We start from the raw sequence: 144,179 nt of genomic DNA, 5'->3' as shown, positions 1-144,179 counted from the left end.
TGAGTTAGGGTTCTCTAGAGAGAAAACTAGCGCATCTCACGGCTAATTCACAAAATATATATCTGCTTAATTTTAAGTAAAATTTCAAGTAAGAGTCTTACATTTCATATACCACTCCTCTAGATTCAAATATTATTTAGATTATACCTTCCTTCAACAGAAACATAACTACGGGAGATAGTGCAGACATCAATTAGATTCGGTTGATTTTTAAATAAGATGTTTCGAATGTCTGTCTTTCGAGCAAAATGCTGATTTGAAAGCAAGAATAGACGTTCATGAATTTTTTTAAATGCACCCGATCGTTTCAGGAAACATTGTGTAAGAAATTTCCGTGGCTGGCAGAGAACAAAAGAACAAACATGTAATTCCTATTATTATTATTATTATTATTATTATTATTATTATTATTATTATTATTATTATTATTATTATTATTCATCTGTTTACCCTCCAGGTTCGGCTTTTCCCTCGAACTCAGCGAGGGATCCCACCTCTACCGCCTCAAGGGCAGTGTCCTGGAGCTTCACTCTCTTGGTCGGGGGATACAACTGTGGAGTATGACCAGTACCTCGCCCAGGCGGCCTCACCTGCTATGGTGAACAGGGGCCTTGTAGGGGGATGGGAAGATTGGAAGGGATAGGCAAGGATGAGGGAAGGAAGCGGCCGTGGCCTTAAGTTAGGTACCATCCCTGGAGGTGAAGTGGGAAACCACGGAAAACCACTTCGAGGATGGCTGAGGTGGGAATCGAACCCACCTCTACTCAGTTGACCTCCCGAAGCTGAGTGGACCCCGTTCTAGCCCTCGTACCACTTTTCAAATTTTGGGACAGAGCCGGGAATCGAACCCGGACCTCCAGGGGTGGCAGCTAATCACGCTAACCACTACACCACAGAGGCGGCTATTATTATTATTATTATTATTATTATTATTATTATTATTATTATTATTATTATTATTATTATTATTATTACGTTAAAGGTCAAGTTCCATTCCGGGTTATGCGTATAATGTTCCCATACTTCACAACTGATGATGATGATGATGATGATGATGATGATGATGATGATGATGATGATGATGATAACACGCGTTTACCCCAATTACGTAGAAAACCATTTGAACAAAAATATAGATCGCAAACTAAAGCGTATTACCGTACATACGACGCTGATGTGGCTCGTAAGGAGAAGACTCCACTTTGAAATGTCTTAGAGCCCTGCAAGGCTCTGCCATGAGCTTAAAACCATTAACCCACTCAGACATGATTTCTCCCCACAGTGGGAAGAATTAGATTTCAACTATGCTTACAAACTGCACTTAATGTCTTGTTCTACTTCCTCGAAGTACACATGGATAGTTTTCAAAACCAGAGTGAAAAGTCGTAAAATGAGAAGACTATTCAGGAAATTATACAAAAACTATGTACGTTATAGTGAACACTAACATTGGTAGGATACATCACTCTGTCTATTCGTCACCCAGCTCTGTTTCACGAACGGAAGCTATCGATCATTGGTCTTAATCTTCGTCTCCATAGCGTCCACGATCAATAAATATTAAATACATGGAAATAAAAATATTATTGAACCTGTTTATTCATAAATAAACTGTAGTATTAGTATAATGAATTGGTGACGCTTTGGACTATCGTATTTTTCCCCACTGAATACCTGAAAGCTTGAGAAATGGATTCATTAGTCTATTCCATTAAGAATATGTTTTTAAAGTTACTGCATCTAATTATGTAAATACCTCCATTGGGCTACATACAGGTTATTACTGTCGTGTGCTGGTGCACTGTTGAATGATAGTACCAGTATCCGACAATAGCTGTGTGCTTCTCATGTATCTGAAGCAGTGCTTCAGGCCATTAACATACAGCAGACTGTCCTAAAGTAAATGTTTAATATTAGTCTGTTTATACTAGTTGATATTTCAATAACACGGGAATATACCTATATATTACAATTAAAATGGCTTTGACTGAAAAAATTTGCGTCAGTGTATAATTGACCTTAAAGGTCATCATGAGCAGCTCAATTTCAATTATTTTTTAGAGTAGTCTTGCTTAACATCTTTCAACTTGTGTCAATACCTCTTTTTTTACGTCGTACTGACACAGACAGATCTTATGGCGACAATGGGATATCACAAGGGTAGGACTGTAAAGGAACCGAATGCGGCATAAAATAACGGTACAACACCACCATTTGTTTGGTGTGAAAATGGAATCTTCAGGGCAGTTTGAACCCACTACCTCCCGAATACAGTCAGACAGCTACGTGACTCACACCGCGTAGCTACTCGCTCGGTTGCGTCAATATCTAGCCATATTGACCACTCTCTAAGCATACGTCCGATTTTAAAATAACAGGCTCAATTATATCTGAAACATACGGACAAGAGAGACTAAAAATCTAGGATAAAATAAAGAGAACTCTAAAGAAAATCGAAGGACAAAGTAATAAAAGTCTCCACAGTCTTCTTCTTCCTCTTCGTACTGGCATTTTCCCAATTCATTCGGGTTGGCAGTGTGTGTGTGTGTTTTTAAGCCCAATTTTACGGCCGAATGCCCTTCCTGAAACCAACCCCATTGGGAGCGATGTATTCACTACTGCGTGTTTCTGAGGAGGTTAGTAGTGCGATATATTGTATTTAAATGAAGATGAGTGTTAACACAAACACCCAGTCCCGAGCCATTGAAATTAGCCAGACGCGACTGAAATTATCGACTCGGTCGCAAATCGAACCCGGAACCCTGTGAATCGAGTGCCAATACGCTGACCATTTAACCCAGGACCAGAACATATCCACAGTAAATTGCAATAATTCAAACTCTTGTTCTTTTCCGACCCCGACGGTATTATAGCATTCGAGGCCTAGGAAGTCTCTTATTTTCACGCCTTTCGTGGCCCTTGTCTTTCATTGGCCGATACCTTCATTTCTCGAAGTGTCCGATCCCTTCCCTTTTTATCTGGGGGCAGTCTGAATCATAGAATTTCATTATGCATCCTTCCATGACTGTCGGCGACGACCAGAACGTTCCTGTTCGTTGTTGCACTGGAATTCTTTTTTACTTACTTTTCCTCCGGTAATGTACTTTACTTCTTTGCAGTGTACTCTTCTCTTTCTAATTCAATATTCTCACTTTCCAACTCACACTGAACGCTAAATTTATTTGACACTTCAGCCGGATGAAGAAGCAAGTTTTAAAAAGTAGATATTTAGGACATATTTTAAAATTACAATTTGTTTTACATCGCACCGACGCAAATAGGTCCTGGCGACGATTAAAGACGAAAGGCTTAGGAGTCGGAAGGAAGCGGCCGTGGCCTTAATTAAGGTGCAGCCTTTTGTCTGGTGTGAAAAAACCATCTTCAGGGCTGCCAACAGTGAGGTTCGAATGGCTTCATTTTAGCAGTAGTCCTAGGCTAATGTCGACGTGGATTTGAAGCTAAATAACGTTTTATTTTCTCAGCTTATCATTGAGGAATTTTAGTCAATTTATTTCACACTGTACTTCTTTCAAATCGTTCGGTAAGATCCTGATTATTTTCACTTTGTCTTCAATATCGACTCGCAAATAATCACACGAGCTCTCCCGTTCTCCACTTTGACCTGCGCTACTATTATACAACATGGCGGCCGATTCCATACAATGATGACATGACAGAAAATTGCTATTTTTAACAACAAAGTTCGATGAAACTCATTCTTAAAGATGGGCTACCATACAGAATATGACTTACACTGGATTACGTTCCTTATTGCTGGGGCTGTAGCTTAATTAAGGCCACGACCGCTTCCTCCCCACTCCAAGCCCTTCCCTGTCCCATCGTCGCCGTAAGACCTATCTGTGTCGGTGCGACGTAAAGCAACTAGCAAAAAAACGTTCCTTATTCTTTTCATGTTCAATCTCCATTTATTAACAGCCAATTTGAAAGAAAAGCGTGAACCATATTGTACACCTGACACTTCACTTGCCACCATATTGAAAATAAAGTTTCTCACATCATTCGCAGCCTCTTCCTCTCTGGAGACATAATGCAAGGACCTCAACTCTACCAAGTAAACAGCAAATTCGAGAAAAATATAGTCTAAAATCTTGGCGACTTCAGCCAAAAGGTTTCTAGAGAAATATTTCCACAATTACACAGGTTGGCTGCCAAAATCTTTAGTATGTTACGCACTTCCGTATATGTGAAGAAAGCTGATTTTTCGAATGAAAATATGCAAATGTCAGATCCGTTCTTCGTGTCAGACATTCACCTTGGAAACATCCCGATACTAATCAGTGAGTAGAACCTCACTTCGAACATTCAGAAACTAATCCAACAAAAAAGATGGCAGACGTGTGAAAGCCAGCCTTGGATAAATGCGACAAATACGCTAGCATTTGAATTGCGTGCCACTTGGTGTTATAATTATTTAATCTTTCGGTCTGGAACAGATCCATCAAACGTCTTTAAATATAATATTCGCCCTATTTCATTATGTCCAATGTACACTGTTGAACAATTGAATTAGGAATACCTGGCTAGTAGCGACCAGCAACTCCTTTCGCCCTAACGATAGCGGCGATACGGTGGGGCGTGAACTTCACAAGATGCCAGAAGCATTTGGGAACCTTACTGATCCATGGCCGCTGGACAGCTTCCCATACTGTGGGGAGAATGTTCGGAGCAGGGCCCAAAGAACAACAGCACCCTAGATGTGCTATATAAGATTGAGGTCGGGTGATCTTGAGAGCTAAGCAAAAGTCCTCACGTCCGTGAAAGCTTCGTCGAAACAATCGGTCACAATTCGGGAGAAATTCGTCGGCGTATTGTCATGCTGTAGGTACAGGCTTCTTGAAGGGTAATAATAATGGCGTATGGCCTACGGAGAGGCCTGATGCAGGTCTTTTTCTAGTAGACGGCCTATTAGGCGACCTGCATGTCTGTGAAGATAAGGGCCCTACCTAGGATGATTTCTAATGTTGAATACGCCACACAAACCCACCCCTCGAGCCATTGGAATTAACCAATTAAGGTTAAAATCCCCGACCAGGCCGGTAATCGAACCCGGGACCCTCTGAACCGAAGGCCAGTACGCTGACCATTCAGCCTACGAGTCGGACTCTTGAAGGGTGCTCGAGGTGAACAAATGGGTAGACATTATCTGACGATGAGGGACGTTTGTGGATGTACAAGGAGTTGCATTATATCCCGTGTGAACGGTCCCCGTGCTATTACATTCACCCTATGTGGTATATAGGATTGAGGTCGGGTGATCTTGAGAGTCAAGCAAAAGTCCTCATGTCCGTGGAAGCTTCGTCGAAACAATCGGTCACAATTCTGGAGCCATTCGTCGACGTATTGTCATGCTGTAGGTACAAGTTTCTTGAAGGGTGCTCAAAGTGAACAAATGGGTATACATTATCTGACGATGAGGGGCGTTTGTGGATGTACAAGGAGTTCCATTTTATCCCGTGTGGACGGTCCCCGTGTTATTAAATTCACCCGACCTACAACAGCACCATTTTGAAAAAAAAAATACAGGTATCTCTATTTCAATTGTTCATCAGTGTACTGTTGAAGGGGAGCCTCCGTGGCTCAGACGGCAGCGCGATGGCCTCTCACCGCTGGGTTTAGTGATTCAAATTCCGGTCACTCCATGTGAGATTTGTGCTGGAAAAAGCAGAGGTGGGGCAGATTTTTCTCCAGTTTTCCCTGTCATCTTTAATTCCAGCAACACTATCCGATATCCTTTCATTTCTCAGTCATTAATCATTGCTCCAGAGGAGTGCGACAGGCTTGGTCAGTCCCTATCTTCGCCGGTAGATGGAGGCTTCATTCATTCCATTTCTGGCCCGGACGCATGACTGGAAACAGGCTGTGGATATTATACATTTTGTACTGTTGAAATGTTCATTGCGTTTGTTACTCCCATGAGTTTTGCACTGAGTTCGAACTGAATAAATTGTCATGACTCGTAATCCAACATTCTAATTTACAAACGTAACTTATCTAGGATTTATTTAAATGTCGCAGCTCGTGTTGCACGTACGTTATGGAAACATTTTCATGGCATGCATAGGAAGGAGACAGTTGTTCGCCGGCAGGACAAGCATGGGCGACTGCTGGCCGTAGCTGTTGACTTAGAACAGTCCAGTTGTGCAGGTCTGATTTAAACACCAACAAACAACATCAATTTTAACACCCACATTCCCTACTTCACCGATAATATCAACTCTTCATTACAAAGTACTACGTCTTTGAGCGTTCAGGCTGCTCGTCCACTGGAAGAGACTACGTGCTACAACGATGTCACGCAAGTACGTCCGTAGTAGAGCGACTGATTCCAACGCAAAGAGAGTGCAGGAAACCAGCGTCTATTGCAAACGACAATTGTATGGTAATTTTCCAAATGCGTCGTAACAAACACGGTGTTAAAATAATACGTTCTGTTGATTTGCGACACATCTTTTGTGCGGATTACTAAATTTGAAAGAAAATAATAATAATAATAATAATAATAATAATAATAATAATAATAATAATAATAATAATAATAATAAAATATAATAATATTAATATTATTATTATTATTATATTTGCTTTGCGTCCCACTAACTACTTTTACGGTCTTCGGAGACGCCGAGGTGCCGGAATTTAGTCCCGCAGGAGTTCTTTGACGTGCCAATAAATCTACCGACACGGGACTGTCGTATTTGAGCACCTTCAAATACCACCGGACTGAGCCAGGATCGAACCTGCCAAGTTGGGGTTAGAAGGCCAGCGCCTTAACCGTCTGAGCTACTAAGCCCGGCAAATTTGAAAGAAGAAAAAAACGCTTAAAATATATCAATATGTAGAGACTGGTTTAAATTAGACAGCAAAGGTTTGTACTTCTGTTTAACTCGTTTTTAGGTCAGTTTTGTTGATTGATGGGTACCTTCAGGTAGTATTGGGTTTACCCAACGCCTGCGTTTTACGAGTTTGCATCCGATGTCTCGCCTGGTAGGGCCTATCAAAATGTAAAGAGAATGCTCATCATCCACTTGGTTTCCTAACAACGTTTCAACGCCTACTACAGACACTGGTACAGACGTCACATGACACTCGCGCGAAGTCGCCTGAAGTCGGCTGTGGCCGCGCATAGTCACTTATACTGGACGAGCAGCCTCAGACTGCAAGCTTCCGTGCCTGACCAATGCACCTCCACTGTCCTTTATTTCCAACTATACGGCACCTGATTCTACACCGTTTACCTTGAAATATTTAAGAGCGGAGCCTAACCATCGTCTTTTTTGTCTCCCTTTCTTTTCTTATCCCTCAAAGCCAAGTCCATTATTTTCGTAGGTAGCCTATCCTTTCCCCTTCGCCTCACATGACTCCACCACCGAATCTGGTTCACACGCACAGCTTTATCCATCCCGCCCTCCTACCATAATTTTTGTCTGCTTTTGCGAACAATGATTCTCACTTTTTTGTATCTGTTACTTCCTTTCTACCATGTTTTCAACGAAATGTGAATGTGTTTTTATACTGAATGAACACATTTCCTGTACCTTTGAAGTCCATCAAAATAAAATTCTACTTGAAGCATACAAGAGATAACTACACATCAAATATAAGTATCCATATCAATATTTACTTAGTAAGTTAGACAAGCATTAATGTGAAGGTATCAAAAAAATGCTGTCTACTGTTGATGTTTTTATATGCTTTGATCTTCCTACAAAGCTCTGGTAATCAGAGGAATTCAATAAACTGAGCGAAGAGATTATTTCTGAGTAATATCTCACAGGCCCTAGGGCTAACTTAAACGAGGAAGTATGTCACCTTTCTACCGCAACTTCTTTCCACGCCTTGTTTCGGTGTAGCGAGGGATCTAAATATTTCATTCATACTGTAAATTCACTTCATGGTCACAATTAAATTTAACATATTTTATTCACCTACTTTTATCTATATATATAAAATAACTTGTCCTGACTGACTGACTGACTGACAGACTGACTGACTGACTGACTGATTCATCATCGCCGAGCCAAAACTACTGGACATAAAGAAATGAAATTTTGGGGATATATTCATATTAAGATGTAGGTACTCGCTAAGAGAGAATTTTTGGATATTCCGTCGCTAAGGGGGTGAAAAGGGGGGTGAAATTTTAAAATGAGTGTATCTATATCTCAAAACTTTAAAAGTTTACAGCTGTAAAAATTGGTATTTAGAATCTTCTTTAAAAATAAGGAAACACGTATTTTTTTGTTTTCAGAAAATCCCAATAGGAGGGATGAAAAAGGGTGAAAATGGGGGAAAATGGGTTGAATGCCTTTAATCAGGATACCGGTACTTATATCTCAGAAACTGAAGATATTACAGACCTGAAAATTGGTACTTTTGATCTCTTTTAAAAATAAAGAAGCACGTATTTTTTTGTTTTTGTAAAATCCAATTAATGGGAGGGTGAAAAGGGGGTGAATTTTTAAAATGAGTGAATCTATATCTCCAAACTTTTAAAGTTTGCAGATGTAAAAATTGGTATTTAGAATCTTCATTAAAAATAAAGAAACACGTATTTTTTTTGTTTTCGGAAAATCGCAACAGGAGGAGTGAAAAGGGGTGAAAAATGGGTTGAATGCCTTTAATGAGGCTACTTATATCTCAGAAACTGAAGATATTATAGACCTGAAAATTGGTGTTTGGGATCTCCTTTAAAAATAAAGAAACACGTATTTTGATGTTTCTGGAAAACCCAATTAAGGGGGGGGTGAAAAGGGGGTAATATTTTAAAATGATTGTATCTATATCTCAAAACTTTTAAAAGTTAAAGATGTAAAAATTGGTATTTAGAATCTCCATTAAAAATAAAGAAACACGTATATTTTGTTTTCGGAAAATCGTAATAGGAAGGGTGGTAAAGGTTGAAAAAGGGGTCGAATGCATTTCATGAGTCTACTTATATTTCACAACCTGAAGATATTACAGACCTGAAAATTGGTGTTTGGGATCTCCTTTTAAAATAAAGGAACACGTATTTTTGTTTGTGGAAAATCTAATTAATGGGGGGGGGGGTTGAAAAGGGGGTGATTTTTAAAAATGAGTGTATCTATATCTCAAAACTTTTTAAGTTTATAGATGTAAAAATTGGTGTTTAGAATCTCCTTTAATAATAAAAAAACACGTATTCTTTTGTTTTCGGAAAATCCCAATAGGAAGGGTTTAAAAGGGTGAATAATGGGTTGAATGCCTTTCATGAGGCTACTTATATTTCAGAACCTGAAGATATTACAGACCTGAAAATTGGTATTTTGGATCTACTTTAAAAGTAAAGAAACACGTATTTTTTCGTTTTTGGAAAATCCAAATATTGGGGGTGAAAAGAGGGGGTGAATTTTTTAAAATGAGTGTGTCTACATCTTAAAACTTTAAAATTTACAGATGTAAAAATTGTTAGTTAGAATCTCCTCTAAAAATAAAGGAACACGTATTTTTTTTTTTTTTTGTTTCCTGTAAATCCTAATAGGAGGGGTGTAAAAGGGTGAAAAATGGGTTGAATGCCTTTAATGAGGATACACATATCTCATAAACGAAAGATATTACAGAACTGATAATTTGCATATGGGATCTCCTTTAAAAATAAAGAAACACGTATGTTTTACTTTTTGGAAAAGCCAATTAATGGCGGTTAAACGGGAGTGACAAATTGGGGTGAATGTTTTGAAAGACTATATCTACAGAATATCTTGGAAACGTAAAATGTTACAGACGTAAAGAGTGGGTGTACATCTCCTGTAAATGTAAAGAAATATAGGTGATTTGTTTTTGGAAACTCCACTTAAGGGGAACTCAAAAGGGGTGAAATTTTAAAATGAGAATTTTTACAACGTATCTAAAAAAACTTAACATGTTACAGAAGTGAAAAATGGTACTTTTTAATCTCTATTAAACATAAAGAAACGTGTACTTTTAGTTTTCGGAAATCCACTTGGTTGGAGGGAGGGGGGGGGGGTAAAAGTGACTGAAAATGGTGATGAATTCTTTTAATTAGGCTACTGATATCTCAAAAATGAAGATGTTACAGACTGAAATTTGATATTTACAATCTGCTTTAAAAGTAAAGAAACACGTATTCTCGGAAAATCCAAAGAAGGAGGGGGGGGGGGGTGAAAGAATTGAAAAATTAATTGACTTAATTGTATGAGAATACATACATCTAATAAAAACTAAAGTTGTTACAGACGTGAAAATTCGTATTTGGACCTCCTTTAATAACAAAGAAGAACGCGTTTTGGTGGGGAAACCATCTTGGAGGGCGGGAGTGTAAAGGAGTTGAATTCCTTTCATGAGGACACATAAATCAAAAACTGAAGAAGTTAGAGTCGTGATAATTGGTATTTAGAAGATCCTTTACTATTAAAGAAACAAGTATTTTTTGCGGGAAAATTCACTTAGGGGAGGGGGGAAGGAGTGTGAAAGGAAGTGAAAGAAAGTGAATTAATTTTATGGGGATATTTACATCTCAAAACCGAAGGTAATAGACGTGAACATTGGTGTTTGGAATCTCCCTTAAACATAAAGAAACAAGCATTCTTTTAAATTTTTTGGTGGGGGGGGGGGTGGCGGTAAATAAACTTAACGGCGGTGGGGTGTAGAAGGAGGTGAGACCAATTGATTTTACTGTTATTAATGTACTTATAAGGATCCTCCGTTGCTCAAGCGGCAGCGCGCCGGCCTCTCACAGCTGGGTTCCGTGGTTCAAATCCCGGTCACCCCATGTGGCATTCGTGCTGCACAAAACGGAGGCGGGACAGGTTTTTCTCCGGATACTCCGGTTTTCCCTGTCATCAGCCATTACAGCAACACATAATAATAATAATAATAATAATAATAATAATAATAATAATAATAATATTCCGGACCGTCGTCAAATGCGCGGACCGCGCTGGAAACGGCTCCTGGACGGGTAATGACTAAGAATGCAGTCCGGCCGCGGGTTCAGTGCCACCAAGGCACCCAATATGACACCACGCCGGATCTCCTGAAGGATTTTATCCATATTAAAAATATTATAGGAAAAGATGGCAAAGATTTACGAACCCAACTGACCGGGAGAAATACCTGAGTCTAGCCCGGGAAGTACGAAATCGATTGCTGGAAAGGAAGATTTAAAAATGGGAGGAAACGTGCCGTAAAATCATAGAAAACCAGTCAGATCGGGAATTTTGGTGGATTCTCGCAGAAAACGAGTCAGATCGCGAATTTAGGCGGATTATAGATCTAAAACAATAAGCATTCAATTATAAATTTCAGTATAATACCGTAGCGAAGCACGGGTATCTTGCTAGTCTATATATATAAAATAGCTTGTCCTGACTGACTGACTGACTGACTGACTGACTGACTGATTCATCATCGCCGAGCCAAAACTACTGGACATAAAGAAATGAAATTTTGGGGATATATTCACATTATGATTTAGGTGCTCGCTAAGAGAGGATTTTTGGATATTCCTTCGGTAAGGGGGTGAAAAGGGGGGTGAAATTTTAAAATGAGTGTATCTATATCTCAAAACTTTAAACGTTTATAGATGTGAAAATTGGTATTTAGAATCTTCTTTAAAAATAAGGAAACACGTATTTTTTTTGTTTTCAGAAAATCCCAAATGGAGGGGTGAAAAAGGGGGAAAATGGGGGAAAATGGGTTGAATGCCCTTAATCAGGATACCGGTACTTATATATCAGAAACTGAAGATATTACAGACCTCAAAATTGGTACTTTTGATCTCTTTTAAAAATAAGGAAACACGTATTTTTTTGTTTTTGGAAAATCCAATTAATGGGAGGGTGAAAAGGGGGTGAATTTTTAAATGAGTGTATCTATATCTCAAAACATTTAAAGTTTATAGATGTAATAATTGGTATTTAGAATCTCCTTTAAAAATAAAGAAACACGCATTCTTTTGTTTTCGGAAAATCCCAATAGGAAGGGTGTAAAAGGGTGAAAAATGGGTTGAATGCCTTTAATGAGGCTACTTATATTTCAGAACCTGAAGATATTACAGACCTGAAAATTGGCATTTTGGATCTACTTTAAAAGTAAAGAAACACGTATATTTTTTCGTTTTTGGAAAATCCAAATATTGGGGGGTGAATTTTTTAAAATGAGTGCGTCTACATCTTAAAACTTTAAAATTTACAGATGTAAAAATTGGTAGTTAGAATCTCTTCTAAAAATAAAGGAACACGTATTTTTTTGTTTCCTGTAAATCCTACAAGGAGGGGTGTAAAAGGGGTGAAAAATGGGTTGAATGCCTTTAATGGGGATACATATATATCAGAAACGAAAGATATTGCAGAACTGAAGATTTGTATATGGGATCTCCTTTAAAAATAGAGAAACACGTAATTCTTAGTTTTTTGGGAAATCCAATTAATGGCGGTTAAACAGGAGTGACAAATTGGAGTGAATTTTTTTGAATGACTATATCTACAGAATATCTTGGAAACGTAAAATGTTACAGACGTAAAAAGTGGGTGTTTGGAATCTCCTGTAAATGTAAATAAACATAGGTGATTTGTTTTTGGAAACTCCACTTAAGGGGTACTCAAAAGGGGTGAAATTATAAAATGAGAATTTTTACAGTATATCTAAAAAAACTTAACATGTTACAGAAGTGAAGGTATTTCTTTTATCTCTATTAAACATAAAGAAACGTGTGTTTTTAGTTTTCGGAAATACCTCTTGGGTGGAGGGGGGTGGTAAAGTGACTGAAAATGGTGTTGAATTCTTTTAATTAGGCTACAGATATCACAAAAATGAATACGTTACAGACGTGAAATCTGATATTTGCAATCTGCTTTAAAAGTAAAGAAACACGTATTCTGGGAAAATCCAATGAAGTAGGGGGGGGGGGAAGAATTGAAAAATTAATTGCCTTAATTGTATGAGAATATATACACCTAATAAAAACTAAAGTTGTTACAGACGTGAAAATTCGTATTTGGATCTCCTTTAAAAACAAAGAAAAGCGCGTTTTGGTGGGGAAACCATCTTGGAGGGCGGGAGTGTAAAGGAGTTGAATTCCTTTCATGAGGACACATAAATCAAAAACTGAAGAAGTTAGAGTCGTGATCATTGGTATTTAAGATGATCATTTACTATTAAAGAAACAAGTATTTTTTGCGGGAAAATTCACTTGGGGGGGGGGGAGTATTGGGATATGAAGTGCAGAAAGTAAATTATTTTTATTGGGATACTTATATCTCAAAACTGAAGGTAATAGACGTGAACATTGGTGTTTGGAATCTCCCTTAAACATAAAGAAACAAGCATTCTTTTAATTTGGGGGGGGGGGGGGGCGGTAAATATACTTAACGGCGGTGGGGTGTAGAAGTAGGTGAGACCAATTGATTTTAGCTGTTATTAATGTACTTATAAGGATCCTCCGTTGCTCAGGCGGCAGCGCGCCAGCCTCTCACAGCTGGGTTCCGTGGTTCAAATCCCGGTCACTCCATGTGACATTCGTGCTGGACAAAACGATGGCGGGACAGGTTTTTCTCCGGATACTCCTGTTTTCCCTGTCATAAGCCATTCCAGCAACACATAATAGTAATAATAATAATAATAATAATAATATTCCGGACCGTCGTCAAATGTGCGGACCGCGCTGGAAACGGCTCCTGGACGGGTAATGACTAAGAATGCAGTCCGGCCGCGGGTTCAGTGCCGCCAAGGCACCCAATATGACACCACGCCGGATCTGCTGAAGGATTATATCCATATTAAACATGATTATAGGAAAAGATGGCAAAGATTTACGGACCCATCTGACCGGGAGGAATACCTGAGCCTAGCCCGGGAAGTACGAAATCGATTGCTGGAAAGGAAGATTGAAAAATGGGAGGAAACGTGCCGTAAAATAATAGAAAACCAGTCAGATCGGAAATTTTGGTGGATTCTCGCAGAAAACGAGTCAGATCGCGAATTTCGTCGGATTATATATCTAAAACAATAAGCATTCAATTGTAAATTTCAGTATGATACCGTAGCGAAGCACGGGTATCTTGCTAGTATATATATATAAAATAGCTTGTCCTGACTGACTGACTGATTCATCATCGCCGAGCCAAAACTACTGGACATAAAGAAATGAAATTTTGGGGATATATTCATATTATGATGTAGGTGCTCGCTAAGAGAGGATTTTTTGATATTCCTTCGCTAAGGGGTGAAAATGGGGGTGAAATTTTAAAATGAGTGTATCTATATCTCAAAACTCTAAAAGTTTACAGATGTAAAAATTGGTATTTAGAATCTTCTTTGAAAATAAGGAAACACGTATTTTTTTGTTTTCAGAAAATCCCAATATGAGGGATGAAAAAGGGTGAAAATCAGGGAAAATGGATTGAATGCCTTTAATCAGGATACCGGCACTTATATCTCAGAAACTGAAGATATTACAGACCTGAAAATTGGTACTTTTGATCTCTTTTAAAAATAAAGAAGCACGTATTCTTTTGTTTCTGTAAAATCCAATTAATGGGAGGGTGAAAAGGGGGTGAATTTTTAAAATGAGTGAATCTATATCTCCAAACTTTTAAAGTTTGCAGATGTAAAAATTGGTATTTAGAATCTTCAGTAAAAATTAAGAAACACGTATTTCTTTGTTTTCGGAAAATCGCAATAGGAGGAGTGAAAAGGGGTAAAAATGGGTTGAATGCCTTTAATGAGGCTACTTATATCTCAGAAACTGAAGATATTATAGACCTGAAAATTGGTGTTTGGGATCTCTTTTAAAAATAAAGAAACACGTATTTTTTGTTTTTCTGGAAAACCTAATTAAGGGGGTGAAAAGGGGGTAATATTTTAAAATGACTGTATCTATATCTCAAAACGTTTAAAGGTTATAGATGTAAAAATTGGTATTTAGAATCTCCATTAAAAATAAAGAAACACGTATATTTTGTTTTCGGAAAATCATAATAGGAAGGGTGGTAAAGGTTGAAAAAGGGGTCGAATGCATTTCATGAGTCTACTTATATTTCAGAACCTGAAGATATTACAGACCTGAAAATTGGTGTTTGGGATCTCCTTTAAAAATAAAGAAACACGTATTTTTCTTTTTGTGGAAAATCCAATTAATGGGGGGGTTAAAAGGGGGTGATTTTTTAAAATGAGTGTATCTATATCTCAAAATTGTTTAAGTTTATAGATGTAAAAATTGGTATTTAGAATCTCCATTAAAAATAAAGAAACATGTATTCTTTTGTTTTCGGAAAATCCCAATAGGAAGGGTGTAAAAGGGTGAATAATGGGTTGAATGCCTTTCATGAGGCTACTTATATTTCAGAACCTGAAGATATTACAGACCTGAAAATTGGTATTTTGGATCTACTTTAAAAGTAAAGAAACACGTATTTTTTCGTTTTTTGAAAATCCAAATATTGGGGGGTGAAGAGGGGGGTGAATTTTTTAAAATGAGTGTGTCTACATCTTAAAACTTTAAAATTTACAGATGTAAAAATTGGTAGTTAGAATCTCCTCTAAAAATAAAGGAACAAGTTTTTTTTTTGTTTTCTGTAAATCCCAATAGGAGGGGTGTAAAAGGGTGAATAATTGGTTGAATGCCTTTAATGAGGATACATATATCTCAGAAACTGAAGATATTACAGAAGTGAAAATTTGTATATGGGAGCTCCTTTAAAAATAAAGAAACACGTATTTTTTGTTTTTGGAAAATCCATTTAATGGCGGTTAAACAGGAGTGACAAACTGGGGTGAATTTTTTGAAAGACTATATCTACAGAATATCTGAGAAACGTAAAATGTTACAGACGTAAAAACTGGGTATTTGGAATCTCTGTAAATGTAAAGAAAGATAGGTGATTTGTTTTTGGAAACTCCACTTAAGGGGAACTAAAAAGGGGTGAAATTTTAAAAAGAGAATTTCTACAGTATATCTCAATAACTTAACATGTTATAAAAGTGCAAAATTGTATTTTTTATCTCTATTAAAAATAAAGAAACGTGTATTTTTAGCTTTCGGAAATACCACTTGGGTGGAAGGTTGGGGGGGTAAAAGTGACTGAAAATGGTGTTGAATTATTTTAATTAGGCTACTGATATCTCAAAAATGAAGATATTACAGACGTGAAATTAGACATTTGGAATCTGCTTTAAAAGTATAGAAACACGTATTATCGGAAAATACAATGAAGGTGGGGGGGGGATGAAAGAATTGAAAACTTAATTGACTTAATTGTATGAGAATACATACATCTAATCAAAACTAAAGTTGTTACAGACGTGAAAATTGGTATTTGAATCTCCTTAAACAAAGAAAACGCGTTTGGAGGGGACCATCTTGGGGAGCGAGAGTGAAAAGGAGTTGAATTCCTTTCATGAATACATGTAAATCAAAAACTGAAGAAGCTAGAGTCGGGATAATTCCTATTTAGAAGATCCTTTACTATTAAAGAAACAAGTATTTTTTGCCGGAAAATTCACTTACGGGTGGGGGGAAATGTGAAAAGAAGTGAAAGAAAGTGAATTATTTTTATGGGAATACTTACATCTCAAAACTGAAGGTAACAGACGTGAACAATGGTGTTTGGAATCTCCTTTCAACATAAAGAAACACGCCTTCTATTATTTATTTTTTGGTGGGGGGTAAATTAAGTTAACGGCGGTGGGGTGAAAAAAGGAGGTGAGACCAATTGATTTTACTGTTCATAATGTACTTATAAGGAGCCTCCGTTGCTCAGGCGGCAGCGCGCCGGCCTCTCGCAGCTGGGTTCCGTGGTTCAAATCCCGGTCACTCCATGTGATATTCGTGCTGGACAAAACGGAGGCGGGACAGGTTTTTCTCCGGATACTCCGATTTTCCCTGTCATCATTCATTCCAGCAACACTGTCCAAATTTCATTTCATTTGTCATTCATCGATCATTGCCCCAGAGGTGTGCTTCGGCAGCCGGCACAATTCCTATTGTCGCCGTTAGATGGGGCTTTATTCATTCCATTTCTTACCCTGTCGAATGACTGGAAACAGGCTATATAGTTTCGATGTACTTATTCTGATCATAAACCGATCATTTTTTAATCTTTCCTGGGTTCGTTTTCAACAGCCATCTTTTCATTCGGAGAACGTTCTTAGATTACAGTAGATTCTCCTGGCATATAAATAAAAATTTAAACACATTTGAAATAAACGATAGGAATGAGATGGACCGTCAAATTGTTCACCTCTATAATAAGGTCAATAATGCACGGAAGTATGTCATTGGTGTCGGCAGAAATCCCGCACACTTGCCTACGCGCGACAATGGTGCTGGTCACATTGTAACAATGACACTGGCAGCAGATGTAATTTACCGCCACGTAGCGGTCTTGCATCTTGCTCTGGGGTCGAGAACATATTTTAATAATAATAATATTAATAATAATAACAATAATAATAGTAATGTTCTGGACCGTTGTCAAATGTGCGGACCACCCTGGAAACGGGTCCTGGACGTGTAATGACTAAGAATGCAGTCCGGCCGCGGGTTCAGTACCGCGAAGGCACCCAAGACGACACCAAGCCGGATCTCCTGAAGGATTTGATTCATATTAAAAACGCTTATAGGAAGAGATGGCAAAGATTTAGGGACCCAACTGACCGGGTGGAATATCTGGACCTAGCCCGGGAAGTACGAAATCGATAGCTGGAAGGAAAGATTGAAAAATGGGAGGAAACATACCGTAATCTATTAGAAAACGAGTCAGATCGCGAATTTTGGCGGATTCTCGCAGAAAACGAGTCAGATCGCGAACTTCGGCGGATTATATATCTAAAACAATAAACATTCAATTGTAAATTTCAGTATAATACCGTAGCGAAGCACGGGTATCTTGCTAGTATATATATAAAGGACATATGTTGCACATCATCACATTATAATCACATAAATATTCATATAAAATCAGTCAAACTTGTAGACAAGATTTTTGTTGCATATTTCCTAATAATGGTATACACCTTTTTCTCTTTACTCGTCAGACGTGCACTTACACAGGTTGGTAACTGCTGCTTAACGTGAAGCAGTGATGGAATCAACAGATTTTCCTGTTGGTGGTAATGGGTACATGCAAAAATGAGATGGTTTAGGTCTTTAATCGACTGGCCATCACACAAACAGTATGGTGTGTCAACTACGTTGATGCGATAAAAGTGGCTTAGAAAACTTCCGTGATTGAATAGCATTCGTGTGATTGTCGAGATTAATCGTCGTTGAGTGTTCCATTATGCAAACGAAGGACGTCGCGGGGGATTCTGTTCAGTCACCTAGTAAAATTTACCTCTGTGGCTCTTTGTTTCCTCCCACTTCTTTGTCCACTGACAATAGGCTCTTTTGTATATACTCACTATACAATCCATGAAATTGCTGGGAATATTTATGACCTGTCCACTGACGCTTTCTTCCTTCGCTAAGGCATCTACGAATTCATTATGTGGTATCCCGATGTCGGCTGGGACCCATACGAAATTTTACTCTGGAGTTCGTATGTTTTTAAATAATACTGTTGTGATAGGAATTGGGTTTCTGGAGGATAAGCGGTGTAGATAGTGTGGAAAGAAAGCTCAATGAATCGGTAAGGACAGTGATACTTTTACGGTATAATTGTCTGGCATACTTAAGGCTTCTATAATGGCAATACCTTCTGCTGCGTAGATAGAAATATGTTCTGGAAATCGAAAATATTGAGCTTCACGTTGTTCAGGACAATAGAATGCACATCCTACGCCGCGTATTGGTATTTTTGAGCCGTCAGTATAAATTTTAACAGACAAAGGATACCGGAGAGTCAAATCATCTTGACATAACTGCACCAACCTTTGATTTTTTTTGTAGATATGTTAGTGGTCTATTCACGTCCACATGGCATGTGCAGTGCTCATATGGAATATCATATATGTTTGATATACCCTTTTGACAGTGTTGAGTCAGTAGTGGGTCTATATCCGTGACACGTTGCAGTAGGAGATATCTTTAAATCAAATATTGATCGTCTTCAAAGAGATGTTAGAATTGTTGAGCTTTTAGTGCGAGTTTGCTTTAATATAAACTTATCTGAAAGAATCTGAGCGCGGATATTCAGGAGCAATACTGCGTCTTCTAAAAGAAGGGCATTAGTTGGCGTGGCTTTCATAGCTCCAAGGCAAATGTTAATGCACTGAAATTCAAGACTATCCAGTATATTTAGTAGGCGTTTATTGCCACTGAAATAAAACATGCTTCCATATTCCAGCTTCGAGCGAATCAGCGTACGATATAGTACTAATAGTATAGATGGATGTGCTCCCAACCAAGTTCGAGTTAATGCGCGTAGGATATTGATCCCTTGTTCCAATTTTGGAATAATATGTTGTATATGAGCAGTTCACGTGAGACGGAAATCACAAACCTGTCCGAGGAATTTGGTTTGTCGTTGAACCAAGATGTTGTGTGATCCCGAGATGAAGTTGTAAATTGGTGGTTGAATTCTTCTTTTCGTGAATATGAATGCCGAGGATTTACTTGCAGAGAGACCTAACCCATGTTGATGTAACCACTGATTTACGTGCTGCATAGCATCTGAAAGACGACACTTGGCAGCAGGTATTGTCGTCGCTGAAGTAAAAATGCATACGTCGTCAGCATACTGAAGAATGCTAATTCTAGGAGGCAGAATATTTTCCAAATCTCGGGTATAAATGGTGTATAGTAGGGGAGTAAGTACTGCACCTTGAGGGAGTCCAGGGAGTCCTTGTGTCGATCGTTGTAGTCCGAGAAGTCTATGTTATGAGGAAAATAAAGCCATCTAACATGTATAAATTGATATATACCCGACAGAAAGGTTGGAGGCAATCCAAGAGCAAACCGTTTGTCCATTAGTATTGGTATTCGTACATTGTGATACGTAGCTGATTTACCTACTTCTCTATACACCCGGTGGTTGCGCATAAACTGCCAATCAATTTTGATGAGTCCATGCCGTACAGTTCTGGACGCAAGGTTACTGACGACCACGACACATTACGGCGTAATTTTGATTGTTTTAGAGACAATGAAAAAATATGTATATACAAGTAGGACATAAAATACCTGCATGACGTACAGCAAAATGTGTTTTAATTGCCTAATGAGGCATCCGTCCAAGAGCACGCTTATTCACCGTATGACACTCGAGAAAGCTTATTCTGCCAATCTTAGAGACGCAGTAAGTCGTTTTCCTCCTGTTCCGAGACACCAGATTCAAACCCCACTAGGCCACGCTGAGTGGCTCAAACGATTGAGGCGCTTGCCTTCTGACCCCGACGTGGCAGGTTCGATCCTGGCTCAGTCCGGTGGTATTTGAAGGTGCTCAAATACGTCAGCCTCGTGTCGGTAAATGTACTAGCGCGTAAAAGATCTCCTACGGGACTAAATTCCGGCACCTTCGCGTCTCCGAAAACCGTAAAAAGTAGTTAGTGGGACGTAAAGCAAATAATATTATTACCGAGCTCGATAGCTGCAGTCGCTTAATTGCGGCCAGTATCCAGTATTCGGGAGATAGTAGGTTCGAACCCCACTATCGGCGGCCCTGAAAATGGTTTTCCGTGGTTTCCCATTTTCACACCAGGCAAATGCTGGGGCTGTACCTTAATTAAGGCCACGGCCGCTTCCTTCCCACTCCTAGCTATTTCCTGTCCCATCGTCGCCATAAGACCTATCTGTGTCGGTGCGACGTAAAGCAACTAGCAAAAAAAAAAAAATAATAATAATAATATTATTATTAAAATCCCCACTAAGGCTTATGGCATTTGAAAGTGTTTCAGTGCGACAACTCTGTGCCAATGGCCTCGAGCTTGTTAAAAAAAGAATTTATTGCAGCCGAATGGCCATATTGGTACATACATGACCTATATTACATTTCCTTTGGAGCTTAACCTATATAATAGTACCTAATTATAATATTCAATATATACTCGTAGTGTTCAAACAGTTTTGTCCGTCCTCATTTCTCCCTATTATATTCATTTAATTGTGTGGTTCCTTTTAAGTGCGCACGGTTATGTCTTACTATACTCAACAATATACTTTTGCCTCTTATTACACATGGTTAAGTGGTACCTGTCACAGAGCTGGTTACACAGTGCACATACACAGTTGTTGGATGGTTCGTGGTATTTCTTGTCCTGGCAGATTTGATGGTGAAATCCATGGATTGTCAGTCTGGTGAATACGTTCCTTAGTTACTGGTTTTCGTACACCCATCTCCTGTCTATCATAGCATAGAAGTCTAGGGGTATTTCTCGTGGTTTCTTTTCTCTGATCTCGATAAGTGTCTTCGCTGGCTTGGTGTATGGCAGGAATAACTGGAGTCGTAGGTCCTCTATATAGAATGTCTCTTTTGCTAGTTCGCAAACAAGTCTGGATGGGGCCGTTTTCTCTATTCCTAGCGCTCTTTTTAAATATCGGGCTTTCACTTTATGGTCTTTAAGTCTGTCAGGGATATTTTTTCCCATATTACTTCCAGACCGTATGTTACGACTGGGCTTACTTCCGCGTGGAAAAGGGTTATGGCCGTTTGTAGTGATAGGGGTAATATTCTTTACGCTGTAGATTCCCCTGATTTGCGGCAGTTGCTCTTTCTTTTACGTGTTTCCTGAAGTAGTTGCATGTTGTCTGTAGGGTGATTCCAAGGTATTTGTACGAGTTTACTAGCTCTATTTCTTCCTCTTCCAGTGTCATTCTATCTGTGGCCGCAGCTTTTCCTCCTTTTCTGAATACAACGTATACCGTCTTTTTCTGTTTAATTTTGAGTTCGTTTTCCTTCGCCCAAGCATGTACGTTGTTCAGCGTTTCCTGTAAATCGACCTTCTTTGGTGAGCATATGACCATGCCATCTGCATATAAGTACAGTGAGACCGAGGTGGCTTTCCCTAATATTTTCGTGATGTCTGCCGTGGCTCATTGGATCTCCCTGTAGTACTCCGATTGGTTGTACTATTTCTCTTGATGTCGAGACTCCATCCTTGATTTCTATTTTGTTGTAGTCAAGAATGTTGTTACTCGTTTCTGTAATGACATGCTTTTCTCCCATCATGCTTTCTAACTTTTGTAGCAGCTTCGTCCTACTTCGTAAGTCGAAGGCTTTGGTGTAATCAAGAAAGATAGTATGATATTTACCTTTGGGTTGTCTTAGTGTTTCATGGATATCATTTAGTAGGTTGTTTATGACATGTAATGTCGACCTTCCTTCTCTGAATCCGAATTGCTGGTCGGGAATTGATGAGTCTATCGATGCAGTGAGTCTTCTGGTGAGTAATTTGGAATATTTGGAGTATCCTCGAGCTTGTAAAAGAATTACTATTGGACAAAAATTCCGATAGCCCTACGGGTCTTAAAATCCATTGTAAATGAAGAAAAATTAAGCTATTATTATTAATGTTGTTATTACTATTATTATTATTATTATTATTATTATTATTATTATTATTATTATTATCATCATCATCATCATCGAATTGAGAGCCTCAGTCGGTGGAGCACTGTTATTCTGAGTCCAAGTTTACAGGTTTGATTCCGGCCCAGCCCTGTGATATTTGCAGGTGCTTAAATACGGAAGGGTCGAGTCAGTAGATTAACCAGCACACAAAAGAACTCATGTGGGACAAACGTTTGGCAACTCGGCGTCTCGAAAAATCATAGGAAAGTGATTGGGGGACGTAAAGCCAATAGAAGAAATAATAATAATAATAATAATAATAATAATAATAATAATAATAATAATAATAATAATAATAATAATAATAATAATTGCAACATCAGTACAGCCTCTCCCTAACGATAGGCAAAATCTTCTAAACCTGAAGGCAGTGTAGTATCGGGAGACAAACCGAACTTTATGAAATGTACATAACCTTCTACTTAAACATAGTTTTGTACCTTTGAGTGCCACCTAGGGGTTTGGAATGTAAGAGCATTATTAGAGTATTGCACATATTTGTGGACTGGCACCCGTAAACTTAAGTCATCTGTGTCTAAGTTTCCATTAGTGTCATTTCTATTTAAACCAACCAATCAGCGCCCAACTCGTCCCTATAAAAACTAGTAATCTGTTACCTTTTGTATCTATCTAGATGTTGTATTATGTGGCGGTAAGTGAGGTTCTCCTCTCAGGAAACTACGGACGAGCTGGGGCAGCATGTAAATTGGGCGGATGAATTTTGATCTAACTTGTGAACTTATTTGCGTGTGGCGATTAGAAGGTAGCAGCGTTCTCCTCTAGCGTGTATCGGTTAGGGTGTGCTGTGTTTACCATGTTTCTGAGGCAGGGTTTCCTAATTTTCTATTAGCTTTCATAAGGACGTATGAGCGTGGACCCTCGTTTCCCTTGTTCACTTGTCTAACCTATCTCGAATTTCGGTCTTTAACTTTTCTTTATTTGTCTTACTCACCAACGCAGTGTATCAGGGCCTTCTGCCCTATTAGATTTTAAGGCAAGACATGTCACAGGATTGCCTGAGTGGATTCAGCATCCCATTCCATTCCGTTCTCGGGACCTTCGGCTCCTGTTTTTTTCTGGATCCTCCTGCCCCATGAGTTGTGCGTTGCTATCTCCTGAATAAAGAGCAACGAGTGTCCTGTTATGTGAAAGCTGCTAATATTTCATGACTGACATTCATATTTCATGTGTAAAGAATAAGTGACTGCGCGGTTAGGGTCACGTAGTTATCAGCTTGCATTCGGAACATAGTGGGTTCGAACCCTGCTGTCGGTAGCCCTGAAGAAGGTTTTCCGTGATTTCCCATTTTCACACCAGGAGAATGCTGGGGCTGTACTGCAATTAAGGCCACGGTCGCTTCCTTCGAACTCCTAGCCCTATCCTATTCCATTGTCGTCATAAGACATATCTGTGTCGGTGCGATGTAAAGCAGATTGTAAAAAAAAGCATTCCACCCCTAAAGCATTAAATGAGGTCAGCTCCGAAAACAATATTATTCATCTCTCCAAAACCGTTTGACGTACGAAGTTGTTATTTTATAAGGAAGTTATTCTTGTATGTCCTAGGTGTAAAATTTGATGTACTTCAAAATGTTTTACTAATGATGATGTTATTGATTTTACGTCCCACTAATTAATTAAATTGTTATCAGAGAAGCCAAGGTGCCGGAAATTCATCCCCAGGGATTTCTTTTACGTGCTGGTAAATCCACCGATTCAGGGCAGACGTTTTGGAGCACCTTCGAATACCACCGGCCTGAGCCAGGATCGAACCTGTCAACTTGGGCTCAGAATGACAGCGCCGTAACCATTCGAGCCAGTTTAGATGGGAGTTGACAGTCACAATATTAATTTTTCCGAAAACCTTCCACGTACGAAATTAACATTTTACATGAATGTTAGTGTTCTATGTCCTAGATGTTAAATAACACGGTGTTTTAAAACATTGCATGGTATTCACATGAGTGTCAGATCCGAAAAGAAGTAATCGTCTTCTTCTTCTTCTTTATCTGTTTACCCTCCAAGGTCGGTTTTTCCCTCGGACTCAGCGAGGGATCCCACCTCTACCGCCTCAAGGGCAGTGTTCTGAAACTTCAGACTCTGGGTCGGACATACAACTGGGGAGGATGACCAGTACCTCGCCCAGGTGGCCTCACCAGCTATGCTGAACAGGAGCTTTGAGGAGGTATGGGAAGATTGGAAGGGATAGACAAGGAAGAGGGAAGGAAGTGGCCGTGGCCTTAAGTTAGGTACCATCCCGGCATTTGCCTGGAGGAGAAGTGGGAAACCACGGAAAACCACTTCCAGGATTACTGAGGTAGGAATCGAACGCACCTCCACTCAGTTGACCTTCCGAGGCTATGTGGATCCCGTTCCAGCCCTCGTACCACTTTTCAAATTTTGTGGCAGAGTCGGGAATCGAGCCCGGACCTCCGGGGTTGGCAGCTAATCACACTAACCACTACACCACAGAGGCCAACAAATAAATAATCACTCCTCCAAAATCGTTTGATGTGCGGACTGGTGGTGTATTTTATAGGCTAGCCGACATTGGACTCACCAAAATTTAAAGCTTTGAAAGATAACTTTGAATTTAAAACCGTAGCAAAGCTAGAACTGCATAAGAGAAAACTTTAAAAACGTTGGAATAAATTAATCTACCTATCTCTAATTTGGAAAATATGGGTTTATTTGTAACTAAATGTAAAACCTACATTTGGTAAAAATTGAATAAGAACTGAAGGAGTTTCACAATTCAGTCACAACTCCCATCAATATGTTTCGCAGAATTCTTTACGTCGCACCGACAGAGATAGGTCTTCAGGCGACGATGGGACGGGAAGGGGCTAGGAGTGGGAAGTAAGCGGCCGTGGCCTCAGTTAAGGTACAGCACCAGCACGTGCCTGGTGTGATTATGGGAAACCACTATAAACCATCTTCAGGGCTGTCGACAACGGGTTTCGAACCCACTATCTCCCGAATATTGGAAATTGGTCGCGACTGCAGCTAACGAGCTCGGTTTTCGTGGGATAGAATTCGTATTTGTTTACAGGAACAGTGAAATCTGGAATCACCACATTTTTTTTCTTTTTTTTTTTTTTTTTTTTTGCTATTTGTTTTACGTCGCACCGACACAGATAGGTCTTATGGCGACAATGGGACAGGAAAGGCCTAGGAATGGGAAGGAAGCGGCCGTGGCCTTAATTAAGGTACAGCCCCTGGTGTGAAAATGGGAAACCACGGAAAACCATTTTCAGTGCTGCCGACAGTGGGGTTCGAACCCACTATCTCCCGGATGCGAGCTCACAGCTGCGCGCTCCTAACCGCATGGCAAACTCGCCCGGTCACCACAAAAAGTTAGTTATCGGATGATATGAATGTAGAGTTGTAATAAACAACGACACTCCGCCTCTGTGGTGTAGTGGTTAGTGTGATTAGCTACCACTCCCGAAGGCCCGGGTTCGATTCCAGGTTCTGCCATAGAATGTGAAAAGAGATTGGAGGACTAGGACGTGGTCCACTCAGTTTCGGGAGGATCAACTGAGTAGAGGGGGTTCGATTCCCATCACAGCCATCCTCGAAGAGGTTAACCGTGGTTTCCCCGCTTCTTCTCCAGGCAAACGCCGGGATGGTAACTAACTTAAAGGGCACGACCGCTTCCTTCCCTCTTTCTTGACTATCCCTTCCATTCAACCCATTTTCCACAAGGCCACTGCTCAGCACCTGGGCGAGGTACTGGTATTCTTTTGCATCTGTATCCCCGAAGAAATGTCTCACGCTTCAAAATACTGGCCTTGAGGTGGTAGGGGTGGTGTCTCTCGCTGAGTCCGAGGGGAAAATCAACCCTGGACGGTAAATGGGTTAAATAATAATAATAATAATAATAATAATAATAATAATAATAATAATAATAATAATAATAATAATAATAATAATTAGCAAGGACAAGGAACTTATGAGACGTAATTATTGTCTACTTTAATAATGACTTAAACCACTGTCATTCTCAAGGTGCCATTTATAAATCTGGTATTATTTCACAAGTACATCATTAGGTTCACTGCCAATATCCAATTTAGTCTTCTTTCGTTTTGGTATTGAACGCGAAACTTTACACTAAGATCGCTATAACGTTCTGAATTAAGGCAGTTCACGACGCAACAGTGTCGTTTAGCACAACGAGGAGTTTCCATATTACGTCTATATGCAAATTACGTATTATAGTACAATATTATGCAGACTAATAACAAATATTTCCGTCAATCAACATCACATTCGTTCGTTACTTGAACCAGTATGGCCGGCCTGAATGGCTCAGACGGTTGAAGCACTGGCCTTCTGACCCCAGCTTGGCAGATTCAATCAGGCAGTATTTGAAAGTGCTCAGATACGTAGGCCTCGTGTCGGTAGATTTATTGGCACGTAAAAGAACTCCAGAGGAACAAAATTCCGGCACCTCGGCCTCTCCGAAAACCATCAAAAGTAGTCGGTGGGACGAAAAACATTCTTCTTCTTCTTCTTATTATTATTATTATTATTATTATTATTATTATTATTATTATTATTATTATTATTATTATTATTATTAACAAACTAGTATGGCCTGCACGCCACCTCACTGCTCTGCCACCTTTAGCGCTAGTATTGACTTGCACGTTCCCCATAGTGCAAAACGTCCAGGAATCCATTCACATTCATGTATAGTATGACATATTTGTTGGATATTCTTCTCAAGTATAATTTAGAGAATCAGTTCGCTCCTGAAAATCGAGTTAGAGAATATTTTAATTTGTGATTTAAAGAATGCTAACGATGCAGTTAACTTTGTACTCAGCAAAGTGCCGAAACTATAATTAGGCTGTTGTAGCAGGTGTACGCAACTGAATGGCATTGTTGGACAAACTGGGGCAAGTATTCGTTTATAAGAAGAGGAGTAAGGGTCTCAAATAATTTACCAAGGAATTTCCAAATGCATTTTTTTTTAATATAGAAAAGACAAGGTGAACAAGTGATAGGGAATCTGTCATCTGGGCGACTGTCCTAAACGCAGATGAGTTGTTTCTTTACAACTCGGTTTACGTCGCACCGACACAGATAGGTCGTATGGCAAACATGGGATAGGAAAGTGCTAGGAGGGGGAAGAAAGTGCCCATGAACTTAATTAAGGCAGAGCATCATCATTTGCCTCGTGTGAAAATAAGAAACCACGGGAAAACACCTTGAAGGCTGTCGAGAGCGGGGTTCGAACGCACTATCTCCCGAATGCAAGCTCACAGCTGCGCATCCTTAACCTCACGGCCAACTCGCTTAGTAGCAACTCGAATCTTCAGTGTCCCAGATAACATTGTCAGGAACATCAAAGGCATCATATTCAACTGGAAATGTACCTTTCCTCCAGAATTTACTTGTCATTAAAGCAACTACGGTTGAATAATAGTTGTAAGGTTATTTAAATTAAAGGTCTCTTCTGTGGTTCGGATTCCACCTGAAACTGAAAGTCCTATGCTATGACCAGGATATCGATAGTATCTACAAGCTAGCTTAACAACTAGAAAATAACAGGACTTAACGTAGCATTACTGATTTGATGTTCTTAAAAGTAGTTGATAGTAATTACGCAGAACACGTCCAGTTTAACTGTACAAGCAGTACGTTTAGGTACAGAGACGATATTCCAATTATTTTCGAGTTCGTCTACTCACGCCAAGAAAAGCGTAGTCTATTCTTAACAATGAATCCAAATATAATGAAATTTCATTATGGGCATTTCATTACCAGGCGAGTTGGCCGTGCGCGTAGAGGCGCGCGGCTGTTAGCTTGCATCCGGGAGATAGTAGCTTCGAATCCCACTATCGGCAGCCCTGAAAATGGTTTTCCGTGGTTTCCCATTTTCACACCAGGCAAATGCTGGGGCTGTACCTTAATTAAGGCCACGGCCGCTTCCTTCCAACTCCTAAGCCTTTCCTATCCCATCGTCGCCATAAGACCTATCTGTGTCGGTGCGACGTAAAGCCCCTAGCAAAAAAAAAAAAAGAAAATGGGCATTTCATTACAAATCCTCCAGGTGAGATAGAATAATTCAGAACACGTTCTTGGCATTATTATCCGTCATGGAAATAATTAACTGGGAAAGTTTGAAAGACTAAACACTGAATAATAATAATAATAATAATAATAATAATAATAATAATAATAATAATAATAATAATAATAATAATAATAATAATAATAATAATAACATCGTTTCTAAATACTTTTATAGACTTCATTTCACATCAAGTCAAGCTCAAGAGCGAAGTGCCAAATGGAAAGTCCATCTTTGCATGATAAACAAGTATCGTTTTGAGGGGTAGCTAGAATGAACACTGTAATACAAGCCTGATGTCTGCATACTATATGAAACAGGGAATCTGTGATATGAATACTTTTCATAATGAAAAATCTGAGTTATTTACAACATTACGTATTTGAAAGAACTAATATACTACCCTTTTCTTTCTTTTTTTCCGCTTCCATCGGTTTTTGGGCTGAATAGAAACTCGATATAAGATATTTCAGAAGGCCTATATCTCATACGAATTACTTTAATGGTTCACTCACGGAGCAGGGCTTTTTGAGCTAAATTGCCATATTTCCGTACGTAAACGCTCATTCACCATGCGTCAACTAAGATTCTATGTATTAAATGACGTTATTATTCGTTTAACCTTATTATTATTTTTATTATTATTATTATTATTATTATTATTATTATTATTATTATTATTTCTTTCTTTCTTTCTTAATCTGTTTACCCTCCAGCGTTGATTTTTCCCTCGGACTCAGCGAGGGATCTCACCTCTACCGCCTCAAGGGCATTGTCATGGAGCGTGAGACTTTGGGTCTGGAATACAATTGGGGGAGGACCAGTACCTCGCCCAGGCTGCTTCACCTGCTAAGCTGAACAGGAGCCTTGTTGTGGGATGGAAAGACTGGGAGTGATAATCAAGAATGAGGGAAGCAGGCGGCCGTGGCCTTTAGTTAGATACCATCTCGGCATTTGTCTGGAGAAGTGGGAAACTAATGAAAACCACTTCGAGGATGGCTGAGGTGGGAATCGAACTCACCTCTACACAGTTGACCTCCCGAGGCTGAGTGGACCCCGTTCCAACTCTCGTACCATTTTTCACATTTCGTGGCAGAGCCGGGAATCGAACCTGGTCCTCGATGGGTGGCAACTAATCACACTAACCACTAGATCACGAAGCGGAGAGTTTAACGTTCGTCTAATAGCCACAGATTCCAAGATATGCCAGAACTCTTGAATTTTACCCTACGAGTGTTCTTTAACCAGCCGGAAGACAATGGTACTATGTTGACGCATTTTAACACTCTGCTTATTCTTCTCTTCTACGTATGAGGTCGCCGTTGCGTACTGTCACACATGTGGATTTTGCCCTTTTTTACGGCCGGATGCCCTTCTAACGCCAACACTATATGGAGGAATGTAATCACTATTGTTGTTTCTGTGGTGCTTTGTATTGTCTGAATATGGAAGGGAGAGTGTTGGAACAAACACCCAGTCCCCGAACTAGAAGAATTAATAACACGAGATTAAAAGCCCCGACTCGGCCAGGAATCGAATCCTGGACCTTCTGAATCGAAGGCCTCAACACTGATCATTCAGCCAAGGAGTCGGACCGCACTTTGACACTCTCAATGACATTAGCTTGGATCTAAACGAATATTTTTAGAACCGAAACAGCAACTTTCATGATGGAAAAGGCACGTGTCGGTTTACATTCATAAACCATATAAAAGTAATACACCTTACCGGAATCTTGAAATAGGAGGTCAGAGGAATCCAGTCGTCTTTATCCGGAATCGGAGGACCAGTAGCTTGAGGATTGTGGAATTCCACTTCCAGCTGAGGAGATAGAAGTGTATTCCCTTCGAGGACGTTGCTTGTATCCCGCTTGCGCTCCACGTGCTTTACTATGTCGCCTTCTTCAGTATCACACTGACGCTCCACACTGGCAATGTACGCGTACAGGTACCACGATACCGTCAACTGAACCAGCAATAGAAAAAGTAAACAGAAGTAGAGGACCCGAACTGGCACTTGAGCTCCACCGCATGTGGGCTTGAGCTCCGCGCACGCCTCAGCCATCACTTGGCACCGAAATAAAGAAGTGACTCCTCGTTAATCAGTGACCGAACGAATACTAAATTTGTTATCTGAAGACTGTCCTGCAGCTCAAGTGAGCGCATGCGTAGTGAACTCTGTTTACTGTATATAATTTACTTAAGAATTGTGATGTAATGGACTACAGAAGAGAGGAAGTAGAATGGGAATAACAAAAGATCTAATGCCCGCTACTCCACCAATTGACGCTTATGGGTGGAAACATGCCTGTGTTTGTGCAAATTATACTTCGTCTTTTTTTTCTTCTTCTTCTTCTCACCTGGCCCATTTGCGAGCCATCTGAGGATGGCACTAATTTGAACTAAGCCCTGTTCTATGACCAGACGGCCTTCCTGATGATGATCCTGTGTGGAGGCATTTATTCAATCTTGCGTGTTTATGGGAGGTTAGCAATGATATGCGCAAGTAAAAATGTGTATTAAAATTATCACAATGACCCAGCCTCCGATCTAAAAGAATTAAACAAACGTGATTAAAATTCCCGACCCGTAAGAGAATCGAAACTGGGCCCCTTTGAACCGAAGGCCACTACACTCACCATTCAGCCAAGAAGCGGGACAAATAATAATAATAATAATAATAATAATAATAATAATAATAATAATAATAATAATAATAATACCGAGCTCGATAGCTGCAGTCGCTTAAGTGCGGCCAGTATCCAGTATTCGGGAGATAGTAGGTTCGAACCCCACTGTCGGCAGCCCTGAAAATGGTTTTCCGTGGTTTCCCATTTCCACACCCGGCAAATGCTGGGGCTGTACCTTAATTAAGGCCACGGCCGCTTCCTTCCCACTCCTAGCCCTTTCCTGTCCCATCGTCGCCGTAAGACCTATCTGTGTCGGTGCGACGTAAAACAACTAGCAAAAAAAAAAATAATAATAAAAATAATAATAGTAATAATAATAATACTAATAATAATAATAATAATAATAATAATAATAATAATAATAATAATATCGCCTTTTAATCCGCAAATGGATATTTCTTGATATGTACATTATTAATATATGTATTTCTTGACACAGACCAGAGCAATTTGTAGCTTCCATTGAAGTCTCATTCTAATTTTATGGTTATGGGAATGTAGAAGTATCGGAGGTATGAGTGGTGCTGAGTAATGACATTCACATTACGACTAGTGCACTTGGATGGTGTGAAATGTGCTGCTCACGGGATCTTCATAACTGCAGAAGTTTAGGTGATGCTATTTGAGGATACAACCAGCCTCAAGGCTAATAACTTGACAGACGGACAGATAGACATTGATTTTTTCTCCCTATAACAATTTTCACAGTTTAAGAGACGCCGAGGTGCCAGAAGTTTGTTGCACAGGCGTTCATTACTTGTCGATTAATGTACCTATACAAGGCTCATGTATTCGAGCACCTTTTAATAACACGGGACTGAGTCAGTACTGAACTCGCAACATGGGCTCAGAAGGCTAGTACTCCACCGTGTAAGCCCTACAGCCTGTCAATAATAATAATAATAATAATAATAATAATAATAATAATAATAATAATAATAATAATAATAATAATAATAATAATAATAATAATAATCTCTTTTCGTAATCAGTTTACCGTCCGGGGTTGAATTTTCCCTCGGACTCGGCAAGGAATCTCACCTCTTCAACCTCAAGAGCAGTATCCTGGAGTGTAAGACTTGGACCGGAGGAAACAACAGGAGAGGAGGAGCAGTACCTCGCCCAGATGGCTATGCTGAACAGGGGCCTTATGGAGGTGGGGGGAGGGAAGAGTGGAATGGCTAGATAAGGAAGCAGCCGTGTCCTTAAGTTAGGTACCATCCCGGCATTTGCCTGGAGAAGTAGGAAACCATGGAAAACCACTCCGAGGATGGCTGAGGTTGGAATCGAACACCCCTCTACTCAGTTGACCACACGAGGCTGAGTGGAGCCCGTTCCAGCCCTCGTACCAGTTTTCAAATTTCGTGGCAGAGGCGGGAATCGAACCCCGGCCTCCGACGGGGGCAGCTGATAATAATATTAATAATAATAATAATAATAACCTTATGAGACTCCGGGATGCCTTTATTTTGTGTCGGTATATTTCATTATATTGGTCCCTAACCCGTTAGTAGAGAGAGCCTCACTTGGACTATGTGTAAGTAGCGTAGCATCCTGCTTCACGAATTTACCGAGCTAGAACATTTTAAGCAAACCTCGAACCTGTGGGAGTAATGGAGTCCCACTACCATTTGAGAGGCGAGGGAAATGGAATTCGATGGGCAGCTATCAGTATTAATGGGGCTTATGGAAGACGGTTTGGACACATGAAGAGAATGACAGAGGAAAGGACACCGAGGAGGATGAACGAAATGGAGATAACAGGTCAACGGCCAAGAGGAGGAACAAGAGACGCGTGGATGAAAGGAGTGGAAGAGTGTGTACAGAGAAGGGGAGAGGACTGGGCAAGAGTGACGAGGGAGAAGTGGTGGGAAGACAAGAGGAGATGGAGAGGTTTATGTTCCAAGCAGACCCGGCCAACAGCTGGAAACTGCAGATGATGATGATGAACTGCCTGAGTCCGCAAACAGGATGCATCTGGATGTGTTAAGGGTAAGTGATATTCGGGTAAGGGGAGATAACGAGGAAGAGATAGGAGATGGGAAAAGTGTACTTGACGGGTGTTAGAAAGGGAAGGGTAGAGTATGGGGTAGGACTGTTTATCAGGAATACCATTGCACGCAACATAGTTTCTGTTAGGCACGTAAATGAGCGAATGATATGGGTAGATTTGGCAGGTGGAGGAATTAGGACGAGAATTGTCTCAGTGTATTCACCATGTGAGGGTGCAGATGAGAATGAAGCTGACCAGTTTTATGAAGCATTGAGTGACATCATGGTCAGGGTAAACAGCAAGGATAGAATAGTGCTAATGGGCGATTTCAATGCGAGAGTTGGAAATATAAGTTAAGGATACGAAAGGGTGATTGGTAAATATGGAGAAGATATGGAAGTTAATGGGAATGGGAAGCATTTTGTGGAGTTCTCTGCTAGTATGGGTTTAGCAGTTACGATTCCATTCTTCAAGCATAAGGCTATTCACCGCTACACAGGAGAAGGTAGGGGTATAAGATCCATAATAGACTGTATATTAATCGAATTCGAATTCAGAAAATCTATTAGGAATGTATGGGTTGTTCGGGGATGTTTCGGTGATACACACCACTATCTGATCTGTAATGAATTAAGTATCTCTAGGCCTAGAATAGAGAAAGTGAAATATGTCTGCAAAAAATAAGGATAGAAAATATCCAGGACGAAGAAATTAGACAGAAGTACATGGATATGATTAGTGAGAAGTTTCGAACAGTAGACATTAGGCAGGTTAGGGATATAGAAAGAGAATGGGTGGCATACAGGGATGCTGTAGTAGAAACAGCAAGGGAATGCCTAGGAACAACTGTGTGTAAAGATGGGAAAAGGCGAACATCTTGGTAGAATAATGAACTGAGAGCAACTTGTAAACGTGAAAAGAAGGCTTATCAGAAATTGCTTCAAACAAGGGCTGATGTAGACAGCCAAACAAATAGTTGTATCCAGAAAGAAGTCGTGGGATGATTTTGGTATTAACCTGTAAAAGCTAGGTCAAGCAGCAGGGAAACCTTTCTGGACGGTAATAAAGAATCTTAGGAAGGGAGGTAAATAGGAAATGAATAGTGTTTTGGGTAATTCAGGTGAACTCATAATAGATTCCAACGAATCACTGGGCAGGTGGAGAGAATAGTTTGAAAATCGTGAAAGGTAGTTTTCCTGGTGGTGTCGTGAACAACAGAGCTCATGGGGAGGAGGAAAATGATGGTGAAATTACGCCTGAGGAAGTGGAAAGAGTGGTATATAAACTCCATTGTCATAAAGCAGCAGGGATAGATGAATTTAGACCTGAAATGGTGAAGTATAGTGGGTAGTATGGTATGAAATGGCTTAATAGAGTAATAAGATTAGCACGGAGTGTTGGTAAGGTACCTTGAGATTGGTCAAAGGCAGTAATTGCAGCCATCTCTAAGCAAGAGAACAGTAAAGTTTGCAACAACTATCGAGCTATCTCATTGATTAGTATACCAGGCAAAGTATTCACAGGCATCTTTCAAGGTAGAGTGCGATCAGTGGTTGAGAGGAAGTTGGATGAAAACCAGTGTGGTTTCAAACCACAGAATGGCTATCAGTATCAGATTTTCAGTATGCGCCAGCTAACTGAAAAATGCTACGAGAGGAATAGCCAATTACGTTTATTTTTCGTAGATCTAGGGAAGGCATATGACAGGGTACCGAGGGAAAAGGTGTTCGCCAAACTGGGGGACTATGGAATAAGGGTAGATTATTAAAATCAATCAAAGGCATTTATGCTGACAATTTGGGTGCAGTGAGATTTGATGGTAGAATGAGTTTTTGGTTCAGGGTATTTACAGGGCTTAGGCAATACTGTAATCTTTCACATCCGGGCGAGTTGGCCATGCGGTTAGGAGCGCGCAGCTGTGAGCTCGCTTCCGGTAGATAGTGGGTTCGAACCAGACTGTCGGTAGCCCTGAAGAAGTTTTTCCGTGATTTCCCATTTTCACACCAGGGAAATGCTGGGGCTCTACCTTAATTAAGGCCACGGACGCTTCCTTCCCATTCCTAGGCCTTTCCTGTCCCATCGTCGCCATAAGACCTATCAGTGTCGGTGCGACGCAAAGCAACTAGCAAAAAAAAAAGTCTGTCACCTCTGTTGTATGTAGTTTACATGGATCATCTGCTGAATGGTATAAAGTGATAGGGAGGGATTCAGTTAGGTGGAAATGTAGTAAGCAGTCTGGCCTATGCTGACGACTTGGTCTTAATGGCAGATTGTGCCGGAAGCTTGCAGTCTAATATCTTGGAAATTGAAAATAGCTCCAATGAGTATGGTATGAACATCAGCCTTTCCAAGACTAAATTGATGTCAGTAGATAAGAAGTACAAGAGAATCGAATGTCAGATTGGTGATACAAAGCTGCAACATTTAGATAATTTCAAGTATTTAGGATGTGTGTTCTCCCAGGATGTTAATATAGTAAGCAAGATTGAATCAAGTTGCAGTAAAGCGAATGCAGTGAGCTCGCAGTTGCGATCAACAGTATTCTGTAAGAAGAAAGCCAGCTCCCGGACGAAACTATCCTTACATCGGTCTGTTTTCAGACCAACTTTGCTTTACGGGAGCGAAAGCTATGTGGACTCAGGATATCTTATTCATAAGTTAGAAGTAAGAGACGTGAAAGTAACGAAAATACTTGCTGGTACATACAGGTGTGAACAATGGCAGGAGTGTAATCGGAATGAGGAGGTAAAGACTAAGGTATGAACTCGATGGATGAAGCTGTACGCATAAACCGGCTTCGGTGGTGGGGTCATGTGAGGCGAATGGAGGAGGATAGGTTACCTAGGAGAATAATGGACTCTGTTATGGAGGGTAAGAGAAGTAGAGGGATACCTAGACGACGATGGTTAGACGCAGTTTCAAACAATTTAAAGATAAGAGGTGTAGAACTAAATGAGGTCACAGCACTAGTTGCAAATAGAGGATTGTGGCGACGTTTAATAAATTCACAAAAGCTTGCAGACTGAACGCCGAATGATTTAACGGTCTATAATGATGATGTACACTGACTGACAGAGCAAATGCAACACCAAGAAGGAGTGGTCAGAACTTTATGCCAATTGCAGGGTAGACTGACGTCACTGAGGTATGCTCATGATGTGAAATGCCCCGCTGTGCTGCGCACGTAGCGAACGATAAATGGGACACGGCGTTGGCGAATGGCCCACTTCGTACCGTGATTTCTCAGCCGACAGTCATTGTAGAACGTGTTGTCGTGTGCCACAGGACACGTGTATAGCTAAGAATGCCAGGCCGCCGTCAAAGGAGGCATTTCCAGCAGACAGAAGACTGTACGAGGGGTATGGTGATCGGGCTGAGAAGGGCAGGTTGGTCGCTTCGTCAAATCGCAGCCGATACCCATAGGGATGTGTCCACGGTGCAGCGCCTGTGGCGAAGATGGTTGGCGCAGGGACATGTGGCACGTGCGAGGGGTCCAGGCACAGCCCGAGTGACGTCATCACGCGAGGATCGGCGCATCCGCCGCCAAGCGGTGGCAGCCCCGCACGCCACGTCAACCGCCATTCTTCAGCATGTGCAAGACACCCTGGCTGTTCCAATATCGACCCGAACAATTCCTCGTCGATTGGTTGAAGGAGGCCTGCACTTCCGGCGTCCGCTCAGAAGATTACCATTGACTCCACAGCATAGACGTGCACGCCTGGCATGATGCCGGGCTAGAGCGACTTGGATGAGGGAATGGCGGAACGTCGTGTTCTCCGATGAGTCACGCTTCTGTTCTGTCAGTGATAGTCACCGCAGACGAGTGTGGCGTCGGCGTGGAGAAAGGTCAAATCCGGCAGTAACTGTGGAGCGCCCTACCGCTAGACAACGCGGCATCATGCTTTGGGGCGCTATTGCGTATGATTCCACGTCACCTCTAGTGCGTATTCAAGGCACGTTAAATGCCCACCGCTACGTGCAGCATGTGCTGCGGCCGGTGGCACTCCCGTACCTTCAGGGGCTGCCCAGTGCTCTGTTTCAGCAGGATAATGCCCGCCCACACACTGCTCGCATCTCCCAACAGGGTCTACGAGGTGTACAGATGCTTCCGTGGCCAGCGTACTCTCCGGATCTCTCACCAATCGAACACGTGTGGGATCTCATTGGACGCCGTTTGCAAACTCTGCCCCAGCCTCATACGGACGACCAACTGTGGCAAATGGTTGACAGAGAATGGAGAACCATCCCTTAGGACACCATCCGCACTCTTATTGACTCTGTACCTCGACGTGTTTCTGCGTGCATCGCCGCTCGCATTGGTCCTACATCCTACTGAGTCGATGCCGTGCGCATTGTGTAACCTGCATATCGGTTTGAAATAAACATCAATTATTCGTCCGTGCCGTCTCTGTTTTTTCCCCAACTTTCATCCCTTTCGAACCACTCCTTCTTGGTGTTGCATTTGCTCTGTCAGTCAGTGTATATATAAAAAACTAGAAAACCATGGCACTACAGCCCTTGAAGGGCCTTGGCCTACCAAGCGACCACTGCTCAGCCCGAAGGCCTGCAGATTGAGAGGTGTCGTGTGGTCAGCACGACGAATCCTCTCGGCCGTTATTCTTGGCTTTCTAGACCGGGGCCGCTATCTCACCGTCAGATGGCTCCTCAATTCTAATCACGTAGGCTGAGTGGACCTCGAACCAGCCCTCAAGTCCAGGTAAAATTCCATGACCTGGTCGGGAATCGAACCCGTGGCCTCCGGGTAAGAGGCACCCCTACACCACGGGGCTGGCGTATGATGTATATATGTATGTATTTATTCTATTGACCGTTGTTTGAACAACATTTCGTCAGCATCTGTGTCTACAATTTACTACAAACAACAGATGGACGAAACTCATTAGTTTACAACAGAGGGCACTTGAAAGAAACTCCTACGTTCAAGAACATAACAAGTATAAGGGTATCACAATTTTTTAACGAGAGAGGAAGAATGAACCACTGGCTGGTAGCAATGCAGTGAACAATAAGTCAGATTCTCAATTAAGCAGTCTTCGAAAAGTACATCACATCATTAAGTAAAGAATTGTTTTGCCTCCGGGACACTAATGTAGCACCGGTCGGGAATGGCGCTAACTTAATAGATGTCGCTGTTAAGATTTTTTTAAAATCCACAGTTCTAGTCCTTTGGACAAGCAATTGAACATTGAAAAAGGGAACTTTTAATACATGGAGGAGAAATAAACGACGAGATTGTTTATAATGTACAAAATATTTATTGCTATGATTAAATACAAATGATTACATCTTTTGTGAGATGCATTTGACTTTCCTTCTTTTCAAATTGTTTAGCTTGCTTCTCGAACTCCTCACTAATGACGTCTTTAAAGGTCGATGGTTTGAAAGGCCGCTGGACTCGTGATTGATACATCCTCAACATGTGATTTCTTTTGTTTTTGTACCGATACAGTAAGTGCTATAGTATAACGTACAGTATACATCATGGTCCGCCTCTGTGGTGTAGTGGTTAGCGTGATTAGCTGCCACCACCGGAGGTCCGTGTTCGATTCCCGGGTTCGATGCCACGAAATTTGAAAAGTGGTACGAGGGCTGGAACGGGGTCCACTCAGCCTCGGGAGGTCAACTGAGTAGAGGTGGGTTCGATTCCCACCTCAGCCATCCTGGAAGTGGTTTTCCGTGGTTTCCCACTTCACCTCCAGGCGAATGCCGGGATGGTACCTAACTTAAGGCCACGGCCGATTCCTTCCCTCATCCTTGCCTATCCCTTCCAATCTTCCCATCCCCCTACAAGGCCCCTGTTCACCATAGCAGGTGAGGCCGCCTGGGAGAGGTACTGGTCATACTCCCCAGTTGTATCCCCGACCAAGAGTCTGAAGCTCCAGGACACTGCCCTTGAGGCGGTAGAGGTGTGATCCCTCGCTGAGTCCGAGGGAAAAGCCGAACCTGGAGGGTAAACAGATGATGATGATGATGATAATACATCATTTCGAGTGGTGTCATCTTGCTGAAAACTACATCGAGGGTCGTTCTGTTATGAGTACTGATCCCTTTATTTGCAACCAAAGGACGTTTTCGTGTTAGTGGCATAATGGCACACGACATACTCACGTGATTCATTGTTAGATAACATAAACACAAACCGGAAACTCATTGGTTGACTAACTCTGCCACTAGTATCGCTGTTGTCACATCATACATTACCCCATTCAAATCGAACTGGAGACCTTAGTTTTGCGAATTTCAAAAATCTGGCACAAGATTTTTTGTAAAAAATATCAGTCTATTTATTGAAATATTTAAAATGAACATCGGATAATAATTATGGAGCAAAATCATTTTTAAAAATTGGCTTTTTTTTCGTGAATGACATTTGAACCAGATATGATTTTCAAATGTTTACTTTTCCATTTGATAGAGCTCTACAAATCACGCGTTTTGACCCCTTCACTATTTCTCTAGCTTGAATACTTTAAACACAATAGAGTTAAATAGCTTAAATTTACGTTTTTGTTAAAGTCTGCGATCTAACAAACATTTTCAATGTTAAAAGACGTATCGAGAAGCATCATAGAGGTAAGGTAAGGGTGTGTTCTGCCCGAAGGCAGGTCCGAACCTCCACAGAGGTGTACTTGAGCCGGAGTTTACGTACGGTAGGGTGGCCAGTTCCTTTCCGCTCCTCCACTCCCTTACCCCCCACCAACAGCGAGTGGCAACCCATCCACTTCTCGACCACGCCCAATATTGCTTAACTTCGGAGATCTCACGGGATCCGGTGTTTCTACACGGCTACGGCCGTTGGCAAGCATCATAGAGACTACACTTAAATGGGATATGTTTGAGATCGCCATCCTCCGCATACTGACAGCGACAGAACGTAGAATCTATAACTCCTATACAATGAATATATAAAGGGTATGCACAACGATTTAACCTCATTCGAATGAGTGAAACTATTATACCTTGTGATCGATGAATCTATGAAAACTACGATTTGAAGGGAATGTTGGGTTTCACCACAACGTAAGCTCTATCCTTGTGAAGCTTAGATGTTTTCCCATTCTGTTAGACCACTTACGACAAAATTGTTGTTGCATGATCGGCATAAAGTCCATCAATCCCTCTAAACACACCTTTGGCGAGTACATATGCCTTTTCATTGCCATAAATTCCACTATGTCCTTTAACCAAAAGAAATGCTACGAAGCAACATCAAGTGTAAATATTTGACCGAACAAGTTGGCCGTGCAGTTAGGGGCGCGCAGCTGTGAGCTTGTATTCGGGAGATAATGGGTTCAAACCCCACTGTCGACAGCTCTGAAGATGGGTTCCCGTGGTTTTCCATTAATTAATTAATACCACGGTCCCTTCCTCCCCAATCCTACCCATTTCCTATCCCATCGTCGCCATAAAAGGTATCCGTGCTGGTGCGACGTAAAACAAATTGCAAAATACACATTTAAAGACCGGGCGAGTTGGCCCTGCGGTTAGAGGCGCGTGGATGTGAGCTTGCATCCGGGAGATAGTGGGTTCGAATCCCACTGTCTGGAGCCCTGAAGATGGTTTTCCGTTGTTGCCCATTTTCACACCAGGAAAATGCTGGGGCTGTACCTTAATTAAGGCCACGGCCGCTTCTTTCCAACTCCTAGGCCTTTCCTATCCCATCGTCGCCTTAAGACCGATCTGTGTAAGTGCGACGTAAAGCCTGTAGCAAAACAATGAAGCATATTCAAAGCACAGTTCACAATGCCATACAAGTAATCATGAGTTCGGAGCCCCCAATAAAGGTCTTTGTAATTTCTTCACAACACTTTGTGAGTCCGTAATGATGAGAGCGGGGTTTGATCACTTGCGTGAGCCGGGCTCAGTAGCTCGGATGGTAGAGCACTGGCCTTCTTAGCCCAACTTAGCAGGTTTGATCCTGGCTCAGTTCGCTGGTATTTGAAGGTGCTCAAATACGTCAGCCTCGTGTCGGTAGATTAACTTGCGCGTAAACGAACTCCTGCGGGACAAAATTCCGCCACTTCGGTGTCTCTGAAAGCCGTGAAAGTAATTAGTGGCAATGACATTATTATCACTTGCGTGACAAAGTCGAAATGCAGCGCGTATAACTAAATTTTCCGCGGTATTAACAAAGGTTTCAGGTGGTAGTTTGAATATACCACTGTCGGCAGTAATATGCATATCCTACTGAGTCATCGAATTTGGAACCATCCGTGTAGGCCTAGATGTAAGTAACTTTAAGCCATATAAAGCGAATCAGTGCCGGAATGTATAAGAGCCTCCTTGTTAAAGTAGCTATGTAGATAGTACATAGACGGTGTGTAGAATACTGGTAACTGATATTGTCTAAATGTTGCAGTCACTTCAGGGTTGATGTTGAGATGCAACAACACACGTATTCTTCCCATGTTCCAGTCACTAAATGTTAACACAGCATCATTGACTCCCCATTTCAAAGTTCTTAACCCCACAAATACATTTTTGGGCACTCGAGTCCAGATAATGTTGTTGAAAGACTCGTTGGGATTCTGAGTGCGCCCATGTAGACACATTCTGAGAAGGTCTGGATGAACTACATCGCTGTAGATTGGCTTGATAGCTTCCACAACTGCTTCAGGTATAGAATTCTTATGTTCAAAATAGCTGTCCTGAATTTTCAGCCTTCCGAAACTTACAACATTTTTCAGGTCCAGGTGGACAAAGTGAATGTATTGGCTGCCTGTCACTTGAGAGTTTGTGAATGTATGTGACCCAGACTGCTTTCTTCATACTTTCTGAAATGTTTACGTTATTTCTGATTGCCATGCCATGATACCGCTGAAGTTCATTTATTGTTTTATCAGTCTGTCGACCCCTCAGTAGCTTCCCATCTAACAATACAGCGGTGCGCAGAGTTTGTTTCGGTTTTCTGAACCGTGTGCCCATCTCCTTCCGAACATGCCCAACATATTCCGAAAAAATAAAAGTCTACGCTTTCATTCCCAAAACGCATTAATAACACATCGTTTCGACTAATCACGTGTGCATTTCACTAAGAGGCATCATCAAACATTGCCTTTAAAGTACATTTTAAATCAATAAGGAATGAATTGAATAATTCGAAATCGTTCGTAATTCGTGGGTGTGTGTTGGAAAGGCAAGAATGCGATCTTATGTTAGCTATGCCATGCACTACATTCTCTATAGACTGTTTCAAACGGGATATGTCTCTCGTCTTCCTGTAGCATGTCATGAATTTGAACTTCCAGGATCAAGTTCAGAAAATATGTCTGTTGCAAATAAAAAGGGAGATACGTCACTATTCGATCATTTCTTAACTTCTGACAAGGAAATCAAGTCCCTTCAGTATAATAATATAATAGAATTTGTGGGACAAATGGTTCGTGAGTAAAAATGAAATGGCGTATGGCTTTTAGTGCCGGGAGTGTCCGAGGATATGTTCGGCTCGCCAGGTGCAGGTCTTTTGATTTGACTCCCGCAGGCGACCTGAGCGTCGTGATGAGGATGAAATGATGATGAAGACGACACATACACCCAGCCCCCGTGTCAGCGAAATTAACCAACTTTGGTTAAAATTCCCGACCCTGCCGGGAATCGAACCCGAGACCCGTGTGGCCAAAGGCCAGCACGCTAATCATTTAGCCATGGAGCCTGGCGGTTCGTGAGTAATCTGATATAAGTGTTGTTGGTAAGGAGAACGAAAATCAAGACCACTTCTTAGACTATGTTTACGGTGCATTCCTGTTGAAAAGGGAAAAGACCTTGTGACCTTCTTCATTTATCTACACTATTATTGTGATTTTTACTGATTGGAGTGACTGAGTGTGTTAACTCGCTACGGCTGCGGAGCCAAGCTCTGCATTCGGGAGACGAGAGGGGTCGAAACATACCATCGGCAGTTCTGAGAATGGTTATGGCTGTTTAATAAACGAACTATGGATATTGCCTGTAAGAGGCAAGGACAATCCTGTGCGAGTCGAACGAGGAAACTTGTGCATACGCGCGGAGCATTTTCTCTGTCCCCATCATACACCCCACTTCCTCTCCCACCCGTTCTCTTCCCCAAAGCACAGCAGCAGCTTGTGTTCTAACGTAGAAAATACGGCGAGTTCGTCGATTTGAATCGCACGCCCGGAAGTAAAAAAGTAACCTCATTTTCTCGAAAAGAAAACTTATCTCCGCCAATCCCATTGCACTATCGTTAACATAACACGAAGAGCGTCTGTGATTTTTTTGTCGGTACAGTTCTCATACACCCTGTATTTACTATTCATATGTACTATGAAGGGGCGTGATTAGCTCGTTGGCTTAGATGCTGGCTTCCCACACGGAAGGCTGAGATTCAAAAGCTGGTCGATCCTGGGTTGAGATGTTCATCTCAAAAATTGCTTGGCGTCAGGAAGGGCATCCGACCTTAAACCCCCAGTGAAAACCAAAATGAGCCTGGGTGGCTCCAGCGACCCCAGAAATAACTGGGACAGGCTGAAGAGAAAATAATATCATGCGAAATTTTGGAAGTTCAAATGATGAAACAAACGTCTGCCCAGTGGCTTTTACACTCTTCCCGAACAAACGATCCCCTGTGGGTGGGGGACGCATACGAAGAACACATCCACGGTATCCCCTGCCTTTCGTAAGAGGAGACTACAAGGGGAGACCAAGTGTTTAACGAATTCGAACCATGAGACTACTTCTAACTAGTACTACCACGCGGGGAACACCATAGGTCGCTTTTGCTTGCGCGTAGTACCACTACGTTAGGAACAAAATAGGTTTGTGATTAGTAGCAACAGAGTGCGCTGCCGCCTTTTACAGTACATGTGATTGGTGCCACTATATAAGCGACACCATGGTTCAGGCTTGCCTATGATTTGTACCCACTATGTGAGGAACACCACGGGATAGCGCGAGTTACGCTACTTTTGATTAGTACCGCAACATGAAAAACACCATGGCTCCACTTTCCTGGTGATAAGTATCATTATGAGGGGCCAATAACTTGGATTTAGGACTCCTTCAGACTACAAGCATCATCGATTCAGTATTGTGCTTTAGGCGCAGTCCCTTGGTCAGTGATACTATTACTTAACGCTAGTTTCTGTGAATGTGACGCCTTGCGGGTCGGATCCACTGATTGTTTTAAATTCATATTCATCCATTCATTCTTCGTCCTCACATTTTGAATCCTGGTCAGTGGAGAATTTTGGACTTTTAATTTGTCATTATGTTGTGTCTCACTTCGTACCATTAGGGGGCGATGACCTAGATGTTAAGCCGCATAAAACAATTTTTTTTTGCTAGTGGCTTTACGTCGCACCGACACAGATAGATCTCATGGCGACGATGGGAGAGGAAAGGCCTAGGAATTGGAAGGCCGTGGCCCTAATTAAGGTACAGCCCCAGCATTTGCCGGGTGTGAAAATGGGAAACCACGGAAAACCATCTTCAGGGCTGCTGACAGTGGGATTCGAACCCACTATCTCCCGACTCCAGGCTCACAGCCGCGCGCCCCTAACCGCACGGCCAACTCGCCCGATCTTTGAACAACAAGCATCATCATCATCATCATCAGCATCATCATCACCCGAACGAACGACGAGAGACATACGTCCGAGTTTTCCTCCTTCTTGAAACTATTGCAGAATGGAATACCAGAAATGTGACTGTTGATTTTGAATTTCTGGCAGTAACAATAATCAAACCGGACCTCCGACGACGACTGCTAATAATGCTAACCGCTACACTACGGAGGTCAACACTTTTATATGAAGTTTCTCGGGAGAAAATGGCAAGATTTGGGATTAACTCGCGAAAAGGGGGGGAAATGAACTGAGACTTCACATTCTGATTTGTCCTGCACTGGGTTTCCTTTTTGACTGCTGGCATGAAAAGCATTCCCATGAACCTGAGGTCGCAGAGCATTCTGAGACTGTAGATTAGTTTGGGGAGAGTTTGTCGGAAAACAGTAACGTCTTCGTCTAGTTTCGAAGTTGCCATAAGATGCAACATAGAACTGCCCACGCTGTAGTATTATGGTACGACAAAATTTAACAATGCGCTTGGAAAGGCGAACCCTACAATCAAGGACGTTAACGAATGTACGAAGACAGAAACGAACACACAGCGTGTGAGCTAATGAGGGCAAAATTAAATATGGAAGGAAAACGAAGGAAAACAGCAATACGAAATTAGACGAAAGACTGGAAAATACCAGTGGAAATGTACAAGAAGAATGGCAATATCGGAGACTGCTTGAAAACCCATCTCCTACTTGTAAAATCAGTTTCAACTATTTTGAATTATGAAACCTTCACGCCCAATAATACTTTTGATTGAGAGGCACGGATCATATTGGGCGCTAATTACAGGGTACCACAATTCCAAGAATACGTTCGAATGACAGTTGTACGGTAGGTACACGGACCCTACTGGGTGCGATTTACAGGACACTGGTATTATCAACCACGTTGAACATCAAAAAAGAACAAGAAAAGTACAGTTTGTATGTAATACTACTTTAGTGTCAGAATTCGGTAAATTCAGGTGATTGTGATAGGGGCTGCCTGGCCGAGGCGGTAAAGGCATGCTCGGTTCATCCGGAAGGACGTGGATTCGATTCCCCGTCAGGAATTCTAAAAAAGTAAGAAGCAAAATTTCCACTTCGGGAGTTGCGTATGACCACGAGGTTCACTCAGCTTACACCAAAAATGAGTACCAAGCTAATTACTGGGGGAAATGGTCACCGGGCGTTCAGGTAACTACTCTAAACCACCAAGTGCGGACGTAACGGATAATGAAAGCCTTTACCTCCCAACCCTCACCAGGATTACTTGATTCGAAAACTGGAAAAATCCAAAGAAAAGCGGCTCGATTTTTTCTGGGTGATTTCCGATGAAAGAGTAGCGTTACGAAAATGTTGCGAAGTTTGGTCTGGGAAGACGTGGGAGGAAGGAGACTAGCTGCTCGACTAAGTGCTATGTTCCGAGCCGTCAGTGGGGAGATTGCGTGGAATGACATTAGTAGACGAATAAGTTTGAGTGGTGTTTTTAAAAGTAGGAAAGATCACGATATGAAAATAAAGATGGAATTCAAGGGGAAAAATTGGGGCAAATATTCGTTTATAGGAAGAGGAGTTAGTGATTGGAATAATTTACCAAGGTAGATGTTCAATAAATTTTCAATTTTTTTGCAATATTATTTAAGAAAAGGCTAGGCAACAAAAACAGATATTGAATCTGCCACCTGGACGACTGCCACAAATGCAAATCAGTGGTGATTGATCGGTGACTGATTGAAACCTATTGCAAAGTGCTTCATATCAGCCAATCAGCTGATGTCCCAAGAAGAAAATTCGTTGTCACATGAATCGAAGACAGGAGCCTTCGACAGTTGATGTTAAGGTGTTATTCTTCGTTTTCTGGCCATGTTTTATAGAACTGTGTAAGTTGTTTCATCCACGTCTATCTTATTATCCTCTGAAACTCTGAGTGTCTTAGGTTTATCGCTGGGAACCAGACTTACAAGCAATTTTCCTACTTGGGATTGAATCACTCGCAACCAATGTCGGCGAAGAGAAACAACACCACTGTATATTAACCTTTGTGAACAATGGAATGCATATGAGAGGGAAATTCATACATTCAGTAAATGCCATTAGTTTTGCTTACATATGAGTGTCAGTGGATGAGTTACAATCGTGCATCATAATTAATCCCGGGCTCTATCTATGTACATGAACTGGAATCATCCTCACAATATTTGGCATTCACTAACCTACTCCAACAAAAGGTTCTTCGACCACATAAACTCGTGCTGTATACTTATTTACGTGAGCAATGTATTAAATTAATACATAGTATTAACGGAAATAATTTACCTGTAATTCCTTTTCCGGAAAAATTCCTTATGATTACATACTCAAACAATTCTGAAATGCTCGTTTTCCTCGGCTCTTCCAGTAACAATGTAACTGGAGGTAGTAGTAGTTAGTGGTAGTAAGAGTTGTATAGTAATTAGGTATTCGCTAATTATATATATAACGTATTTTGCCCTCCAAGGAGCACGTAGAACCAATACTTAGCACTGGACTTCTTGTTCTCTTTATCTTCCCAAACCTTCCTCATCCTTTCACTTTGGGCTTGTCTTCTCTCCTGTGTCCCAGCATTTTTAAGTTTCAAGATCTTGGCTGTTGGGTTCCTGGATGTGAACGTATGTGAATTGATTTTCTGTCTGAATGTAGTCCGTGTAATTCCCAGTGGGACAATATTAATTTCGGCAAGGTCGCTTTGAGTGTCTACTATAAAGCGTAATTTGGTTTGTCGGCTTCCTTTAACGGTGGAAAAGACTATTTGGTCAGTCGAAAGTCGTCCATTCGTTCTATATGTCCGTAAGGTTTCATGCACCTCTTCCATGCAACTGAGGAGAATCACTCAGTCATAAAATACAGTTGTTCTGAACTTTTACACACCCAGATACGGTATTGAATCTTGGGTCCAAATTGCTTCCTGAGTATCTGCCATTCTATTTTTTCTATGTCCTTGATGCTGATGGCTCAGGATGACGTCTTAATTCCGTAAAATGCTTCCGGGAGAACAACGGTGTGGTAGTGTCGGAGTTTGGCTTTGCTGGAAAGCGATTGCTTATTGTACGTATTTTTTCTGCGCGTTTTATATTAGCTATCATTCCACTTCCAGTGTTTCCGATGATAATTTCACCTAAGTACTTGAAGTGCTTAACTTCTGTGATGTTGCAATATTTGGTTGCAAGTGATGTCAGGATTTGGTTCATGTAGTACATGTATTGTGTTTTCTCGTAAAAGATTTCGAGGCAGGTTTTGATGGCGATTTCATGATCTTTCTCGATAGCATATCTGGCTTCCTCACGAGTGCGGGTAATTATTGCTAGGTCGTCAGCAAAAGCAAGGCACATTATATTGATTCTCTTATCTTTGCTTCCCATACTTATTCCAGGTACTTCCCTCTCGCAGGTTTTGATGATCTTATCCGGTACCAGATTAAACAATAGTGAGGACAACCCATCACCCTGTCTTACTTCTGATCTGAGTTGATATATATATTTACAATTTGCTCTACGTCGCACCGACACAGATAAATATTATGGCGGCGATGGGATACGAAAGGGATAGGATTGGAAAGGAACCGACCGTGGCCTTAATTAAGGTACCGTACTGTGCCATATCATATATGCCCCAAACAGTAATTATATAATATGGTGTAATATTGAGTATTTAATATAAGAAGGAGTCATGGTGTAATATACAAGTTGCGTAATGCAGTATTCCGGCAGCGCGTAGCTTCAGTAATAACTTCTTATCTTTCATAGCAACAGTGAATATCTCGGGTATTCCGTATGATTCAATCGGGGATTTACGAGAGTGTTTGAGAGCGGCCGATTATAAAAAGGACCAATCACAGCCCTGGAAGCGATATTGCAGAATGAAGGGATTTACAAAACAAATTTAGTCAGTCTTACCAACTTTGAGATTTACAGTGCTGTACTACTCTTTATTTTATTAGGCAGTCTATTATAAAGCCATACTCCACGTTTTTGATATGAAATAGAAGCAAGTTGAACATTTAAAAAAACTACCTGTAGACAGTTGCAATACTTAATTTGAATTAATAAAGTAATTAACATATTTCTATTGAATCAGCGCTTTTGCAGAGTAGTGGGCGAGCAATACCGTCATCGCATCAGTGGAATCCCCGATGATATGACTAATACCGGAAGTTTGGTGCATATAGCAGCTTCTGGAGATGGAAAGCTGCGGGTCGGTGTTCCTTGTATTCAGCCAGCGTTGTATGAAAGTAACTTTTACAGTGACGATTTTTAATCGAACAAGTACATATAGTTTGTGAAAGCTGAAACGTTATTGTTTTGAGAATATAATACCTATATGCAAGTGAATATAACTAAGACGATAGTTACTGTCGATATTTCCGAACCCGTATATGTAATTTGCATTTGGATTGTGCAAATACCGTGATCGGTACGCGTCCGGTAATCGCGAAAAACGTGTGCGATTCTTCGTCATCGTTCCGGTACAATCTAATGGTGTGTGCGGAGCACCACATTTCAAGGATGATGGAAGAAGAAAGGACCTGCAGTGTATTTGATAACGCCATGCAGTTTGTTGCAAATATGGCGTAATTTTCCTGACACGGCGGCCTGGAACCATGAAGAAGCTGAGACAAACAGATAAGTTCATCTTAAAAACCTTCTAGGCATGCTTAGATAGAAGAAATTAGGCTAATACGATCCTATAGTAATTTAGCTATAAATGCCAGTCCTTGTGCGGCTGAGCTATGTTTCCTTTTTATAGTTTAATGTAATGTTTCAGGGAAGATGCTTGTTTAAACCCTGATTTTTATATATTATTTTATTTCCTTTTTATTAGATGGGAAAGAGGGAAATGTTAGGTGTAGATGAGGATATGTTTGTCAAGAGGTAACTGCGTATTCCATTTTTTTGTAACAAGATCTAGACTCTTTTATTAAAAAGGCCGCACAGCCTAAAGCGTGTTTTGGGATAAACTTCAGTAGGGAACATTTTATTTAAAGGCATGTAGCATGTTTACAGGAGTGGAACCAGCGTGTACGTGCATCGTTGAACCAGTATCTTTTAGATCGGCAAAGAAGACTAGCTAATTGGTATTGTGTTATAAATTTACGAGAAAAAGGTAAGAATAGCCGGATACTGAGATTACAATGTGTGTTTATACAGGACGTGGGTGCCTGGTATATAAAAGAGGGGAAATATAATGGTGTAAGCTGCATGATAAGCGAAAGAGGCTTGATTTGCCTTGTATGTTCAGTGATAATATAAGAGTCGAACCCATGGTCTCCGAAGTGTTAGGCCAGATGTGCCGTATGTCGTATCATAGCCGTGCTAAATTGGAATATGTATTTAAGGCCAAATGAATGTGTATTGAAGCCTTAAGTTGAGTTCGAGGCCTTGTGTTAGTTTAATAAACAGAGAAGTGAGTGGCAGCGTTACTTTATATTCCCGATATATTAAAATCTCTCCGGCAGGAATTACCAATCCAATTAGTTAGTTTCTTTTTCTTGCGAGGCAGGATGCGTCATAGCTGGCTTATTAGAAGTGTTACTTGAGTTATAATTTGGCGTGTCAAGTGAAGACCAACATATGGACAGCTGAGCCAGGAGTTCCGTGTTCTTTCAATATGAAGGAGTTTAGCATCTTATTGCTCGTATTTCAGATAACGGATACACAGATTTTTTGTTTATTTTATTGGCATGAATTTTACAGGTTTCTTTGAAGTGTTTTGTTTTTATTGAATTGGGATATATGTTTATTGTTGATCATGTCATTGTCATCGTTGATAAAGACTTGTTTTTTTTAATATGAGGCCGAGCTCATTTTACTGGGAAGTAGGATTTCATGCCATCCAATTTGTAACAGAGCGGTCTGTTAGTAGATTCTCTGTAGCAATAAGCTAGGACCCTGAAACATTGATTTGTTGATTAATTGTTGTACATATAATTTTTAATTATGGATCGGATTTAGCATAATTTTATTCTGTCGCGGAATGTCCTAAAACCGTAAATGAAACGATATCCGTCAGGATTCGATAAGATGAAATAACTGCGTTGAATCTAGGCGAAGTGGGTCTTTCTTCCCCAGGTCGTTGTTTTTATTTTGTAAATATTTTTTTTAAACGGGACATTGCCCGTCTTTTTGTAATAATCGTTGCGTTAATTATGTGCACGGCACATATTGATTTCTGGCATTTATTCGAGCCATATTTTTTTGTTTTTATATTAATTTGTTTATTTTTCGATTTTTAATACTGTTTTTCTTTGATAATAAATCCATCTTACCCCTTACTTTGATTTTCATTTCGGAATTATGTTACTGTTTCCCGTTCATATACCCATGGTATAAGTTTTATCCTGAGACTTTTAATTTATTTTTGCCCTGATCATATTTTTACAAACCGAACACGCAGCTCTCCGATTGGCACCGGTAGACTGTATTTTAGACGGGGACGGTACAGTACAGCGCCAGCATTTGCCTGGCATGAAACTGGGAAACAACGATAAAACATCTTCAGGGCTGCCAACAGGGGGGCTCGAACCTACTATCTCCCGAATGCAAGCTGATAGCTATGTTACCCGAACCGCTTGTCAACTTTGTTCGGTAATAATAATAATAATAATAATAATAATAATAATAATAATAATAATAATAATAATAATAATAATAGTATTAATAATGGATCGGGAATCCGATGGTGACACCATTGGCAACCAAAAATCTCGATGATGTTATTTCAAATAGCTTCTGGTAAAGTACTCTTTGTTTCTCAGGAAAGGGCTTTTGACATTTATTTTTGAGCATTCCATGTGTGGTCGTATTTTGGAAACAGTAGCATATGACTGCATTTTGGATTAATGATTAGAGAAAGCTATGTATTTTCAGTGAGTTAAAAAATTTTGGCCGACCCCGTGGTGTAGGGGAAGCGTGCCTGCCTCTTCCCCGAGAACTCGGGTTCAATTTCCGGATACGTCAGGGAATTTTTCCTGGACGTGAGGGCTGGTTCGAGATCCACTCAGCCTACGACATTATAATTGAGGAGCTCTTTGACGGTGAGATATCGGCGCTTGTCTAGAAAGTCAAGAATTAACGACCGAGAGGATTCATCGTACTGACCACACGACGCCTCGTAATCTGCAGGCCTTCGGGCTGAGCAGCGGTTGCTTGGTAGGCCAAGGTCCTTCAAGGGCTATAGTGCCATGGGGGAGGGAGTTTTGATGCCCTCTTTGTATCTTTCCATAATAATAACTTTGTGTGGCTATTTCTAGCCGAGTGCAGCCCTTGTAAGGCAGACTCTCCGATAAGGGTGGGCGGCATCTGCCATGTGTAGGTAACTGCGTGTTATTGTGGTGGAGGATAGTGTTATGTGTGCTGTGTGAGCTGCAGGGATGTTGAGGACAGCACAAACACCCTGCCACCGAGCCATTGGAATTAACCTATGAAAGTTAAAATCCGTGTCCCAGCCGGGAATCGAACCAGGGACCCTCTGAACCGAAGGCCAGTACGCTGACCATTCAGCCAAGGAGTTGGACGTATCTTTCCATAAATGAAGGGGATGTGCTCCCGTTTGAACATACAAATATTAGTGAATCATTGGTTCTGAAATTCAAAGAAGGTTTCAGTTTCGAGGATGTTGATCCTGTGACAACAATCTCAATCAGAAGTTGTTCCGAAGAAACTTTTCAGTACTTAGAGAGGAGTTAATAGACATCAAAAACCGAGCTCGATAGCTGCAGTCGCAAGTACGGCCAGTATCCAGTATTCGGAAGCTAGTAGGTTCGAACCCCACTGTCGGCAGCCCTGAAGATGGTTTTCCCTGGTTTCCCATTTTCACACCAGGCAAATGCTGGGGCTGTACCTTAATTAAGGCCACGGCCGCTTCCTTCCCACTCCTAGCCCTTCCCTGTCCCATCGTCGCCATAAGACCTATCTGTATCGGTGCGACGTAAAGCAACTAGCAAAAAAAATAGACATTAAAACAAGAAATAAAAGTCTTTCAAACGTAGGTCTAAAAGTTAAAATCTTCTGAGAAATGAGTAAATGTTTACCATCAGTGTATGAGCAGACAACTGCCGGTATTTACAATTTTCAAACTACGATAGCTTGTAATCTACTTTTAATAGAATCCTGAAAAACAGCACCGTTGACATTGTATTTTTTTAATATTTGAAATATGTAACTTTCTAAAATATATACATATTCCAATAATTATTAAAATCTGTGTATGGGCTCCACTTATGAGCTTTTGATTGGACTTCATTTATATAAAACCAGCATGCCAATAACACCTTCCATTTCAGAAATATTTTGGGGTGAAGATATTACATGAATCACTGTATATACCTCTGTAAATCGTACAATCACATTCAACCTTATGAAAAAAATGAAATGCAACGCAATGGACGATTACATTACTTTTACCATCAGGGAAGTTAGATTTCAAATTAAGTCCCATTTACTTTTCCCGGGATTCGAACCTGGGTCATCTTCGTGATACTCCACACACCATTTCACTCGGATGTAACGTTTCGAAGAAAATTTGCATTACAAGGTTGTTGTTGTTATTAAGACGTTGTCGGGAGCTTACGATCTGTCTGGGATCCTGGGAGTCACCACAAGGTTGAGTATTTCTAGGCTTTTGTATCAGGTGAAATATATATCTGAAGACCTGTGAGATGCATACTGTTGACCACTGCGCATCATACTACGTGTTTAACATTCCATAAAGATTACCCAGCTTGGTCCAGTGAACAGTGGGGCTGTATTATGGTCGATGTTCAGTTGAGTCTTCATTACAGCGAGTGATGACGGATAACAATAAGAAGTGCGGTGTTCTTGTCTGTTGCGGCATTGTGGAGGTCAGATATGGAGAAATGGTGTGCTTCAGTAATAATCCAGGCTTTTTAGCGCTGTGATAGTAGCGCAATTCACTTTCCTGGATTAGAATCTATCTACACTGAACGTTATAGTGTTATTATTTGCGAACAGCAGATATTGTAGACTGTTCATACTCATCCCCTGAGATGAATCCCAAGAGACAGGTTTAGGACGCAGCCAGTTGTAGTGCAGGAAATGAGGGAAACAACCAGCAGCTTTCGTGTGATTTTGGCACATGAGTGAATCTCCATAACTCAAGTGCTGCTGGAAGATGTTGCACACGGGAGACCGGTGTATTTCATGACTCGCTATACGAGCTTGCGTTACGGGTTGATATTTCCCTCACTATCCCACGATATTGCAGACACATATAAGGGGCGATCCAAAAGCTTCCGTTCGATGGCCGTACAGTCATGAATCGGGATGCTAATGAGGTAAAATTGCCGTGAGCATTGAGGCACTCATCGCACCGACGCACCAGGTTGATGATCCTCGTGTGGTAATACACCGTGAAGAAGTCCGTAACCACCTGCTGTACATTGCCGTTTGACAGAAAGCGTCGACTCTTCAAGGTCGTTTTGAGGGGACCGAAGTCGAGACAATCACATCGGGAGGGACCAGGACTAATCGCCCTAATTGCCTCATCCACCGCCCGCGTGTTATTGTTCGTGATGGATGAGGATGGTGTCCGAGATCGACCGGCGTCTTGTGTCTAAATTCGACCCGCACGGAACTTGGTGCACCATTCCACAAGGGTGGTTTTAGACAGATATTCTATCCCATACACAGTCTTCCTTCTCCGATGGATGTCCACCAGTTTTTGTCCTTCAGCAGTCAGGAACAGAATAACAGGACGATGGTCCTGTTTTTACGCATTTGGTAATAAGGTCGCCATAGTTGACCTGGCGGCATTTAACTCACGCATCTCAGCACGGCACAACTGCCACACTAATCCATTTGCCTACACGTCCGTGCTTATATACCCGCATGGGAATCGCGCTACGTTGCTTGTCCGCTGAAGCAGTATCCTCAAACGGAAACTGATCACCACTTATACACTCATGATCATAAAAAGAGAACACATTGAAAGGCTAGAGACAGGAAGTTCACATTCACAGGACATGTACATTAGTATGTTCTGCAGAAACGATTAACTTTTCAGTCAGCTAGGTTCAGCATGTGCCATGTTGCCTAGTAAGCACTGGGTCCTCCATGGGCACTGATAACTTGTTCCATGCATGATGGCATCGAAACATATAAGGATCTAATTGCGTCCTGGGGTATAGCCACCCATGCCGCATTCACCAGGTTCCACATTTCATCTTTGGTGGTTGGCATTGGTTCACAGCACTGCATCCGTCGTTTCACCATATCCAACATATTTTCGATTGGCGACAAGTCCAGTGACCGGATGGGCCAGGGCAACAGTCTGACATTCTGTGACAACAGAAGGCATGTGTTCGTGCAGCAATATGTGGTCGCGCAATGTCCTGCTGAAATATGGCGTCTGGGGTGTCGTACAGAAAGCGTATGCGTAGGGGTCACAGGATGTCATTCACGTAGGTCAAACTGATCACAGTGCCCTAGACACGCACCAAATGTAATTTGTGGTTATACGCAATAGCATCCCACACCATAAAGACCTTGATTTTGCGCTGTACGTCTCGTGCGAATGCAGCCAATGTGATGCCTCTCCCCCTGTCTGAGGCGAACCAAAATGCGGCCATCATTTTCAAACGAACAGAACATGGATTCGTCCGAAAACACTATCAGCTGCCATTCCTGTCCCAGTGACGACGTTCCATACAGCACTGCAGTCTAGCATGTTTATGCACATTAGTGAAAGGTAGGCGGAGAAGTCGACGACGCGGCGGTAAACCAGAACTTAATAAACCGCGACGGACTGTCACTCCTGATAGTGTACGCTATTTTACACTGTTCCACTGTTGCGCCAGAGCAGAGGAGGACGCAGATCTCTCCTGCAATGTCATTCGGAAGAGGTGTCGATCTTCTCGGGGGATGGTTTGGGTAGTGGGACCACATCCAATTCGTCGTATTCTACGGCCTTCTGTAAACCATTCTGTATACACCCGTCGCACTGTCGACACACTTCATCCCAAACGAGCAGCAATTTCCCGGATGAATGAATCACGTTCTCTCATGCCAATAATGCGCCCTCTTTCAAAGTCACTCATTTGGCGGTACGGTTCTCTCATACGTCTGCGAGGCATCCTGCACGTCTGCTCAAGTCACACTGATCAATTACCTTCGGTTTATAGCAGGGGTGGCCACTAACCTTACTTCTGGGAGCCGCAAATTTAGGAGACAAAAATTGGGAGCATGTTTAGAAAATGGTTTATAAAATGAAGACACGCTTTTCGTTTTATAACAAATGAAGGAACATTTATTTTCTACACTACACACAACATTATTTTTCAGGTACACATCAAGGAATGAGATTTTACTCTTGAGAAGTGCTTTTTTGAGTGTTCATTTTTGCTGTTAGTTTTTTGATATCTGGCTGATAATTGGTAAGCGCAGTTCGCACAAGATCACTTAAATGTTCATCAGGTAGTTCAGATCGATATTTAGATTTAATGAATTTAAGCGTTGAGTACAGTGCTTCGCACCATAAGTAGTCCCAAAGTTTGAGATTAGTCTCTTGGCACACTTTTGTTAGTGGTATTTTTATTCTGGAACATTCTTCCAAAATTCTATGGTAGAAATGCCACTTCGTTTGAGTCCTTTTAGTCCTCGACCTCTTGCAGTTCTGGTAGCTCCAATTCTACAGCTGCTGTATACTTTGTTATTGGTGATGAAACTGGACGGCCATCGCCCACAACGTCAACAGAAAAAGGATTTTCCAGGTTTAAGTGATCTCAAATTATTAAGTCTGCCATTGATTTCTTCAGCAAGGCCAGGCATTTTACTCATGTAATCTTCAGTTTCCAGTTGAATGTCAGGAAGGCTTTCAGTCATTTTCTTCAAACATTTGAATTGAGAAAATATTTTAGTCTGAAGGTCTTTCCCAAAACGCTTCAACTTGCTATGAAAGCTAAATACAGTCTGGGCCAATTCAGAAAAATTTTTCTCTTCCTTGTAAAGATACGTTTAGCGTTTTTAAATGCTGGACCACATCTGTGAAAAAGCCAAATCTAACAACCACTGGGGGTCATTGAGTTTAGGGAATGATATTCTTTCCATAAACTGTTTGATTGGATCAAGTAATTAAAAAAATCTGTCAAGAACATTGCTTACTGATAGCCATCTTATTAATCAGTACCAACATACATCATCAGGAAGCCCATCATTGTTCATATCTTCTATAAAAGATTTGAACTGTCGGTGTGTTTTGACACTTGAGCGAATACAGTTCACAATTTTTAGAACTACCTGCATAATATGCGGGTACTGAAAATATTTTGTTGCTAAATGTTCTTTGTGAATAATACAATGAACAGGTAGGAAATCAGGAAATGATGTGTCAGAATTTAAAAGCCCAATAAGCCCTAGTTTCGAGCCATTCATAGATGGTGCACCATCGGTAGCAATGCTGATACCGAGTTTTCCTGTAAAACACCATCCAGGTCTTCTTTAATGTCACAATCACGGGTTGTATCCTTCAAAGTAACCAGGTCTAAAAGTTCTTCCACCACCTCCAAGTCCTTTGACACATACCTCACAAATATGGGTAGTTGTTGTTCGTCTTTGATATCAGTAGACTCGTCCAGAGCCAGACTTACTGCTGAGCACTCTCTTAGATATTTTTGTAAATTATTTAAAATATCCGCACTAATAACAGAAACTCACCTCTCTATTGTGTGTCTAGCAGCGGGCATTTCGTTGATCATTTTCAGCAGTTTCTTATTTTGGGTTCTAAAACAGAAATAACTTGCACCATATCCTTAATAAACTCCTCTTCTGTGTAAGGCTTTTTTTGCTTTTGCAATATTAAAAGCCAAGATGAAGCCAGCTTCGGTTGCCAAATCTGCTTCCTTCGTAAAAATTAACATAACCCAACTCTGACCACGAAGGTTTTCCTTTAGTGACTTCAGTTTGGTTTTCCTTAACTGAGAGCCAACAGGAAAATCATTGTTGAAACCGCCGTGGTTAGTGTCATGATGGCGTTTTAGATTACTGGCCTTGAACTGTAACAAAGTTATTTAAGACAAAGGAGACATTGGCTTACCGTTTCTTTCTGTAAAAACGAATTCTTCCTCCCAGTCGGTATTAAAAGCTCGATTCTCATCTTCATATTTACGCTTCTTAGGCAGCATCGCAACTATTCGTACACCAGGCCACAACTGTACTCAAACAGAAATGTATCGGCACTCACTACTGCCTATACGTGAACACGACTGGCTTTACCTCACGACACTGACTCACTGACACACTCTCCCACTCAAAGCACTATCTAACAGAAGGCGCCGGAACTATCTTCAACAGCCATGTCTTACCAGTGACGTATAGCGCTAATAACGTTAAGCCGCACACCGCTGCTACTGACTGCCGCCGGCCGCGAGAAGTCGTTAAATTCCATTAATTATATCATTTAATTTTACTCTAAGGTTGGTGTCAAGAGCCGCACAAGACTGACTCAAGAGCCGCATGCGGCTCACGAGCCTCGTTGTGGCCAGCCCTGGTTTATAGCGACAACGAGAGCCGCAGGCACATTTTACCAGTCGGTGGTGGTGCGCAGAGATATCGATGTGGACCTTGAGGGTCGACATGCTTCGAATGCTAGTCATTTCTTCAGAAAATACTAATGCACATATCTTGAGAATATGAACTTCCTATCTCTAGTCTTTCAAGGTGTTCTGCTTTTTATGAACATGAGTGTGCATCGTGTGAGACGTTCCGGGGTGTTTTAACACCGAATGATCATTTCAGCAAATTTATCTTATGAATATCTTAAGAATGTACTGATCAACTGCACTGGCGCAGTTTGTTCTTCCTCGTGTCAAGGAAAATGTGTTACACAATGACAGCATTTACATTAAGAACCAACCGCGTCGTATTTTTCTTATCGCCGAGCGCGGCAGTCGTGGCGTTATTTCAGCAGAGTTCAGTTCATATTGTATATCTTTGTCAATTTCCTGGCAGATATTTTGTTTCAGTTCTTCTGGTGTATGCAGATTTGTTTTGTATGCACAACTCTTTCAACTACTCCAGAGATTAACGTCGCAAATATCAGCTGTATGAGCTGTAGCAGTGCGAAATGACGCTCTCTGTCAGTTACAATTCTAACAGAGAATGTTAGAACAGTATTCACGTATGGGTCGAATCAAACCGTTCGCTCAAAAGGTATTGGTCGTATGATTCGTTCGCCACTCATGCCATGTTATAGATCAATTTTCTCATAATGGTTGAGCACTTCATATAGAAAATCAGGTTTCTCAACCACCATTAACGATTATTTTGCATATTCGCATAACGATGGATGTAGAACAGGGCCTCATACGAGAAAGATAATATTACATTTTTGGCTATTTCATGTTTTGAGACATTATAAGGAATCCACCTGCAAAATGTGCTTCTACATAGAGGATCACCCGGTTGAAAGGCATGTGACAGGGTTTGTTTATATGGTTTTAACTTTAGCAGTGTTTTAGCCTTCAGCGCAGATCCGTTATAAAACTCTCCTCGTTGTGAATGATCCCTGAAGGATAATTTTAAGAAATTTTCCAAAAGATATTCAAAGTAATATTTTTAGGTAAGAATACGCTATCCGAGCTTACCTTACGCATTGACATTTTTCACATTATCCCATTGCAGTGCAGATACATACATCGTATCGGACGCTATACAGTGTTTTACCACCAAATGATAGATTAAGGCCTCGTCTGAGCTAAAGAATATTACATTTTGGTCTATTTCATCATTTTAGACATTGTCCGAAAGCCATGGACAAAATGTCACTAATACCAATATAATGGTCCGTTGTTATAGAATAGGGCCTCTCATCTGAGAAATAGAATACTATATTTTGTTCGATTGCATCATTTTAGACATTATCCAAAATCCACAGACTATATGTCGGAAACAACTATGTGCTCAAACAATATTTGGTCACATGATTTGTTCACCGTTCATTTTCTCATAACGGAAGAGCACTTAATTAGAAAAATCATGTTTCTCATATCAGCTTTATGAGATGTGGAAGAGTGTTGTTCAAAGAAAGCGCTAGGGGAAGAGCACAGCTACTGCTACTGTAGTTGAACACGTGACTCAACGACACGAGGACAGTATAACATAAGCGGCGTCTCCTACTATGGCAATTCAAAACGCGTTTGGTCCTGAAATATTTGGCTCGTTTATAGCGAAACTAATAGGACAAGGCAAAACGTATATAGCATGTGTTGTGAGATGTACTTTTATTTACCTACTAGCAGAATATCTGCACGTATACCCCTAAAACTCTGTATATCACTAATTCCAACGAAAAACCAGGTAAGTCCAGTTTTTTTTTCTTTCAATTTTTGCAGTAACCTACTACACTCTCTATCCTTTGACACTAACATGATATGTCATTTCGTCATAATACTGAAGAAATAGCCAAATTTCACTTCCATAGTATTCAAGACCTGCCTGCTGTCATTTCTTGATGGTTACAGTACTTTTGCATCCATCTCTTGGCACAGGCCAGAGCAAAGTGTAGCTTCCACTGAAGTCCCAGTCTCATCCATGGCTGTGACAATATGGAAGCTGCTGGGGTATGGGTGGTGCTGATTAATGACATTCAGAGCACAACCAGTGTGTATGAGTGTCATGAAAGGTGTTGCTCATGGGTTAGTTGTGCTACAATAGAACTGTCTGGCCCAGTGAGGAAAGCAATGGCAAACTACCTCACTCCTCATCTTGCCTAGTACGCCTCATTTTGGTACTGCCATTGGTTTTTGTGGTTTCCCTATAACTGCATAGCCTTTGGTGATGCTATTTGAGGATCCAACCAGCCTCTGGGCTGATGACCTAACAGACAGTATTCAAGACTACAAAACAGTCTCTGGTAAGAACCAGGTAAGTTGAGTTATCTTGTAATTATTCTGATTACTGTGAATAAAAGTAGCTTCAGTCAGAGAGGCCAGATTGTGTTACATGTAATAAATGTTCTGTGGTTATTATGGACGTTGATATTATTGCCTTGTAAATAATTTACTGGCAGTGAATTTACACAGCTGGCTCTATTAAAGATAACTATTAAATCTTACTGGCTAACAATACACAAATGTGACTTACACGCTTTGGTTTGTACTGGTCCGCATAAGAGAGTAATGCCTGGTCAATACAGGACAAGTCAGTTTCATTCATGATCCAAAGTAAATACTTCATTCATTTTTGGATTTAAAAAATCAAACCAAAACCATTATTTATAAAGTTGTTTCATACACCGCGGAATGGTTTGACAACATTTGGTGAATCCGTGATTTTTTATTGTTTAAAAAATTGCTTCCACCGAGAACTTTATTTCTTTAACTTATCTTGTTATTCCCTGATATTAATGATATTATCCTTAATTATTGGGCATGTATATACTGTATTTAGCTTTGGATCGTACGTGATGACATCTTATTATGATGATGTATATGCACCCGCGGATTTTTTAATAGCAGGCACTGATAACGAGCACGGCCATTTATCTTGCTGAGTATCGATCAAGAAAAGTATGATAATGCACGATATGCATCAAGTGCATAAACATTTTCCTGTTGGATCCCATAATGTCATCTGACTTACCCATTACGTTATCTGTTTATCTGCCATCCTAGCGATGAAACCATCTATCCACAAGCCCATCAGAGTCCTCGCTCAAGTTGCTGCACTTTGTATAAATAAATATCAGATAAAATAACTTATCTACTTCTTCCTGATCAACTGCTTCATGAGATAAATACACCACAACTATTCTAGTGCTAATTACATTGATTTTAATATTTGACCATATCCATTATTCACTCAAACACCCAAAGGCACCGTATATTGCATTTTATGGTTTACCTAATTAATGAACCGACATCCTATTGCGTCCTACCGCTTTTAACAACTAATGAATGCAGTACCCTATTTAGTGGGTTGACTTTTCACGACCACGCTGAAAACAAAGTTAGCTTTCACAGCTACTAGATCATGTAGTTTACATACTGTTTATATTTTATTTCAGAGTTACCACAATCCGATAAAGGACTAAATGTCTGCATAGCAAGTGCTTAATGCACACAACACAACCAAATACCCTAAAGTCTTATTTCAAGTCTCATGATAATTGGTAATGTTGATAATGATAATGACGATGTTCATATTCATTTTCACACTCCCATAGGGTAACAGATAGGAACATTGTGAATTTCGTCCTGTTTTACTACCGGACGCCCTTCCTGACGCCAACTATGTGGAGGAATGTATTCACAATTGCTTTCTTCGGTGGTGGTTGTTAGTGTGGTGTTCTGTGCGTAAATGAAGTGGTATGTTCTGAGTTAGGCGCGAACTTGTAGGCCTCGACCCAGAAGAATTAACCGGAAATCCCCAACCTGGCCAAAAAATCGATCCCAGGGTTCCCTAATACTAAGGCACGACTCTCGCAACTAAGCCTAGGGAGCCGCCGGATGATGCCGATGATGATGATTATTATTATTATTATTATTACGGAGGTTCCGTGGAACAGAGAGAGGTGAAAGAAGGTGCTGGTGGGAATGGGTCTATCTGCGATATCAAACCAAACAAACCAAACCCCATTGCACTACAGCCCTTGAAAGGCCTTGGCCTTCCAAGCGACCGCTGCTCAGCCCGAAGGCCTGCAGATTACGAGGTGTCGTGTGGTCAGCACGACGAATCCTCTCGGCCGTTATTCTTGGCTTTCTAGACCGGGGCCGCTATCTCACCGTCAGATAGCTCCTCAATTCTAATCACGTAGGCTGAGTGGACCTCGAACCTACCCTCAGGTCCAGGTAAAAATCCCTGACCTGGCCGGGAATCGAACCCGGGGCCTCCGGGTGAGAGGCAGGCACGCTACCACTACACCACGGGCCCGGCTCTGCGATATCAAAGATTAATTTAAAACTTTAAAATAAATTCTATATTTCTTTTCAGAAATTAAATGTTAAGAAACAAAATTCTTCACTTGTTGAAAGTACAAAATGTCAGGTACAGAGCAATTTTGATGCAAGAATAGAAAAACCCAAGGATTGGTAATTTACAAGTTTACATATAATAATAATGTTATTTGCTTTACGTCCCACTAACTACTTCTTAAGGTCTTCGGAGACGCCGAGGTGCCGGAATTTAGTCCCGTAGGGGTTCTTTTACGTGCCAGTAAATCTACCGATACGGCGCTGTCGTATTTGAGCACCTTCAAATACCACCGGCCTGAGCCAGGATCGAACCTGCCAAGTTGGGGTTAGAAGGCCAGCGCCTCAACCGTCTGAGTCTCTCAGCCCGGCTACAAGTTTACAACGTCGCTAGTGTTGCGTTTAGTTAGATAAGGAGAGATATCTCCCAAGACACAATTTTCAAGAGCGCTTTGCTCCAACAGTTACAATTAACAGCCTTCCAAAGGCACCACCCATTATTACAAAAGAATCAGAAAAGAGTTTACATGCTCCCCAATTTCAAGCAAGCAGGCTCCGCTCCCAATTCCTTACAGCCTACTTAAGGCAACTTTACTCAAAATCTTACAGTTTCTGGCCTCTCTAGGCACAACCTACACTTTACAGTTTAGTTTACACAGGGGTATCTAGCACCCATCCTAATGGGCCGTCGTGAAAAAGAAGAACAGGTTAAATTACTGGCCCAAACTTTAAAAAAAAGCATGGAGGCGTACACTTGCGCTCCTTGAAAAGCCCTACTTGAGCTGGTGGCCCGATGATGCAGAGGCTAATCTCACACTACTGAGGTGACTAGAAAGAAAGGTTAATTAGAGATTTACAGGAGAAAACAGTAACAAAGTCGTAGTCACCTCAAGATAAATTGAAGGGGAGTTTGAGAGGGTAACGCACTCTCTATCCCCGATTTACAGGACTTACATGAAATTTTACAAGAGAAAGAAGAACATTTACATTTTTAGAAAATTGACGGTTACATAGATAAAGGTTGGATACCGACTGCAGCTATCGAGCCCGGTTATGGAAAAACTAGAAGATTTTACATAACATTTCGAGATCACCTGGCGGCATTTCGGCTATATAATCATAAAATTGATCAATTGCTTCACATTTACATGACACCGGACATGAAGTATCAAATGTACAGAATTCTCTCACCATTATACACGCACGCCCAAAAAGGGATAAGAGTGAATATTTTAGAAGCTCCAGAAATTTATAGAATCAATTAATGGATTCTAAACACATGTTCAATGATAAAATTTAAAATGAATACTTTAAAACAACATTAAGCTTTACCAGAAACTGTATATTTATGACACGACACACACATACTGTTGACACAACATAGACCGAGCTCGATAGTCGCAGTCGCTTAAGTGCGGCCAGTATCCAGTAATCGGGAGATAGTGGGTTCGAGCCCCACTGTCGGGAGCCCTGAAGATGGTTTTCCGTGGTTTGCCATTTTCACACCAGGCAAATACCGGGGCTGTACCTTAATTAAGGCCACGGCCGCTTCCTTCCACTACCTAGGCCTTTCCTCTCCCATTGTCGACATAAGACCTATCTGTGTCGGTGCGACGTAAAGCAAAATAGCAACAACAAACAACGACACAACGTAGATGATACAAATTCCTAATGCGCATAGCCCCTGCTATGAAACAGTACAATATTCTTTGAAAACAGTTGTGTATCACGTACAGCAACCATTAAACATCACCATTTCACCACGTGGCAATGCAGCGAAGTCTCTGAAACGCGTTGTGGTGTAAGAATTCTTCTTCTCCTTTATCTGTTTACCCTCCAGGGTCAGTTTTTCCGTCGGACTCAGCGAGGGATCCCACCTCTATCGCCTCAAGGGCAGTGTCATGGAGCTTCAGGCTCTGGGTCGGGGGATAAAACTGGGGAGTGTGACCAGTACCTCGCCCAGGCGGCCTCACCTGCTATGCTGAACAGGGGCCTTGCGGGGGAATGGGAAGATTGGAAGGGATAGACAAGAAAGAGGGAAGGAAGCGGCCGTGGCCTTAAATTTGGTACCATCCCGGAATTTGCCTGTAGAAGAAGAGGAAAACCACTTCCAGGATGGCTGAGGTGGGAATCGAACCCACCTCTACTCAATTGACCTCCCGAGGCTGAGTGGACCCCGTTCCAGCCCTCGTACCACTTTTCAAATTCCGTGGCAGAGCCGGGAATTGAACCCGGGCCTCCGGCGGTGGCAGCTAATCACACTAACCACTACACCACAGAGGCGGACGTGGTGTGAAGCATTTAATAAAATTTGTGACTGGCATCAGTTTTTACTATTCATAAAGAATGCATTTACACTTATTTATTCGAAATTACATGTTATTTTGAGCAATTCATGATAACTAAAGTATCATTCAACATTTACATAAATTAGGAACTGAGCATACGGTACAAAATATTAGTCACCTTCACCCCCCCCCCTCGAAAAGTACACTGGCAGCTTTGGAGCGATGTAGATGGTGTTGCACTGGTACTCTGTGCTTATGTTACCCTTCATCACGGACATATTACTGATCAAATGACCACCCGATGAGCATGTTCCAGTCGGTTGTGTGGAAGTAGCGCATGGAGATGGTTCGAAGCCAAGACGTGGCAGACCGGCCAAGAGTGACTCTCGTATTTGAACGTGCTCATGACCGCACAGTGAATGGAGGTGGCCGATTTGTTGGTATATCAACGTGAACAGTTCTACGTGTTTACCGGCAATGGTGTACCACTCGCTGCCATGAAACACAGCGTAAGATCTGTGGTCGCAAAAGATCCTGACCGACAGGGACCGGAGTCGAGTGTTAATGAAAATCGGTTCCAAACCCGACATGAATTGTTGTTGTCAGTGAATGAAGGTCTATCCCAACAAGTTTCTGAGCGAACACTGGGAAGGGAACTGCATGCAAGGAACAATTGGAATCGTGTACCTTTTATGAGTCCATTGCTCACAAGGACACATAACGATGAAGGTCTTCGATGGGCCAGACAACACCAACGTGAACAGTAGCTCACTGGATGCGTGCAGTGTGGTCCGATGAGTCGTTATATTTGCTGTTTTCAAATGTCGTAATGCACTGACTGCATCGACGGACCAATGAGGCGTTTGACAAACACACCGACGCACTGTCACACATCGATTGGCCCACTAAATCCTCCGATCTTAAACCCGTTACAAATGTGTGGGTCTATTTGAAACAGCGGGTGAAACGCAGACATCAGCAATTTAGTGACTCTGCGGGACCTTATCATTTGCGATTGGATATAGCTGGAAATGGCATACCTGCAGAAATTTATGGACTTCCTTCTTCGCCGAACCAAGGCATAAAATTTTCTCCGAAGCGTTTTTGTCCTTGCGATGATAAAAATGCTTAGTGGCCTGAGGCTCCAGAAATTCCCATTTAAACTTTCTGTGTAAATATTATCTGCGCACTTTTTAGCGATAGATTTACACCCTAGTGCTGAATCGGTCGACTTTGGTTATCTTCGAGATTCGTATTGGCAACCTTTGAAACACAAACTAAGAATCGTTTATGATCGCTGTGCGACATCTGGAGTACACTTTACGTACTCGTAATGTTGTTTTTACACAGCAAAGCTAAACTATGGAATTCATGCTAGGAACACGTTTAGCATCGAGAAATGTTATATAGTATTATATATTGTGTGTGTGACACAGTTGTTGGCGTAAGATAATAAAGGTTTAGAAAATTCACATCGATATTATCGATTCAATTCAGATTTCATTTCCGTTCAGTTGGCAGTATTACCGGAACCGGCAGTGCTCCCTCCTTACTCCTCAACCCAGAATAAAAAAACTATCACTAAAAAGGGCGCGTAAAATAAAAACTTAGCGTACACAAACCGCTGCAGATGATTGCGAGGTCACCGACAGTCAGGTACGCACTGAACAGCTGAGTCGTTGCCTACGTCATACGTTTGCAGCTCAACTGCTCACCAGGCGGCTCCCGGCAGCTAACCTGCAGGTGAGAAGAGTGACTGCCCTTAGCGAGATAGATGTGAATAGCAGGGTCAAGCAGGTGTTCTCCCAAAAGAGCAAAGCGGGAAAGACTGTCTCGCCTAACATTTCATGGTAAACGTGCATTTAAACATAAAGTGAACTTAAATGACTTTTTAAAGCGAAAATGAAATATTTTAAACATTTAAACAAGGGTGATTGATTATTCGTGAAAAAACGTAAATTATTATTTTCCACTAAATCAAAACAAAATCTCGATATTTCCGATTTCAACACATTTATAAACAAAGCTACGGCAATTATTCTATCAAACTATAAACGTAAATTATACTTTAACTAATTAAATCAAAAATAAAATGTCTAAATTTTCGAATTTAGCACAGTTTTAAATAACGGATTATTACTTTATAGTACAAGTTAATTAATTTTATCTTACATAATCCTTAAAAAATTGTTTTTGAATTTTAAACAAGATAAATTATTTATACATGAACGGAAATTATTTTATCTCACAGATTCAAAAGAAATTCGACGTTTGAAATTTAACACAAACAAGTGTAAGTATTAGTTTTTCTATCTCACATAATCCAACCAAACTTCGGGTCTTTCTCAATTTAACACAATTTTCATCATCTCTTCGAAATAGAAACCTAGCACCTCCTGGATGCTACCAGTTTAGTTGTGATGCAATAAAGGTTTTGCGCTGATTGGATGCGTTATATGGCTTCTAAAACTGCATGTGACATGGATGATCTTCTTTTAGACTTTTGAAATGTCATTATTGAAAATATTTGCTCAAACATACGTCGAGCCAAACATTGCAGCAAATCGGCATGCCTGTGCTTGTAGCCGTGGGAACTCTTGCTGGGTCGAATGTTCATAAAATCGTAGAGCTCCTCTTGTAGAATAGTACCGATCTTTAAGGAGTGTATGGCACTTAAACATGATCGTTCAAGTGGTAGGGACTACTCTGAGCCGAGCACTGAGCTGGATTACAGCGCTCTGGTTCGATGAACGCGGGTTGGCTAAGTATGGCCTACTGGAACGAGTGATGCGGCAACTGCTCTATCACTGTTGTAGAGCGGGTTGTGGCCCCCCAGGCATGTATGGATTACAATGCGAACGGACTCATGTCCCCACCAAATGCTTACTTTTCTTTCCCACCCAGACAACGTTCCATCATTCATAGGCAGTTTTTTAAAATACTAGAGTTATTATATGTTACTTTTACTTTGAATTAAACAATATAATATCCGAATTAAATACGATATTTTCAGTTTTGATGTACAAGAATATCAAGGGACCTCGAGAAAAATCTTAATTATGAATTGAAAACATTTGTTTTCGCCAAGATCTGCTGTACTTGGTATTCCCTTTTGTTACTTTTGTTGGTGGGTCATTAAAGATACTGTATCGTTCAGGTAAAACCATGTTTAACTTACTCTGGTCATTCCAGAGGATTTTGGACGAATTTATTAATTCATTTTACATACGTCCTTCTAAACTGTCGAATTTTTCCATTCATTTCACTTATCGCTGTTTCCCCTGTGCCAAATCTCATTCAGTTCTACACCTGATAAGCAAAGTTTCAATTCTGATCGAAAGTATCCTGACACCCCTTCTCAATTGTGAACTACCGAGCTCGATAGCTGCAGTCGCTTAAGTGCGGCCAGTATCCAGTAATCGGGAGATAGTGGGTTCGAGCCCCACTGTCGGCAGCCCTGAAGGTGGTTTTCCGTGGTTTCCCATTTTCACACAGGCAAATGCCGGGGCTGTACCTTAATTAAGGCCACGGCCGCTTCCTTCCACTTCCTAGGCCTTTCCTCTCCCATCTTCGCCATAAGACATATCTGTGTCGGTGCGACGTAAAACAAAATAGCAAAAAAAAAATCAATTGTGAACTAGAAACGTAGGTGTTAGTACGACCGTCGCTGCTGCTATACGTAGCGTCTGAGTGCTCTATGTTGCTCATTGATACGAGACACCTGTAGAATGGGTGGAGCAAGTGAGCAAATGTCAAAACTCCAATGAATCGGTGAACGATGTTATATGGTCTCGCATCCCTAAATGCACTTCTGTGAGCATAAAAACATTATGATTTGGAGTTCTGGGTGCAGTACTCAATTTTAATAAAGGTAACATTGTCAAATGGCATGTATTACAGCAGTTAGGACTAAACGTAGGAAGGAATTTTGTGAATTCCATGAAGTAGTTGGACCGAGAAAGACTACGACAAGCTGAAAGAATGGCTCAGGAAGTGCAAACAAATGCTAGGGAATCCAAAGACAAGACTAAACGAAACCTATAAGACTTGTATGAATTACAGGAAGATCCATATTCTCCTTCTTATGGGACAGGTATGCGCTGAGATATGAAAACTTGTGTGAAAAATTTTAATTGCAGTTTTCTAAGTTTCTTACTTTTTAATGCATGTTCCTTTTTCTATGTGACTATTTATCACAGAACTGTGTAATTCTTACCATCAAACTGTCTTATATTGATTTACATTTTTACGGAGGGATTTCTTTATTTAGCCAATACTTTTTGAGATTTGGCTGTTTAGTTTAAGAAAAAGTAATTAAAATTTGACACTTAAGCCTAATCAAATAACGGATGTGTTAACATGTTAAGTTAGCTACGATGAATATGTGGACGAAATTTCATCATCATGACTTTATTAGATCCTGAGGAAAAGGAACATAAACTTAACAAATTTAACATTGGCGAGATAGGCAGATCCGTATGCCATTTTTTCACTTCTGAACAATATGTCCGAGTACACTTTGAGTAATGTTGCGCGTAGGTGTCCGGACACTTGTGATTAGATGGTGTATTATTCTCTTCGTGATCATTTTGTGTTTTCCGTGCTGATTTTCGGAAACTCCAGTGACGGAATAACGGTGGTCCTTTTTTTCTCCTGTCGTTTTCCGATGTTGATCTTATCGTGATTGTTCTCTTCAGTCACTCTTATTTTATGAATGCCTTACGCCACATATTCAAGCCATTTGAAAATCTCAAATTATTTGGGAAAATAGGACAGACCACCGTACTTAAATGAGTATGTCTTAGTTCTTGATAATGAAACAATAAAATTAATAATCATGTCTATAATCGCATTTCAATAGTCTATTTTGTGTTTTCAACGCCATGAAACATTGATGAGCTAGTATTCGATTTAAGTTTATTGACAACAGAAATATTTACCTGTGGGTGGGGGTTGTAGAATAACACCCATGGTATCCCCTGTCTGTCGTAAGAGGCGACGAAAAGGGGCCCCAGGGGCTCTGAACTTTGGAGCGTGGGTTGGCGACCAAGGGCCCTCAGCTGAGTCCTGGCATTGCTTCCACTTACTTGTGCCGGGCTCCTCACTTTCATCTATCCTATCCGACCTCTCTTGGTGAACCCTTGTTCTTTCCCGACCCCGACGGTATTAGGTTCCCGAGGTCTAGGGAGTCTTTCATTGTCATGCCCTTCTTGGCCCTTGTCTTCCTTTGGCCGATACCTTCATTTTTCGAATAAATTGTCGGCCCCTTCCATGTTTGTCTCTCTGATTAGTGTTATATAGAGGATGCTTGCATAATTGTACTTCCTCTTAAAACAATTATCACCACCACCACCACCACCACCAGCACTCAGCATAAGTAACCAATTCAACCCATAGTAATCTGTATCGACACCATCTTGACAACTTGTTTGTTTCTACTTGCACATTATGTTGATTCTCTTATCTTGAATCTTGGGCAGAAATATCTTCCTGAGTGTCTGCCGTTCTATTTTCTCTATGTCCTTGATGTTGATGGTTAAGGATGACGTCTCAATTGCGTCGAGTGCTTCTGGGAGAACAACCAAGTGGTAGTGTCGGAGTTTGGCTTTGGTGGAAAGAGATTGCTTATTGTACGTATTCCAAGTGATTGTGTAGGCTTTATGTATTTTTTTCTGCACATATTATATTAGCTATCATTTTATTTCCAGTGTTCCCGATGATAATTTCATCTAAGTACTTGAAGCGATTAACTTGTGTAATGTTCTTGGAGTACATGCACTGTGCTTTCTCGTAAGAGATTTCGAGGCTGGTTTTGATGGCGGTTTCATGAAGTTTCTCGATGGTATGTCTGGCTTCCTTACGAGTCCGAGGAAAGGCAAGACACATTATGTTGATTCTCTTATCTTTGCTTCACATTCTTATTCCAGGTATACTTCCTTCTCACAGGTTTTGATTATCATATCCGGTACCAGATTAAACAGGAGTGAGGACAACCCATCACCCAGTCTTACTCCCGTTCTGATTTGATATATAAGAGGAATGTCGTTGTGGATAATGTGTCGATATAACATCACATCTTTAAAAGGACAGCGATGATGAGGATCGTTCCGTCTGTGGCTCATATAATAATGTCTACGGGGTGACTGAGTTGGTTGCAAGTATATATCCGGGAGATTTCAAATAATATTGAAATCGAAAAAGAAGAATTTTCACGCAAATGAAAATGTATATAATGAGGTATTACGTACACCGGGAAATATAGCAAATGATTTGTAATGAGGGATCTGTGTGGGAAAATAAAGTAAGGGAGCAGAGAGCCAGTTATAATATACCGTAAATATTACGGAACTTTATTATAACACTTTATATTTGTAAGTGCTATATTATCTAAGGTATACATAATGCTAACTGTGAGTATAGTTAAAAGTACTAGTCACTGTCCTAAAAATGATTGTTAAGTGTGCATGTGTGCAAACAGACTAAAACAAATTGAGGAACTCGGTACTACACACACACACACACACACACACACACACACATATATCTATATATATAAAATAGCTTGTCCTGACTGACTGACTGACTGACTGACTGACTGACTGACTGATTCATCATCGCCGAGCCAAAACTACTGGACATAATGGAATGAAATTTTGGGGATACATTCATACTAAGATGTAGGTGCTCGCTAAGAGAGGATTTTTGGATATTCCGTCGCTAAGGGGGTGAAAAGGGGGGTGAAATTTTAAAATGAGTGAATCTATATCTCAAAACTCTAAAAGATTACAAATGTAAAAATTGGTATTTAGAATCTTCTTTAAAAATAACGAAATACGTATTTTTTGTTTTCAGAAAATCCCAATAGGAGGGGTGAAAAAGGGTGAAAAATGGGATGAATGCCTTTAATCAGGATACCGGTACTTATATCTCAGAAACTGAAGGTATTACAGACCTGAAAATTGGTACTTTCGATCTCTTTTAAAAATAAAGAAACACGTATTTTTTTTTTTGTTTTTGGAAAATCCAATTAATGGGAGTGTGAAAAGGGGGTAAATTTTTAAAATCAGTGTATCTATATCTCAAAACTTTGAAAGTTTACAGATGTAAAAATTGGTATTTAGAATCTTCATTAAAAATAAAGAAATACATATTTTTTGTTTTCGGAAAATCCCAATAGGAAAGGTGGAAAGGGGTGAAAAATTGGTTGAATGCATTTAATGAGGATACTTATATCTCAGAAACTGAATATATTACAAACCTGAAAATTGATGTTTTGGATCTCCTTTAAAAATAAAGAAACACGTATTCTTTTGTTTTTGGAAAATCCAATTAATGGGGGTGGGAGGGGGTGAATATTTAAAATGAGTGTATCTATATCACAAAACTTTTAAAGTTTATAGATGTAAAAAATTAGTATATAGAATCTCCTTTAAAAATAAAGAAACACGTATATTTTTGTTTTCGGAAAATCCCAATAGGAAGGGTGGAAAAGGGTGAAAAATGGGTTGAATGCCTTTCATGAGGCTACTTTTATTTTAGAACCTGAAGATATTACAGACCTGAAAATTGGTATTTGGGATCTACTTTAAAAATGAAGAAGCGGGTATTTTTTTCGTTTTTGGAAAATCCAAATATGGGAGGTGAAAATGGAGTGAATTTTTAAAATGAGTGTATCTACATCTTAAAACTTGAAAAGTTTACAGATGTAAAAATTGGTATTTAAAACCTCCTTTAAAAATAAATAAACATGTATTTTTCGTTTTCGGAAAATCCCAATAGGAGTGGTGTAAAAGGGTGAATAATGGGTTGAATGCCATTATTTTAATTAAGCTACTGATATCTCAAAACTGAAGATGTTACAGACGTGAAATTTGATATTTGGAGTCTGCTTTAAAGTAAAGAAACACGTATTCTCGAAAAATCCAATGAAGGGGGGAGGGGTGATATAATTGAAAAATTAATTGACTTAATTGTATGGGAATACTTACGTCTAATAAAAACTAAAGTTGTTACAGACGTGAAAATTGGTATTTGGATCTCCTTTAAAAACAAAGAACACGCGTTTTGGGGGGGGGGGGAATCATCTTGGTGGGTGGGTTTGAAAAGGAGTTGAATTCCTTTCATGAGGTCACACAAATAAAAAACTGAGGAAGTTAGAGTCGTGATAATTGGTATTTAGAAGATACTTTACTATTATAGAAATAAGGTTTTTGCCGGAAAATTCAATTCGGGAGGGGGGAGGAGTGTGAAAGGAAGTGAAAAAAGTGAATTATTTTTATGGGGATACTTATATCTCAAAACTGAAGGTAATAGACGTGAACATTGGTGTTTGGAATCTCCTTTAAACATAAAGAAATATGCCTTTCTGTTATTTTTGTGGGGGTGGGGGTAAATAAACTTAACGGCGGTGGGGTGTAAAAGGAGGTGAGAATAGTTGATTTTACTGTTCATAATGTACTTATAAGGAGCCTCCGTTGCTCAGGTGGCAGCGCGCCTGCCTCTCACAGCTGGGTTATGTGGTTCAAACCCCGGTCACTCCATGAGACTCTCGTGCTGGAAAAAACGGAGGCGGGACACGGTTTTCTCCGGATACTCCGGTTTTCCCTGTCATCATTCATTCCAGCAAAACTGTCCATTATCATTTCATTTCATTTGTCATTCATTATCCATTGCCCCAGGGAAGTACGACAGGCTTCGGCAGCCGGCACAATTCCTATTGCCGCCGCCAGATGGGGGCTTTATTCATTCCATTCCTGACCCTGTCGAATGACTGGAAACAGGCTATAGATTTCCGATGTACTTATTCTGATCATAAACCGAACATTTTTTATCTTTCCTGGGTTCGTTTTCAAGAGCCATCTTTTTCTTCGGAGAACGTTCTTAGATTACAGTACATTCTCCTGGCATATAAATAAAAATTTAAACACCTTTGAAATAAACGATAGGAATGAGATTGACCGTCCAATTGTTCACCTCTATAATAAGGTCAACAATGCACGGAATATGTCATTCGTATCACCAGAAATCCCGCACACTTGGCTACGCGCGACAATGGTGCTGGTCACATTGTTAACAATGACGGTGGCAGCAGATGTAATTTACCGCCAAGTAACGGTCTTGCATATTGCTGTGGGGTCCAGAACATATAATAATAATAATAATAATAATAATAATAATAATAATAATAATAATAATAATAATGTTCTGGACCGTCGTCAAAGTGCGGACCACGCTGGAAACGGGTCCTGGACGGCTAATGACTAAGAATGCAGTCCGGCAGCGGGTTCAGTACCGCCAAGGCACCCAAGACGACACCACGACAGATCCCCTGAAGGATTTGATCCATATTAAAATGCTTATAGGAAAAGATGGCAAAGATTTAGGGACCCAACTGACCGGGTGGAAGACCTGGACCTAGCCCGAGAAGTACGAAATCGATTGCTGGAAATAAAGATTGAAAAATGGGAGGAAACTTGCCGTAATCTATTGGAAAACGAGTCAGATCGCGAATTTTGGCTTATTCTCGCAGAAAACGAGTCAGATCGCGAATTTCTGCGGATTATATATCTAAAACAATAAGCATTCAATCATAAATTTCAGAATAATTCCGTAGCGAAGCACGGGTATCTTGCTAGTATATACATATATATATATACATGTGTGCTCGCATTGAAAATATGATATTTTATGGACAGATCACGCCGCCAATTATGAGTGATTTAAATCCACTATACGTAAATTCGGTATACACCCTTCTCTCTACAGTTAGTAATAGAATATTATAATTTATTCAGTGAGAAAATATTCGTTCCAGAGGCAATTATCCCACATCAGGAGTCTGTCCACTTGTTAAACAAAATTGCTACCAAACTTACCGATATGAAACTACTTTTAGATTTCTACTTTGACATTGAAGATGCGTTTTATTAGCAAATCTTATTTTGAAATATTATTTTAGAACTGTACACATGAGATGAATGTAATTATTAATATGTCTATGAAAGGTGAAATACCGAGCTGGATAGCTGCAGTCGCTTAAGTGCGGCCAGTATCCAGTATTCGGGAGATAGTGGGTTCGAACCCCATTGTCGGCAGCCCTGAAGATGGTTTTCCGTGGTTTCCCATTTTCACACCAGGCAAATGCTGGGGCTGTACCTTAATTTTTTTTGCTAGTTGCTTTACGTCGCATCGACACAGATAGGTCTTATGGCGACGTGTACCTTAATTAAGGCCACGGCCGCTTCCTTCCCACTCCTAGCCCTTCCCTGTCCCATCGTTGTCATAAGACCTATCTGTGTGGATGCGACGTAAAGCAACTAGCAAAAAAAATTAAAGGTGAAATATTTACTAGCATGAAATTGGTATGTGTAAACCCAAAATGGACGCAATCAGTATAACATAGATACAGAGATTTTTGGTTTGTTTTTTACAATTTGTTTTACGTCGCACCGACACAGATAGGTGTTATGGCGATGATGGTATAAGAAAGGAATAGGAATGGGAAGGAAGCTGCCATGTTCTTAATTAAGGTACAGCCTCAGCATTTGCCTGGAGTGAAAACGGGAAACCACAGAACACCGTTTTCAGGGCTGCCGACAGTGGGGTTCGAGCCCACTATCTCCCGGATGCAAGTTCAAAGCTGTGCGCCCCTAACCGCACGGCCAAATCACACTGTAGTATATATATTAAGTGAAGGAAACGTACAGTGACAAGTCAAGAAAAAGGTGTGTTTAAAACGAGAACACAACTGTGGTGAGGAAATATTTTGTTTTAAATAACGCTGATTGTGTTCAAACAATAACGAAGATACCTCAGTATATTCCATTTTTCTGATAATCAAAACATATGAAAAAAGTGTTCAGCTAAAAGAAACTGTATCCCAATATCACATTTTCCACAATGACAAAGATACTAACACTTATTTTCTATTTGTGAGATAGCTCCTTCTGGCACCAAGCCCCTCTGCATATAATCTCTCTGAACTTTCTGGTTATCCGAAACTTTAGGAAGGAAGTATTGTGTTCTCGCTTGTTAAGTGGCATTGTTTCAGACATATTTCTGCATGGGAAATCTAAGTGTAAATTTTCTGAAAGTCAGTTAGCAGCCTTCTCGCAAATGAATCTGTTATTTGTCACCAACACTTTTATACACTTTGTTAAGCCAGTGCTGTAAGAAATCAAGATCCCGTCGATGTCCCAGCTACTTTGGAATTGTTGGATAATGATATTTATTGCTGAGTTGTGTAGGATATTTTACTGTCATTACCAACATATTACTTAGGTCCTTTATCGGGGCATTGTGAGTGGCGTTGGGGTTCATACACGTCATGGGCTAAAATGCAGCTAAGTAAAATAAAGTGCATTCTTATAATTGATGTTCTTACGGCCAACTTTTTCTTTTTGGAAATATGATTGTCAAGATGGTTTTAATCTCGAAATTCAAAATCTTAAAAAGCAGAGATACAATCAATGGCAGAAGGAACTTGCCATAACCAGATAATGGTTCATTTAGGAATAGACACTTTGTAAGAGCCTGAGGGTATAAACTGCTCTAGGTAATGGGGTTATGTGATACAAATAGAGGAGAAACGTATAAATTCTAAGCGGAAACTCCCTGGGTGGTAGTTAAATGCGGTCCTTCACAATTCAGTATAAAATAGATAGGCTAGAAGATACATGTTGTCTACAAACAGAGGAATATGCAGACCCTGAGTTTATTCACAGAGACTTGCAGAATCTCATTCAATGGTGGTAGATTTCATGGGATGCAGCTTCAGTTTGTATCCACCTCACGATATGTATCACATCCCAGCATTTTTTACGGCATAACTTCAGTAGTGGTGTTGCATGATTAAAAATGGCTAACAGTGGAGTCGCGGTTACAGTTTGTGCCACTCCGTCAGTAAACCAACGACTGTACATTACACCTGACTGATTTAGTTACCTTTGTTGATAAAGGGTAACACACTTGAGTACACATCATGGTAAAGAATTATTGGGAGAATAGCCTGATACATCATAGCATGGACCGAGATCGATAGCTGCAGTCGCTTAAGTGCGGCCAGTATTAAGTATTCGGGAGATAGTAGGTTCGAACCCCACTGTCGGCAGCCCTGAAAATGGTTTTCCGTGGTTTCCCATTTTCACACCAGGCAAATGCTGGGGCTGTACCTTAATTAAGGCCGCGGCCGCTTCCTTCCCACTCCCAGCCCTTTCCTGTCCCATCGTCGCCATAAGACCTATCTGTGTCGGTGCGACGTAAAGCAACTAGCATCATAGCATGGAAATCGTAATGTTGTAGGATGAGTCTGGAGTCATTATTTTACCAAGAAAGTTGGCTTCACCGTAGCAGTCGAGATGATGAACTCGAAACACTCCAAATGGTTTTGCCCCGCTTTCGTATTCATACCATACGAATGTCGGGACTGTATCAATACCACTGACTTCCGAGTCCTTGCTCTTTCCCAGTGGTGGCGATTGAGAAGTGGGGGGGCACATAAATTAATAAAAACCAAACAAGTACAGGAGGGCCTGGAGAATATAGTGCGGTGGGGGGGGGGGGTAGAAAATAAAATCGAAACAAAATAGCTATAAAATGGTAAGTTAGTATACGCTCTTTGAGCGAATTTCGACGTAGAAGTGAAGGTTGACATTTTACCAACTTAAATGCGTCAATCATAGATTTTTGAGCTTTTTATTCAATTCAATACAATAACACTTTCACCAAAAGAACACTTGAGGAGGGTCTGTTCAAACGATGCTATTTCCACATCCTAAACATAAATCAGTATTTCGTCCACATGCATTACAATAGTTGAATATTATCGATTGCCATGAGCAATCCAGACCAGGAAGATGTAATTCCTTAAATTTTGTACCAAACCCGATCAAAGCTACGTTCCATGCGCCTTTTATTTTACGCTTCTTGCGCTTTTCCCACAAATTTCTTCAGGTGGAAATAGCACCTTTTAACAGACATTCCTCAATCACACATGTACGCAACTAAGGTTTTGTGCTATCAGATACTAACCGTGCTTCTACACGCTGCTGCGCGTGTCTCCACTACTTGCTGTGGCACAAAAACAATATCGGTTAGCTGCGTCGAATGACATTTTGTGCGTATGTACGCTGAGTATTCTTTTACAGTAATATTTAAAGAAATTAAAGGAAATAATTAGGTATTAAATAACAAGGTTTGTAAAAGTTGTTCTTTTCTTTATAATGAAAAAATAATTTTTCTCCACAATGTGCCGCTATTGCTCTTGCCCGTCCTAGCGTAGCCGAAAATCTACCTGTGTTAGATAAACAAAGCAAACGAAAGAGCAAGTTTGTACTTTCACGTGACTACTGGTGTCATGTAGAAAGCCACATGAAATCCCATGTAAATACGTAGCTAGCACTAATTAGTAATAAGCCTTCCAAGGATATTTTGAGTTGGGCTGTACTCCATGTTGTCTCTTCGTCGCTAATTTTAGTAAAACAATCATCGCAGTGCCACAAATGTAAGATTTTGAAGGGTTTGAGAGGCTTGGGACATCGTTTTCAACTTGTCGGGGTATTCAGTGTATGTGAAGACGCTCTGTTAACGTGTGTTTTGTACTAGGGTCGTATTTGAAGTGAAATTACGCTAGAATTGAAATCAATGCAACCAAGGCTTATATAATGTTGGTCACTGTTCACTGGTCGATACATATTTTTCGCCATGAGTTCGTAATGGTCAAAAAACAACGGCATTTTTTCACATCTAATGCGTACAGTCTGGGACTCAACTGGATAGAATTATAAAATTGTATTTTGATGCAACATTGTTAATTGTGTATCATTTTAATTACACATGCGGATGGAAGATTACGTTTTTGCACGATAGGGTAAGTATATTAATGCCTTGTTACATAATATTTTCAGCAATGATCATTATAGCATCTTTATGGCATTTTAGCATCGAAATCTGAAGATCTACAGTAGTTTTGTTACATTTTATAAATTTGTAATACACACTGTAAACACGAGTAATTCCTGTCTCTAAGGTAACATAATAGTGTAGAAAACAAGCATAAATGGAATAACGAAATAGTTCTAAATGTTTTTTATTATTACACTGAACACTCTCAGAATAAAACCGGTTGCGATTGGAGCCAGAACACGGAAGATCGAGATCAGGGGACCAGCCTTCGCAGATGACATCGCGGTGCTAATCATCAACCTTAAGGATGCTGAAGTTGCTGTTCAATCGCTACACGAGACATCGGCGAAGACATGACAACAAATATCATACGAAAAAGACCAAATACTTCGAAAATATGCATTCCGGGAAAACCCTTTTGACGACCATCTACGGAAAAATGCGAAAAGTCAATCGATTCCGGTATCTCGGTGAATGGGCCCACCCCAATTGTAGAGATGGAACCTCCATCTTAGACAGATGTGCCAAACTCAACGCAGCATGCCAATTGTCGTAAAACCTTTACAACAAGAAGTGAATTACAAAGAACGCCAAAATACACAATTACAAGGCTGTTGTCAGACCCCCGATTATTATATATCACGGAGACCTTGCTGATGAACAGGAAAGGCACCATGGATGACCTGGAAATAGTCGAAAGACTTATCCTGCGGAAAATTTATGGGCCAAGAGTGCTTCCGGATGGATCTTACGGACTAAAAACGAAATCTCAACTGTACCAACAGACGGACTAGCATGCGACGTAGGCGGCTGGAGTTTTACGGGCACTTTCTGAGAATGGACAACGGCAGGCTTACGAAGAATACCTTCTCACTCCTCAAAAGTTACCAGACTGAAATGCATGTGGCTCAATGAATTAAAAAATGACTTAGCTTCCGCAGGGATTTCTGATACTGATGTCTGAGACCGCCTCAAATTTTGAAAAATATTAAACTCGCGGTCCCCTCTACCAAAGGTTGTTAAATCTGGCTAAACTCCTTCACAGGAAAAGAAGGAAAAACTACTAACAGGACTGAAGATGCATTGGAAACGAAAGTGAGTATAAAAGAGAACTAGTCATAAGCGCTCCCTAGTGGGCTTAAAAAACTAATAATGGCCTCACCTACCATGTGCAAGCAATTGTGTGTCAATTTCGACGTTCCATTATACTCCATCTCTCCATCATACCGGATCTCTGTTGGGCGTTCTATGGCTGACTTTTAATTAACACGAATTGTGTCAGCAGAGATCTTTTACCTGGTGACATGGGAGCAGAAGGTACGTTTTACCGCCCTTCAAATTTCTGACTACCTCAGTCGAGTTTGAACCCACGATCTTGGAATTCAAAACCGACACACTGCCCACAGATGCACGGAGGGAGCTATTACTACAGTGTGTGTGAACTTAACAGAACATGGCCTTATAATGATTTATGTTAAAAAGTATGTTTATGTCCCCGTCCCGAGGTGCTACAGCAATTTAAGGCACACCCCGAATGGAGAGCAGCTGCATGTACCTTTCTAGCCACATATTAGCTACCCTGCCAATGATAAATGTCTATCTGGTACCGCCGGGAATCGGACCCGACGTCAGAGGATGCTGTTACACTTGATTTATGTTAATTTGAGATTGCCAGAACAAGCAACTCATCTCCAATAGATATGGCTCCCTTCATCAATAGCTTAACCATATTGAAACATCAAATCTCATCGGGACTGTGAAGTTAAATGACATCAATCAATCAATCAATCAATCAATCAATCAATCAATCAATCAATCAATCAACACTGAGCTGCATTTAGAGCTGTCGCTAAGGTGGCAGATTATGTATCAAACATTTCCGTAGTCTTTTCTTGAATGATTTCAAGGAACGTGAAAGTGTATCGAACATTTCGCGTGATAAATTATTCCCGTCCTTAAGTCCTTTCCCCAAGTTCTTTCCTATGCCCAAGTTTTTCTCTTGAATTCCAACTTTATCTGCATATTATGATCTTTCCTACCATTAAATGCTCCACTCAAGCTTATTCGTCTACTAACGTCATTTCACGCCATCTCCTAACTGACAGGTCGGAACATACCGCTTAGTCGAACAGCTCCTCCCTTTGCTCCCAAGTCTTCCCAGCCCAAAGTTTGCAACATCACCCACAACAAGTAATGCAGCTTTCCTTTCGGTATTTTCCAGATCTCATATCAAATTATCCTGGTATGGGTCCCATACACTGCAACCATACTGAACCATACTGTTCATGAATAGATATGCGATATTTAACGCAATTGTAATGTTGCGTAATAGGATGCCAAGTATATGGGCGCGAAGCCGAACTGAACGCATAAGCCTGGGTGTGGCAGTGTGTGTGTGATAGAAGATCTGTCAGAAGCAGGACAGAGATATATGAATATTGTTTGGGGAAGTACTCTACCACCTTAACAAAATTTAAAGCGGGAAGAGACAGGTTTACCACGTTGCGGGAATCGAGCGATATCTCGTCTCCCTAAGTACGTGTAAGAGTTCAATAAATCTGCATTAGTGCGCACACCGTGGGAAGCAGTCAGCATGTGTATCCAGAGTTAAGTGTGTATCTCGGTTAGTCCCCTGGCGTGGATTCACATTTTGCTCCGTATAAGAACTGGAAGATTTGGAGGGAGACAGCTCAATCTGCAGTAAGGTCGATGTCAGTGCGAGTCGCGTGTACGTCTCTCTGTCTTGGCTATCGCCCCACAAACCTTTGTTTGAACAAAGACTGTAATTACTCCAGCGTGGTCTCACTAATTGTATTCAGTGGGGAAGTGTTTTGTAAGCCTGTTCAATAATTATTTTAATATGTGGCTATATTCAGATTTTTCATTGCGTGGTCGCGAATCTGCAAGTATCCGACCAGGGACATTGCCGTACGTATAGACCAGAGGTTTCCAATTTGTGCGGGCTCGAGGGCCATTTTGGAAACCCTAGTCATGTTCGCGGGCCATAATAATATGCACAGTTCAATTGAAATGAGGGTTTGATCATTTTAATTGCTTAAAACATTATTTTAAAATTGCATAAAAGAGTGAAATTTGGAGCCGGGCTGAGTGGCTGAGACTATCGAGGCCCTGGCCTTCTGACACCAACTTGGTAGGTTCGAATCTGGCTCAGCCCGGTGGTATTTGAAGTTGCTCAATTACGTCAGCCTCGTGTCAGAAGATTTACTGGCACGTAAAAGAACTCCTGTGGGACAAAATTTCGATACCTCGGCGTCACGAAAACCATCAAAAGTAGTCAGTGGGACGCAATAAAAATAATATTATTACTCGAAGAACAAGTGAATACTTGAAAAGAGGAAATAGTATTAAAGAATTATTAGTTCTGACTTGAGTCTATAAGGTGTATAAAAATGAATACGTTTTTGAACGAGCTAATAAATAATTTTGTGGCCTTTCTTCACATTATTTCTTAAAGTGCTCTCGCGGACCTCAAAAATGGCTTCGCGGATCACATGCGGCCCGCGGGCAGCTAATTGGAAACCCCTGGTATAGACGTGTTCGCAGAAGCGGCGCGGGCAAGTGTAGAAATGTACGCTAATCGGCAACAGGATTAGAGCCACTAAGTAAAATTATTCAGGTGGTGTTTATGGGACGCACATGTGTGGTGGGGTTGAGCTAACGGAAGTGACAATATAGCACAACGGATAAGGCTACTAATTATATATTCCAGTAAAGTAGGCTACACATATTTCGTGCGTGATTTCGTATGTTGCCAGGACAATGATGTTAACTTCATGAAACGCCAGTAATTTATTTTTTAATGACTATGAAACTGAGTGGGAGTGACGGTGGTGTTGTGCGGTTCAATAACTAAGCATGTCATTCCAGTAAGCGACATAACGAGTTCGGGACCAAATGCACGAGACCTTCAAGCTGAACCTCGGGAAGACGACCTCATGATGAAGCTGCCTAAGGAGATGGGTTTAAAGATAAAAATTTCATTGTTCCGTATTGAAATTATTGATGTTAAAAATTAAATAACTGGAAAGGAGGTGATTGCTACGTTTCTTTCTTTTGAGTATTGAATAGGTTGAACCTCCTTTCCAGTTATTTAATTTTTAACATTAAGGAGATGGGAACAAAAGGATCGATCCAGGACATCTTGAACATGTCTGGCTAAAATGGGGTGGGCAGGTCTCGATGGAGGAAGCTGAAATATCGCCTACAATGAGCTAAGTGAACAAAGATTGTTAGCATGCGTTAGGGATAGTAACGACCTCGCAGAGAGTTATTGTTTAGTCATGTAAATAAGATTTAATTAAGCCTCTTTGGCAAGTATTTTATATAGATGAGATGCGACTTAGGTTCCTCAGGCTATTGAATTGTATTATGTTCATGTTGTGTAAGCCCATTAGGCAATCTGATAATATAATTATGAGATTAATAAAGCCCATAAGGCAAGCAGATAATTCTCATATGGCTATTTCATGGGTCCTTTGTATAGTTAATTCTATTTTACGGGTAATGTGGGAGTTAGGAGTAACGTAGGATTGTTTCTAGAGATAGTTCAGTGTATTCATTACGCATGATAATGTAAATAGTTGGAAGGTAAGGATCATCAAAAGGTAAGTTTGTTATTCTCAGATATCGGGGAGGATAGTAAAATATAGTTAGGTTATTGTAGGATTTACATGATACACATGCATGGTTGATTTGCAGGTTTTACTATGATTTGGGCTAGTTGCGGAGGCTGATACAACGTTGAAACTAAAGTTATCTAAATGTCCGACCGAGTTCTACACTACCATACACTTGACTCGAACCTGGATCTCGAGGGTAAAATGTTGTGCCATATGAGAGTTGCGCCACAGTTTTTGTGAATAAGTAGTACATGGCTGTACTTTGAGTAAATGATGTAGACCCGAAGTGTGGTCCAGCGATAGAGCCTTGCATTCAAGAAAGTGAATGATACCTTGCTTGTGTCAAGAAGGCGCTTTGTGAGCACATATGCCCGCTATGGTTAAGGCGGAAGATAAACCCTAGTTTGGTGTCGGAACAAGGGAGATGGTGTAACTGGGTCAGGGAGGAGTGTTTGTTTACAATTTTTTGTCGCTAGTTAGGGTGAGTTCCTCCCTTCCCTACGCAGGTCAATGACAGACCTACCTTACCCGGGAAGACCGACCATCTTTAAATGTTCGCATGCATAATATTTTGCTTCTTTTCTATCCAGTTGTTGTATTTTTTGGTGACAGATGCATTGTCCACCTGTCAGTACCTGTGTGCACGTTATTTGTGATATCCTTGTGTATATTATGCTTGTTGTTAGAGAGTCAGGTAACCGTATGATTCCCAGGGGTCGTGAGTTCAATTACTCATCTGGGTTTGCGGAACCACGTCCGCAGTAAATTCTGTGCCCTTTGGATGGGTATAATTTAGTTCTATGTATATGTACGGTTGTAAATATGTCCCGTACGCACTGGAATTTTCGAGGGTTAATGTTCTTATTCTGCTAAACGTTACTAATCCTAACACTACAATTTTCTTCATAGATGCCATGGTGTTGTACACTGACGACTGGTTCACTTAGAGCTCAAGCATCAAATAAGGAAACACCGTCACTGATCTCAAGATTTGTAATGACAGCCACTTATTGGCAATTTTCGCACCAGTCTAGTGCATTAGGTTTGTAAGATATTTGATTTTGATATAGCAGTTGACTATGCTCTCGTTCATTAAATTGTTTGAATTGTAAGTTGTTCCTCATTTACGCATATAATACGTAAGTGCTCCTATCCGGTTAGACCTATAGGTTCATTTTAGTTAACCTCTCGCCACGGGACCAGACACGCGCTCTACGGCAGATAATTCGGTGTATTTTGGACAGGTAGGGAGGTAAGTTATCGAACCCTCCCATGTATAGTTGATTTATCCATTCACATAAGCCCCTAAAGGGTATAATACTCTAATTTGGATCTTACCAGAGGGTTAGACGACTTTTCTTTTACAAACTCAGTACAACCATAAATTACCCTCACAACTAGGGCTCGGACTTATAGGACATGTCAATTTCTTTATCCTGGATCATTTTTCCATTCCTAAGTTAACTTAGCAACTTTCTAACATTTGTGAGCACTGTGAAGCATTTTTCATTGATCACATTTGGCCATATTTTAGTGTTAGGTCACATTTTGGCCAAGTCGTCGAATAAGTGCATGTTCTTAGTCATATTTATGTTGTATTTAACATTTCAACAGATTTTCTAGACATTATTTCATAATGCTTGCACAGCTGATCGTCAGGAAGTTTGTTTGTCAATCCTTACTTGGTGGTAGTGGGATTTACCAGGAATGTCCTGTCAAAACCTGCAGGCGAAAGGTTCTTTATATATACCAGGAACAGCTTGAATCATAGCCGTCTGTAGTACTATAGAGACGGCTATACATGAGCCCATTTGTTATGCCAAAAGTATTGTAACGAGTTGGCGGGGTAGTAGGATCAATTAACACTAGGCTGGTAGCTTCAATACTAAGATTTATTAGCTAGGCACTAAACTACACAAGACTACACACGACTTTTGCTCATAACACACACTTACTCAGTTCGCGCGCTCTCTCTCCCTTCGTTTCTCACTTGTTCTCACACTACACAGTTTTACACTCACACACAAGGTCCCGCGTCGCACGGCTACACGTTCTCTCCTTCGCCGACAATCCGCACTGTAGTACACTAGTCCGGTAATCACGGCAGTTCATATACTTCACTACACTGGCAGTCGCTCACGACTGAACCACACCAACTTCTAACTCAGTATAACTCTCACTGACTGCAGGCAGGTTGTTCCTCTCTTATATACCTGCCCTGGCCCTTCTAGAATCGTCCGGATGCTGGTTGGATCCAGGAATATCGTGAGATGGAACACTCCAGATTAATCGTGGAGTCATCTCCATACTCCTCTGCTACGGGACCGCGAGCGGAAGCGAGTGGGGCTGGCCTAGCACTTAAGCGCTGCTTGTGATTGGCGCAACTGAAGCGTAAGGGATGGGCCTATACGGTGCCGGGCCGGGCCCACTGCCAGTTGGCATGGCGGACGCTATGACCATTACGCTATGATTCATTGTGCTTGAAGAAGAAACAAATAGGTACCTTTCTCTCCCTTTCTTCCTCTTTTCCGACAGCCAACGTTGTTTGTTTGTTTTCAGGAGTGGTGGGAAGGAATTTCTACTACACACTACTTATGTCCCTGTATAGTATAATTTTGTCCCTGTTAATGAGGGAGTTGAACAGTTACAGCGCGAAGATATATTTATTCTTAGTTTATTTTCCGAATTCTTGTATTGCTGGTCGTAAACACGCCATACTTCAATGCTATCAATTTATTACTTGTCCTCTATCTTCGAGTGTACTTCCTAGAAATATTCTGTGCTCTACCTACATTCCTACAATTTTTTTTTTTTTTTCTATTTGCTTTACGTCGCACCGACACAGATATGTCTTATGGCGACGATGGGACGGGAAAGGCCTAGGTAGTGGAAGGAAGCGGCCGTGGCCTTAATTAAGGTACAGCCCCGGCATTCCTACAATTACGTTGACGGCTTTGAATATTCTTATGTGAGTCTGCCAGTGATCTGTTGGTCCCTATTTCGAGGAAAAAAGATTGTATTCTAACTGCTTTTTATTATTCATGAAAAACATTCGTGAATGCTGCAACAATGTAACACAGTGAACGCGAGACCACTGATGTATAACAGTCTAGTGGTGTGTGAGGCAGTCATTGCTGCAAGTGTCTATTTGTCACCGGCTTACACATGCCGCAGCAGTTCTCGTTGCTGCTTCCCACAGTTCAGAACATTTCAGTTTTTATAGTGGGGACTCTCCCGTCTTACATTTTGCTTGCTTATCCTCAAAAGTTGAGTAATGCGGAAAATATCTGAGGTGATTGCAGACCACAGCTTTCGTTGTGGAGAGATGGGAATTTATATTATACAGTTCTGTGGATGGTGTGTAGGGGTTAAATTCTTAAGACGATAATCGACATTAAATATCGCCAAATGGGGTTAGGTTGACCCACTGTCTGCTTTATGTTAAATTTGATTTTTTATGACTCTGGGGTGACCGACCTTTCTGAAACTTGGTCAATATTTAAATTATAGCCTTGACATAAACATCAATTTTAGTACTTATTACAGAGTAGTGTAACAATGAAGTTCAAAGTTTGCGCAATATTGAAGACCATCAATAAAGCTTCCCCTTTTTAACACTTAAACAGTCTGATCATATTGGCTGTCACCAAGGCGATCATGAATCCTGTTTATCAGGGTTCCTTTCGGAATTTCGTACTCCTTGTTTGCCTTATCAGTGCTTAGTTTTCCTGCAAAGTTTGTGTGAGACACTTCTCTAAGGCTTCAGTAGATTTACGTTTGGGTACACGTGGCTTTTCACACTAAACACTAAAATGGTCTGAATTGCGTTAAGCAGCAACGAGAACTGCTCCAGCATGTGTAAGCTGTTAACACACAGACACTTACAACAATGACTTCCTCATACCACCACTAGAATGTTATGGATCACTGTTGTAGAGTCCACTGTTTCACATTTTTCCCGCATCCAGGAATGTCTACCCATGAATACCATATAAAGCAGTTAAAACTTTTCAAGATATTAAGAAATACAGTCAACTTCACCCCAAGTTTGTCGAGTGGTCAACTTCACACTGATTTCACTTATAATTCACAGACTTATAACTATATGTCTGTTCATAGGTAATGCTGTGGTTGTAGCTGTGAGGAATCAAGATATGACATACGTAACGCCTAGACGTGTGTGTTGTTTAATGAATGTTACTCGTATTAAAGTTACAACTCATTACTTAAACTCATTTTTCAACATTTCGTCAACGTCACCCCAGCGGCCAAATTCGCCACATTTGACGGAAACGAAAACAAATACTGAAAATAATACTATTAAAATCACGTCGTATTTCCAGTAAATCGACCGGATCAGGAATGGAATGAATGAAGCCCCATTTAGCGGCGAGGATAAGAATTTTGCCGGCTGCCGAAGCCTCTCGCACTGCTCCGGGGCAATGATTGACGACTGTCAAGTGAAATGAAATTATATTGGAGAGTTTTGCTGAAATGGATGATGACAGGGATAATCGGAGTACCCGGAGAAAACTTGTCCCGCATCCGCTTTGTCCAGCACAAATCTCACATGGAATGACCAGGATTTGAACTACGGTACCCAACGGTGAGAGACCAGCACGCTGTCGCCACGGAGGCAACACTGCAAATAATACTAAATATGGATGTGATATTAGTGACTAGTTATTCAATATGTCTATAAATACTGTCCATTAAATCATACCTCAGTTAACTCCGGTTCATTTACTGCATGTGTTCTTGAACTTCTATTTGCTATTTAAAAATACCTCCGCACTGAACTAATCCACCCACTACGCAGTATAACCAAGCACTGAAATCTTAGTGAGGTTAGAAATGGAGTGATAGAATGGGGACCTGTGTTCAGCTACTCACATGCCGGAAGTGTCTCAAAGAACACGTGTCTTGGCAAACACCGCTCAGAAACGTCAGAGTCGTTCTATCTGCGGCCCAACAATAGCATGCGAGCATCAATTGAGAAATATTGGCTTGCTACCGGTAGGCGTTGTAGAATGAATGTGAAGTGCATCCAGAATGCCAACAGCCCCATAATATAACGCAGTGATGTTAACATCAGTGCTAGTGGTGGTGATGTTAGTGCTGATAATGATCGGTAGCCTTGATTTGAACCCCGGCACTGGACTGTTTTGAGAGGACAGATGGTCATGAAGGAAGTAATTCAAGAAAATGACACCAGAGGAAAAAGGGTATAAAGAGCAGCTTCAAAAAGGAACTGAGTAATTTAAAAGCGAGTTTGAATGAGAGGAAATTAAGAAAGAAGTATTGGATTTCGAAGAAATGGTGAAGGTGTTTGATTTAAAGGAATAGTTGTGAGTCAGGGAAGATACGAGCAATGCCCTAATATATGGACTGGTAGATTCGGATAGGATGAACCTAAATAATATGACAGACAAAGTTAGCTCATTGACCAGGAAGAAAGTGAAAGTAATTTGCAGTGTGCGTGAAATTGAATTCGGATGAATTAAAAGACATGAAAATATAACGCTTTAGCCTGGGTAAAGTGCGAAAGTCAGGGAAAGCGTCTAACTGTGGTGGGCAAATCTTGTAGCAGAATTTGGTCGCCAAGCGGCTACAAGATATGTAACGAGGTCTTGATGTGCCATCAGGCGAGGGTGAAGGTTAAGGCCGAGGCAGGCAGGTCAGTGATTGCTAAGCAGGGAAGATTTCACGTTGTGGAGACAGGAGGAAGTCAAGTGAACGATGATACGCAGCAACGACATCAACATTCTAGGCCAGCTGTAGGTGAAGAAGAAGCTCTTACCAGGATGGAGGACGTCATAGGAAGACAAGAGATGTAAGGTATCACTAAATTTAAAAGATATGGATGAGGAGTACATGTGAAAACAGTGGCATGAATTATGAATTAATTAACTCACCAAATGGAAATATTATTCAAAGTTGTAAGCATTACAGATATAAAAACAACAGTATGGCACATACTGTACAGTAGGTTGTAAAATTATAGAGGGCACTCAGAGAAAGCTGAGAAATGGTGAAGGGAGGGAATTAATGTGTGAAAATGAGATTACGAGAATATTTTTTAGCTATCTTCTTTACGTCGCACCATCACATATATGTCTTATGGCGACGTTGGGAGCGGAAAGGCCTAGGAATGGGAAGGAAGCGGCCGTGGGCTTAATTCAGGTACGTCTCCAGCATGTGCCTGGTGTGAAAATGGGAAAACACGGAAAACCATCTTCAGGGCTGTCGACAGTGGGATTCGAACCCACTATCTCCCGGACGCGAACACACAGCTGCGCCCCCATAACCGCACGGCCAACTCGCCCGGTACGAGAATATTTAAAACATGGCTCCCAGTAGGGCATGAACTACAGATACGAAATAGGGGAGGGTTCAAAACGGCCGCAATACGGAAGGTACATCTGTGTTTGTAAAGGAGACAGTAAGTAAACAAATAGAGCGAGAGAAATCGGACTTTGATGAAGTAAGTTATTCTGGATGAAGATAAAAGAAGGAAGGAGAGAATTTATCATAGGATATTTTACAACCCACTGGAAGGATCACGTTTTACGAAAGACGGTTTATTCTATGATCTCATTGAAGAAATGAACCAGATTAAATTAAAGAATGAAGAACCGGGGATCATTCTAATGGGAGATGTTATGAATGGGTGGATGGAAAGAAATCGGTATTTGATACAGAAGTAGACGATATATTAACAGAAGGAAGGGGAAATAAAGGCAAAGAGTCAACAAGAATGTATAGAAATTATTAGACCGAGCTTGATAGCTGCAGTTGCTTAAGTGCGGCCAGTGTCCAGTTTTCGGGAGATAGTGGGTTCGAACCCTACTGTCGGTGGCCCTGAAGATGGTTTTCCGTGGTTTCCCATTTTAACAGCAGGCAAATATTGAGGCTGTACCCCAATTAAGGACACGGCCGCTTCCTTCCCATTCCTAGCCCTCTACTATCCCATCGTCGCCATAAGACCTATCTGTGTCGGTGCGACGTAAAGCAACTTGCAAAAAAAAAAAGGAATTATTAGAAATGTGTGTCGTCGAACTAGGATATACTAAACGAATGCTTGACAGGGGATGAAGAAGAAGTTAAACTTATGTAGTTAATTCACGAAGGAGTAATATCGGTCTAGTTATATCCACTAGAGAGGCATTAAACTGGGTTAAAAACCTAAAGGTAAAGACCTGGGCCACGTATCATCATTTCCCAATATTGCTATTCAGTTCTAGAGGGGTGGGATGAATAAAAACTAAAGAGAAAATATCAGGGCACTAATATGCAGAAACAGTTGGTAAGATACAGAAAGAGTGACGAACATAGAGATGAATATTTAAGGATTATTTTAGGGAAATGTCTTGAAAGTGGGCATTGAGAAAACGATTGATTATGACAACATATATGAAGCTATACGAATAGTGGAAAGAGCAATAGTAATAGTTGGCAGCAAAATCGTTGTCACCGAGCTCGATAGCTGCAGTCGCTTAAGTGCGGCCAGTATCCAGTATTCGGAAAATAGTAGGTTCGAACCCCACTGTCGGCAGCCCTGAAAATGGTTGTCCGTGGTTTCCCATTTTCACACCAGGCAAATGCTGGGGCTGTACCTTAATTAAGGCCACGGCCGCTTCCTTCCCACTCCTAGCCATTTCCTGTCCCATCGTCGCCATAAGACCTATCTGTGTCGGTGCGACGTAAAGCAACTAGCAAAAAAGTCATTGTAAAAAAAAGAGAAAGGTAAAGGAAAGTAATGTAAACTGTTGGTATAAGGATGAACGTAAAAAAAATCTGTTGTTCAATGTACAGAAATGAGGGAACGCAAGAGTTAAGGATAGAATTTTGTAAGAAAGGAGAAGAGTGTACAGGCTACTTAGTGAAAAATAAAAATAATTGGTAGGGTAAAGAGGTACAACTGGTAAATAGATATTGTAAAGGAAAGGAAATGGAAACCAAGAAAATTAACAAACGTCTTACAGAAAATAGCAATATTCTCCGAACAGACATAAGCAACGACGAACTCATTGAGTATTTGGAGTATTTCAAGGGATAACTTGAGGGAAAGAGGAATGGAAATTTAATAACAATGTGACTGGTATACTATGACATAGAGATCACTTTGCTCCCACTAGATGATCAGGCGCTATTAGTGGAATCACAAACAAATATTGGAAAGAGATAAAAGCAGCCATAGGCTGGGAATAATAACAAAACTGATAGCCGCGAGTTATAGTCACTGTCTTCTGACTAAGGTGGCCGCAGTTCAAATCCTGACCAATATATAGGGATTTTTGAAATGGAAAAGTCACGTCCTTGTGGTTAGAATTCCATTTAAACCTAGAGGTCCCGTGAATATGTGCACAACATCAACAGTCACGTAAAATAACAACCTTGCTTGCTTTTAAAAAATATTTAACAAAATTACTGATGGTAGGAAAATCCCTGGATTTGAGCAACAACGAATATTTTGTCCTGTATACAAAAGGAAGGGAGAAAGGTCGAAGACCAATGATTATAGAGGAATTACTCTGTTAGATACTCAGCAGCATATATGCTGGAATATTAGCAAAAGGATTGGAGCATTACTCTGTTCTTATGATATACCAGACCGGATTCAGGAAAGGAATGAGTCGGTCTTCGCAAGAGTGTATGGAATAAGAGGAGCAAATAAACTCAGAAGAATTATGTACACTCAATTTCTCTAAAATTGGCCGTCGCTGATGACGTCATTCTTTCAAAAATCCTCTTGTTTGAAGTAAGATGGACATACTGTGTAGGTGGTAGGAATCCAAGTAACATTTCTTTGGCCACCGGCTATCCACAAATTACGAATATCCTCGCCTTTCGAGAATGTATACTATTAATATTTCTTTGTCTGTGATTTTTTGTGCAGCTGAGTGTATATAGATTAAATGTAGGATTGAAGTAAAGGAAGACTTAACGATAGTAGAAATGCAGGGTTTTCCCTATAAAACCTGATGGCTCGCACGCGGCTAAGCCAAATGCTGGCTTCCCCAACACCCGCGGTCCACCTGGCCACAGCCGGCCTGTACTCTTGTCTTCGCTTCTTAAATATGTAAATCTGCATAGGCCTATACAGAATAAGAAACCAAACTAAACTCTTACCTCACAGCAAATGCTCGAAATGTCCTTCCGCAGGTAAGCAGTCTACGTACCGGGTAAAAGCACTTCGATTAATACGATTTAGCTCGGCTACTGTAATGTTTCTCATTGCAGTTCATATATTTTCCTTAAGTTCTTCCAATTCGCGTGGATTTTTTTATCAGCTTCAAGCACTTCCGTAATTGTACCCATGGACTCCTCGACTCCTCTTCTGTATGAGCAGTTGCAAAATATTGTTGAAACTAAGAATATGATTGTTCCTCTTCCGTTAGCTGATAGAAAATGGGACGAGAAGTATATTTCGGTCCCGATCAACTTGCTGTGCTGAATTTCGGTAATGATTTTCGTGGCGAACGTTGATATTTTGCTCCAATTTCGTCTAATTTTCCTTCTGGAAAAGTCTAAGTTCCGGATGAAAGTTTAGAATTTTCACACTAATAGAGCATATCAAAAACTAGCTGTAAGGCTTTTCAGGTGTTCGCTCCATAAAACCATAGTTTCGTCTTAGGCTTAACACTACACTCACCAAAGTGGGGTGTTTCAGGCCCTACTCAGTGACGCTGGAGTGTATACAGGTGAATTTCCTATTTTTATGGTTTAGCAATGAGCCAGTAGTCTCATACTAATTCACAGGATCGTTAACTGAACTTCTGGAATGAGACAATTGACCGGGAAACCTCCTGGAAAAATTCCGAACGAACGCAAGGAGCCGATTCATATGTATAATAACATTTACATAACAAATGTTTGTTGCCTTAAAAGTCTTGCCATCTTCGCAGACGAATGAGGACAACTGACTACAGCGTGGGAAGTGAAGGATGGGAAGCAGGTAGGCAGCTAGGTGTGCCGCGGCGTGCGGGAAGCCAGCCAGCCGGCCAGCCTTCTCTCAGCCGAGCAAGAACGGTCAGGTTTTATACGGAAAACCCTGTACATTCAAATATCGAAGTAGACAGGGGTGCAAACTATTACCTATATTGTTCACATATTTTATTAACTATATACTGTACTTGACAATTAGCGAAAGGAGAATATGAGAAACTGTCTTAAAAAACAAATTCCTGACCTGTTTTCCCAGCGGACAACTTTCTGCCTTCTTCAACATCAACTGGTATAGAAAACAGCATAACAAAAACAACCACATGTTGCAGAAAATTTAATTCAAACACCAACATTAAGAACACCTAAGAATTGCAAGAAAATAAACGTGGTAGACAGAAGTTAAGAGTTGGAAATACCGTAGTCAATAAAATAGAATATTTGATAATTATATTAATCACCTAACGGTCAGTGAGATGATTAAATAAAGCGAGCGAAATATGAAAGGATAGAAGTTTGGAGAGGAAGATGTCAAATATTCAATACGCAATATCAATCTGCAGGAAAATATTTCAAATGCTTTAGAAAAATTTAAAGTGCTGTAAGAGGCAGAAATATGCAGCAAGGAAGAAGGTAGTAAGGAGGTAAATGTAATAGTTAACGAATTCTTCAAAATCATTATAGGGCTACCAGAATGCAGAGCCAATAGTGGAGTGGAGATATAATGATGCATAAAGACACAGATAAAAGGGTAACAAAACAATGGCTAAGAGTAATAAGAGCAAACAAAGTGGAAATTCTGAATTAACTCACCAACGTCAAATACATTCACACGAAAAATGCTGGGTGAACAAAATGCTAGATAGAACGAATAGCGGAATGCTACGATAAAGAGACTTTAAATGAAGAGGAAATACTGAGTAAGATAGTAAACAGTAGAGTGAAAGATACTGAGAAAATTATGATCATGATAGAATGTAAGACCAGGAGAACTTTTCTATAATTCTGTGAAATTGGCAAAAATTTTACAGTGATGAAATAAAGTCGTACAAATAGAGAACTAAGGGTGTGGTGTCAGGAAATAAAGTCAAAAGGCGAAGGATGACAAGAGTATTTGTTGTGTGGAGAAACAATGGAAGAGGTAGATATGGTCTGTAGTGAGAGAGGTAAATTAAAGTCAAATATCTCTACAGTGAATCTAATGTTAGAGTAGAAGAAGAGAAGGAATTCCATACAGATGTCAAATTATTAATTTAAATAATGAAGGGTTGAACGTTTAGATATAAGTTATGTTTGTCATAGAATATAGATCTAACACCTTTTTACCTCCCGAACAAAAAAATTACAACGAGTGAAATGAGTATAAGCCACTTACAAGCAGATCTAATTATAATGCCTAACGTATTAACAGGCCAAATAACTGTAACAGAAATTATCTGAATGCATGTATCAAAATAATATAATAAACGAATTCTCTCTCATCCGTTTCTGGCGTTCCGGAACTCGGGGAAAGGAGTATTCTATTCTATTCTATTATATTCTATTCTATTCTATTCTATTCTATTCTATTCTATTCTATTCTATTCTGTTCATCATCTACTTGGAAAAATTAATGATTTTGCGAATTCATACGCAAAATGATTTATGGAAAGCTGATAAAAATAAACATCTCACCATGAAAATATATAGTCCGCCTGGAGATGTAAGCAGCACGTGTCGCTGTATTAATTAAAGATAACATCTGCCTGGGTGAAGATTAAATTTTGTCTGATTATGGATCGGATTTCCGGTGGATAATACACCCCGGGCAGGTATTCACCAGGCTCTTCTGCTTCATCGTGCAGAATGAGCGTATCCTCTGCCATTAATAGCCCATATCACTTTATAGCTGGCCGTCCCGAACAACGCCAGGCTTGGCCATGCTTTCTACGAGAATGCAGAGAGGAAATGCTAACACTGCATTACCTACAGTACTGCACAAATGAAGTAAACGTATTTATACTATGCAAGCCCTTTTAGAATACTGTATATTAATAACTAAGTAAAGGTTTTTACCCCGGAAGACCCGGGCTCGATTCTCAGGTTTCTCACCCCCGGAGGCCCGGGTTCGATTCCCGGCTCTGCCACAAAATTTGAAAAGTGGTACGAGGGCTGGAACGGTGTCCACTCGGCCTCGGGAGGTCAACTGAGTAGAGGTGGGTTCGATTCCCATCTCAGCCATTCTGCAAGTGGATTTCCGTGGTTTCCCACTTCTCCTCCAGGCAAATGCCGGGATGGTACCTAACTTAAGGCCACGACCGCTTCCTTCCCTCTTCCTTGTCTATCTCTTCCGATCTCCCCATCCCCCAGCAAGGCCCCTGTTCAGCATAGCAGGTGAGGCCGCCTGGGCGAGGTACTGGTCATCCTTCCCAACTGTATCCCCCGACCCAGAGCTTGAAATTCCAGGACACTGCCCTTGAGTCGGTAGAGGTGGGATCCCGCGCTGAGTCCGAGGGTAAAACCAACCCTGGAGGGTAAATAGATTAAGATAGAAGAAGGATAAGAAGAAGAAGAGTAAAGGTTTTATATTTCACCGGAAGGTATCTTCCCCTAACTCTTGTATAAGGAAATTCATTTTAAGATATATTCGGAATTTCTTTAAGTTCCATAAACAGTCTAACAAATATAAAATAAGAAATTGTTGAATACCTCTTTCCGCAGAACATACTTGGTGAAAAGCGACAGACAGAGAGGCAGGGTTTTCAACAGCCGTATAACGCACGCTTATACCCTACAATTTGTCCAGGTCTACGTCTAGTAATATTCCGCACTCCGACAGGGAGAATTTTTAGCAGCTACATTATTTTAAGTGCAGGATGATTTTGTCTACCATAGCATTAAAGCATTGGATCACTGGCAGAATATCGAACTCCGGATCACGGGATTGTGGGTTCAAACCCAACAGATGTAGTCGGATTTTTTGAAGAGCTGGTAAAATTCAAATCGGCATTCCGCGACTTACGATGTCAACATGCAAGGGATCTCTGGTGTTTACTCGATAAATTAATCAAGGACCCAGGCAAAGGTCGCCCATGGGATTTCTGGTTCTTCCGTCATCTGTTAGAGTGAAAGGAAACGTCAAAATTGACATGCAGGCAGCCTAAATAGCATCAAATCAAAATGTATGCAACACCAGAGCAGAAGCCATACGACTATATTATTATTATTATTATTATTATTATTATTATTATTATTATTATTATTATTATTATTATCATTATTATTATTATTAACCCATTACATCTATTGAAAGTACATGTTACATACTTACTCTTATGGTCAGACTCCTAAGACGAATGATCAGTGTAGCGACTTTCAGTACATCGATCCAGGTTCAATTCCCAGTCGAACAAGGTATTTAACCGCGCCTGGCTAATTCCTCAGACTGCGGGACTGCGTGTTTGGGTTTTCCCCAACACTCTCCTCGTCATAAACACACAACGTACTACACTCCTCCAACAACCATAGAAACGCGCAATAGTCCATACATCCCCTCACACAGGGATGACGTCAGAAATGGCATGCGGCCGTAAAACTAGGCCACCTCCACACACATATATTGTTCACCCCATGCATTTCGGAAAAGGTCAGGAAGTAAAAAGGTTAGAGTTCCATTATAACTTTATGTAATAGTTCTTTGGACGACAGTCCTGAAAGGCTTCAATTTCATACGGCGTTACACTCTTGACTGAAGTAGTTTTCTAGCTAATGTAAGCTCACCGGACAAAAAAACTTTTCACCCTGGAGAAATCATTACAAGCATCATTTAATCGTTTAACTTCACCTCTGGACTTGATAACTGCCTGGATTCGGTTAGGGAGTAAGTCCACAAGGTCGTGCAGGTACGTCGCATCCAGGTTAAGTCACTCGCTGAGGATTTGATCGCGCACTTCCACCAAATTGCTGGAATGCTGATGTCGGCCTTTTACCCGCTGTTACAATGGGGGATCAATTCAGGGGACTTTGCAGGCCAATCGAGATGTAATACAGTAGGGGAGTGTTCATAAAACCAGTCACATATGGGTCCAGCCAGATGAACCTTGCTGTTGTCATCTTGAAATATCGCTGTATCAACAGCATACTCATCATACAGATGTTGACTTAAACGCAACACCTGATCATCCAGAATGTTTAAATAAACATAATGTGACCCCCCTCCCCACAGCACAGACCCGCCACCAGCTCTAACCTGACTTTGCACATATGCAGGATGAAATGCTTCATTTGGCCTTCGGTGGACTCAGCGACGTGTGTCATTGGAATACAGGCAAAACGATGATTTGTCAGGGCATAGTACGTTCCACCAGTCAGCTACTGTCTACGTTCGATGATTTCTAGCCCACTGAGTACGTGCATCTTTATGTGCCTGCGTGAGCAATGGCCTCTTGTGAGATGACCGACTCCAAATGTTCACTGCATGCAGTTCTAGTCGAAATGTTCTCTCGCTAACAAGTTGATATGGACCTTCACTCACTGAATGCAGCAATTCCTGTCGGGTTTGGAAGCGATTTTGATTCACAAGCCGTGAAACGCGTGTTTCTCAATCAGGAACGTCCTTCCGACCACAATTCTGTCGTCATGTTTTGTGGTCACGTGTAGTACACCATTGCTTATAGACACGTTGAACAGTCCACTGCGAAACACCAAAAAATCCAGCAACTTAACGCACCTTATGACCAAGCACGATTGCCCCTTCTTGACACTCTGTCACATCCTTACATCTACCCATGTTGATGTCCACTGTCCGCTTGAAAAGTCAAAGTCTCACTGATCGCTACTGTCTTATGCTCACGTAGAGGCAGTGCACGTGGAGTTGAGCACGGGACTTGTTCGCTGCGCCATTTGAAACAGGCTTAAGCATCCATCTGTGCGTGTGCACCAGCGTGGCTATTTTTTATCTGGTTAGCTTAGATCATCTAGGAAAGCTGTTCTCTTGATGTTATCTCCAAATTCCTCATTTTTGACTTGCTGCGTTCTTATTGGAAGCCCTTCAATTAAAACCAGTTATTCTCAGGTGACACGATATCAAATCAAATGGAAATTCACAGCCAGCATTACACGATATTATTGCAAATTCTTCTTAAAGATATCTACATATGGTTAATCATTATGATAGTATTTAGGGGTTGTAGTAAGGACCTAGAGGAGACGGCGCATATGTCACTGGTAGGATTCTGATTAGAGTATGGTCGCAGGGCATGGGAACCTCACCAGTATTACATGATTCGAGAACTGGAATACATCTAAAGGAAAGAAGTACGATTTGTTCTGAGCGACTTCCGACAAAAGAGTAGTGATACGAAAATGTTGCAATCTGGGATGACTTGGGAGTAAGGAGATGAGACACTCGGCTAAGTGGTAAATTCCGAACTGTCAGCAGAGATATGGCGTGAAATGACACTAGTAGACGAATAAGCTTGCGTGGAGTTTTTGAAAGCAGGGAAGATAATAATACGAAGATAAAATTTAAATTCAGGGGTATAAGTTGGGGAGAACTTCGTTTACAGGACCAGGAATGAGGTATTGGAATAACTCGCCAAGGGAAATCGTCGATAGGTTCCCAACTAATTTGAATGAATTTAAATGCTATGTAAACAACTCATAGAGAATCTGCCGCTAGGTGATGGCCATAAATGAATCAGTTATTTTTACAAACCTTAAGTCTCTAATTTCGTCATTGTTATGAGAGAAAATGGAATGCGGCAACGTATGCGCATTATTCCTTGTATAAATCCCGTAAGTCTGATGAATAGAACAGATGTGAGGACACTGGGACTCCGTAAATCATTGATTTGCGGAGTTTCTCAACGTGGCTATTGTTGACTACAGCTCCCGGAGACCTCCACAGTTCAAGAAGTCTGTCCTGCCCATTGAATCCCATGGGACGGAAGTGCCTCGAGATAAGTAAGTAAAATTTCATTTGTAATATTATATATATTTCGTGCATTCTAGGGACCACTTTGGTATAGTTAATACTACCCAGTACGTTGATGGCCTTATAAGCTACCAGGTGTACGCATAAATCTTTTCCGGTTTCACTAAGGGATGCCACCAGCGAACAGTACGCAGCGTATGGATTTGACACATACAGTACGTCAGTTCGTCCGTCAGGCATTAACTACCATCACACACAAGTTGAGTCCGCCAAACACTAGCGTCTGTGTTGTATCGTTCAGTGATCATGTCGACGTTTGTGCCTGAAAAGGAACATTTGCGGCACGAATCGCTTTTCTTATTTAATCAAAAAAGGCTGTGGAAAGTCATCGTTTGCTGGTAGAGATATATGACGAACACGCTCCATCGATTGCAACATGTGAGACATGGTTTCGACAATTTATACGTTGTGATTTAAATGTGAAAGACAGTGCGCGAAGACGAGCAATTGCAGACGTTACTGGATGATGACCTAGCTCAAACTCAGCAGCAATTGGCACAAGCATCAAATGTGCGACAAGAAATAATCAGCAGAAGTTTAAGAGCAATGGGGAATATCAGTAAACTCGGTAAATGGGTCCCACACTATTTCAATGAACGGTAAATTGAAAATCGCAGTCACTTGTGAAAAGCTGTTTCAACGCCACGACAGAAAATCATTTCTGTGCCGAATTGTGACGGGTGACGAAAAATGGATTTAATTTGAAAAACCCGAAGCGGAGAAAATCGTGGCTGTCACCTGGCGAAGCCGGTCCTTCAACACCAAGGCCAAACCGCTTTGGCAAGAAGACCATGCTTGTGTCTGGTGGGACCACAGCGGTATTGTGTATTATGAACACTTGAAGCCCGGCAAAACCGTTATTGCACAACGCTATCGCCAAGAAATTATTAATTTAAATCACGCATTGATCAAAAGACGACCAGAATAGGCCAGGAGACATGACAAACCGATTTTGTTACACGACAATGCGCCATTTCACACAGCAAAACCAGTGAAAGACACCTTGAAATCGCTTGGATAAGACAGCCTTACGCACCCGCCGTACTACACCGACCTGATGCCATCCATCACCTCCTCGCATCAATGGCGCATATGCTCGCAGAGCAGCACTTCAACAATTTCGAGGAAGTTGGAAAATGGCTCGACGAATGGTTTACCGCAAAATACAAGCAGTTTTTCTGGCATGGTATTTATAACTTACCTGAAAGATGGGCGAAGTCTGTAGAAGCCGATGGCCAATATTGTCAATGAAGGAAATGTGAATTTCCACATAAAATTACGTGTTTTCCTTACGACAAAAACCGGCAAAGACATATGCATACACCTGGTATAACAGTACTCCCAGTGTGATTGCGATGACCTAAAAGAAAGCGTGCATACATAACCTTCCAATCAATATACAGAAAATGAACTGTTGGAAGAATTGGAATGATACATTTTTTTGCTATTTGTTTTACGTCGCACCAACACAGATAGGTCTTATGGTGGCGATGGGACAGGAAATGCCTAGGAATAGGAAGGAAGCGACCGTGGCCTTAAGTCAGGAACAGCCCCAGCATTTGCCTGGTATGAAAATGGGAAATCACGTGAAACCATCTTCAGGGCTGCCGACAGTAGGATTCGAACCCACTATCTTCCGGATGCGAGCTGAAATCTGCGCGCCCCTAACCGTACGGCCAGCTCGCCCGGTGGTAGGATACATACCGAATGAATGGGGAAATTCATAGATCATCGAAAACCGTATATGACAGGGATATCACTGGCAGAGAGGTTGGTTACAAATGTTGTTCATTTCAAAATCACTTCTATGGTGCGTACTTTTATAAGAACGCAGTTTTAAATTTCTAGCGATGTTTTTTAATTGCCATAGACATTATTTTCTAGATGAATACTGCAATTCAACATATTTCTGTAATAAACATGTGCCATGTTATGATAAAAAATTCTTCGTTAGTTTTTGAAATCTCGTAAGTCATTAACATTTAAACCAGTCTTGCAACAATAGTAAAATTTATACAATCAAATTACATACAGTACCTCCATAGAATACTGAATTAAGATTAAAATTTCAGAATCAATATACGTATCTAAAAGTTATCTACGCATATAATTATTCAGTTTTTCTTATTTTCCCACATATTCATGACTTACGGGGTTTTCAAAGTAACCGATTCAGACGCAGATCAGTGATGATTGGTTGGTTGAAAATTGACTTTTGTGTTCTACAGGATTGAAGGAATCTAAATGCGTGTAGTTAATCGGGCTAAACCTGTCTACCGGATTTTAATGTTTTTTCTTCTGGATCTTATATCTCAACGATTTTGTTTGCGTTAAAAATAGTACTTCACATTCTCACCAGAGCAACCTCTGTGTGGAAGAGGAAAGAATCCCTTTTCCAAATGGATGTTGTAAGGTACGAGTTTAAAGTAATTGATGCGACGTTGACGAAGTGATTTTAGTATTAAGGAGTAAAATAATTCACATTAAACTTCGCTTATTACAGCCATCCTGACTGTCGTCAATGGGAATAAGTACGATAACATCTGTGAGTTCTGAAACTGACTAGAACTGCCACCCCAAGTTGTGCTAAAGATACTCTCAGACAAGTTCTTACCAATGTCGTCGAGTTAATTCGTCAGTGTGTCCTGAACCAGCCAAGCTACCGCACGTATGAAAGTGACGGAAAAAAGACTTAGTGTACACAATAGATGACCAATAATGATATAAATGAGTTCCTTCAGCCAGTAATGGGGCCGTCGTAAGTGGCCGATGATGGATCACTCTACCACTCGGCGGGACGCGAGGGTCAACTGATGAAGGAGTCAACAATACAACAACCTTTTCTAGTGTGTCACCACTACAGTTAACCACGAAAGGTGACCAGCACATGGACTTGAAAAGCCCTGCTGTTCCTTAAAGGTGCCCTCACGAAATCTGAAGATGGTTCACGTACATGGGTTTAAAGACACGCAATCTAGCTTTCCCTCGGTGAAATTTCAAGTTGATTATGATTATTAGGTTCCGGATATATAAGACCTGCAAATAGTCCAAATCTGGAAGTAAATATGACTTTAAAAAAGAAAAATAGGCCTAAAACATAAATAAATATGACTATAAAATTGACTAAAAATGGCCCCTTTTAAATTCCAAATCACAACTGCAAAATTTGTTATGAAACATACCTGTACCGGTATTATTATTATTACAACAGGATTCAGAATAGGCCTTTTCACATTCAAATACCGATGTATGTGTTTCCTCCCTTCTCTATACGAACAAGGGCATGCTGGGCAAGGAGAAGAATCCGTCGATGGTACAATATAGTATTGCGGAAAGATAGGATTTTCGCACCAAGTAAGGAAATAATAGTTTGAAAAACAAAGAAACATGTATTCAGAAATATTTTTAAAGAGTAAAAATTTAGAAATATTTTACAAAATTTAGCTAATAAATACAATTGAAAGCAAAGTTCCAAAAGTTCTTGAAGTTGATGCAAAAAGACACTAATGTATTTATTACAATTTGTTTTGCGTCGCACCGGCACAGATAGGTCATATGACGACGATGGTAAGGAAGCGGCCGTGGCCTTTAATGTACAGCCCTAAAATTTGCCTGCTGTGAAAATGAGAAACCACGAGAAACCATCTTCAGAGCTGCCAACAGTGGGGATCGAACCCTTGTTTACCTTTTTCACACCAAGCAAATGCTGGGGCTGTACCTTAATTAAGGTAAAGGCCGCTTCCTTCCCCCTCTAGGCCTTTCCTATCCGATCGACGCCATAAGACCTATCTGTGTCGGTGTGACCTATAGCAAATTGTAGAATATATAGGGTCAATGGTCGATACTTTTAATACCGTGTCAGAATATTGTGGTTTGGCACTTTATTGCCCCAGTGGGATTGACACTTATTTTAGGGACATTTATGATGATGAAGCAGTTTCTGATATTTCAACTAGTTTAATCATAAATGAAAATTAACACCACAATCTTCAGATAAAATAACTTTTCTATCAATAATATTTAATTGGTAGCATTGGATATCGTGATGGAACTGGCGACTGAAAAAAATTGAAATCAACATAAAACTAAATTCCGGCACCTCGGCGTCGCCGAAAACCATAAAAAGTAGTCAGTGGGAGGCAATAACAATAATATTATTACTTGAAGAACAAGGGAATACTTGAAAAGAGGAAATAGTATTAAAGAATTATTAGTTCTAATAATAATGTTATTTGTTTTACGTCCCACTAACTACTTTTTAAGGTCTTCGGAGACGCCGAGGTGCCGGAATTTAGTCCCGCAGGAGTTCTTTTACGTGCCAGTAAATCTACCGACACGGGGCTGTCAATTATTAGTTCTCACATGGGTCTATCAGGTGTATAAAAATGAATACGTTTTTGAACGAGCTAATAAATATTTTTGTGGCTTTTCTTCACATTATTTCTTAAAGTGCTCTCGCGGGCCTCAAAAATGGCTTCGCGGATCACATGCGGCCCGCGGGCAGCTAATTGGAAACCCCTGGTTTAGAGTTATATATTGTGAGACTGTTTGCGTGTATAACACACACTCACGTTCATAGGCACCAGAACACCTTGAAAGACTAGAGATAGGAAGTTCATATTCACAGGACATGTACAGTAGTATGTTCTAAACAAATGATTAGCATTTGAACCATGTCGAATTTCAGGTTCAAGGTCCACATCGATATATTGGCGCACCACCACTGACTGGTAAAATGTGACTGCGGCTCTCGTTGTCGATGTAAACCGAAGGTAATGGATCAGTAGTACGTGACCAGACGTGCAGGATGACTCGCAGACGTATGCGAGACGCGTACCGTCAAATGAGTGAGTTTGAAAGAGGGTGCATTATTGGCATGAGAGAACGTGGTGCATCCAGTCGGGAAATTGTTGCTCGTGTGGGACGAAGTGTGTTGGCAGTGCAACGTGTATGTACAGAATGGTTCACAGAAGGCCGTAGAACACGACGAGATGGGTCTGGTCGCACCACCCCGAGAAGATCTACACCTCTTCCGAATGGCATTGCAGGACAACTTTTCGTCCTCCTTGGCTCTGAAGCAAAAATGGAACAGTGTAACATATCGTACCATATCAGGAGTGTCAGTCTGTCACCGTTTATTACGGTCTGGGTTACCAGCGCGTCGGCCACTTCTCCGCCCACCTTTGACTAATGTGCATAAACATGCTAGTCTGCAGTGGTGTATGGAACGACGTCACTGGGAACAGGAATGGCATGAGATAGTGCTTTCGGACGAATCCAGGTTCTGTCCATTTGAAAATGATGGCCGCATTTTGGTTCGCCGTAGACAGGGGGAGAGGGATCACATTCACTACATTCGCACAAAACATACAGCGCCAACTGACGGCCTTATGCGGTGGGGTGCTATTGGGTACAACCACAAATTGCAGTTGGTGAGTAGTGTGACCAGTTTGACTTACCGTGAATGACATCCTGGGACTCGTAGCCATGCCCTTTCTGCACGACACCCTAGACACCATACTTCAGCAGGGCAATACGCGATCACATGTTGCTGCACGAACACGTGCCTTCTTGTTGTCACAGGATGTCAAGACTGTTGCCCTGGCCCGCCCGATCACCGGACTTGTCGCCAATCGAAAATGTGTCGGATATGGTGAAACGACGGGTGCAGCGCTGTGACCCAATGCCAACCACCAAAGGTGAACTGTGGAACCAGTGGGGTATAGTATGGATGGCTATACCCCAGGACGCCACTCGCGCCTTATACATGCCGCTGCCATCACACATGGAACAAGTTATCAGCGTCCATGGAGGACCGAGTAGGCAACAGGGCACATGCTGAACCTAGGTGACTGAAAATAGAATCGTTCCTGCAGAATATACTCACGAACACGTTCTGTTAATATGAACTTCCTGTCTCTAGTCTTTCAAGGTGTTCTGTTTCTTATGAACGTGAGTGTAATAAAGATTCATCCCCACAGTGAATTTGGAGAACGCTCTGTAAATCAAAAGTGACAGGCAAACATTCTGGATCTTCATTTGATCTAGTCTTGTCTTGATGTGTTGCTGCCTGAGCGTGAGATTTTATCTTATGTGAGTACTGTACTGTTCTTCTAATTCGGGTGTTACTTCTCCTTCGCTTTTTAATTTTGTGTATTTATTGCATGAAATGTACTGGTTCTTGCGCGGAACGAAAAATATCAAATTGTAATCCTTACCGAAAACAGATTTGTATACTGATGAGGGAACTGGTTGTTTGTAGAGTTCATCACAGTATGTTTTGTATAGTTTGTAAATTTTACTTATGCTAAGTATTTTAACCAGACATTTCCTTTGAGTAGATTTTTGGCTGTAATGGGATACTAAAGAGGATACATTTTCTGTATGAGATCGAATAGCTAAATCATCCTCATTTGAGTTAATGTGCGGAATTTTCTTCACTCTTTTATCATTCGCTACAAATGTACCTTCATTTCACTCTGAAAATGATTTTTAACTGGTCAATTAGTAAAGCACAATTACAGGGGTCCCTCGAAAAACGTTGGATAATCCACTTTCAACGAAAGTGAATTTTAGGTTGAATAACGTTGGATATCCAATGCAGCATAAGACACAGGAATACATAAGTTGCTACTGCAGTTGGCATCCATGGAAGAATTTAGTTTACCATCTATTTCTCAGTTATTACGAATGAATAAGGGCAGAAACGGCCTATTAATGTTACCAAGTGGGAGGATAATGTGCGAAAATGTCAAAGGAATAGTGGTAAAGAGTATGAAACACTGAAAGGTGCGGTAAAACCTGGAAAATGTCCTCCAAGTAAGGTGCTTAGAATAACGTTGTATATCACATATTTTGTAGGTTAAGTTACGTACGTTGCTTTCAAAGTGGCATTTCATGTGTATAGTTGAAACCAAACTTTTATGTCATAATAGTATAATATATGTGAGTGAGCCGTCAATGTAACAGTGGGATATTTTAGGTACAGGATGTTTACAAAGTAGGTGACTGTGTTTCTCTCTCGGTTTAGGACCGTGTTTGTACATGTCTTCACAGCGATTGTAAAACCCTACAGTAGACATGAAGAAAGGTGTATTCAGTGATTTTTATGCTTTAAATTACAATGGGCAGTCTATTCTTCGAGCCTCAAATATGGACAAAATTAAACCTAAACGTCGTCGAGTTGAAGAGGATCTTTCACATAATTCGTGTTCGTTCAGGTACTACACTGACTGACAGAGCAAATGCAACACCAAGAAGGAGTGGTCAGAACTTTATGCCAATTGCAGGGTAGACTGACGTCACTGAGGTATGCTCATGATGTGAAACGCGCCGCTGTGCTGCGCACGTAGCGAACGATAAATGGGACACGGCGTTGGCGAATGGCCCACTTCGTACCGTGATTTCTCAGCCGACAGTCATTGTAGAACGTGTTGTCGTGTGCCACAGGACACGTGTATAGCTAAGAATGCCAGGCCGCCGTCAACGGAGGCATTTCCAGCAGACAGACGACTTTACGAGGGGTATGGTGATCGGGCTGAGAAGGGCAGGTTGGTCGCTTCGTCAAATCGCAGCCGATACCCATAGGGATGTGTCCACGGTGCAGCGCCTGTGGCGAAGATGGTTGGCGCAGGGACATGTGGCACGTGCGAGGGGTCCAGGCGCAGCCCGAGTGACGTCAGCACGTGAGGATCGGCGCATCCGCCGCCAAGCGGTGGCAGCCCCGCACGCCACGTCAACCGCCATTCTTCAGCATGTGCAAGACACCCTGGCTGTTCCAATATCGACCAGAACAATTTCCCGTCGATTGGTTGAAGGAGGCCTGCACTCCCGGCGTCCGCTCAGAAGACTACCATTGACTCCACAGCGTAGACGTGCACGCCTGCCATGGTGCCGGGCTAGAGCGACTTGGATGAGGGAATGGCGGAACGTCGTGTTCTCCGAGGAGTCACGCTTCTGTTCTGTCAGTGATAGTCACCGCAGACGAGTGTGGCGTCGGCGTGGAGAAATATCAAATCCGGCAGTAACTGTGGAGCGCCCTACCGCTAGACAACGCGGCATCATGGTTTGGGGTGCTATTGCGTATGATTCCACGTCACCTCTAGTGCGTATTCAAGGCACGTTAAATGCCCACCGCTACGTACAGCATGTGCTGCGGCCGGTGGCACTCCCGTACCTTCAGAGGCTGCCCAATGCTCTGTTTCAGCAGGATAATGCCCGCCCACACACTGCTCGCATCTCCCAACAGGCTCTACGAGGTGTACAGATGCTTCCGTGGCCAGCGTACTCTCCGGATCTCTCCCCAATCGAACACGTGTGGGATCTCATTGGACGCCGTTTGCAAACTCTGCCCCAGCCTCGTACGGACGACCAACTGTGGCAAATGGTTGACAGAGAATGGAGAACCATCCCTCAGGACACCATCCGCGCTCTTATTGACTCTGTACCTCGACGTGTTTCTGCGTGCATCGCCGCTCGCGGTGGTCCTACATCCTACTGAGTCGATGCCGTGCGCATTGTGTAACCTGCATATCGGTTTGAAATAAACATCAATTATTCGTCCGTGCCGTCTCTGTTTTTTCCCCCAACTTTCATCCCTTTCGAACCACTCCTCCTTGGTGTTGCATTTGCTCTGTCAGTCAGTGTATATTCCAGTGAAGGCGAAGCGTCTTCAGGTCTGCCATAAACATTTTGTGATACGTTTCGGATTACACAAAGAAGAGTGCTGTTCTTAAAGCAAAAAGTTAAAAATGGGGAAACAGACTTCAAGGATGGCCGTGGTTCCCATAAAACAGACCGCACCGTGTTCCGGATGAGAGAAACTGTGTGTAATCACATCAACAGTTTACCCTTCCAAGAGAGTCACTATAGCAGGAAAGACAACGCTAAGAATGCGTTAGTTCAGACTTGAATGTTGCTGCAATGTACAGACTATTCCAGAAAGTCCACCCCAATTCTAGGGTCTCGTTGCTTATGTACCGTGATATTTTCACTTCAGAATTTAGTATACGTTTTGGGTTTCCAAGGTCGGACAGCTGTGCTGCATGTGACAAACTGTTCGTGAAGTTGATTACAGAAAAATCAGACGAAGAAAGGAACAAAGTAACTGTGGAAAACGAAGGTCGCCATCGGAAAGCAGAAAAGGCTTATAAAACAATGAAGGACGATATTGCAGTTGCTCCTGAAAGAGACAGTGTAGTTGAATTATGTGTTGATCTTCAAAAAGTAATTTTCTGTCCAACTTTGACACATTCTAATATTTCTTTATCAGAGGCAATATGTTACATGTAATTTTGCCATTTTTAATCTAGTGAGACTAACAAAGATGCATTTGTGGCATGAATCCATAGCTCGAAGAGGGGCAACTCATAATGCATCATTTGTGCTGAACTACGTGCATACGCACTATGAACCTCTTTCGCAATACAAGGAGCGTACACTTATTCTGTTGTGTAGCTCAGAATAACAACTGGACAATGTTTATTTTGATGCAGTGGTTGATTGCATCGAAGTATTTCACTCAGGTGAGCCAAACAATTCTTTGTAGCTGGCACAGCCTTTTGCCGTGTGACAGAGCATTTGCCCTAGTTGAAAAGAAGAAGAGAGTATCCACAGTTCATGTACCATTCCAGTGGGAAAGAGTCATCAAAGGTGCATGCCCAAATAAACCATTTGATGTAAAAATGATGACTCAATGTGACTTTCTTGATGTGACTCACCTTGTGTGCAACCTGAGGAGAGATCCTGCCTTAAAAATAACTGAGGCGATGTGGATGCGGATTTGTGCAGACAATCTTCCAGTGCTTCAAGTTAGAGCAGGTCATACCATCCTTCACCCTTGGAACAGTTACAGTCTCACTTAAAATAAATGAAATGGCGTATGGCTTGTAGTGCCGGTAGTGTCCGAGAATATTTTCGGCTCGCCAAGTGCAGGTCTTTTGATTTGACTCCCGTAGGCGATCTGCGCGTCGTGATAAGGATCAAATGACGATGAAGACGACACATACACCCAGTCCCCGTGCCAGGAAAATTAACCAATGATGGTTAAAATTCCTGACCCTGCCGTGAATCGAACCCCTGTGACCAAAGGCCAGCCCGCTAACCATTTAGCCATGAAGCCGGACACAGTCTCACTAAGTTATTTTATTTTATTTTTAATTTATTTTATTTTTAATTTTATTTTATTTTTATTTTATTTTTAATTTCATTTTTTTCCCGTAAAGAATGGCTAAGGAGCGCGAGTGTACTTACTGTGGGTGTGGCGAGGCATTGAGGGATATGAGGGAGGAATTGGAAAGTTTGAGGGAGATAATTAGGATTCTCACAGAAGACAGGAAGGAAGATAGGACTCCCTCAAACAATGTACAGATTACAGTAGGTGTACAAGAGGGAGGGGAAGGAAAGGGAGGAGTTGTAGAAGACAGGTGGTCTAATGTTCTAAGGGGAAGGAGATTGCAAGCTAAGGGCTCTATTCAGGATCAGAATTCAGGACAGGTGTCTGTGCGAAATCGGTACGAGTCACTCCAGGTAGAACAACAGAGGGAAGATGAGGGACAGGGAACTGTTGCTGAGATGTGTGGAAGTAGGAGGAAGGGAAAAGGTAGGAAAGGAAAATGTAATGTAGAGGATAGGAAAAGACAGTGGAACAGGGTTATGGGAAGGAGAAAAGGGAGGAGGAAGTAGCTTCTTCAGCTATCAGGAAAGATAGGGCTGACCAGGAGGGGAGGGGATCAAATGAGGTGGGTAGGGTTGAGGCTCTGGTCATGGGGGATTCCATCGTTAGACACGTGGGGAAAGTGTGTGGAGGAAAGGGTACCAGAGTGGAGTGTTATCCAGGAATTAGGTTGAGGCAGATGTTGAGGAAAGTAGAAGAGAGGGAGGAGGGGAAGGAGAAGGTGGTAGTGTTTCACGTTGGTACCAGCAACGTAAGGCAAGCTGATATAAGTACCAACATAGTTGGAGATGTGTGGGATCTGGTAAATGCAGCACGGGTGAAGTTTAAGAAAGCGAAGATTGTTATTAGTGGAATACTGTGTAGAAGGGATACTGACTGGAGGGTAATTGGGGATTGAAATGCGACTATGGAGTGAATATGTGGGAAACTGGGAGTGAAATTTCTATATCCTAATGGGTGGGTAGCAGATAGGGATCTGCGCTCAGATGGCCTTCATTTAAACCGCAGTGGTACGTATAAGTTAGGAAATTTGTTTGGAAGGGTAGTAGGGAGGTACATTCAGGGAAACGGGATGGCCTAGGGAGCGGTGATAAGTGAACAGGGAACTGGAAATCAAGTAGGGATGACATAAAATTGTTAGTGTTGAACTGTAGAAGTATTGTAAGGAAAGGAATAGAATTAAGTAATTTAATAGATATATATTTACCAGATATTGTAATAGGAGTTGAATCATGGCTGAGAAATGACATAAAGGATGCAGAAATTTTCTCACGGCACTGGAGTGTGTATCGTAGAGATAGGATAGGAAGGATGGGAGGGGGAGTGTTCATTCTGGTGAAAGAAGAATTTGTAAGCTACGAAAAAGTTAAAGATGAGACACATGAAATTCTAGGTGGAAGCCTCATTTCTAAAGATAATAGGCAACTTGATATATTTGGAGTGTACAGATCGGTAAAGGGTAGCACTGACGCGGATTCGGAATTATTTGATAGGATAGTCAGCTATGTGGGAAACGACATGGAAAGAAATGTGATTGTAGCGGGAGATCTGAATTTGCCAGATGTCAATTGGGAAGGAAATGCGAACGACAGGGAGCATGACCAACAAATGGCAAATAAGTTAATATGGGAACGACAGCTGATTCAGAAAGTGATGGAACCAACCAGAGGGAAAAATATCCTGGATGTGGTACTGATAAAACCAGATGAGCTCTATAGGGAAACTGAAGTAATATATGGTATTAGTGATCACGAAGGTGTTTTTGTGGTAGTTAAAAATAAATGCGATAGAAAGGAAGGTCTTAAAAGTAGGACTGTTAGGCAGTACCATATGGCTGATAGAGCAGGCATGAGGCAGTTTCTAAAATGTAACTATGATCGGTGGAAAACGGTAAATAAAAATGTAAACAGACTCTGGGATGGGTTTAAAGAAATTGTTGAGGAATACGAAAACAGGTTTGTACCTTTAAGGGTGGTACGGATTGGTAAAGACCCACCTTATTATAATAGAGAAATAAAGAGACTGACAAGGAGGTGCAGACTGGAAAGAAATAGAGTTAGAAATGGCTGTGGAAGTAAGGAGAAATTGAAGGAACTTACTAGAAAATTGAATCTAGCAAAGAAGACGCTAAGGATAATATTATGGCAAGCATAATTGGCAGTCATACGAACGGAAGGGTATGTATAGGTATTTTTTTTTTTTTTTGCTAGTTGCTTTACGTCGCACCGACTCAGATAGGTCTTATGGCGACGATGGGACAGGATATGGCTAGGAGTGGGAAGGAATCGGCCGTGGCCTTAATTAAGGTACAGCCCCAGCATTTGCCTGGTGTGAAAATGGGAAACCACGGAAAAACATTTTCAGGGCTGCCGACAGTGGGGTTCGAACCTACTATCTCCCGAATACTGGATACTGACCGCAATTAAGATAGGTATTTTAAGGCAGAAACAGGTTCCAAGGACATTCCAGGAATAATTAATGAACAAGGGGAGTTTGTATGTGAGGATCTTCAATAGCAGAAGTATTCAGTCAGCAGTATGTAAAGATTGTTGGTTACAAGGATAATGTCGAGATAGAGGAGGAGACTAAGACCAAAGAAGTAATAAAATTTACATATGATAACAATGACATTTACAACAAGATACAAAAGTTAAAAACTAGAAAAGCGGCTGGAATTGATCAGATTTCTGGGGATATACTTAAGACAATGGGTTGGGATATAGTACCATATCTGAAGTACTTATTTGATTATTGTTTGGTCGGAGGAGCTATACCAGATGAATGGAGAGTTGCTATAGTAGCCCCTGTGTATAAAGGAAAGGGTGATAGACATTAAGCTGAAAATTACAGGCCAGTCAGTTTGACATGCATTGTATGTAAGTTTGGGAAGGCATTCTTTCTGATTATATTAGACATGTTTATGAAATTAATAACTGGTTCGATAGAAGGCAATTCGGTTTTAGGAAAGGTTATTCCACTGAAGCTCAACTTGTAGGATTCCAGCAAGATATAGCAGATATCTTGGATTCTGGAGGTCAAATGGACTGTCTAAAGCATTTGATAGGGTGGATCATGGGAGACTACTGGCAAAAATGAGTGCAATTGGACTAGACAAAAGAGTGACTGAAAGGGTCGCTATATTTCTAGAAAATAGATCTCAGAGAATTAGAGTAGGTGAAGCTTTATCTGACCCTGTAATAATCAATCAATCAATCAGTACTGATCTGCATTTAGGGCAGTCGCCCAGGTGGCAGATTCCCTATTTGTTGTTTTCCTAGCCTTTTCCTAAATGATTTCAAAGAAATTGGAAATTTATTGAACAACCCTCTTGGTAAGTTATTCCAATCCCTAACTCCCCTTCCTATAAATGAATATTTGCCCCAGTTTGTCCTCTTGAATTCCAACTTTATCTTCATATTGTGATCTTTCCTACTTTTATAAACGCCATTCAAACTTATTCGTCTACTAATGTCATTCTACGCCATCTCTCCGCTGACAGCCCGGAACATACCACTTAGTCGAGCAGCTCTTCTTCTTTCTCTCAATTCTCCCCAACCCAAACATTGCAACATTTTTGTAACGCTACTCTTTTGTCGGAAATCGCCCAGAACAAATCGAGCTGCTTTTCTTTGGATTTTTTCCAGTTCTTGAATCAGGTAATCCTGGTAAGGGTCCCATACACTGGAACCATACTCTAGTTGGGGTCTTACCAGAGACTTATATGCCCTCTCCTTTACATCCTTACTACAACCCCTAAACACCCTCATAACCATGTGCAGAGATCTGTACCCTTTATTTACAATCCCATTCATTTAATTATTACAGGGGGGAATTATTACAGAGGGGAATTCCTCAAGGCAGTATTATCGGACCTTTATGTTTTCTTATATATATAAATGATATGAGTAAAGGAGTGGAATCGGAGGTAAGACTTTTTGCGGATGATGTTATTCTGTATAGAGTGATAAATAAGTTACAAGATTGTGAGCAACTGCAACGTGACCTCGATAATGTTGTGAGATGAACAGCAGGCAATGGTATGTTGATAAACGGGGTTAAAAGTCAGGTTGTGAGTTTCACAAATAGGAAAAGTCCTCTCAGTTTTAATTACTGCGTTGATGGGGTGAAAGTTCCTTTTGGGGATCATTGTAAGTATCTAGGTGTTAATATAAGGAAAGATCTTCATTGGGGTAATCACATAAATGGGATTGTAAATAAAGGGTACAGATCTCTGCTCATGGTTATGAGGGTGTTTAGGGGTTGTAGTAAGGATGTAAAGGAGAGTGCATATAAGTCTCTGGTAAGACCCCAACTAGAGTATGGTTCCAGTGTATGCGACCCTCACCAGGATTACCTGATTCAAGAACTGGAAAAAATCCAAAGAAAAGCAGCTCGATTTGTTCTGGGTGATTTTCGACAAAAGAGTAGCGTTACAACAATGTTGCAATGTTTGGGCTGGGAAGAATTGAGAGAAAGAAGAAGAGCTGCTCGACTAAGTGGTATGTTCCGAGCTGTCAGCGGAGAGATGGCGTGGAATGACATTAGTAGACGAGTAAGTTTGAATGGCATTTATAAAAGTAGGAAAGATCACAATATGAAGATAAAGTTGGAATTCAAGGGGACAAATTGGGGCAAATATTCATTTATAGGAAGGGGAGGTAGGGATTGGAATAACTTACCAAGGGAGACGTTCAATAAATTTCCAATTTCTTTGAAATCATTTAGGAAAAGGCTAGGAAAGCAACAGATAGGGAATCTGCCACCTGGGCGACTGCCCTAAATGCAGATCAGTAGTGATTGATTGATAAGCGGCAATGTGTGAAAAGCCAGGCGCACGAAAAATGTATTGTGGTCCCATTTTCAAGCCTTACACCGGTGTACCAGGAGCCTTCGCCGATTAAGAAACAGAAGAAAAAGGACTTATTAAGTATGTGTGAATTCCTTGATTCTCAGTTCGGAGACTTCTACTTCAATTTGCCATGTGAATAAGTGAGTAAAGTATTGATGTATGGATATCCAATGTTTTTGCTATTTTGGACACACACTGTAGCCACATAATACTTGTAAAATAACTTAATGGCACACTACTAACATTTTGGTTCACCATTAATTGTAAATTATTCAATCAAACACCCAAAAATGTGACTTTGGGTGAACTATTTAGTTTTATGCCTCTCCTGTAAAATTACTGAAATGGAATACACGTCGTTTTTCAGGGGAGCACTTCAATTATTTTCAAAACAAATTATTATTATTATTATTATTATTATTATTATTATTATTATTATTATTATTATTATTATTATTATTCACCAAGTTTTGGAAGATAATGTGGTCTACTACACGAGCGATGTTTCTGTGGCAAAAAAACTTGTTTTCTCCTAGTGAGTTCAGTTTTCATATCAAATTTCAAAATTCAGTCTGTCTGTCTTTTATAATCAGAAAAAACCATAAATTTCTACACATAGATTTCCGGTCTTCTTCTGCGAATTTATTGTGACATTTGAAACGGCTTTTACACTGTATAGGTTTCGGAAGTTTAGCTAGCATGAGTCCTTTCTTTGTTCTATATGATAAAGAACCATACCTACCATCTCTATACAGTGAATAAAGCCCAGGTTTCTGTATTAGAAGAACTCGATCTACTTATCCAAGGCTTCATTAGTTGCATTTTAGTCCTTCGATGCTTCAAGATTAGCGTCAGTATTTGTATGAACACCCTAGGGGTTGCCGAGTGTAATTTTGATTGTAAATAGCAACTGATTGTTTGACTGAAGGTACCCTCTATTGTATCTTGGAGCTCAGACTTCTATAACATTGTGCCTGTCAGGAGCAATTATGCTCTTTCATAACATTGTACCTGTCAGGAGCAATTATGTTCTTTCATAACATTGTACCTGTCAGGAGCAATTATGCTCTTTCATAACATTGTACCTGTCAGGAGAAATTATGCTCTTTCATAACATTAGGGCCTATACATGTCAGGTGCAATTATGCTCTTTCATAACATTGTGCCTGTCAGGTGCAATTATGCTCTTTCATAACATTGTGCCTGTCAGGAGCAATTATGCTCTTTCATAACATTGTACCTGTCAGGAGCAATTATGTTCTTTCATAACATTGTACCTGTCAGGAGCAATTATGCTCTTTCATAACATTGTACCTGTCAGGAGAAATTATGCTCTTTCATAACATTAGGGCCTATACATGTCAGGTGCAATTATGCTCTTTCATAACATTAGGGCCTATGCCTGTCAGGTGCAATTATGCTCTTTCATAATATTGTACCTGGCAGGAGCAATTATGCTCTTTCATATCATTATACCTGTCACGAGCAATTATGCTCTTTCATAACATTGTACCTGTCAGGTGCAATTATGCTCTTTCATAACATTGTACCTGGCAGGAGCAATTATGCTCTTTCATAACATTAGGGCCTATACCTGTCAGGAGCAATTGTGCTCTTTCATAACATTAGGGCCTATACCTGTCAGGAGCAATTGTGCTCTTTCATAACATTAGGGCCTATACCTGTCAGGAGCAATTGTGCTCTTTCATAACATTATACCTGTCACGAGCAATTATGCTCTTTCATAACATTGTACCTGTCAGGAGCAATTGTGCTCTTTCATAACATTAGGGCCTATACCTGTCAGGAGCAATTGTGCTCTTTAATAACATTAGGGCCTATACCTGTCAGGAGCAATTGTGCTCTTTCATAACATTAGGGCCTATACCTGTCAGGAGCAATTGTGCTCTTTCATAACATTAGGGCCTATACCTGTCAGGAGCAATTGTGCTCTTTAATAACATTAGGGCCTATACCTGTCAGGAGCAATTGTGCTCTTTCATAACATTAGGGCCTATACCTGTCAGGAGCAATTGTGCTCTTTCATAACATTAGGGCCTATACCTGTCAGGAGCAATTGTGCTCTTTAATAACATTAGGGCCTATACCTGTCAGGAGCAATTGTGCTCTTTCATAACATTAGGGCCTATACCTGTCAGGAGCAATTGTGCTCTTTCATAACATTAGGGCCTATACCTGTCAGGAGCAATTGTGCTCTTTCATAACATTAGGGCCTATACCTGTCAGGAGCAATTGTGCTCTTTAATAACATTAGGGCCTATACCTGTCAGGAGCAATTGTGCTCTTTAATAACATTAGGGCCTATACCTGTCAGGAGCAATTGTGCTCTTTCATAACATTAGGGCCTATACCTGTCAGGAGCAATTGTGCTCTTTCATAACATAAGGGCCTATATCTGTCAGGAGCAATTATGCTCTTTCATAACTTTAGGGCCTATACCTGTCAGGAGCAATTGTGCTCTTTAATAACATTAGGGCCTATACCTGTCAGGAGCAATTATGCTCTTTCATAACATTAGGGCCTATACCTGTCAGGAGCAATTGTGCTCTTTCATAACATTAGGGGCTATACCTGTCAGGAGCAATTGTGCTCTTTAATAACATTAGGGCCTATACCTGTCAGGAGCAATTGTGCTCTTTCATAACATTAGGGCCTATACCTGTCAGGAGCAATTGTGCTCTTTCATAACATAAGGGCCTATATCTGTCAGGAGCAATTATGCTCTTTCATAACTTTAGGGCCTATACCTGTCAGGAGCAATTGTGCTCTTTCATAACATTAGGGGCTATACCTGTCAGGAGCAATTGTGCTCTTTCATAACATTAGGGGCTATACCTGTCAGTAGCAATTATGCTCTTTGTTAACATTAGGGCCTATACCAGTCAGGAGCAATTGTGCTCTTTCATATCATTGTACCTGTCAGGAGCAATTATTCTCTTTCATATCATTGTACCTGTCAGGAGCAATTATGCTCTTTCATAACATTATACCTGTCAGGAGCAATTATGCTCTTTCATAACATTGTACCTGTCAGGAGCAATTATGCTCTTTCATAACATTAGGGCCTATAACTGTCAGGAGCAATTATGCTCTTTCATAACATTAGGGCCTATACCTGTCAGGAGCAATTGTGCTCTTTCATAACATTGTACCTGTCAGGAGCAATTATGCTCTTTCATAACATTAGGGCCTATACCTGTCAGGAGCAATTGTGCTCTTTAATAACATTAGGGCCTATACCTGTCAGGAGCAATTATGCTCTTTCATAACATTGTACCTGTCAGGAGCAATTATGCTCTTTCATAACATTAGGGCCTATACCTGTCAGGAGCAATTATGCTCTTTCATAACATTGTACCTGTCAGGAGCAATTATGCTCTTTCATAACATTAGGGCCTATACCTGTCAGGAGCAATTGTGCTCTTTAATAACATTAGGGCCTATACCTGTCAGGAGCAATTGTGCTCTTTAATAACATTAGGGCCTATACCTGTCAGGAGCAATTATGCTCTTTCATAACATTAGGGCCTATACCTGTCAGGAGCAATTATGCTCTTTAATAACATTAGGGCCTATACCTGTCAGGAGCAATTATGCTCTTTCATAACATTAGGGCCTATACCTGTCAGGAGCAATTATGCTCTTTAATAACATTAGGGCCTATACCTGTCAGGAGCAATTATGCTCTTTAATGACATTAGGGCCTATACCTGTCAGGAGCAATTATGCTCTTTAATAACATTAGGGCCTATACCTGTCAGGAGCAATTATGCTCTTTCATAACATTAGGGCCTATACCTGTCAGGAGCAATTATGCTCTTTCATAACATTAGGGCCTATACCTGTCAGGAGCAATTATGCTCTTTCATAAAATTATACCTGTCAGGAGCAATTATGCTCTTTCATATCATTAGGGCCTATACCTGTCAGGAGCAATTATGCTCTTTCATAAAATTATACCTGTCAGGAGCAATTATGCTCTTTAATAACATTAGGGCCTATACCTGTCAGGAGCAATTATGCTCTTTAATAACATTAGGGCCTATACCTGTCAGGAGCAATTATGCTCTTTAATAACATTAGGGCCTATACCTGTCAGGAGCAATTATGCTCTTTCATAACATTAGGGCCTATACCTGTCAGGAGCAATTATGCTCTTTCATAACATTAGGGCCTATACCTGTCAGGAGCAATTATGCTCTTTCATAAAATTATACCTGTCAGGAGCAATTATGCTCTTTCATATCATTAGGGCCTATACCTGTCAGGAGCAATTGTGCTCTTTAATAACATTAGGGCCTATACCTGTCAGGAGCAATTATGCTCTTTCATATCATTAGGGCCTATACCTGTCAGGAGCAATTGTGCTCTTTAATAACATTAGGGCCTATACCTGTCAGGAGCAATTATGCTCTTTCATAACATTGTACCTGTCAGGAGCAATTATTCTCTTTCATAACATTATACCTGTCAGGAGCAATTATGCTGTTTCATAAAATTATACCTGTCAGGAGCAATTATGCTCTTTCATAACATTGTACCTGTCAGGAGCAATTATTCTCTTTCATAACATTATACCTGTCAGGAGCAATTATGCTCTTTCATAAAATTATACCTGTCAGGAGCAATTATGCTCTTTCATAACATTAGGGCCTATACCTGTCAGGAGCAATTATGCTCTTTTATAGCATTAGGGCCTATACCTGTCAGGAGCAATTATGCTCTTTCATAAAATTATACCTGTCAGGAGAAATTATGCTCTTTCATAACATTTGGCCCTATACCTGTGGCAGTGGCGTATACTGAGGGCTACCAAGGCTATCAGTGAAGCCCAAGCCTCAAATGAAAACGATAGAAATCTAAATCTAATTATAATGTAAGCATCTGACACATTCTTCCATTTAAAAACTTGAAATCATTGAGAAAGAACGTCGCTCGTATTTCTGAGAGCAAGGCATCGGAGACTAACATCGTAGCCCTGGCCCTCGGCCCACACCCCTCGACCCGCCGCGCGAGGCTTTGTTGGCGAATGTCGGAATGGTGCGGGGAACGAGGGGATCCTAACCTTGAGCTGGGCTAGGCTTCGGTCCGTCAAATCGCCGCCGCTAACGAGAGAGAGTGGAGGAAAGAGAAGGCCCAAAGACTCGAAGTTGTCCGGAAGGGTCCGAATCGATGGGATTCTCCCACGTGCTACAGTATCACGAGTTTGTTTTTGCATGTGCAGGGCATCTTATGGGTTGCTTATAGTTACAGTGTGAACATGAGGAGAAAAACAAGAATCCATACGAAGGGTATTTCTACTTAAGTAAGTATAAAAAGTATTTGTGGTTATGTGGCTCATGCGAACTTCACAAACTTTATTGTTGGCCATGCTTATTGTTTGCAACTGAGAATAATAATAATAATAATAATAATAATAATAATAATAATAATAATAATAATAATAATAATAATAATAATAATACCGGGCGAGTTGGCCGTGCGCGTAGAGGCACGCGGCTGTGAGCTTGCATCCGGGAGATAGTAGGTTCGAATCCCACTATCGGCAGCCCTGAAGATGGTTTTCCGTGGTTTCCCATTTTCACACCAGGCAAATGCTGGGGCTGTACCTTAATTAAGGCCACGGCCGCTTCCTTCCAACTCCTAGGCCTTGCCTATCCCGTCGTCGCTATAAGACCTATCTGTGTCGGTGAGACGTATAGCCCCTAGCAATAATAATAGTAATAATAATAATAATAATAATAATAATAATAATAATAATAATAATAATAATGTTCGCCTCTGTGGTGTAGTGGTTAGTGTGTTTAGCTGCCACCCCCGGAGAGCCGGGTTCGAATCCCGACTCTGCAACGAAATTTGAAAAGTGGTACGAGGGCTGTAACTGGGTCCACTCAGCCTCGGGAGGTCAACTAAGTAGAGGAGGGTTCGATTCCTACCTCAGCCATCCTCGAAGTGGTTTTCCGTGGTTTCCCACTTCTCCTCCAGGTAAATGCCGGGTTGGTAACTAACTTAAGGCCACGGCCGCTTCCTTCCCTCTTCCTTGTCTATCCCATCCGATCTTAGCATTCCCCACAAGATCCCTGTTCAGCATAGCAGGTAAGGCTGCCTAGACGAGGTACTGGTCCTCCTTCCCCGTTATATCCCCCGACCCAAAGTCTCACGTTCCGGGACACTGGCCTTGAGTGTAGAGGTGGGATCTCTCGCTGAGTCCGAGGGAAAAACCAATCCTGGAGGACAAACGGGTTAAGAAATAATAATAATAACCGAACCAAACCAAACCAAACCCCGTGGCACTACAGCCCTTGAAGGGCCTTGGCCTACCAAGCGACCGCTGCTCAGCCCGAAGGCCTGCAGATTACGAGTTGTCGTGTGGTCAGCACGACGATTCCTCTCGGTCGTTATTCTTGGCTTTCTAGACCGGATAATAATAATAATAATAATAATAATAATAATAATAATAATAATAATAATAATAATAATAATAATTCATAGCCTCTGGAAAGGCTTGATGGTGACCTAATGAAATGAATGACGAAAACGTAATAAGCACCCAGTCTCCCAGCTAGGGGAATTAAGAGTACGAGGAGGCTGATTCGTTGGCTACCATCTACATTGATCAGGTGTTGAGTATTGGCAGTAGCAGAGGCTAGGGCTTGTGAACCATCCTTAACACAGCAGGCTACTCCGATGGCTATTACCTGCAGCTCAAAACCCTTAAGGCTTGACGTCCTCTAAACCAACTATCGAAAATGGGTAACATAAGTCTAGTGATAGCCCATGTCTTGATTGCAGCATATGCCACTGACCTGTGGGGAGCAATTATGCTCTTTCATAACATTGTACCTGACAGGAGCAATTATGCTCTTTCGTAACATTGTACCTGTCAGGAGCAATTATGCTCTTTCATAACATTGTACCTGTCAGGAGCAATTATGCTCTTTCATAACATTGTACCTGTCAGGAGCAATTATGCTCTTTCATAACATTGTACCTGTCAGGAGCAATTATGCTCTTTCATAACAGTGTATCTGTGAGGAGCAGTTATGCTCCTTCATAACATTGTACCTGTCAGGAACAATTATGCTCTTTCAGATGTAAGTTAACGACTGGGAGTTTCTCTCAATTAATTTTGTACCTGATTAAGGACTTGTAAGTCCAACGCATTGGTGGAGCTGACGAGCTCGTTGTTAATATTTCAACTGTTCCTTGTTATGTGATTAAATTACTCTATCGTAATTTTGAGAAAGGGAAGAAATAAAATTTCCCATTTTGTTAAAGCAAAAGTTTGCTGTAAGTGATCCCCTGTCCAGCCATCCAACCGAGGCGCTTCCTATTCCTCTGTGAGCCACGGAAACACGGTAACATTATACATTCAAATTATTTGTAACAGGCAGCACCAATTCAATTAATTCTCGCCGTTCAGGAAATGTATCTTCTTGATCTCGTTCCCAGAGATGATCATTATTGGAGATGTAACTGATATCATCCTAAGGAGAAAAATGTGTGTTGGGAAAAAGTTACCAGTCATTGGTTAGTATAATGAAGTTAAGCTTGCTCTTTCACTCTCGATCTATACACAGCGTGATTCAGCCGCCCCTTCCAATGAACTTGTATATAACCTACAATGCTCATTTCATTCTGAAAACATCTGCCCTGACGGTATGTTCAGACAACACAGCCGGATATCTTGGTATTTACCGCCTCACCGTGATAGGACGCCGTAATGTTTTAGTCGTATTAAACACTGGAAGACATGCATGTGCCTTCTTGATCATATGAATCTGACACGCCGGCGAAACACTAATTTTTTTTTTTTTTTTTTTTTGCTTTACGTCGCACCGACACAGATATGTCTTACGTTGACGATGGGATAGGAAAGGCCCAGGAATTGGAAGGAAGCGTCCGTGGCCATAATTAAGGTACAACCCCGGCATTTGCCTGGTGTGAAAATAGGAAACCACGGAAAACCATCTTCAGGGCTGCCGACAGTGGGGCTCGAACCCACTATCTCCCGATTACTGGATACTGGCCGCACTTAAGCGACTGCAGCTATCGAGCTCGGTGAAACACTAAATTGATATTGTGACCACTTTCATGCAAATTGTGATTTAATGGATGTGTTTGTGACCCTAGGAAGGGGCGACTAGTTAGCAGGCCGGCCACATACAGACCGGAAATAATAGGAACACAACTACCCTGACAATATTTTATCGCAGCAAATGCTCAATGGGATCACCGTTTTGGTTTATGCACATTCGGGCCCGGTGTCCAATAGATCGTCTTTCGCGCTGAAGCATTCCAGGTGTAATGGCCCGGCAGGCGTCGCGGTGTGTTGCCGGAGATGGTCGAGATTTTCCGGCACTTCAGTGCAAACGAAGTTCTTCAAATGTCCCCACAAGAAGAAGTCTAACAGCGTTCAATCCGGTGATCTGGCGGGCCAATGAACAGGGCCTCCTCGTCCTATCCATTTCCCTGGCTGTTCCTCGTTCAGATGGTTACGAACGCGCAAAATCGAATGTGGTGGAGCTCCATCCTGGAGCATCCACATCGTCAAACGATCGTGTAAGGGCACATCCTCCAGCAGCAGTGGGAGTTCCTGACGCAGAAAGTGCAGGTAGCGTGGGCCCGGGCAATGGCCCTCAAAGTAATAACTTCCAATTAGGCGATCCGCTAAGATTCCACACCAAACATTCACTCCCTATCGTACCTGATGGGCCGCCTGTCACACCCAATGAGGATTGTACGGACTCCAATAGTGCATGTTGTGGCGATTGAAGTTCCCATTATTGTGGAAGCGTGATTCTTCCGAGAACAAGATATGCGATAGGAATGCTGCGTCCTTGTCTAGCCTTCCTAAACTGCCACCGATAGAACTCTATGCGAGCTTCGAAATCCCTCCCATGGACCTCTTGGCGTAGCTCAATATGGTATGGGTGAAATTTATGTTCATGCAGTATTCGTCAGACGGACGGTTAGCTGGTGTTCGCTTGTCGTGCAGTTGTCCTTTTACTGATGTGTGGATTATTACGAGCTGCCTCCAGAACGGCCTCTTCTGTTTCACCCTATGTAACGGGCCTATCGCGCACTGGCGGCTGGTTGGAAATCACGCCTGTTGTTCTTAGGCGACTTTCAGCAAGACAGAATGTCGTAGTAGCCGGGTGTCGCCTGTCGGGATACCGTTCCTGGTATAGACGTAGTGCCTCGCACGCGTTTTGTCTTGCTTCCCCATAAATGAGGAGCATGTCAAAGTATTGCTCTGTGGAAAACATGCCAAATGACAGCAGAGATTACAGTACATTCAGGCTCTAACCAGCGGAGTATGCGCAGGGCACAAGAAGAATAACAGTGGCATTCGACTGTTCGAATGTGGCAAACGTGGGCCTGTGTTTACGTATTCAAACATCATACCGAAGCAAAAATACTTCAACGATTCAGGATTCGAGCCGCCGCAGGCACATTCCTTCGATTGCTAGGCGAACGACGAGAGAAGAATACATACGCCATTCGATTCGGTGTTTAAGACATTAATTACTGCACTGTTACCTAGTTACATGCATTGATTCCCCTCTTCGTTACACCCGCTCACGAGAGCACGACACACTGACATAGTTACATGGTAAAAGGACGTTGCTACATGATTTCAAGGCGTCATGTTTTGGGAACGGATGATGTAACATTTCGCTAGGGTTCAGAATCGTGTGCAAAATGTGCTCACTGAACATTAGTACCACACAGTACGCCTGCAGGGGAATAGCACCCCTATAACCAACTGCACGATAGTAGGGCTGCAGCAAACGATATTGGAAGGAGCTGCTGAATCACAACGTATAATGAGAAATGGTTATTGATAGGAATTATTTAACATCTGAGAATTTACTTCTAGCAGTACCAGTTGTGCCGGCCCCGTGGTGTAGGGGTAGCGTGCCTGCCCCTTACCCGTAGGTCCCGGGTCGAATCCCGGCCAGGTCAGGGATTTTCACCTTGATATGAGGGCTAGTTCGAGGTCCACTCAGCCTACGTGATTATAATTGAGGAGCTATCTGACGGTGAGATAGCGTCTCGGTCTAGAAAGTCAAGAATAACTGCCGAGAGGATTCGTGGTGCTGACCACACGACACCTCGTAATCTGCTGACCTTCTGGCTGAACAGCAGTCGCTTGGTAGACCAAGGTCCTTCAGAGCTGCTGTGCCATGGGGGTTAGTACCAGTCGCATTTCTGTAGGTTATAGCTGCAGTTGTTGGATTTACACTGCCATCATTAGGACCGATAACATCCATTTAATTTCATTTGACACGTCAATGTTAAATTCAGATATGGCAGATTAAAAAGACGACAAGTCTTTTTCATCAATAACGAGGAGTGTGAGTATAAGGCCAAGTAATTCTACGTTTCTTTCTGTTTTCTCCTGTAAGTTCAACCCCTCGTCCATGTCATGGGTGATGGGCAACATTGTGAAATAGGGGGTCTTTGGCGGTGATGTACAACGGGGATTCTATGGGCTCCATGACCGCTACGGTACCTGTGAAGGTCCTATAGGAACACTGAAAAGTAATGGCTAACGTGACTCTGGTGAAGTCCTCAATGGCAGGTGCGAACGAGGAAGAGACTTGCGAAACGGCAAAGCTGGCGGACGAAGAAACCCTCCTCCCTTTGGCTTAAATAAGGAGGGGGGAACCACTGCTTTGTGCTGAACGGGAAACTTCAGAGGTTAAGGGAGCCAACCTCAACCAAGAAGAGCAGGCTTGAAGGCTTTAGGTTGGAGCCTCACCACCAAAATCGGGTTGCTGTAGGCTAATAACTCGCACAATCTTAAAAATACGCACTACTAAAGAAACTGAAGTGAAACACAACCGGACGGGTAATAAGTTCGCAAGATTTGGCATGAAATGGAAAGAGAGAATCGGTTTCTGGAGTGTTAGAACCTGAAGAGGGAGTAACAGATTGATAGTAAGAGTGCCTAGGGATGTGTAAAATCATGGAATGAAGGTAAGAGCCTGGCCAACAGTACGACCAGATAGAAGTGTTTCACGGAAGCTCCATGCTCCAAGAGGAGCAACAGTCAGTAAGTAAATGTGTTTCTTTCTGTTGCCACTCCAGTAACATTTTCATGCAACAGAGATCAAAATGAATCTGTCCGTTAATTCCTTGTGTAAAGGGAAATGCCATGTCAGTATATTTACAGGCCCAACCTGGAAGTAATTTTAGATTCTAATGTACTGATAACCTAACGTATCACTTCCGAGACGCAATAAATAGTTATCAGGGAAACTTGCATTGCAGTCATTGAAACACCTTCTAAGCTAAGGCGTGGATCTGTCCGCTGCTTCAGAATTTTCAGTATCACGCAAGTGATTTTCATATTCTCATGCTATCACTTTCCCAGAAGTTTCAGGCTCTGTCTAGAAACAAGAAAAAGCAAACATTAAATTTAACATCGGGGTATGCTAGCAAACTTACATCCCCTCGGATCACCGGACGTCTCACAGAACGCGTGACATGTCCGGTGGCTTATGGCTAAATGGTTTATGTCACGTACTGAACTCCCCCCATCCCAACCCCACGCTAAAATTCCAAAGAGTTTCAATTACGGAATTTTCTATTGAACTGCCCACAGTATTCTCTCGAAAAAGGCACACCAACCAGGATTTGGAAAGCAATGAACTAAATAGCTGTGTGTTTATTCACCTAGTCGATTATTGGCTCACAACGTCTCAACCGCTACTGAGAGAATTTGTCATTAACGATCACGATAATGCACTCACTACATTAGTTTATACTTACGGTCATGCGAGGAACATTCTATCGCCTAACCTTGTAATGATATTTCAGAGTTTCTCATTTCACTTCTTGGAAGATACTGAAATTGTGTTTTCTAAAGAAAGAAAATCAATTCCTCTTCAATCGTAAACCTTCTAGTTCCACATTTAAACCCTCTCCAAATACTACAAGTCACAAATTGCTTCACTCTGTAATAAGTACAATGCTATGACCACGTTCTTCCACCCTTCCGAAGTCAAAAAATAACGACATAACCTACCATATGCTGAAGTTAATTTCGATAGCTATATATGACAATTTGTGAGTTTTTTCATGAAATCCAAATGTTTCAGAAAATTCTCTTTAGACATTAGGTATTAACATTTTAAGCCCAGAGAAAAACATGTTCGCCCAAATTCTTTGAAATTGTTACAAGTTCTGTTGTGATATAAAAAATAGGAGCAAAGTATTTTTGATTTTGGTAATGTCGAAACAATAGGGCATTAAAAATATCAAAAATGTCTAACACAATGATTAACCAGTAAATTATTCAAAATTATGTATTTATTACTCCACGAGCATTTATTTTCAGTTAAAATATCAATAAACCCTACAGTGCGATATATTTGTTTGATACGGTAAACAGCAAAACAGTGTTCAGGTCGGAGGCCAATATTGCACTGAACATGCAATTTGGCTTTTTCTACAACATGCACAGTGGCAATTGGTGCTCTGCCAAGTAGCCGAGTGATCCATTCGATCGTATCTGTTATCTGCCTAACTACGCTTTCTTCCGTTAGGAGTTAGAGGTTTATTCAGCCTTTCCTTCGGACCTCAAAATCAGTGCAATGATAATTTCCCAAGAGAATTCTAGTAAAGGTATTGAACCCATAATCCTACAGGTTCAAAAGGACCACCGTGGAAGTCTCAGTATTTGGTGAGCAGGAGAGTGAGCCTCCATGCTTATTATAGAGTGGTCAAGAAATCGATCGTTTAGATCCCTGCCTGTTAATTTCTTCGCTGCGCGTTACGTTACCCGAGCCCTCGATGAAAGCGGGAGATTTTCGGAACATGTTCAGATGTCTCATGAATATAAATAATTAATAATTGATTATCTGGAGACATTTCGGCTTACACTAAAAGAGAAATTATTGGAGGAAATTTATTGAAAATTGTTGCAAAATTTCATCTCAGAAGGAGACATGTTCATTTACCATGAAAGAAGTTAATCCGTCAAACGCTAGGGATAAGCCACACATGTCATGATTGCATCACCAAGACGCAGGAAAATTAGCAAACAACGCTTTTGTAATTACGGTCACAGGAAGGATGGGAACAATTTGAGAATATCACCAACATCATCATTCAAGCATTCTGCCTTATGGCAGGTCTTGTCATGGGATGAACCTCTTCCACTTTTACTTGTCTTGCACCAAGTGTTTCGTGTCCGAATATTCCTTTCCTTTGATATTGTCCAATATTTGATATTTTCTCTCCTCTTCCTCGTTTGCATTTAACCATTCCTTCTATTCCTTCTTTCAGTAAACAGTCCCTCCTCAAACAATGTCCGATCCAGTTCATGTTTCTCCTTCTAACATTTGCAACATACTTCGTTCTTCTTCAACTCTTCGTAATATCTCCTCATTACGTACCCGGTTTTCCCATTTCACTTGTTCTATTCTCCTCCATACCCACATATCCAGTGTCTCCAATCTTCTCTCGTCTTCCTTTTCCACTGTCCAATTATCTGCGCCATACATCACTATGCTCCAAATATAACACTCAGCAAGTCTTTTCCTCAAATGTTTGTTCAGTGGCACACAAAGTAATTTCAATTTTCTCTTAAAGCCTTCTTTTGCCATGTCAATTCTTTTCTTAATTTCTGTCGTGCAACACATATCATCTCTGATCATACTTCCCAAATACTTAAAGTTACTGACTTGTCCTACTTCTTCCCCCCCCCCCCTCCTCCCCTATACTAATACGACAACTTCTAGCTCTTCCTCCAGTTATCATACTTTTCGTCTTCTTCTTATTAATTATCATCCCATATTCTTATAGTTTCATGTTAAGTTCATCTTTCATTTGTATCATTTCACGTTAGATTTCTCCCATCACAACCATATCATCTGCAAATCTTATACAATTTACTCTTCTACCTCCAACACAAACTCCACTTTTTCCATTAAAACTTTCATTGATTATTTATTCGAGATAGATGTTGAACAGTGTCGGTGATAAAGAGCAGCCCTGTCTTACACCTCTTCCTAATTCATTTTCTTCACTCATCTCGTCTCCTATTCTCACTCTTGCTCTCTGGCTTAAATAGAAATTATTCAATAGCCTTCTATCCCTCCAATTAACTCCATGTTTCTTTAGGATTATCATCAATTTGTACAATCTAACACACTCTAAAGCTTTCTCAAGATCAATAAGTACAGTATAAACCTTCCTGTTATTCTCTCTGTACCTCTCTCCTATCACACTCAGTAGCCCAAATATCTTGTTCAAACCGCTCGCCTGAAACCAAATTGTTCTTCACCTATAAAGTTATTCAGTTTTCCATATATCATTCTGTTGATCGTCCACAGTAAGACTTTGGCTGCATAAGAAATTAGACTCAATACCCTATGTTATTCACATTTTTTGTTGTTCTTTTCATTTTCCATGGGGATTAAGGTGATTCCACTAAAGACCTTTTTATCCATTTCTCTGTCATGTATATCTGATTACATAATCTAATCAACTCCTTTCTTCCTTCGTTATTTAACGCTTCGAACAGTTACATAGGAATCTCATCTATTCCCATTGCCTTTCCATTTTTCATCTCGTTCAGAGGTGCTTTTATCTCTCTTCTCAGTATGGTTTATCCTTTATCATCCCCTTTAACCACATCTTCCTCCTGTAATTCAAATTCTTCTTCATTTGGTCAGCTGTCCCGGTCATATAGCCATTTTATGTATTCTTCCCATCTTCTCATTATTTCTTGGGGTTCACATATCATTGTGCCATCCTTAGCCTCTTTTTCCTTATTGCTGTTGTTCCTTCTCTTTTCTTTGAATACTATATGTGTAGCTTCTTTGTACAACCCTTCTTTCTCCAGATGCTCAACCTCATCACACTTATCTGACAACCATTTCCTCTTTGCCTTTTCTGTTTCCCTTCTTAATTCATTATTTAACTTCCTGTAGCTACGCTTTCATTCTTTTGTATTTACTGTTTTCCATTTCCTGCGTTCCTCCATTTTGCTTATTATTTCTGAAGTTATCCTATCCTTCTTTGTCATTTTCCTCTCCTTGACTCCAAACGTTTTCTTAGCTTCTTCTTTTATCCCATTTTTTAAAGTTTCCCACCTCCTTTCTACATTTTCTGTTTCCCTAGCGTGTTATTGTCACGACACTCATCCTCTAGCACTCTGCACTTGTCCTTGTCTTTCAGTTTCTCAATATTATCGTTTCTCTTCTGTCCTTTCTATGTTATTTTCAATTTAATTAGTACCTCTGCTACAACTAATACACGGTCAGAACAAATATCTGCTCCTGGGTAACATGTATCATTCTTTAGGCAGTTTCTGTACCGTTGTTTTTATCATTATATACTCATTTTGATATTTTTTGTCATCTTCCTTCTCCCATCACAACCATATCATCTGCAAATCTTATACACTTTACTCTCTAGTAAAGGAATTGAACCCATGATCCTATACATTCAAAAGTACCGTCATGGGAGTCTCAGTAATTGGTGCGCGTGAGAGTGGGCCTCCATGTGAATATACCCCTCATGGAGATCCGAATGAGGGGAATCCTTCACTCCGGAATATTTGCAAAGAGGTCCATCTCATGAACCGTCTTCTTTTGTGGTTGTCAAGCAAAGTGTTTCCAACCACCATGTATTTTTCATTATCAACCTTTCACCCCTCTCATTTCTGTCTCCCAATCCAAATTTAACAGTGGTCTTACCATCTGATCCTTCACCAACAACCGCATCCCAATCACCCATTACAACAATACATGCATTCGTTTCCTCTTTCTCGATTAGTTGATCTATCTCCTCATAACACTCTTCATCCTCTTCATCAGAATGATTACATGTCGGCATATAAACTTGTATGATCACTAAGTGTTTTCTTTTCCCTTTAAGTCTTATCATCATAATCCTTCCATTGATATATTCAACCTTCATAACTTTGTTCTTCAGCCGCTTTCCAATCAATATTCTAACTCCATAAAGTTCAATTTTTACTTCACCCGAATAGTACATTCTAAAGTCACCGTTTTCTAGTTCTCCATATCCACCTCATCTCACTTCACACATTCCAAGAACATCCAAATTATTTCACTTCATCTCATATTTAGCGTTTTCTAATGTTCCTTCCTGTAAAAGGGTTAGAAAATTCCACGTCCCTATCCGCAATAATTCTTCTTTCTTCTTCTCCTCCCTTCCATACTGTTAAAACCTCGTTGTATACCCCGCCTGGAGATCTGAATGAGGAGAATCCTTCCCTCCGGAATCTTTTACAAAGTGGTCCATCTCAAGAACGTCTTAGAAGATAATGCCACTGGTGGTTTCCCGTTGCCTTCCACTGTCCTCCACATCACAATGAGTAAAATTTTAGGAATCTATAGAGTTAAAATCTGCATAAACGGGCCAATGGCGTGAAAGATGACCTACTATGGTGCAATAATAGACGCTTTATGTCGTTTTTGGCAAAGCTTATAAATACCCACCACCTGAGGACATAGTCGTTCTATCTGGGACGGCCAAGGAGGTAGAACCTACGTAGGTTATCGCTAGGAGCGGAAAAACTTATGTAAATTTTCATGTGTTTAAGGCGATGAACTGAAAAATGACGTTGTTTCAAGTTTCCCGCATATCACATTAGCGTGGCGCTAGTAGTAGCCCCATGACGTTGCACATCAGGTTTGTTTTAATACGGGATAAACTGTGCGAGAGCGTTAGTTACCTATGAGAATGGACGGAAAGACTGTGAGTTGGTTATGGATGCCTTTACGACGACGAAGAGGCCAGTATCAACAGCTCACTGCGGTTGAACGAGGCGAGCTACTACTAGCGCCACGCTAATGTGATTTGCGGGAAACTTGAAACAACGTCATTTTTCAGTTTTATAAACACGCCTACCATGGTTCTTTAATCTATCACAATTTCTTCGTGGTGTTTTGATATTTTTTCCGCCAGTGTATTAAAATTATTAACACTGGAAATGTAAATCGTGAGTGTAATAATGTTATTAATATTCATATAGAGTTATATTTCACTAGGTTAAGGAATAGGAATTTCGATGAAGTGATGACAAAAATTATAGTCCGTCTGTTATGGAACAGCGTATATCGTAGAATTAGGGCGAAGTCATTTCCTGAGCTCCAAAATAATTTGACCTTTTCAAATATTTGTGATAGAGGTCTTTTTTATGTCATCGGAATCACTTGTAGTATGAATAACGTGAGCTCTCTGATGCTAGGAGGAGATAGAATACCCTCTGAGTTGTTGGTAATGAGGAGCAGGAGAAGAATGTATAAAGTAGGCTGTGCTATGGGAGGACCCTTGTTCTTATTATGACGAAGTTTTGAGACAGGCTGTGCTAGAAGAAGCCTCTGTAGCAGCGGTTGATCAATGAGATTTTTGGGGCACGCTGTGTGGAAACGACACCCCTGTAATGCAAGATACTTATGAAATACAGAGCTAACTTAAGAAATGCCATATTAAAGGAGTTCCCAGTGGCGCCACTTTAATGCAAGTGATGTCGATCCCATAATAATGGTCACCAGTGTAACTTTGTGACAGTGTCACTTTGTGTGATGTCCATGTAATGTTTCAGTCTAAGGAGCTCAAGAAGTAGCTTATTAACTGACCTCAAGAGTGAATAGTGTCTTCGGTGGAGTAATAATGTAGCAGATCGCATTTTATTATATATATCCTTCGTTTCAACTTCACGTTGGTATAAAATTCACTGTAGGAAATACTGTACATCACATGGCGAGCTTCGTTGAGTTAGGTTGCTGATGTGTTTCAGTTTTAACGCGGATAAATATTACTGACGAGTATAGTTACCACTTTGTGGTTGTAACATTGGAGGTATTCCGGATTCTCAATAATTCGGTTTTGCATTGGTTGAACTTAAAGTATTCATGACTACGATCTACTTTATTAGACCGTGTGTGGAAACTATTACTTAACTTCATAATATTTCGCTGGGTGGACATAGAATTATAGTCAGACTGAAGCGTCCGTATTATGATTATTTCCATTTATGTTCTATATTAATATACGTTGTTAATAGTGAGTGTAGGCTTGGCGATAGCACCCGGGTGCTGTAAATGTTTGTATTACAGTTCTTTTAGCATTTGGACTTTATGTTAGGATTGAAGGTAGGTTTTGCTTTGTTATTGACACTTGGTGTGGAGTTTCATTGCTCGGACATTGTGAATGCGAGTTCGATTCATCAGCTGGGATTGATTATTTTTATTTTTCTCAGCACGTGTGCGTTTATTTATTGATTTGGATGTCTATTTAGAATATTTAACTCTAGGTTAATGAGACAGGTGTAGTTAGACTTACAGTTGTAGAATTTAAAAGAAAGATATTCAGGTTTTTTACTTTGTTTCAATAAGCTGTATGCTTGTGTTTAAATAAGTTTCAATGACTTTAATTCTTCTCAATCTGAAAGTTGATTTGTTAAGGATACTTTTCAAGTGATTGACCCTTTTATTCAGCTTCATTATTTTGGCGTTCCTTCTGAACGAGAGGTTAAAATTAACATTATTTTATTTAGATTCATTTTGTTCCTTCTGAACATACAAATAAGATCTTTCCTTGATCATTGGTTTGTTCATTCCGAACATATTTTGTATTTTGTTGTAATGCTTATTTGGGCATTGGGTTAACAGTAACTTAAATGTTCCGTGTGGTGATATTAGATTGTGAGATTTGGTTTTATTTTTCTTAGTTATTGCAACTTAACTTCTAAAAGCACCATGTTTGTAATCAATAATTTTATAGCTGACCCAAATCAACTGGAAGTTAGTTTCGTTCTATTTGGAGTCCATTCGGAGGCTATATGATACCCTGCGTTGGTATTTATAACCAGTGGATAACATTAATTAAATGTAAATTTGGAGTCCAGCTGTTAAAAGCCAGATTTTCCACGGATCGTGTAGATTAACCTTGCTTGTTGCTTGTTGTTTTAAGGGGCCTAACATCGAAGGTCATCGGCCCTGTAGATTAACCAACAGTTTTAATTTGCAATCTGGGTTTCCGATTTTCAATTTTTTTGTTTGTATTTTCTTCATGGTTTTGCCGTCCTCATATTTCACTTCTATATTTAAACGAAGACTGTGAGACTTTAATGTACTGTACTTTGTTACAGCTATTTTCAAACTTCTGTTCATCAAATGTGACCGTTCTCTTTTGTTTGAATGTCAGGTTGTATATATTTTTCAAGTCGACTTTTAATTCAGCCTTTAGTTTTTTAAAATTCAGTAAGTATGTTTATGCCTTTCGTTTGAAGAAGTTATGCCTTCCTCTGAACGCTGACGACCGGTCGGCGAAGTAACAAGAAAAGACCCGTAACACCTTAGGATGTCAAGAGTGGAATGTACTATCGGAGCAGCTGTGGCAGATGACTGACGATCGACTGGTGGGCCAAGGGTTCAGTACATCATGGAATGGTCCATATAGCATTCGTAAATAGAACCATTGAGATAGTGCCTGAAGAGTGGCGAATATCACTTCTTGGAGCGTACCCTCATTCCGTATAAGCCTCTCTATTTGTCAATTAGGCTTAAAACTCCCATACCTAAGCCATAATGTTCAAAAGTATTGATACTGGGTACTCAGTTTCCCCTTTTCTTCGCCCTCCAACGTGTGCAGGCTCCCAAACCAACTACCACAGGTGTCCAAATTTTAGGTGATACGGTAACGTGAGCACTGGCACTCCAACTTATAAAGTACAATCATTTACTTGTCCTGAAAGGATGCTTTTTTTTTGCTATTGGCTTTACGTCGCACCGACACGGATATGTCTTATGGCGACGATGGGACAGGAAAGGGTTAGGACTGGGAAGGAAGTGGCCGTGGCCTTAATTAAGGTACAGCCCCAGCATTTGCCTGGTGTGAAACTGGGAAACCACGGAAAACCATCTTCGGGGCTGCCGACAGTGGGGTTCGAACCCACTATCTCCCGAATACTGAATACTGGCCGCACTTAAGCGACTGCAGCTATCGAGCTCGGTTTCAGATCACGTAGCGATGCTTTTCCAATCCGATTTGCCCTGATTGTGTCTATGACTTATAAGCTCTTCGCTTTTTGATATGTTAAATAAATGTTGATCAGAGCAGGAAGTAGCCTCACAGAAAATGTACGCATTCTTTACTAGTACTTCTTTTATAATTCTGGCTGATACCGAGTAAATGAATCTGATATTTACACGTTTCATATACAGTACTATGTACGCGAAGTCCACTACTCTCGTCTTCATTCATTTGGCATACGCTATTCCTGGACAATCCTTTAACAACAATTTATGCTATAGTAAATGCGCGAGGTAAGATAGATCATACACCATTGTATGACAGACTATGGCTCTGCAGATATTTTATAAAACCAGTACATTATAAAAGAACAGATGGAATGTACATTATTGGCTATCATTCAAAACAACAATTATATAATTGGTACTAAAAACGAGAACACAATATTTACCTCTTTTTGAGAAAACATCCTAAAAATTGTTGAACGATTTCAAACAGTTTATGTTATGAGATTGAGGATCGGCAAACAATGACAGCCACTTAGAAGGCAGCAGACGACAATATACTACCAACCTGAAATAAATAATTATCTCGACTCATAATTGCGAAAACGGAAGTAAGTATTCTGTGAGGCGTATGATATATAATACCATGGGCGTTAATGGATTACTCGAAACACGCAATTTTAATTTGGAACATGCATTCACGCTGAACTTGACATAAACAGGAAATGATTGATCGTAGGTATTCCGTTTGATAACAGTTACGGTAGAGGATCACGTGACCCACTCGCACCCAATATAACTCAGAGACATCACAAATGGCGTACGTATCGTTACTTATATATTCCCTTTCAACAGTTTGTAGCTCCAGCAATCTAGTGAAATGGATTACAGCCTTTTTGATCTCCACGAGTTTACTTTCAAGTAATCCCTCCTCTCTTTCAGCAATTGACTCCCCAAATGTTTAAAACTTCACACACTGTTTACCATCCGCATTACTGACATCGATAGGTCGAAATGAATAATATGCACTCTGTTTCCCTTTCAATTAGTATTCATAAAGGCTCTCTAAACACTGATTAACCAGTTGCTTCATCCAGTGTTGCTAGTGGGATATCATAGCAAGGAAGTGGTACCATGGAATCCTAGGAAGGTCATACATTGTAGAGTCCTGCAGGAAATGGTATTTATTCTTTTTCTCAGTTCGAATTCGACCATCCAGCGAAACGGTCGTACTCGGACAAATATTTCATAGCCGACTGGTCTTACCCCTGGACATACAGTCGCTTAAGAAAAAAAAACGGGTTGGCTAACAAAATATAGACAAACGCAGAGATTCAATAATCGGCAACTAACAGGAAGAAATATGTGCAGAATTGATGTTTTTCTCTCTTGCAAAATAGTTGAGCTATTTCATTATAAGTGACCAATTCATTTTGGAACCTATTTACACTTCTATATATAGTTTCCTCTTGATGTGAATTTTTCATTTTGTCTTTACGCGGTGCTGGTTCTTTAAGCGAATATATATATAGTGTCGTGACTCGTAAGTGTAACATTAATGCTATAAGCGGAAGGATCTATTCCCGTTGTAAATAATTTAAATAATTTAAATAGTAAATAAATTAAATAAATAAATAATTTAAATAATGCATTTTTTATATTTTCCTTGTATGATCATTGGGTTAACAAAAATTCTTATTATGTGTACTAGGTATAACAACTGAAACAAAATTATTCTCTCATTCATAATAGCTATTCAGTCAGAACTTTTTTCTTGCTAGGGGCTTTACGTCGCGCCGACACAGATAGGTCTTATGGCGACGATGGGATAGGAAAGGCCGAGGAGTTGGAAGGAAGCGGCCATGGCCTTAATTAAGGTACAGCCCCAGCATTTGCCTGGTGTGAAAATGGGAAACCACGGAAAACCATTTTCAGGGCTGCCGATAGTGGGATTCGAACCTACTATCTCCCGGATGCAAGCTAACAGCCGCGCGCCTCTACGCGCACGGCCAACTCGCCCGGTCAGTCAGAACTAACCACCATACCATTCGAATATGTTTCTGATGGTGGTGGTGGTGGTACGTTTCTATGGTAAATGAGGTAAGGGGCACATTTCCCACTGACAGAAAAGACCGGACATAAGGTGACTTGACCAGATGTTATATATTCGGTTGTAGTATACAATATCGCTTCGCAGAAACGTTTGGCATAGCCGGGCGTTAATACTACTTCATTTATTCGATAGTTTAATTGTTGGACATATATAACGTTAAAGGCTTGAAGGTTTAAATTCTGGTCAATGGATGTGGGTTTGTGTATTGGAAAGTCATGTCTCTCAGTCTCGAATTCCACACAACCATTGATCCCAAGGCTTATAATGACACGTATTAAAATCATGTCAAACTTTAAACACTGCCTGTGCTAGTCGTGACAAGGCGACTTGTATTATCGTCCTTCGAACCGGGCATTATAGGGGGTCCAAAAGAAGGCAACATTCCATTGTCGAAGTTGTGTGGACATTCAACATTCGTTTATCGATGGTGTCTCGTGTGTTTCGGGAACACGTCATGGAAGGCATTGCCACCCGCAGTGAACAGTGCAGTGGCCGAACACAGATGCTTAATGATCGCAATAAGCGGCATCTGGCCAGAATCGGCCGTGGCTACAGACAAGCGTCACTGGCTCAAATCACATCCACATTCAATGCAGGAAGTAAAAGCAAAGCAGAATCACCACCGTACAAACCATGAAGGCCCTTGGAGGGGTGAAAGGTAAAGGTTACCACTCTCCTTAAGATCGGCACTTGGTGGGGTAGAGTGGTTAGCTCTACGCCCGGCCGCCTTTGCCCCCAGAAATTAACCTGGTACTCATTTTTGGTGTAGCCTGAATGAACATGTTTATCGTGTTTTAAACATACGGTTTTGACCATTACTTTTTCATCGAATGAGAACTATGCTAATAATAATAATTTCGTGTGGCTATATCTAGCCGGGAGCAGCCCTTGTAAGGCAGACCCTCCGATGAGGGTGGGCGGCATCTGCCATGTGTAGGGTAACTGCGTGTTATTGTGGTGGAGGATAGTGTTATGTGCGGTGTGTGAGTTGCAGGGATGTTGGGAACAGCACAAAAACCCAGCCCCCGAGCCACTGGAATTAACCAATGAAGGTTAAAATCCCCGACCCGGCCGGGAATCGATCCCGGGACCCTCTGAACCGAAGGCCAGTACGCTGACCATTCAGCCAATGAGTTGGACAACTATGCTAATGATGAACTCCAAGTGATCAGTTTTGACTGTCAGAAAGCTATGGTTCGGTACTCTCAAAGGTTGTCGATCAATCGGCGTGATATCATAGAGAGCTCCATTAGTATTAGTATGACTCACCGGCAAAGGTTTCTCTCCTTTCACACAAAACAATAGCATTGCAACAATCTATTTTTGGATGAAACGGATGAAATTAAATTTCTACTAACTTTTTTGTCAGAAAAAAGTCATGGGAAGATTTTGGTAATAATCTAGAAAGGCTAGGTCAAGCAGCAGGGAAGCCTTTCTGGACAGTAATAAAGAATCTTAGGAAGGGAGGGAAAAAGGAAATGAACAGTGTTTTGAGTAATTCAGGTGAACTCATAATAGATCCCAGGGAATCACTGGAGAGGTGGAGGGAATATTTTGAACATCTTCTCAATGTAAAAGGAAATCATCCTGGTGGTGTTGCAAACAGCCAAGCTCATGGGGAGGAGGAAAATGATGTTGGTGAAATTATGCTTGAGGAAGTGGAAAGGATGGTAAAAAAAACTCCATTGTCATAAGGCAGCAGGAATAGATGAAATTAGACCTGAAATGGTGAAGTATAGTGGGAAGGCAGGAATGAAATGGCTTCATAGAGTAGTAAAATTGACGTGGAGTGTCGGTAAGGTACCTTCAGGTTGGACAAAAGCAGTAATTGCACCTATCTATAACCTCTTCAATCCCGGACTGAATACTCCGGAAACAGAATTTTTATACATGCCATTTCTGAGAATATGGGTCACTAGTAAGCAAACCATGCAATAAAATTTTTCTTCGTAACGTGCCCAAAGGGCATAACTGAGGGTCCTCATATGTGGACCTCAGGTCTTTGTTAACACATTATGGATTACACTTCTCTTGATTTAGCAGATGGGTTTTTTTGGAAACAATATGCGTTTTTATTCCAATTATGTACTTTAATTACTTTAAAAAACCAAAACCTATTTTAAAACACTCTCATAACATGGAAACTGTGTATTACTAACGTAAAATAACCAAAACCTATTCTAAAACACTCTCATTATAATATAGGAACTAAATATACACATAATTGAACAATTTCTCTCTACACAAGTCATTCTACTCATTACTTGGTGTGATAATGCCAAAAGCAGTTGTTTTTTAGAGCGCAAAGGTACATACCACATTTTGTACAGACTACCCTCGTTTTGGAACGACATCCAGGCCTTCTGCATTTCGAGGCATTCTTTGCATCAACAAATTTTGGTAAGTGGCCTATATTGTCAAAACGAACCTCTGGAATGGGTTGGCTCTGAACTCTTCGCACTTTCACCGTACCTTGTTTGTCCATGTCATCCTCGGAGTCATCATCTTCGTCAACAGGGTTGGTGGATGCTGAGGGAGGCCGTCCTCGTTTCCTAATGTTTATGTAACCAATGTCCTTAAAATTTATCAATGCCTTTCCTACGTGCATTTTGTAATCCATTAATGAGAGTCGTTTTTGTCTAATAATACCACTACCTGCACACCATCTGTGATACATTATCCAACAATTAACAATTATAAGATCAACAAAGTGGTTGAACATACGCACTGGCCATTTGTTGGTACGAATGTAACACCTATAGTATGACATGAATCTATCACAAAGGTCTACTCCACCCATTTTTTCATTGTAGTATTTAACAATCAATGGCTGAGGAATAACAACCTTTCTCTTTTCCTCCTTCGACCATCTTTTGCATGTTGTAGGTGGCTCACTGCCAACACATGAAGACAGAAGAAGAACACTTCTGTTGTCCTTCCACTTTACAATACACATTTTTTCATCTTCCCTTACCCACTCCTCCCATTCTCCCCTTTTCAGTTCCTTATCGGTTTTCAGTTTTTGTGACACTGATCCCACCCTGTTTTTCATGACAGTCCCTGTTTGGTATATATTTCTCTGCAGTAGCATGTCTACTGATTTTACACTGGTAAAAAACCTATCAGTGTAAACACAATGAGTTTTATCTTGTGGAATACTTTCTGTCAAAACCTTGACAATAGCACCACCAAGACCATATTCTTTTTGGTCCTCAATCGATACTGTACCTGCCCCTGTGTAAAACATAAAATCTAAAACTAATCCATCTGGTGCTGCCAAAATGAAATTCTTCAATCCTGATGGGTTGGGTTTTGAAGGGACAAACTGCCTAAAGCCACACTTGCCTGAGAAGGGCACCATCTGTTCATCAAGTGATACATGCTTTGACCGTGGGAGAGATATGCATTTTTGTTTCACGCAGTCAAGAAATGGTTTCACCTTCCAGAGTGGTCCCTCATGTTCCCCTTGATTGTCAACAAAATGCATAAAATTCCTCAGTTCGAAAAAACGATCCCTGGACATACACTTAGAAATTATCGGCACCTCAGTATCACGTTGCCAGTACATTTTGGTTTGTGGATAACCCAGCACACCCATCATCACATGCACACCAGCCAAATGCATCATTTCTTCCTTAGTAGTATTTACGGATTTCAAGTCGCGCTTTTGAACTGAATAGAGGTTAGTTTGTTCTGCGTGTTGTTCCCAGAAACTAAGAGGTAGGTATTCCAAGAATGAATCTAAAATTCCCTTTTCATTGTCATAGTCTGTTAAAAATACTTCATCATTGCAGGGGTCCTGTAAAGTCCTAGATTTCCTTCTCCATTTCATATCGCGGGTCTTAGTAGTTGAAGGTGTGAGCGCCTGAGATACCACCGATTCCGTAGATCTGTTTCCTTCGTCTTCGTTGTTGCCAAGCACATCATTTTCTCTATTTAGGACACATTCATTTCCAAGACCTTCACCTTCATTTACATCATCGTCATTATCGTACACAGAAGATGAATCAAAGTTAGTAACATCAGTAACTGAGAATTCGTCAAGCTCGCCCTCGGACAGATCCGCATCACTTTCATCCAGAAAAGCCCATATATCTCTTTCCTCAAGAAATCTTCCTTCTGTAAACAAAGGAATAAACATAAAGTAAGTTATTTTGCCATAAAACAACGTATTTCCTGTAGCATCATTCGGTAATTGTGATGCCATTACTTATCACTCCCATATCAAAACCTACAGAAAAAATAATACAACACTCAACTGAGGTCCACGTATGAGGACCATCACATTATGCGATAAATATCAGTACCACTTAACAATATTGATAAACTGAAATAATTCGCAGACTCTACAAATACTACACAATACTGAAAAAAATCAGCTTAGCAAGATTCTAAGTTCTTTACTGGGAAATATATACTTACTTTCAGCATGATGGGAGGAAGCCATCTTCTCGCGCACCACTCTTTACATTTAAATCTACCATGACAGTTAGGAGTACCACAGCGTTCCTGTGGCAACAAGGTGAACTAAGAGGTCCACAGACGAGGACTGCGGTCGCTACGCAACAAAATCCGCATTAAAACACACGAGAAATTAGCTCACAACTGAGGTCCACATATGTGGACCGTCGGAACATAGAGGATAAGCAAGGGAACAGGAAGGATTGCAACAACTATCGAGGTATCTCATTGATTAGTATACCAGCCAAAGTATTCAATGGCATCTTGGAAGGGAGGGTGCGATCAGTCGTTGAGAGGAAGTTGGATGAAAACCAGTGTGGTTTCAGACCACAGAGAGGCTGTCAGGATCAGATTTTCAGTATGCGCCAGGTAATTGAAAAATGCTACGAGAACAATAGGCAGTTGTGTTTATGTTTCGTAGATCTAGAGAAAGCATATGACAGGGTACCGAGGGAAAAGATGTTCACTATACTGGGGGACTATGGAATTAAAGGTAGATTATTAAAATCAATCAAAGGTTTTTATGTTGACAATTGGGCTTCAGTGAGAATTGATGGTAGAATGAGTTCTTGGTTCAGGGTACTTACAAGGGTTAGACAAGGCTGTAATCTTTCACCTTTCCTGTTTGTAGTTTACATGGATCATCTGCTGAAAGTTATAAAATGGCAGGGAGGGATTCAGTTAGGTGGAAATGTAGTAAGCAGTTTGGCCTATGCTGACGACTTGGTCTTAATGGCAGACTGTGCAGAAAGCCTGCAGTCTAATATCTTGGAACTTGAAAATAGGTGCAATGAATATGGTATGTAAATTAGCCTCTCGAAGACTAAATTGATGTCAGTAGGTAAGAAATTCAACAGAATCGAATGTCACATTGGTGATACAAAGCTAGAACAGGTTGATAATTTCAAGTATTTAGGTTGTGTGTTCTCCCAGGATGGTAATATAGTAAGTGAGATTGAATCAAGGTGTAGTAAAGGTAACGCAGTGAGCTCGCAGTTGCGATCAGCATTATTCTGTAAGAAGGAAGTCAGCTCCCAGACGAAACTATCTTTACATCGGTCTGTTTTCAGACCAACTTTGCTTTACGGGAGCGAAAGCTGGGTGGACTCAGGATATCTTATTCATAAGTTAGAAGTAACAGACATGAAAGTAGCAGGAATGATTGCTGGCACAAACAGGTGGGAGCAATGGCAGGAGGGTACTCGGAATGAGGAGATAAAGGCTAATTTAGGAATGAACTCGATGGATGAAGCTGTACGCATAAACCGGCTTCGGTGGTGGGGTTATGTGAGGCGAATGGAGGAGGATTTGTTACCTAGGAAAATAATGGACTCTACTATGGAGGTTAAGAGAAGTAGAGGGAGACCAAGACGACGATGGTTAGACTCTGTCTCTAACGATTTAAAGATAAGAGGTATAGAACTAAATGAAGCCACAACACTAGTTGCAAATCGAGGATTGTGGCGACGTTTAGTAAATTCACAGATGCTTGCAGACTGAACGCTGAAAGGCATGACAGTCTATAATGATAATGTATGTATGTTTTATGACAGTCGCTGTTTCTTCGACTTAGAAAATGTGACATCCGTTACACTGTGCTGTGAAGTCTGACTTAGGTAAAATAAACATTGAACTATGGTTGGCATGCTCATAAAATTGTTCAAGACCCAGGCCACACCAGTGTTGATTCAAATTGAGGTGGTGTGTTTGGTATTTTGCCATTCCTTACTGCCTGCAGAGAAAGATTTAGCAGAACAAGGGGACATTAAACGCTAAAAAGCAAATATCAACTCCCAGGAATATGAAATTAATTTTGTATTCGGAACTGTGAAATACTTAGCTGTAGGCTAGATGTACCAGTTTGCGATTGGAAGGATCTTATGGAAATCACTACAAGGCCCAAATATGTGTTCCATTTTATGTTTGCTGTATGTAGGAGATTGGTTCTGGGTAAATGTGATACGGGTAATGTTCTGGCTAGACGTGTAAATGTCGCTGCAGTAAAGAAAGATTTTGATTGCACTTCTTTCTCAGGATAACCCGTGTACTTATTTCTGGTACATAAGTAATTTTTAAACTACATTGAATATTAGTCTACATTTTTTAATTTTTGAACACTAAATCTCTCTATTTAAAACGCACTATATTTTCTAAACTAAATATTTTGGTTTCAAAACTATCCTTATCCAAAGTGTTTGGATGCAAAACTACTTATCTTCCTTGGCAGCAAAACTATCTTTACACAAACTATTTCTTTCCATAAATAATTTGTTTAGATGCCAATTTACTTGTCTGTCTGGCAGTTGAGTCAAATATACCTCATTTTTCACACAAAACTAACAATTATATTTAAAAAATAAAATATAGATATTTTTTGATTTTCCAAAAATCACTTATGGAGGATACGGAGAATTTTGATTCTCATAGCTCTACATATATTTATATATACCATTTCCTTCACGTAATGCTTCCTACGTTATTCACTGGAGCAAATATACTGTACTATGTTTTCTTTTCACTTTCATTTTCTCGTCACGTTGACACTCCAGTATAACAAGGCAATAAGACTGGGTAGCAGTCATCTTGTCTTCTGAGCAAAGCAGAGTCCGAAAGGGGTTGTATTGTGACAGGGTTTAGCATTTACATGGTGTGTCAAATGTGTCCTTCCGTCTACATGTACGCTACATTCCTATCGTTTAGCACTTTTGTTCCGGCATGTACCTTGCAGTTTGTAACGCCTCATCCCTGTACACAAGCTATTGGATTTCAATACTCTACTCAAGGGAACTGTTTATATTGGAACATGCGGATTGCAATGAAACTTTCTAGGATAGTAAATAAACAGTCATGGTCATTTAGCCGTAAAATAATATTCTCGTATATGTAGAATAGTGAAGCTTTGCTGCAGTTTTAAATGGAACGTGATGTGTCGAAGGCATTCGCTGCAGGCTCTCCAGAATAGGACAAAATA

At 40.9% G+C, this 144,179-nt stretch overlaps 1 protein-coding gene across 1 annotated transcript; it reads right to left on the bottom strand.

The window, feature by feature from the left end:
• Positions 1-23,512: 23,512 nt before the first annotated feature.
• LOC137498455 (piggyBac transposable element-derived protein 3-like) lies at positions 23,513-140,375 on the bottom strand. The gene is made up of 3 exons (XM_068225973.1): positions 139,176-140,375; positions 30,321-30,557; positions 23,513-23,623 (listed from the first exon to the last, which is right to left on the bottom strand). The coding sequence occupies exons 1-3, from the start codon at positions 140,373-140,375 to the stop codon at positions 23,513-23,515; spliced, it is 1,548 nt and encodes a 515-aa protein (XP_068082074.1).
• Positions 140,376-144,179: the final 3,804 nt, after the last annotated feature.

The sequence above is a fragment of the Anabrus simplex genome, chromosome 2 (assembly GCF_040414725.1).
Source record: "Anabrus simplex isolate iqAnaSimp1 chromosome 2, ASM4041472v1, whole genome shotgun sequence".
NCBI classification, from domain to species: Eukaryota; Metazoa; Arthropoda; class Insecta; order Orthoptera; family Tettigoniidae; genus Anabrus; species Anabrus simplex.
The sequence above is the reverse complement of the archived record's forward strand: the minus strand, read 5'-3'. Positions and strand labels throughout refer to the sequence as shown.

What these genes read in the sequence shown, in the direction of transcription:
- LOC137498455 (XM_068225973.1), bottom strand. Translation starts at nt 140,375, where the DNA reads ATGATGCATTTGGCTGGTGTGCATGTGATGATGGGTGTGCTGGGTTAT. An exon ending in AGAGCCAACCCATTCCAGAG is followed by an intron (nt 30,558 to 139,175) that starts GTTCGTTTTGAC and finishes TTGCTGGTTCAG; the next exon opens with TTGACGGTATCGTGGTACCT. An exon ending in CCTCCTATTTCAAGATTCCG is followed by an intron (nt 23,624 to 30,320) that starts GTAAGGTGTATT and finishes CTCTTTATTCAG; the next exon opens with GAGATAGCAACGCACAACTC.